Source organism: Peromyscus californicus, unplaced genomic scaffold (genome assembly GCF_007827085.1).
Source record: "Peromyscus californicus insignis strain IS unplaced genomic scaffold, ASM782708v3 Scaffold_6__1_contigs__length_162567912, whole genome shotgun sequence".
In the NCBI taxonomy this organism is placed as follows: Eukaryota; Metazoa; Chordata; class Mammalia; order Rodentia; family Cricetidae; genus Peromyscus; species Peromyscus californicus.
The window spans coordinates 81088440-81232618 of NW_026294584.1; the positions used below are offsets into that span (position 1 = coordinate 81088440).

General features: G+C 40.3%; 2 protein-coding genes across 4 annotated transcripts; one reads left to right on the plus strand and one right to left on the minus strand.

The window, feature by feature from the left end:
* The first annotated feature begins 7081 nt into the window (after window positions 1-7081).
* Window positions 7082-78077, plus strand: Smarcad1 (SWI/SNF-related, matrix-associated actin-dependent regulator of chromatin, subfamily a, containing DEAD/H box 1). Of its 2 annotated transcripts, none has more exons than XM_052719174.1 (24): window positions 7082-7215; window positions 7682-7921; window positions 26940-27114; window positions 32023-32188; window positions 33312-33378; window positions 37402-37496; window positions 41646-41747; window positions 43167-43248; window positions 44887-45275; window positions 53794-53993; window positions 59960-60050; window positions 62432-62531; window positions 63468-63527; window positions 63623-63698; window positions 65388-65523; window positions 66077-66214; window positions 69032-69127; window positions 69220-69337; window positions 69653-69774; window positions 71081-71269; window positions 71898-72016; window positions 73034-73216; window positions 74275-74384; window positions 76814-78077. In XM_052719174.1, the coding sequence occupies exons 2-24, from the start codon at window positions 7732-7734 to the stop codon at window positions 76873-76875; spliced, it is 3066 nt and encodes a 1021-aa protein (XP_052575134.1). In that variant the 5' UTR covers window positions 7082-7215; window positions 7682-7731; the 3' UTR covers window positions 76876-78077. The 2 variants fall into 2 exon arrangements, with proteins under 2 accessions (XP_052575134.1, XP_052575135.1); XM_052719175.1 differs by lacking the exon at window positions 7082-7215 and adding an exon at window positions 7345-7453.
* Window positions 78078-82973: 4896 nt separating this feature from the next.
* Hpgds (hematopoietic prostaglandin D synthase) lies at window positions 82974-117993 on the minus strand. 2 transcript variants are annotated; one of them, XM_052719176.1, is made up of 6 exons: window positions 117760-117975; window positions 105926-106067; window positions 100566-100658; window positions 96505-96614; window positions 87909-88007; window positions 82974-83348 (listed from the first exon to the last, which is right to left on the minus strand). In XM_052719176.1, exons 2-6 carry the CDS (start codon window positions 106056-106058, stop codon window positions 83184-83186), a joined length of 600 nt encoding a protein of 199 aa, XP_052575136.1. In that variant the 5' UTR covers window positions 106059-106067; window positions 117760-117975; the 3' UTR covers window positions 82974-83183. The 2 variants fall into 2 exon arrangements, with proteins under 2 accessions (XP_052575136.1, XP_052575137.1); XM_052719177.1 differs by lacking the exon at window positions 87909-88007 and having other exon boundaries at window positions 117760-117993.
* Window positions 117994-144179: the final 26186 nt, after the last annotated feature.

Sequence of the window (144179 nt, forward strand, 5' to 3'; positions counted from 1 at the left end):
CAGCACTATCTTTTTCCCCAAATTTTTCTTATTTTTTGAGATTATAATTCCATCATTCCCCCATTACCTTTCCTCCCTCCAAACCTTCCCAAGTGCCCCACACTTGGTTTCTTTAAAATTCACAGCCTCTTTTCCTTTAGTTGTTACATATATACGTGTGTGTGTGTGTGTGTGTGTGTGTGTGTGTGTGTGTGTGTGTGTTCCTAAATACAACCTGCACTGGCTGACCATTTGGTATTGGCTAGCCAATTGGTATATTCTTCTCTAAGGAAGTCTGTCTTTCCCACTCTCAGAGTTCCTTGATTGCCTGTAGTTTTTAGTGTAGGGTTGAGGCCTCATGAGCTTCCACCTGAGCATGTCTATTAATGTCTTCCTTGTTCAGGTCGCATTTAGGCAGCCATGTTGTTGGTAAGAGTAGATTCTGACATTTCTAGAAGACACATTTTCACCCTGATAATGTGGATCTTACAATCTTTCTGCTTCCTCTTCCACAATGATCCCTGTGTCTTAGGTGCTGGAGCTGTATTGTAGATGCGTCAGTTGGGATTGGGCTCCACAACTCTGTTGTGGTTTTCTGTAATGGTCTCTGGCTGTTGCAAAGAGAAGTTTCCTTGATGAGGGGCATGATGGGTATAATGGTAAATATTTAGGTAGCATTATCTTTTTTTTTTTTTTTTTTTTTTTGGTTTTTCGAGACAGGGTTTCTCTGTATACATTTGTGCCTTTCCTGGAACTCACTTGGTAGCCCAGGCTGGTCTCGAACTCACAGAGGTCCACCTGGCTCTGCCTCCCAAGTGCTGGGATTAAAGGCGTGCGCCACCACTGCCTGGCTATCTTTACTTTTTATTTACTATTATCACGAGTATGTACATGGTGGGTATGGGGTGTATGAACAAGCCACAGTGCATGTGTGGATATCAGAGAACAACGTTGTGGAGTTGGAGAAGTCCTTTACGCACTGAGCTATCCCTCTGGCCACAATCTAGCTTTATTCACAGAAGCTGTGGGCTGGCTTTCTGGTCTTAGCTCTGTCCTCTGTAGCTGAAACATGGATGAAGTCATTGGCACTTACTGCTTCCAAGAGTCAGTTTCTTCATTCAGAATATGTATAAATGCTGTCTCCATGAGTTTTACCTGAATTAGCTGAAATGATGCATGTCGTTTTTAATTTCAGCATCCTTTAATATTAAAGATTTTCTTAACTCTCTAAAAATTTAATGGCTATCCACTCCAACTCCCCTTCCTACTTCTCTTGGATCTCCCTCCCTAACAAGTCTTCTTCACATGTCCCATCCTCTTAAAAAAAAAATGTGATGCCCAAACACATATGGGTGTGAGGCCATCCACCAGAGCATGAACAACCTGCCAGCAGCCACACCCCAAAGAAAATGACTTCACCTCCCCAACAGGCATCAGTTGCCAATAGATCCTCAGCTAGAGGTGAGGGTCTCATGAGCCCTTTCTCCAACCTTGCTGGAGTCTTACGGAGGTGACCACAGCTGCAGTAAGCTCATGTCCAGAAGAGAGCATTGCATTGCACTTCTCCTCATCCTTCCTCTTTTGCATTCTCTCTGCCCCCTCTTCCATGCTGTTCCCTGTTCCTTGAAGCGGGTGATAGGGGTGTCCCATTTAGGGTTGAGCACTCAGGAGTCTCACTTTCTCTCAGCACTTTAACCAGTTGTGAGTGGCTAGATTAACTGCTACCCATCACAAAAAGAAGCTCCACAGGTCAAGTTTGAGCATAGCATTGCTACATTAGTATAGACATAAATATTTCGGAGGCACGTTGACAATGTGTCCACTTAGCAAAATAATAACAGGTTCCCACCTAGGGTTTATGACCTCCCCAGCCACACACTTATGACCAGGTTTACAGTATCAGGCATGAATACTTTTCTGTGGAGCAGGCCTCAAATCAAACCGGAAAGCAGTTGACTGCTCCATAACCTTCATTCCACTGTTGTGCCAGTGGCCACATCTTGTCTGGCAGGTTGATATCATATGCAGGGTTCACTGCTGGGTAAGACCACAGATGATGTTTCTCCCTGAGTGTGCTACACAGTACCATTTGTGGAATATACAAGGGTAACATTTATACATTTTTTTTAGTCTTTTCTTTCTTTCTTTTTTTCTTTATATTCTTCTTCCTTTGGTTTAATTGAGACTGAGTGCCACATTATAGTTCAGACTGTCCTAAAATTTACTATATAGCCAGGACTAGCTTTGAACTCATGGTGATGCCCAGCCTCATTTTTCCCAAGTGCTGGAATTACAGGTGTAAACTGCTGTAGTATAGTGATTTCCTCTAGCTGACATATTAAGCAAGAAGGCACTTGAAACTCAGGAAGTAAACAGCTTACAAGTTTCAAGAAGTTCCTGGAACTAACAGGATCCACAGGGTCCCTCCTCAAGGTTATGGAAGCAGTAAATTGCTGGGGTGATGGAGCAGCTCTGTTAGCCAAGCTGCCTGGAGGAGACTCTGACCTCTGGGGCTGCTGGCTAGTCTCGCAGAGAGCTCCAGGGATGCAGCTTTCATAAGACATTGCTCATGCTGGGATGGGCTTTTCGGGGATGTAGCTGCTTTTGAGTCACCCCTGCAAATGCAGAACCACTCACCCACACTCCTGTAAGCAATGTGGACTTTGCTGTAATCAGCGCTTTGGTTCATCGCCAGTCCCCTATCTTCGGTGAACAGATGTTTATTATTTCTCCCAAGGAGAAAGTCTCACACAACAGCAGCCTCCACACCAAGTTCATCTGCGTATTTGCTGGTGCTTAGCTTTGATCTTTCTGCCTAGTCCATGCCAGCAAGCACTCTAACCCTGCCCTATTTACTCCCCCCTACACACACACTGGAGCTGAGGACCTAACCCAGGGCCTTGTGCTTGCTAGGCAAGCGCTCTACCACTGAGCTAAATCCCCAACCCCAGTCCTATTTACTTATTTAATTTATTTATGGTTTTTGTAGGGGCTTTGTTGAGAAACTTGAGAAGTATTAAATATTCTTGTTTGCTATTTTATATAAACCACACTAAAACGTGTTTCGATAAATAAAAGTCAGGCGCATCAGTCACTGGGGATTGTGACTAAATTGGCATGGTCAAGAGCAGTACAGGTTGTTGCTTCTTTATGTTTTTTTTTTTTTTTTTTTTTTTTGGTTTCTCCGGACAGGGTTTCTCTGTAGTTTTGCGCCTTTCCTGGAACTCACTTTGTAGACCAGGCTGGCCTCGAACTCACAGAGATCCACCTGCCTCTGCCTCCCGAGTGCTGGGATTAAAGGCATGCGCCACCACCGCCCGGCTATGTTTTTTTAATAACATATTTTTATTGATTATTTGGAAATTTCACATAATGTACCCTGATCACATTTTCTTCCCAGTTTTCCCAGGTCCATTCCCACACTTGTGACCTCCCCCAAAACAAAAGAGGAAAAAGAAAAAAAAAATACCAAATCCAATTTGTGTTGCCCATATACTCACTGGAGCATGGTCAAACTCCCAGTGGGCAGCTCCTTAAAGAAAACTGAGTCTTTCCCCACCCCACCCCCACCAGAATCCATCAACTGTGAAAAGCTTCAGCATCCCTATCACAAATTTTAAGAATTCTCTTCAATGGCTTCCTGGCTAGACTCTTTCTTTTTGGGGGTGGGGGTGGAGGTGGGGGAGAGAAGTTGTCACCCAGGCCTTCTGTGTCTTCCTACTCAACTGTGAGTCTGCAGTCATGGATAAGAAGCAAAAGAAGCTTCCTTGCCCTTCAGAGTCAGTGGCAGCACAGACCACGGACTTCCACATGCTTCCCTATTTTTTTTTTAAATAACTTATTTGTTTTATGTACATTGGTGTTTCAGCACCCTAGAACTGGTGTTACAGACAATTGTGAGCTGTCGTGTGAGTGCTGAGAATTGAACCTGGGTCCTCTGGAAGAACAGTCAGTGCTCTTAATCGCTGAGCCATCTCTCCAGCCCCATGCTTCCTTATTTTTAACTACTGCCTGTAACAGGATAGTGAACACAAATTGAAACACAAGCTTGACTTGCTTAGTTCTGAGACAAGAGACCTAAGCATAGTCTTTAAATATATTCATGTTACTGTAATGTAAATATAAGTATAAACGCAATGTTCAACAGGTCTGGAGGCAGCATTCCCCACTGCTGTACAAAGCTGTAAAGTCATTTCTTTAGAAAGAAACAGTAATCGTGTGAAGGCAATACAGACTCCATCTTAGGTAGGGCCGCCATCTTAGACCACCTGCTGTACTCAGTTCCAGGAAGGACCTCAGGAATGTGCCATGACAACTTGAACAGATACAGGGCAGTATGCCTGTGGACATTCTGTCTGCAGTTTATGGCCCTTGAAGCTATCTAGGTAATCCTGCTGAGCAGTCCAGAAAATCCTGTTCAGTGAGTTGTGGTTTCCCGCCAAAAGTACAATCCAATAGTTTCAAATGTGGCTTCACATTTAAAGTGTAACTAAACAAAAGTCTAGACTATTGTTTCAAAAAACAATAGTTTCAAAAAATAGTTTCTGTGTGTAGCTTTGGAGCCTGTCCTGGAACTCACTCTGTAGACCAGGCTGGTCTCGAACTCACAGAGATCTGCCTGCCACTGCCTCCCGAGTACTGGGATTAAAGGCTTGTGACACCACCATCTGGCTGGAGTTGCAGTTTTTAAAAAGGATCATACTACCTATGGGAGGCCTGTCCCTTTCTGAACAGAAACAGAGGAGGAGTGTATGGGGGAGGGGAAATGGAGGGAGGAAGGAAGAGAGGAGGGAGGGAAACTGCGGTCAGGATGTAAAATAAACAATAAATTTTTAAAAAGATCATATTTACTTCACTATGAGCCAGTTTTACTTAAACCAAGGCTGCTAAACCAAAAGCATTCTGTTGGCCATTCACGATCTGAACTCTGGTGTGTGGACTAAACTTTAGTGAGCATTGAAAGCTGTCTGACATTTCTGAGTTATACTAAACAGTAACTGTCCTGTTTACTCATTAAGATATCTGCTGTTTCCTCTTCCTCCCTTCCTCCCAATGCTCTTGAAGATGACTTTTCTCACAAGGATGCCCTTTTGAGGATTCTCCAGATCCTCCATCAGAGAGCCCCCTCCCCAGTGGTAAGGTATTCCTGTTAGCACGGCTATGAGGGGACCCCGCAGCAGCCTGACCTGTCTTCACTCAGACCACAGGGATGTCATCAAGGTTCTTCTTGGACCTCCTGTAATCCCAGTACTGGGAAGGCTAGACAGGAGAATCAGGAAGATTTTGTTTGGCTTTCTCTTGTTTGATACGGTGTCTTTGTAGCCTAGCTACTGTCCACTGTATCAAACAACATTCACTATGTAGCCCAGGCTGACCTAACAATTTGCATTTACAGGAGGATAATGTTAAGTAAGATAATTTTTCACGCAAATATGTTTACAGTGAGTCTGACTCTTTAGGTAAGGTAAATAAAATTTCACTCCAAAATATGTAATTATTTACTTTTTCAATTTTTATTACCTTTTAAAAAATTTTATTTGATTTTATTTTTTAAATTGCACTCATGATATTCATTAATTACACTCATGATATTAATTACATTTGTGGTATTCATTAATTACATTCACTGTATTTATTCAAAAATTGTGTTTATGATATTCATTTAAAAAAAAAGCTTCTGTTTGTTCTACAACCAAGATACTGACAGAGTGTGCATGTGAAAACACGAGTGGGGGCGGGGTGGAGGGGGAGTGGCATGGGCTTTTGAAACCTCAAAGTCCACTCCCAGTGACACACCTTCTCCAACAATGCCACACCTCCTAATTCTTCTGCAAACTGTTCCACCAATGGAGGACCAAGTATTTAAATATATGGGCCTATGGGGATCATTCTCGTTTAAACAACCACACTATGCCACTCATTTTAGTTCTCTACTTTGACGACTTGACTAATAAATCTAGCCATCATTACAATCAGTCTACTTTTGCAGCATAGAGTGTGTTAAGTAGAAGCTCAAAGACTGAACTTTGAGTGATGAGTTTCAGGGTCACAGGAAGAAGAATTAGAGAAGTAACTATTAGCCTCAAATTCTCTATCATTCCAGAAGGTTTTATGGAGAGAACTTCACAGAATTCTTTCTTCCTGCCCGTTATTAGTTGCTCTCATAATATCTGTATGTTGAGTCCAGAGTCCCAGTTAATTCAGAATGTGACCACATTTAGAGATAGGGTCTTTAGAGAGGTAATTAAGTTAAAACGAAGTAACTAGCCTGGGCCCTTGTCCAGTACAAGTCATATTCTCATTAGAAGAAGAAATATGGACCAGGGCAGAGGTAAGGTGTAGCCACATGGAGATGGGATCTGCAAGCCCAGAAAAGAGGCTTGGAATAGATCTGCTCCATGAATATTTTCACAGTGTACTAAAGATCTGTAAGAAAATGTTTCCTCTTGTTTAGGCCATCTGGAATGTGCTATTATTTTACTGCAACTGCCTTTGTTTGGGTATGGTTTGTGTGTGTCACCCAAAGGGTGACATACACAGTAGACGCAAGTTCCTAGTATAGTAGGAGAGTAGGGTAGAGGTGAGGAAACCTTACAGGGTGGGTTCCAGTGATGGGGCTACGATCACGTGGAAGCCAGAGGACACCTTTTGCAACTGGTTCTCTTCTTTCACAATATGGGTGTCTAGGTGATCGAACTCAGGTTCATCAAGCTTAGTGGCAAGTGCATTTCCGGGTTTAGCCATCTCGCTAGCCCGGCCTCGGCTTTTATTTTGTAAAACTATCTTGTAATGATGGAGGGTACACAGCTAAAACACTGTCAGGTCCAAAACGACAAACACAATTCTAGTGAAAAATTACATTGCATATCTGACATCGTGGAACGTAGCATACGAACTACATGTTAATTATACATCACGACGCCATTTGTTATCATTGTGTTGCCATTGTTCTGCTGGCGCTGTAGCGAGCGTGGAGAAATGGAACCAAGGAACAACCACACGCTTAGAACCTAGCGGAGGTAGATTACGAGTTACCATGACAACAGCGCGCTCAGACATTTTCTGACCACGCCGCGCTTGGAAGCCCAAGGCCTGGGCTGCGTGTTGCGTCATCACTGCGCGCTCGGTGGCTTGCTCCGCGCTGTCTTGGAAGGTCCCGGCCGGGCTACCGTCGCCTCCCGCCAGGAATTATTTTGTTCTTTTCCACCTTTGTTACAACGCGGAGCTTGTGAGGCTGTAAGTGCGGGCCGGCAGGCGGGCGGGCGGGCTCCCCTCGGCGGGCGGCGGCGCGCCGGCCTGTGGGCTTCCTCCTAGCCGGGGCCTCGCCGCGTCTACTTCCGGGCGCAGCGCCGCTCCCCGCTCGGCCCTTTGTGTCCCCGCGGCGGAGGCGCGGGCCTGGCGGGCTGTGAGGAGGCGGCGAGCGCTGGGTTCGGGCGACGCGGCGGGAAGGCGGGCGCGCGCCTCTGCGGCCCGGGTGAGGACCGCGAGGGTCGGGGCGACGACGCGGGGGCGCGACGGGCATTCGGCAGGGACGCCGGCCCGCCGCCTCCGTATGGCCTAACAAAGCGCAGCCGGAACCGGGCCCCGGCATCTGTGCGGTCCCCCTTTCTCTCCGAGCCAAGTGTGGTGGCTTTGTGTGGTTCCTTGTTTTCACGGCCTCATTCCTTCCCCCCCCCCCTTTTTTTTTGTTCCCTCCCTGCAGCTAGTTCATTGAAAGCTGCCAGCCCCCTCAGGGAGGTGGTTTCTATCAATATGAATCTTTTCAACTTGGACCGTTTTCGCTTTGAGAAAAGGAATAAGATTGAGGAAGCTCCCGAAGCATCCCCTCAGCCCTCCCAGCCTGGTCCTTCATCACCAATTTCTCTTAGTGCTGAAGAGGAGAATGCTGAAGGGGAAGTTAGCAGGGCAAACACGCCAGACTCAGATGTAACTGAAAAAACAGGTGAGTTATAATGTTGCAAACTGATACAGCATCCAAAGGTGACAGGCAAGAGGAATTCGTAATATTACACAGGTTGATACGTTGTCTCTGATTTTTTGCCCTTTCAAGTACAGCCAGTATTGGTACTGCCATAGGCACCAACACCTGCCAACCGAGCATACCTCCATTGTTGTATCATCACTTGTAGGAGTTCTTGGAATACAGCACAATGATGGACGCGGAAAGCCTAGGTTTAGGTCAGAATGGATACTCAGAGAGCAATGTAGTCAGTCCTGTCGTGTGGTAGACCTTGAGGCTGTTAATTTGATTACAGGTTTTCATTCATTCTAATATTCTTTTAGATTTTTTTTTTCCCCTGCCTTTTTTTGTTTGAGACAGGATCTGATTGTGTAGCTTTGAGCTGCTGTGAAACTCACGATGTAGGCTGGGTGGCTTTGAACTTGTGATCCTCCCGTCTCTGCCTCCCGAGTGCTGGGATCACAGCCACGTGTCACCCCATCTGGCATCTTTTCCTGGCTTTTTGAAACTGGGTTCTTGCTGTGTATTCCAGTGCGGCTTGCTGCTCATTCTGTAGACCAATATGGCGGTGAACTTAAAGCAGTACCCATGCCTCACCCCCTGCAGTGCTGGGATTGCAGCCATGGTTACAAGGTTGACCCATCTCTGATGACCTCTCTGAACTAGAGCATCAGATGCTTAAAGATAATGTCTATGTCCAACTAAAGATTAAGTACTGCTTCCAACTGACTTCTTGGAACTATCTAGAATTCACTTGAGTAGTATTTGTTACTACTCTTGGTGAATAACCATTTTAAGCCAATTGTCACAGATGGTTGTGGACAAGCAACTGAGGAGAGTAAGTCCAAAATGAGGATTTTTGGAACAAAGATGTAACTCACATAGCATGTTGTGGAGGTCAGAGGACAATTTGAGAAGTTGGTTTTCTTTGCATCGTGGTTCTCTGGGTGTAACTCAGGTTGCCAGGTTTATAGGGCAAGCACTTTTATTTGCCGACCCAGCTCACTTGGCATCACAATATTCTGAACACTAATTTTTTTTTTTTGGTTTTTCGAGACAGGGTTTCTCTGTGTAGCTTTGCGCCTTTCCTGGAACTCACTCTGTAGCCCAGGCTGGCCCCAACTCACAGAGATCTGCCTGCCTCTACCTCCCGAGTGTTGGGATTAAAGGCGTGCGCCACCACCGCCCAGGGGCATCTGAACACTAGTTTTTTAGGTATAGAGGTGAATGCTTCTCATTATGTCACTTAATCCTATAATGTAAATAGTCACATTTTTGGAAAGGAGACTCATGGAGGTTAAGATTTAAGAGACTTAGTAGAATCTATTACAAATTCAGACATTCTTGTTTCTGAGAATAAACCACTAATCATATAGACAGTTCCTTCCTTGCTTCCCAGGAAGGATCCTTTCTTTTTTGTGTTTTTTGAGATAGACCTTCTCTGTGTAGCCCTGGCTGTTCTTGGAACATGCTCTGTAGACCATGCTGTCCTGGAACTCAGAGATCTGCCTGCCTCTGCCTCCCAAGGCAAGTGCCACCATCACCTGGTTATATTAGTTTCTTATGAATGTGATGGTAACGTTAGAAGCTTTAGTTTCTGTTTCAAAAACTTATTTCTAATAGCAAACAGTATTTCAAAAGCTTTTAAATTAGTGTGGCCAGAAAGATTGAGAGCATTTATTTTCGCCCATTGTACTGGATAGTTTTATGTCAACTAGACACAAGCTAAAGTCATGTGAGAGGAAGGAACCTCAGTTAAGAAAATGCTGTAGACCAGGCTGTAGGCAAGATTTTTTTTTTTTTTCCATTTAGTGATTAATGGAGGAAAGCCCAGCCATTGTGTGAACTGATAAGGCTGATAGTCCTAAATTCTATAAGAAAGCAGGTTGACCTGGGCAGTGGTGATACACGCCCTTAATCCCAGCACTTGGGAGACAGAGGCAGGCGGATCTCTGAGTTCACAGACAGCTTGTCTACAGAGCTAGTTCCAGGATAGCTAGGGCTGTTACACAGAGAAACCCTGTCCTGAAAAACTAAAAAAAAAAGAAAGAAAGCAGCTGAGTAAGCCTTGAGGAGCAACCCAGTAAGCAGCACCTTTCCATGGCTCCTGCATCAACTCCTACCTCCAGTTCCCTGCCCTGTTTGAGTTCTTGTCCTGGCTTCCTTTATTAAGGAACAGCTATGTGGAGATATAAGCCAAATAAACCCTGTCCTCCCCAACTTGCTTTTTGGTCATGGTCTTTCATCACAGCAATCAAACCCTAAGTAAGACATCCCTGTATCTTTTTATCTTTTTGTTTGCCACTCTTACCAGAATGTAACATTGGCTGGTTATTTACAGTTATCCTTAAAATAACCTTTTATTTTATTTTATTTTATTTTATTTTTTTTTTAGACAGGGTCTTATGAAGCCCAGGTTGGCCTTGAATTGATAGGTAGTGGAACCTGCCTTTCACTGCTTCAGCCTCCCATGTGCTGGGATTACAAGTGTGCTGGGCAACACTCCTAGTAATCAGGATAATGTTTTTAAAAGACTTTGATGTAATTGAAACTTGATAGATTGAGTCAGATTTCCAAAGGCTTTGATTTAACTGGAAGGATTTTAAGCACAGAACTGACATTTTTATTTACTATTTTATATTTTGAATTGCATGAAAATGTTGTATGTACATATGTAGTTAATGTCTGGTATCCTGGTAGTTTTCCAGTAGTTATTACTCCCTGCCCCCCTCCCTTTTTTTTTTTTTTTTTTGGTTTTTCTAGACAGAATTTCTCTGTGTAGCCCTGACTGTCCTGGAACCCAGAGATCCCACTGACTCTGCCTCCCCAGTGCTGGGATTAAAGGCCTGCACAACCAACACCCCGCTAATATACTCAATTTTTTAAGATAGCCCAGGCTGGCTTTGCACTTGTTATTGAGACAGGTTTAAGACAGCCTTTGGGCTGGCCTGAAACTCACTGTGTAGACCAAGCTGGCCTCACAGGTCATACATAGATCTGCCTGCCTCTACTAGGATTAAAGGTGTGTGCTATCCCATCCTGCTGTTTATTATTTATTTTTGGGACAGCATCTTTTGTGTAGCTGAGGCTGAGCTTGTACATGTAGTGTTCCTGCCTCTGACATACATGCTTTCTGGTTGCTCGGAGCAGAGCTATGGGCTCCCACACCAGGCTTCAGGTTTCAGGCTTCATTGGGTTGAGAAAGAATTGGATGTATAGGTAGATCATTTTGTGTGCATAGAAGCCTCTGCTTCATTTTAATTCAGTAGGCATTGGGTGAGACTTTTTAAGTCTCATCTCTGAAAGTAAAAACACTTTGTAAACCAGATTTCAGTGCAATGTTTTAGTTATTTATCAGTGCTGCTAATATGTATGTATTTTGTTCTTTGTTTTTTTTTTTTGTTTTTTTTGTTTTTTTTGGTTTTTCGAGACAGGGTTTCTCTGTGTAGCTTTGCGCCTTTCCTGGAACTCGCTTTGGAGACCAGGCTGGCCTCGAACTTACAGAGATCCGCCTGGGTCTGCCTCCCGAGTGCTGGGATTAAAGGCGTGCGCCACCACCGCCCGGCGTTCTTTGTTTTTTTAAACTTAAAAAAAACTATTGTTGGGGGCTGTATGAGCATGTGTTTGGATGTCAGAGTACAGTTTGCTGGGGTTGGCTCTCTTCTTCCATGTGGGTCCTGAGATTTAAATTTGCTTCTTCATCTGCTAAGCTATCTCACCACCCTCTTTAAAAGGGTTTGTTTTTATTTTTTATGTTTTGCCTGCATATATGTATGTGCATCATGGGTATGTCTAATGTCTACAGAAGCCAGAAGAGGGCATTGGATCATCTGGAGCTGGAGTTTATGTGTATATTAGCCTTATGTGGGGGGTGGGAACTGAAAAAACAGTAAGTCCTTTTAACCTCTCAGCCATTTCCCCATTTCCCTCCTTTTTTAATACATGAAAAATTTAATTGCTTCTTCCAGGCCTGAGGATGAAGCTCACTGTTAGCATACTTGCCTAGCATGCATGAGCTTTGGTCCCCAGCACTGTCAAAAATGAAGCAAAACAAAAGGATCGGGTTGAATTGCCTTTTTTAATCAGAATGTGGTTTTGCTTAACTTTTTTTAAAGAATCATTATCATCATCATTTGTGTGTGTGTGTGTGTGTGTGTGTGTGTGAGAGAGAGAGAGAGAGAGAGAGAGAGAGAGAGAGAGAGAGAGAGAGAGAGAGGAGAGAGGTGTGTGTGAGAGAGAGTGAGTGAGCAGGTACGTGCAGAGGCCAGAGGTATCAGATCCCCCTGGAACTAGAATGGTAGGTGCTTGTGAGCTGCCTGATATACTTGCTGAGACTTGAACTTGGATCTTCTTGGAGAACAGTGTGTGCTTTTTACCATTGAGCTATCTCTGTAGCTCCAATCTTCTTGATTTTTTTTTTCTTATCCTTTGTTTTTGTTTGAGACAGGGTCTATATATAGCCCTGGCTGCCCTGGAATTGTAGACCAGGCTGGCCTTGAGTTCAAGTTAAGAATGACCTTGAATTTCTCAGTCATCCTGCCTACACCTCCCAAATGCTGGGATTATAGACCTTTTAACATTCCTTATCTTTTTCTAAACATTTATATATTTATTTACTTATTTGTGTGTATAGGCATGTTTTCTTCCTCTCTCCCTTCCCCCTCTCCACCTCTTTCTTCTGACCCTTCCTCCCCATGGCCTTATGTTTGATACACAAGCACTTAACACTGAGCTACATAGATGGCCTCATAAGCATTCTTTAGCATTCTTAGCTTTTGGATTTGAAGGTGTTCAGTTAATTAGTAGGTCTTGATTGATTTATTTAATTTATTATGCAGAATAAACCCAGAACTTTAGAAATGCTAGGCAAATGCTCTTCCACAGGCATGTGCCACTACACCCAAACGTCTTTACTGTTTTTTAAAAGTATAATTTAAGTAGCCAGGTGGTGGTGGTATGTGCCTTTGATTCCAGTACTCAGAAGGCAGGGGCAGGTGGATCTCTGTGAGTTTGAGGCCAGCCTGGTGTACAGATGAGTTCCAGGATAGCCAAGGCTACACAGAGAAACCTTGTCTCAAAAAACTACAGTAACAAAAAGTATAGTTTAGTGTTCACAACACATTTGGTCTAGTGCATTTGCATAATTTTGCAAACAATCTGTAGAAGTTTTCTCATCTTGAAACACTGGTAACTGCTCCCTGAAAACTACCCTCTACTCTCTTTTCTCTTTATTACACTGTGTACCTCATTAGAGTCATACATTGCTTGTCTTTTTGAATAGTTCTTTTGATTAGCGTAATGTCCTTATGGTTCATCCAAGTTATAGTATGTATCAGAATTTCATTAATTTTTTAAATGATTTATTTTATGTGTATGGGTGTTTTGCTGGGATGTATGTCTACACCATGTGCATGCTGTGACTGAGTAGGCCAGAAGAGGGCATCATGTAACATGGAACTGGAGTTAACAGACCGTTGTGAGCTGCAGGGTGGGTACTGAGACTCTAACTCTGATCCTTTGGAAGAGCAGCCAGTAGTCTCAATTGCTGAGCCATCTCTCCAACCCCAGAATTTCCTAGTTTTCATTGGCAAAATCATATTTCATTCTTTTTACATCTGTCAGTGGATAACTGGGTTGGTTTTCAAATTATGACTCATGATGCTATGAACATGGATATGTGCATATCTATTTCTTTGGTGTCTCTGCTTTCATTGCTTTTTGAAGAAATGCTCTACTATACCACAGTGGCTATACCACTTAACATTCCTACCTCCAGTACATGGATTCCAGTTTTTTCACTTTCATTTTTTTTAATTATAAAATTTTACTCTGTGTGTGTGTGTGTGTGTGTGTGTGTGTGTGTGTGTGTGTGTATCTATGTATGTGTGTGTGTATGTGTGTGTGTATCTATGTATGTGCATGCACGCTAGGAATTGAATCCAGAGTTTATGTGGGTTGACTGTATACAATACTACTGAGCTGCAACCTGAGTTATTTTCAGTTCTGTTGCAGTTTGTTTTGGGGGAAGAAAAATGGTTTTAAGTTTTGTTTTTGAGAGCTTTGTAGTTTAGGCCGGGCTCATTACAATCTTCTTACCTCTGTCTTCTGAGTGTTGGAATTACAGGTGTGAGTCACAATATCTAGCTGATTTTGTATTTTTGATAATAGCCAACCTTCAGAGTATGAATTGGTATACATTGATTTTTAACTTTAAATCTCATCTAGAAATAAAGGGTGATGACTTTTTCCTCAGCTCAGTATTTACCAGTTAGCAGCCACTTAATGTATTATCCTCATTTCTAAGGTCTTAGATGTTTGATTCTGAGGTCAATAGTCTGTTTTTCTAATCTATCAGTTCACTAGTTTATTTCAGTTCTTCTAATGTTTATACATACATATATGTTCTAGAATTGAATGTGTTTCTTTCTCTTTGACTTGAAAGTTGTTATAAAAGTGATTCTATGGATTTTTTCTAGTTAAAATTTCCAAGTGTCTGAAATTGTGTTTGCATTTTAAAAATACTTGCTGCAATTTAATTGTAGTTGATAGAACTGTATAAGTGGGGTTTGCTATAATATTTTCATATATGAATATGTCATGTATTAATTGTGTCAGTCCACCAATCTTATTGAGATTCTCTTTGAGCCTTAAGATGTAATTAATTTGTACCAAGGCTGTAGGAGCTTGAGGAGAAGAAAATATTTAATTTTATGTCAACTAATTTGTACTACTTATTTTTTTACTTTTAACTTTAGAAAACCAAAACCTGAATATAATTTACAGCTGGTAAAATATTCACCAGATATTTTCTTTCACAACACAGCAATTAACATTGCTGTGTGGTTTATGGACAGAGGATGAAGGTTAGACTTAGGTTACTCACTGCTTTGGAGTGAGGAGATCTAACACAGGGACGGACCTAGCAGTCCTCTTTTTTATGTTTTTGGTTTTTGGTTTTTTTCGAGACAGGGTTTCTCCGTGTTGTTTTGGTGCCCGTCCTGGATCTCGCTCTGTAGACCAGGCTAGCCTCGAACTCACAGAGATCTGCCTGCCTCTGCCTCCCGAGTGCTGGGATTAAAGGCGTGTGCCACCACTGCCTGGCCATTAAGAAATAATTTTGTTTTTATATTTTATGTGCTTTGGTGTTTTGCCATGGGTGTTGGGTCCCCTGGAACTGGAATTACAGACAGTTGAGAGCTGTCATGGTGGGTTCTGGGAATTGAACCTGGGTCCTCTGGAAGGACAGTCAGTGCTGTTAACTGCTGAGCCATCTCTCCAGCCCTATTTATTTATTTTGATTTTTCGAGACAGGATTTCTCTGTGTAGATTTGTACCTTTCCTGGAACTCACTCTGTAGCCCAGGCTGGCCTCGAACTCACAGAGATCCGAATGCCTCTGCCTCCCACGTGCTGGGATTAAAGGCGTGCACCACCACCATCCGGCCGACCTAGCATTCCTAACAGTGGAATTTTATGTACTCTGCTAAATAAAACAATGTACTCAAAACTGTTTGTCATTCTTTTTGTTTTCACTCACAGTGTGCACAACAGCACAGCAAGATGGCATATTTGATTTCAAGTCACAGTTTCATCCTCTTCTTTTTCCCCCCTATTTTATGTACTAGGGATAAAAAAGTTCAAGGGCTGAAGTGATGGCTCAGTGGTTAAGAGCATGTTGCTCTCGGAGAGAACCTGGGTTCCAAGTACCTGAATGATAACCAGTTCCAAGGGATATTGTATACCCTCTTCTGGCCTCTTCGAGCACCAGATATACACTATACATATGTACATACAGGCAAACACTCATACACATTAAAAATAAGAATGTCCAGGCCCATATGCATCCACTAAGCATTTTCTTTTCCATCCACAACACACACAAAAAAGAAAAAGAAAACCATTTTTTCTAATAATTAAAAATGATTGTATGTATATGGGTGTTTTGCCTGTATGTATGCCTTTGCACCACATGTGTTCCTGTGCTGTGGAGCCCAGAAGCAGAAATTGGATCCCCCTCCGTTGGAGTTGCAGTAGTGAGATGCTGGGAATTGAACCTTGGGCTGTAGTGGTATTTGCTCCTCCCATGACCTTGGGCTATACAGGCTGAAGGAGGAGGTACATGCCGTTTGTATGTGACCTCTTAAAAGGAAAGGGAGAGGGTGGGTCCTGAGGCCCCTTCTCTCTTTTTCCTGCGGACTGCCAGGTGAATTCGATCCCGGCCAGATCATAGGACAAATTCAGCTGTCTACTTAGTTCTGTATTCCTGAGTGTATTTCCTCAAATTATATCCTAATAAATTCCCAAATACTCCATAAGCAGACTCCTGTGGATTTCTCGAATTACTTGGCCCTCTGTCAAGAGTAGCCAGTGCTTGTAACTGCTGAGCTGTCTTTACTTCCCCATAAGCCTTTATTTGACTATGTTTTTATTTTTCTTTGTAGATAGGGTCTTGCTATGTAGTTCTGGCTGTCCTGGAACTCACTATGTAGACCATATAGGCCTCAAACTCAGAGATCCCCCCCTGTTGCTACCTTGAGTGCTGGTATGAAAGGCCTTCACCATTACACCCAGCTTCAGAAGCCATTTTTTAATGAGAAAAACAAGAGAAACTGGAACAGATTCAAATTTCTCCATTAAAAACTTTAAAAAGCTGGGGTTATGGCTCAGGTTAGAAGTAGGAGGATCAGAGTTCAGGTCATTCTCAGTCACCTTGGGTTACATGAGGCATATTGTACATCTTGTACATTTGTATGCCAAGGGGTCCAAGACAACAGAGCTCTCCAGGGACAGCGCTTCAAAGCATATAGCTCCTTTGTCCCCTGATGTAGATTTGCTACCTCAAAGGAGCTCCGTTCTCCATTTTATTAATTCATAAGGGGTTTTCAAACTGTGGATTGCAAATATTTTTGTCATAAAATTAATTTCTTGGTGTAACTTTTTGTTTGTTTGTTTGTTTGTTTGTTTGTTTCTCTGAATAACCTTGGCTGTCCTGGAACTCTCTAACTCAAAATATCCATCTGCCTCTGCTTCCCAAGTGCTGGGATTAAAGGCATGTGCCACCATGGCCAGTGTAACATTTCTGTTTTAAGATAGTGTTTGTAGGTCTTGAGCTTACAGTCAGTGTGTTAGCTTGACAATCTAAACTGCCTTACAGTGGGGTCCAGTCATAGACATTTTTAAGCCTGTTCTGTGTCTTAACTTATTTTGTGTTCTTTGCTTTCCTGAGACTTGAGGTGTTAACCTTTGTGCTTTTGACTGTCTTACATATACTGCAGTATTGGTGAATTTTGTTATTAGTATTGACTGAGATTTCCCAGTTACGTTTTTATTATTGATGACATTCTGTGATCAAGTTCCTCTCATAGGCTTAATGCTTTCCTTTTCCATAATGAGGATAGAACACAGGGCTTCACACATGCTAGACAAGCACTTTACCATTTAGCTGTTTACCAGCCTTTTACTCATTTTTTTTCCTCCTTTGGCTTAAACCTGAAGTGATTCTTTTTTCACATTTCATCTTGAATAATGGTATTAGAAATGGCTTTTTAATCCTGTATTTAGTGTATTCATCGATTTTTTTTTTCCTAGAGCTTTCCCCAGAGAGAGAGCATGTGAGTTATCTACTAGAAATTATTATAAGAAAATGATTTTCTTATTTTTTTAAATATTCTTTTTGTTTGTTTGTTTTTTGAGGCAGGGTTTCTCTGTGTAGCTTTGGTGCCTTTCCTGGATCTCTGTAGACCAGGCTGGCCTTGAACTCACAAAGATCTGCCTGGCTCTGCCTCCCGAGTGCTGGGATTAAAGGCGTGCGTCGCTGCCGCTGCCGCCACCACCACCTGGCATAAATATTCTTTTTTTAATGATTTATTTTTTATTTTTTTTTTTGTGTGCACTAGTGTTTTGCCTGCATATATGTCTGAGGGTTTAGGATTCCTTAAAACTGGAATTACAGACAGTTGTGAGCTGTCAATTGGGTGCTGGGAATTGAACCCAGGTCCTCTGGAAGAGCAGCCAGTGTTCTTAACCACTGAGGCATCTCTCCAGCCCTGATTTTCCTATTATATCATTCAAATTAAGATGGTCTAGTTTTACAGTGGATCGTTTTTGCATTCTAGTTGTCCTTTTGTCTATTTTGGTATTTTGACAAGGCTTTACTGTATATACCAGCCTGGCCTTAAACTTAAGATCTTCCTGCGTCAACCTCTAATTGTGAGTGCTGGGGTTATTACTGTTGCGTGTTGAACTTTGTTCATTTTAGAAAAGTTATTAGAAAATTGTGTGTGTGTGTGTGTGTGTGTGTGTACTGAAGTGTATGTACATGCACCATTTGCATGCAGGTGCCAGAAGAGGGCTTTAAACAGTCTAGAGCTGTAGTTGGTTGTAAGCTGCCTATGTGGGTGCTGTGAACTAAACCTAGGTCCTCTGCAGTAGCAACTACTTTTAACTGCTGAGCCATCTCTCTAGCTCTTTTGTTTGTTTGGTTTTTGACTTTTTGGTGCATGATTTTATGTTACTACGGTTAGTTTCAAACACAAGACTGTCCTTACATCTCTTCTATCTTTTCCCAAAGTTCTGATATTACAAGCTTGTGTCACCATACTGGTGCATGTCTAACTTCTGTTTGTCTCCCCCCCACATATGTATTATTTTATCTATCTATCTATCTATCTGTCTGTCTGTCTATCTATCTATCTATCTATCTATCATCTGTCTGTCTGTATGGTGAGGAAATGTTGCACATGTGCATATGTCAGTCAGAAGACAATTTTGTGGACTTGTTTCTCTTTTACACTTTGATGTGGGTTCCACCTCATGTTACCAGGCTGGGACAGCAAATACTGTCCATCTAATGGGCCATCTCACCAGTCCTGTTTGTTCGTTTAGAAGGACAAATACATGGTTTAACTGATATTCCAGGAATTGTCTTGTAAATAAATTGTCATGTTAGAGCAATATCTATGATTATACATTGAGAATTTGCCAGCTTTCAGAAATCTACCTCATGGGTATAAAGATTCATTTCCGTTCTATATTGAGAGAAGCTTTGTTTATGGATTACCAGGGTAATTTAAATTAGCTCTGAATGTTTAATATTCCAGTAGTGATTTATTTGTTTTTGCCTGAGCCTTGGTGTTAGGCCACTTAAAAATACAAAAATCAAACTCAGCCTTTGGGAGGCTGTGGCAAGAGAATGTTAAGTTCTCAGACAGTTTGTGCTATACAGCCACATAACAAGACCCTGTCTCAACCTCCCTACTCTTCAACAAAAGAAAAGACCAACCTAATGCAGACATGAACCTTTTTTGAGACAGGGTCTCTTGTTTCTCTGGCTTGAGACAAACCCATTACATAGCTGATGATGACCTTGAACTCTCTAACCTCTTGTTTCCACCCCCCAAATGTTTTGATCCCCGCCTTACCCTGTTTCACCTGAACTCTTAGAACTCTGGTTCATTATTCAGCTATGAGAATGGGCATAATAGAGTTATCTCTTGTAATTTGTGTATGTGATTCCTGTGTCATTATTTTTCTTTAAGGGCAAGTTGAACAATAACTTGCCTTCTGTCCGGAACCTTTTGTATCCTCTATCTAATGATATGGTGCCTTGAACACAGAAGGCACAAAAGGCATTCAGCTGTGAGTTAGTGCAAGGCTTTAAACTGTTTGAAAATACACAATTCACTTAAAATGTCTTTAAAGAAATAGCCGGGTGGTGGTGGTGGTGGCGGCGGCGGCGGCGGTTCACGCCTTTAATCCCAGCACTCGGGAGGCAGAGCCACGAGGATCTCTGTGAGTTCAAGGCCAGCCTGGTCTACAGAGCGAGATCCAGGAAAGGTGCAAAGCTATACAGAGAAACCCTGTCTCGAAAAACCAAAAGAGAGAGAGAGAGAGAGAGAGAGAGAGAGAGAGAGAGAGAGAGAGAGAGAGAGAGAGAGAGAGAGAGAGAGAGAGAGAGAAGAGCAGTGGGATATTTGTTTTCAGTTAGTTGGTCACTTATTTGGCTTTTGGAGGCATGGTCTCATTTTGTAACCTTGGCTGGCCTGCTACTCATTGGCAGTCTGACTGACTGCCTACCGAATGTTGGGGAAACACATCTACCACAATGTCCAGCCACATTTTATTTGAAAGAATGATGGCTGACTAACTTATATAAACTTAGGTATTTGGCAGAGTTTCTCAGCATCATCAAAGTGATAACCAGCAAAACTACACAAGGCTTGTCAATATAGAGTATCTTACTTTCCAAAGGAAAGCTACACCTTTGGATTGCTAATCTACTAGTATACACAGCTCTGAGTTTGATAGCATCCAAATACTTAGATTGAAATTACTGGAGATATTAATAATATTTTATATATATTTATTTATGTCTGTTATATCAGGTGTTGGGCTCATGTGGATCCCTGGAAAGAAGAAACAGAGGCATTCTAGGATGAATTTTAGCCTTCTGTGGCCTAAGGGGAGTCAAGCCTCTGGTGAATTGATTCCTATAGCTTAGCCAAGGGCTCCTTTATTCAATTTACACCTTTTAGCAAGTCAGTTTCTATAAACTAAGACCTCTTATCTGAAGCTCCTAAAGAGACAAATGCCAAAGCAATTCCCAGGCACAGAACATCTCAATTTACTGAGTCCTCCTGTAACCAAATTTTGCATAGACTTTGAACCTTTAGGAAACGCTTAGGTAAGATTTACATACTTCAAACAGATGGTACTGGACACAAAAGGTAGGAGTCACAAAAGGCAAATCAAAGCCAGGTCCTAACATTCTGGAGTCAAACCTGTGGTTGCATATTTTTCTCCTGCCCGCCAGTTCAAATAACCATTCAGAGGCTTAATATTACTTATAAATGCTCAGCCAATAGCTCAGGCATCTTTCTAGCTAACTCTTTCACTTCCATTAATCCATATTTCTGATCTGTGCTTCGCCATATGAATCGTGGCTTGTTATCTCAATTTCTATACATCTTCCTTCCTCGGCAGCTGACTAGCTTCTCCCTCTGACTCTGCCTTCTTCATCCCAGTATCCTCAGTTTGATTGTCCTGCCTTTCTATAGGTCAGTCAGCTTCTTTATTAAGCAAGGAGAGTAATACATATTCACAGTGTACAGAAGGATTATTCCATAACATTTCTCACTTTTTGTCTAATTAAAATGGAAGGTTTTCATCTTAACATAGTAAAACTGTATATAGCAAAATAGTTAAGTAAAAATTACACTTACAATTTCTAGTTTATTTGTATTTGGCAAAATTAAATACTCTTATCATCTAACTTTGTGAGTCCAAAGTTTTGTATCTAATTTACCTTTTATCATAACTAAGGAAAACTATTACTATTTAGTCTTCAACTCCATCAGAGACCCCAGAAGAGTGAAATGTTACCTAATGACAGGGACATCTTGTTGCCTGGACAGTCAACCAAAGTTCCTCTGTAACTTTGGGGTATCCAACTCTGGCCCACAGGCCTAGCTTACCTGACAGACTTTGTTGTGAAGCAGGAAATTCTGAAGAACTAACTGTCCTACCTTGTCTTGGCAAAGTTTGGCAGTTGCCTTCCTTGCATCCTGCTGGTGCAATTTGGACAGTATATTGTCAGCAATTGAGGCAAGGGCAGTTTCTTGCCCTAATGGCTCATTCCACAAAGAAAGCAAACTCCATTTGGAGTTTCTTCGATGCCCATCATCTCCTCTGGAGTAGATTGGTGCTGCCAGGAGCAGACATGTCTCACTGTCATGATAAGCCTTAGGTTATTAAGCATATTAAATGCCACTATAAGTCTTTGAAGTGTTTGAAGATCTATCTAAATATATTTGTGTATGACCTTGAAAACATACCTGACTATAAGTTTGACTATTATAGATGACTATTAATCTGTATTTCTTATACATACACACACACACACACACACACACACACACACACACACACACACACACTTTTGGTTTTTCAAGACAGGGTTTCTCTGTGTAGTTTTTGGTGCCTGTCCTGGATCTCGAGCTGTAGACCAGGCTGGCCTCGAACTCACAGAGATCCGCCTGGCTCTGCCTCCTGAGTGCTGGTATTAAAGGCGTGTGTCACTGCTGCCCAGCTTAATTGTACATTTTTAAATGAGCTACATAAACACAATACCCTGAACCGGACTACCAAGTGAGTTCCAAGAAAGGTGCAAAGCTACACAGAGAAACCCTGTCTCGAAAAACCAAAAGAACAAAAAAAAAGAGTCGAAATATATATACACACACACACACATATATACACACACAGTATAACAAAATTAACTTTAAATTTGTATTAATAAACCAAAATCCATGCCAATATAAAAAATTTTAAGTTTAATAATTGTTTTTTGGATTAGAGTAGATTTAGTAATCTACCCTTTTATCCTATCATTTCTGAATTTCCCTCTTTTCTTTTTAGAATGAGATCCCTGAATCTAACCTCTCTTGTTCAGCTTTTTTTCTGACCATATCCATTAACAACTTGTAAACAATCCCCTTAAATGATAATAAATATTCATAACCCATTTTTTAGAAATATGGACGTAGTTTTCAAGACTACTACCTGTTGATTGGGGCCTCTGGTAATTTTTGGAGGAACCTTGAGAAAATCAGGATAGGTGTTAGGTCTTGGATGTAGTATTCTGTGAGGCTGAATCATCTCAGTCAGCATCCTGGAAGCTGTTTTGGATGCTGGATCACTGGGCCATCCATTTTCATTGGTGTCTGGTCTCCTTACTCTGAAACTTTTAAAGGTAACTTACATATCTGCATTAGTAAAAGTATAGATTGGGCATTATACACAAGTCAAAGGTGATTTTTTTGGTTTTATGTGTTTGAGCAGGTTATCACATGTCTTGTAATTCTTTTAGGTTTATTTCTATTTTTGTAGACAGGATTTTCAGTGTGTCTTCCTTGATCAAACCTGATCATCTTTAACTGTGAATGAATCTACAGCCTTTCATTTCCTATGGAAATAAAAGTAAAACCTCTGCCCCCAAGTAGCACACATTTTGACCTATATTTTGAAGTCAAGATATTTTTAAAATATATAGGTTGGTTGAATCTAGCAGTTTTCATAATGCATTGTCTCTTAGCAACCAAAAAAAAAAAAATCAGAGACAACACAGTAACATACAGGATCCAGACTCTCTGTGTATTTCCCATCTTTTCATGACATTTTTCTTGGACTTTATTATTTTAAAACTATATTTTTTAATCCATGACTGTATATGTTCTTTCTCTTCTCTCTCCGAAGCCCATGTTTATTTTTAAACACACTGTGAATCATTCAGAGGTTTTTTTTTTTCCTCGTGTGAATCTGTCTTTACTGCATATCTTTATCTTTTTCTGACTATATGAGCTTTTAAACTGCTAAGTAGTCTGGCTAGAAGCAAAGCAGCTGCTTTGGCAGCTGGCTGTGCCTGGCTCGGCTTCTTGAGAGCCTAGCTTCATGGTCAAGTACCAGGGAGAGTCACGCTTACTGCCCCAATTCTGGGAAGCTGTTGGGTAAATGCTGCCACCAAGTAGCATGCTGTCCACTGCTGATAAACACCATGTAAGTGTTTGGTAGTAGGACCTCTTAAAAGAGCTCTCCATTTTTGCCACTAGCATCATGCCAGAAAGCCGTCTCTTAGAGGAGTCGTGCCTCCACTCACTGCCAGCAAAAAGAGCCCAACCGAGAAAATGCTGCTACCAAGAAGTTGTGCTTGACTCCATTCTTGTGTGTCTAGAATCCCTTTTTAAGCTTTGGTCAGGTTTTACATGGAAATTCTGGCCCCACTGGGTGGGAACACCCTATGTAGTCAGAAGTTTGCTACTGCCCTCCAATTCCCAAATAACTACTCAGAGGCTTAATATGACCTATAAATGCTTGGCCAATAATAGCTTAGGTTTGTTACTTGCTATCTCTTAACTTAAATTAACCCATATTTCTTATTTGTGTTTCGCCTCGTGACTCTTGGCTTGTTACCTCATTTTCTACACATTCTGTTTTCTCAGTGGCTGGCTGGTGTCTCTGTCTGACTCCACCCTTCTTCATCCTGGTATCCTAAGTTTGATTGTCCTGCCTAACTTTATCCTGCCTTGCTATACGTCAGTCGGTTTCTTTATTAACCAATGAGAGTAATACATATTCACAGTGTACTGAAGGATTATTCCACAGCAAAAACCAGCTGAAGAACTTTGGAGGAACTCCTGTAACATGTTCACATTTGGAAGATGTATATTAATCAGCTGGTATTTTCTAAATGACCAAGCCATATGTTACAGAATAATACATGGATTAAATGAGGCATTAAAATACAGAATGGGCCAGTGGTTTTAATGTAACATAATGCAATGTTTTTGTCACATAGTTTCAGATTCCATAAAGCATCTGACCTTTTAGATGAGACCACCTGTTAAGCCATTGACGATAGCTCATAAGGTTAAGGTCAAGACTGACCTGGGTTCACCAGGACCCGCATGATAGGAAGAGAAAAAGACTCCCATGTTTTCCACTGACCTCCAAATGTATGCTATAATAAATCTGAGAAACAGTTAAGTTTGGATTTAATATAAAGAACTACTCAAAGAAATCAAAGGTTGGCAAAATATTCTTATCTCTTCCTGTACAACCGAAGCATGACTTTTTCCACAGATGAATGATTTGGCTAACTTGATTTACATATATTATTCATGTGCCTTATGATTGCTGGGGCTAAGATAGGGCTCTGAGGCAGTTTTCCTGTGTGAGGCACTGTGTTCACTCCCTACCAGTGCATGGAGAATAAAGGAATGAGTATAATGATGGTTGCTATGGTTCTGGAGTTTCAGACTATGCTCATTTAGACTTCCAGATGGGGGTTAGAGCTGTTCCTTTCTTAGCACGTACCAGGAGATGCTCTTTTATTCTTCACTTTAGTTTCATTTACAAAATAGTGAATTGCTGTGTGTCCTACAGGGTTATTGTTTATTATGGTTGAGGGCTTGATAATGACTTAGGAAGTAGTAATTCCAATTGCTATTACTTCAATTTTTAAAAAATTCATTTTTTTTATTTGGTAGTTTTATACATGTATATAATATATTCTGATTATTCTCTCCCACCTTCTCATCTACCTCTCAGCCTTATCAACCACTACCCACTCATCCCTACCAACCTTTTCTCAGACTCTTGACTGTTGGTTGTGTTCTGTCACCCATTTAGTTCAGCCAGGACCATCTGTGTGACCATTTGATTAGAACTCTCCATTGGAGGCGAGTGGGGTCATATGGTGGTTATCTCTCTTCCTAAGTCAGTAGTGAGGGGTAGCAGTTATTACTTTTTATTTATTTATTTTTTGTTTTATTTGAGATTTAAACATTTTTTTTTTTTCCAGAGCTGAGGACTGAACCCAGGGCCTTGTGCTTGCTAAGCAAGCACTCTACCACTGAGCTAAATCCCCAACCCCTAAAAATTATTTTTAATCATGTGTATGTATATGTGTCTCTGGGAGTATGTGCATATGAGTGCAAAGGTCAACGGTACCTGATCCCACGGAACTGGAGTTACAGGAAGGAGGGTGTAAGCCACCTGATTTGGATGCTGGAAATCAAACTGTTTCTCTGCAGTAATAGTATATGCTCTTAACTGCTGAGCCTTCTTTCTACCTCTAAGATTTTCTTTTGAATGTTTAGATCAGCTTTATTAATAACATTCAAAGCCAGAATCACCACAATGTTTAACTGGAGAAACAATGAATATGAAATAAAACTGTTTTGGGAATTCTTTGGAGTTCTTGCTAACCTTTGAGGCACAGTCATTTCACACTAGCCCTAATTGACTAGTAATTCTTTTTTTTTCTTTGAATGGTGACAAGAGAGCCTCACTACTCTGAGAGCATATTATGCAGTTAATGGTTGCTGGGAGAGGGGTGACAGTTTCTTCTGTGGAGTAGCCTCTAATAAGGTACCTGTGCTTGGTGTAAACAGATCCTCCTGCCACTCTCCTATAGGTATTGAAAATCAGTCTTCAAAAACATACATGACAATAGAAATATGTCTGGCAAGAAAGAGGAAAGGGATCGATCAGTGGGAGTGGAATGGTAAGGGAGGGATAGTGCTGGTGGATATAGTTGAAAATGTGCATGCGTGAAAACATGATGAAGCTATATTATGTCTGATTAACACAAGATATTAATAAAGTTATAGGAAAAACAGGCATATTGGCTTATGCCTTGTAATCCCAGCACTTAGGTAGCTAAAGCATGTGGTTGCAGGGAGATTTTGAGTTTAGGAAGGCCTTTTCTCAAAGAAAAGTAGTGTCAGCAGTGGTGGAGGCAGAGGCACAGGTCCAGGCTGTCACTCCTAGCAGCCTGAGGAGTTCCTGTAATGTTTTGATACCTTGACTCAGGTAAAGCTGCATTCTTTTCTTCCTGCAGAGAATAATTCCAGGATGAACCTGGGTACAGCAGATTGAGGTTTATTAAAAGACACTTTTAAATATATATATATTAAATATATAAATAAAGAGAATTGTTTGGGTAGAAACTAAATACCCCAGAACATGATGGTGGGTTAGAAGTAAGATTTTGGAAGTTTTGGGAGTTCCCTTGGTCTCTGGGTTTCTGAGGTACCCTTCCCTCCTCTCTTTATTCCTCTTTGATAATTGAGATTATCAGATGGCTGTATCTGTGGGATTACAGTCAGATAAGATAAAACTGAGCCACTAAATTTGCACAAAGGAGTTGAAGCTTTTACTGTAAATCTCTTGTGAGATTTGTAGAAAACTTCAGGTTTACAATTGGGAAGAGAGAAAGACCTCAAGCAAATGTTGGTTGTATTGTAAAAAAACTTCGGGGTGAGGGGCTCTTTTCATATTGCCATAGTTTTTCTTGTCCTGTTCTTCATCAGTGGAAAACTTTTTTTTTTGGTTTTAAAACAGAAACAATGTATAGAATTGGTGATTTTTATAATAGCACATGAATATAATTAATAAAAATTTCTCTTGGAATTGCTCAGAATGTCTTCTTTTTTCTTTTGCAGAAGATTCTAGTGTTCCAGAACCTCCAGACAATGAAAGAAAAGGAAGTTTATCATGTTTCCAAAGTCAAAGAGGAATACAGTATATTGATTTGTCTTCTGATAGTGAAGATGCTTCCCCAAATTGTTCCAGTACAGTTCAAGAGAAAAAATTCAACAAAGACACAGTCATTATAGTGTAAGCCACTTAACAGTCAACTATGTTTGCACCTGTTAAGAGTTTTCAGAAATGATAAGTAATTTGAAATATTTGTGTGATTATTTTTGTCTTTATTTGTGTGCATCTTTATTTATTTTTTTCTATCTTCTGTTTTCTAGAAAATGATTTTTTTCCTTTTTTTTTCCGGTTTTTTGATACAAGGTTTCTCTGTGTAGCTTTGGAGCCTGTCCTGGAACTCACTCTGTAGCCCAGGCTGGCCTCGGAACTCACAGAGATCCACCTGCCTCTGCCTCCCGATTGCTGGGATTAAAGGCATGCGCCACCAACCAGCTAATATGGGTTTTTAAAGAACAGATGGAAAAGCTTCATTGAGAACATGGTGCTGAGCAAACACCCGAGGGAATGACATATTTAGTGGCCCTGAGGTGGTAATTGCATAGTGTTTGTAAGGAAAGCTGGAGGCAAGTTATGAGGTGAAGATTTCAATGTAAAGGATATGGTAGAGGTGGCTTTTTTTATATTAGGATCATAGTCTTTTGGCTTCTATTGCTTTTGTTTGTGTTTTGTTTTGACATGGTCTCATACTGTGTCTAGGTTGGTTTGTGTAGTAGAGGCTAGTTTCTAACTTGCAGAGCTCTTCCTGCTTCATTCTCCTGGAGTATAGCCATATACCACCAATCCTGGCTTGATTTTTCATTATAGATGAGATGAAAAATCTACAGAGAATATTGAGCAGAGGTACAGTGATCTTGGATGTTTAAAAGATTTTGGTAATTCTGGGGACATGGTTGAACCATAGATGTTATTGTTATTCATTGAAAAATACTAGAGATTCAAGTGCATTCAGTAATTGTGCAAGTGAAAAGTGGTTAAATTCTAGACATTCTTTGAAAGTAGAACAAAAAGAATTTCATCATTGATTTCTCATGGGTTGGAGAGAAAGGAGTCACCCCATCACTTTTGGCTGAGCAAGTGACAGGATGAAATTACCCTTTACCGAGAAAAAAGACTTTGTTATGATCGGGGAATGACTTTAGAGTGAAAGTCAGCAATTAAGTCTTACATGTATAGTGTCAAGAAAACTCTTGAACATCTGTAGAGATGTTAGTGAGGATATTGAAGAGCTGAGCAGTCTAGGTTGGTATCCAAATTCTAGGGTCTAGAGTATTATTACTCTGCCTACCTACTTACCTACCTATTGCATCTGTATCTCTCTTTATTTGGTGTTGGGGATCAAACTCAGGACCATGCTCATGTTAGGCAAGTGTTCTGTCAAATTCCAAGCTCTTTTTTGTCCATGTAGCTCCGGTTGTCTTCAACTCATGACCTCCTATCCCTGACTTCTGAGTGACTGGACTGTTAAAGCCACATTGCCATATGAGGTCATTAAAGGATACAAGTATAACTGAAGAAGACAGAGCCTCTAGATTAAAATACTTAAGCCAGAGGGGCTCTGGTTATTAGGGAGGTGAAATGATATCTAGAGAAGGCTCTTTAGGATCAATCAGAGTCGAGCAATAGTGGCTCACACCTTTAATCCCAGCACTCAGGAGGCAGAGGCAAGTGGATCTCTATGAGTTCAAGGCCAGCCTGGTCTACAGAGTGAATTCCAGGACAGCCAGGGCCATTATGCTGTTATATATAGAAACCCTGGCCTGAAAAACAAGAAAACCAAACAAACAAACAGTTGAGCTTACAGCCAACCAGTTATGTGATCTCAGGGTTGGAGAGATGCTTCAGTGGTTAAGAGCACTGACTGCTCTTGCAGAGAGGACCCAGGTTCTATTCTCAGCACCTGTATGGCGGTTCCAACTCAAATTCCAAGGGATCTGAGGTCCTCTTCTGCTCTCCATGGGCACTGGTCAAGCATGTAGTGCATGTTCATACGTGTGGGCAAAATAGTCAGTACCCATAAAAATAATCTTAGGGGAAAAAAAGGTTATGTGATCCTCTAGAATCCTAGCAAAGAAAGTGTTTCAAGAGGGAACAAAAGGTCAGATTGATTTCCTGCTGACAGTTAGATGAGGACTTACCTTAAACTGAGCAAAGCCATAGTAACATCTTATTCTGAAATAGAAAACCTCGAAGCAGCTTAATGTTTAGTCCTGACAAAAATGAATGCTTTGGTTTTCCTAGTCCCCACTTTTTATTTTAGAAAAGCTTTAAGTTTATGGAAAAGTTGCAAAAACAATATATCCAACTTCCCTGTAAGAAGAGTCACTGATGATTTCATATTTCCTTTATCCTTTAATAAGCAATTTAATAACTAGTAAACACAGTATGGTATAGCTATTCAAAATGCTGATTTGTAAATAAGAAAGATTTTCAGCAAGAAAATCTTTGGGAAAAAAAATCAGCCCAACTAAGCATTGTCCTTAATAACATAGTTTTGTTTTTTTTAATCAAACGTAACTTGCTTATGTTGTATTGACCTGTTAAGCAGTTGGGAGTGCTAGCAGTCAGTTCTTGGACCATGAATTGAGTAGGATTTTATAGTCATTTTTTCCCCCAGAATCATACAGTGGATTGATTTATTATTATTGTTAATATTTTGAGACAGGGTCTCACTCTGTTGTAGCTCATGCTAGCCTGGAACTTACTTTGTATCCCAGGCTGGCCCCCAACACCTAGCAATTCTGCCTTATCCTTACGTTTGTTTGTCCTGTCTCTTTAATTTCATTTGTTGTGAACTGTTTCTCAGCATGTTTTTTCATTATAACTACTTTTAAAGGTGACAGGTCAGCTTTTCTTAGAATATCTCTAAATTTGAATTTTCCTGCTCTTTATCATTAAATGTAAATCTAGTGGGAGGAATACTACAGAAATGATCTTGTGCCCTCATCATGTTGTAGGAAGTGAATGGTATCCATTTGTCCCAGTCTTTGCTCTTGTTTTTTTCTGACCTGAGCTGAATTTCCCTAAGGAGTTACCATTTTTTCCTTTTTTTTTTTTTTTTTTTTTTGAGACAGGGTTTCTCTGTATAACAATCCTAGTTGTCCTGGAACTCGCTTTGTAGACCAGGCTGGCCTCAAACTCACAGAGATCCGCCTGCTTCCAAGTGCTGGGATTAAAGGCGTGCGCCACCACCGCTCCGCTCCCGTTTTTTCCTTTGTAATGATTAAACAGTCTTTGGAGAGAGTCTTCAAGATAGGGTAACACCCATTTCCATTTTTTTTTTTTGTTCAATTTTTTTTTAAACTTTTTTATTTTATGTGCATTGGTGTTTTGCCATGGGTGTCAGGTCCCCTGAAACTGGAGTTACAGACAGTTGTGAGCTGTCATGTGGGTGTTGAGAATTGAACCCAGGTCCGCTGGAAGAGCAGGCGGTGCTCTTAACCACTGAGCCATCTCTCCAGCCCCCATTTCCATTTTTATCCTATAATTCTTGCCTCCATTGTCAATGCTAATTATAAAATGGGGTATTTTGACTTTTATTCTAGAACTTAAACTTTTCATTAGTTTTCTACTATGTAGAAATTTCACCTTTCTAATTTATTTATATAGAGTATACCAAATGTCAATATAGAATCTTAGATGTTTATTTATTCAATGGCTTATAATCATTACTCATCTTGATGAGCGTAATTGTTTAGTTAGATGATGACCCTTTCAAATTAGTGCTGTATCTGGTAAGAATATTATTTTGGGTGTCATTTCCTTCTGGCATAAGAGTTTCAACTTGGACTTTTCCCTACTTCAGGCCTGAAATTAGGATGAACCATGGCTATAGTTCATTTTAGTAGGGAGTGAGTGGTATTTTCAAATTTATTGACCCATGTTCTTTCTTTGCTGTTGTGTGAGTTAGAGGGTTATGACATTGTCCTTCAAACACAATGACTTTGGTTCTCAGACTGGGGAAGTAAGAAAAGGGGAAGCTGCAGCATGTGGTGGTACACATCTGTAATCTCAGGACTTGGGAGTTGCGAGGCACAAGACTCAGGAATTCGAGGCCATCTTTAGTTACACAGCAAATTTAAGGCCAGCTTAGGCTAGATGAGACCTTGTGTCTTCCTTTCTTTTCCTGTTGCTGTGATAAAATATTCTGAATAGCAATTTGTGCTTACTTGTGCTCATCTTGCTAACTTATTATACAGTCTAGGATCCCTTGCACAGGAAATGATCCTGTCTATAATTAACGTGGGTCTTCTCATATTAGTTAACATGACCAAGATAATCCTTCACAGATATCCCCAGAGGCCCATCTATCGGGTGATTCTAGATTTTGTCAAGTTGATAATTAATACCATCTTACTCTATCTGAAAAGAAAAGGGGAGAAAAATAAAAAGTAAAGGTGAAGGAGAGACACAGAGAGAGTGCATGTGTGTGTTCTAGTCTTAGAAAACCAATAGTTGACAATGAGATTCGCTTGGGGGTAAGTGAGATAAGTTTGCTCTAGATGTCGAGTATAATAGAGTGGAACAGGATTAAAACTGGTTGTTATAGAATAAACCCCTTTGTGTAATAAATCCTTTGTTTGCTAAGATGTTTTGTTCCTGATAGCCAGTGGTACCTCTTTGATTTTATCACTACAATCCTGCTAACCTAGCTACTTACAGAAATATTTTATCTTTGTGTGAATGTAGGTTTCATACTGCCCCAGGAGCAGGTACTTAGCATCATCCAGCATGCTGAACATTGACAGAAGTTTAGGAAGGAGAAGGTGGGAAATTGGTAAATGTATATAGATATATCAGTGAGAGACAGGGAGTTTTCTTTCTGAGAACTTTTTCAATGTGTTCTTGTGTTTATAATATAGATTGTATACCTGACAATGTTAAGATGATAAAAGTTATTTCCTTTGGCAAATATTGATTACATTTAATATTCTTATAAATGTTCTTTTATGTCATGTGTTTGCATATAGACAGCATGATAGCATTAGTGGGATACATTAAGAGTGTTTTCCTGTGTGATAATATTTGTAGTTCAGAGCCATCTGAAGACGAAGAGTCCCATGACCTTCCTTCTGTTACACAAAGAAATGACATTTCAGAACTGGAAGACCTTTCAGAATTGGAAGATCTTAAAGATGCTAAGCTTCAGACGTTGAAGGAACTTTTTCCACAAAGAAGTGACAATGATCTCCTAAAGGTTATTTATACCTTTTTAAAAAATCGTACATCATTTTAGTTATTTTTTAAAGACTTTTTTTTCAATTTATGTGTATGCATGCTTGCTTGCATGTGTGCATGTACACTGCTTACATGCCTGGTACTAGTGGAGACCAGAAGAGGGTGCCAGATCCCCCTGAACTGGATTCACAGACCATTGTGTGCTGTCATGTGAGTGCTGGGAATTGAACCTGAGTACTCTGCAAAAGTAGCAGCTGCTCTCAACCACTGCTCTTAACCGCTGTGTATGGTGCATGTGACATGCACACGCATACACACGCCACTGCATACCTGTACAGGTCAGAGCACAAGTTGTCTGAGTCATTTCTCCCCTTGGGATCTGTGGAGCCAACTCAGGTCATATAGTTTGTGTGGTAAATGGTGTGCCTGTGCCCACTGATCTATTTAGTTTACTCAGGTTTATACCTTTTATGGCAGTTATTGGCTGCTGTAATGATTTAAAAAAATAAATAAATAAAACCTCTCCTGAACTCGATACTGTATTTATAATACATAGACATTTATCTTGGCACCTGTTGAGGCCCGCTGGGAACAGGACCTCTAAAAGGCAACTAGTCTGGAAGGCGGTGCTGCAAGGCCATTTTGCTGGCTATCAGTGAGGTCCTCAGAACCAAAGAGAACAGACAGCTCTTCTCAAAATGGAAGGTGGTTGTGCTGGAGATGAAACTGAATCCTACTTAGGCAAGAGATGTGCTTAATGTGTGTAAAGCAAAGACAACATGGTGACTCCTGGAGGTAAACCAGTGGCACAGTTCATGCCGTATTCCTAAGCAGCCTTCCCCTAGAGGCTGGTGGGTACAGAGTCTGTGACGCTATACCCCTCATGGGTTACATGATAATGAAAAGTAAATAGATAGGAATGGATTTGTGCTTTTTTTTTTTTTGAAGATATCTTGTGTTTGAATTTTCAGTAATAAGTGTAAGCCCTCAAAATGAAAATTTACCATAGGGCTTAGACACTGATCAATGCCCCTACCTAGATGATGTTTCCTATATTTGTTCTATTTGTTTGATACTGAGATCTTTGTGAAATAGTTCTTTTAGGGGTTCATTTTTAAACATTTGTCTTTTCTCCTTGTTAGTTGATTGAATCAACAAGCACTATGGATGGAGCCATTGCTGCTGCCTTGCTGATGTTTGGTGATGCAGGTATGCTTTCTTTAGCCTTAAGTTATCACAGATACCATCTCTTAATGCTTGCTTAACATTTACCACCAACTTTGAGGTGTCGGTAGCTTCAGTTTCTGGTAGAAGAAACCAGCTTAGGAAGGTTAGGTAAAGTGATGGATATCACACAGCTGTTTGGTGATTTTGCTTGTTTTCTGCAGATTCAATTCTATTAATTCAAACTTTTGAAAATAATGTTTACTCAACTCTCTTTTCTGATTGCATGGTGATTTTGTTTATAGATCTATGAACTTGAGTCAGTAAGACCATTAATGTCTTGTGAAAAACTCTAACTGGTAATCAGCATTCTTTCATTGTGTAAATATTTTTGCTGTTTCAGGCTTCTGATAGAAAACCAAATGGATTTGAAGGAGCTTACCACAGAAAACATCTTCAGTTGTTTAGCAGTTTTGATTTTCCTTTAATTTATACATATCTATCATCTATCTATCTGTGTATATAGCTATGTATCTATCTACAGAGTACCTGTAAACTTACAAAAAAGCATATAAATTGATAAAAGTAAACTCGTATACTCTATTAACCACTGTTAAATTTTACTTTTGTGAGTGATTGTTTTTTGAGATAAGACTTTACTTTGTTCTCTAGGTTAGCTTTGAACTTTCAATCTTCTGCCTCAGCTTCCAAAGTGCTAAAATTACAGGTGTATCTTCCCCACCCCACACAAAACACATTAGATTACAAAACATAAAACTATTAGCTTACATTTATATAACATGATTTTCTTTATCACATATAGCATCTCGGTTCATCTGGGTTTTTCTAATTTTACAAAGGATTTTGTGGTACTACTTTGTGATTCCTTATGGGATTTCCTGTAGGCATTATATCCATTACTTATTATACTAATAAAGTAAATCTCTTACATAAATCTTAGGTTATTCCTCTAGGCTAAATTTCTCACTTTGTTGCTTAATCAAAATGTATGCACAGTTATATGCACTTCTATATTACTTTTACTAAAATTTATACAAGTTTATGATTTCAACAATGAATGCTCATTTTCCTGAGTGGATTTTCTATTAAAAAAATTAAAAATTTTTAAACTCAAAGTACATACCAAAAAAGGCCCCGAAAAGAACATAGTATGTTCCCATAGACCCTGTCATCACTTTCAGCAGGTTGTCTACCTCATTTTCTATCCCCTCACTGGATTGGCTGGAGAGGATTCCAAGTATGATGCCATTTCCTCCCCATTAAAAACTTATATACCTTTAATTTCCTCCAGTTTTGACAGGGGAACAATATTATGTGCGTGCCATGTGCATAGAATATTGAGGATATTTTTGTAACCCCTTCTTAGGTGGCCTGGGGCAGTCCTGCCCAACTCTTCTGAGTCTTGTACTCCTTTGCAGTGAAGGGTATAAGTACTAGTGTCAAACTCATTGGTTGTGAAGAAGTGATGAAGCAGATGCTATGTCACTGTGATGACTGGTCCATGTTACAGCTCTTAGTGCCATCTAGATAGAGAAACGCTGCAGGAGCAGGTTGACTGTCTTCATTATTATTTCAGAAGTTCCCAAAATGCATGGGCTCAGTTAACACATGAGTTGCATGATGACTTTGAAAATTTTAGACATTTTCTTTTTTACTTTTAGATTGTTCTTTAATCTTTCTACTGAACAGTAGAATAACCATTCAGTTGTAAACACATCTTTTTCTTTTTGTCTTAAATAACATCTCAATTGATGTATTAATTTAACAAGTATTATTATCATTACTATTCAACTAATAGGTAGCACCTGCTATTTTAGGTACTGCAGATTTATAAAAAAAAACAGATACCCACCCCTGCTTGGTGAAGTGAACCTTAACCATCTGAGTTTATTCCTTCTGTCTTTGCCTGCTTCTTCTTCTTCTTCTTCTTCTTCTTCTTCTTCTTCTTCTTCTTCTTCTTCTTCTTCTGATTTATTTATTTATTATGTAATACAGTGTTCTGCCTGCATGTATGCCTGCAGGCCAGAAGATGGCACTAGATCTCATTATAGGTGGTTGTGAGCCACCATGTGGGTGCTGGGAATTGAACTCAGGACCTTTGGAAGAGTAGCCAGTGCTCTTAACCTCTGAGCCATCTCTCCAGCCCTGCCTGCTTCTTATATGTCACTTAAGTGCTAAGTGGCAAATTATAAGGAAACAAGAAATTAGGACTTTCTTGTTCTTTAACTAACATTCTTTTCTAATTCTTGGGATTAACAAGGCAGTCATATTAGACATCTTTTTTTTTTTTTGGTTTTTTGAGACAGAGTTTCTCTGTGTAGCTTTGCACCTTTCCTGGAACTCACTTGGTAGCCCAGGCTGGCCTCGAACTCACAGAGATCCACCTGGCTCTGCCTCCCAAGTGCTGGGATTAAATTCATTTTTAGTAGAATGCACTTTGAGGTACTGTGTAGAATGACAGCTTTTCTAAGCTAAAGATGAGCTGATCTTCAGTATACCACCTGTCGTTAAGACACAACATTATTTTGGATATTTTGAGATACTTTTCTAACAAAAGGCTTTTCAAATACCTGTGAGTAATCTTAGATAGTTATACCAATCATGACTTTGAACAGCCTACAGATAGTATCACCCTTGGATAATAAACAAGGAGGTGGTTTTTAAGCTTAAAAATTTTCAGTTGTGCATACTGAGTGAGGTTTGTTTGTAATTTTTTTTAAAGTTTGATTTAGTTTTTATGTATGAGTGTTTTGCTTGCATGTATGTCTGTGTACCACTTGTGTACCTGGTGCCCAGGAGCCAGAAGAGGGCACTGGGTACCCTGGAACTGGAGTTACAGGTGCTGTGAGCCATCTTGTGGGTGATGGGAGTTGAAGCCAGGCCCTTTGAAAGAGTAGCAGTGATCTTAACCACTGAAAGATCTCTCTAGCCTCGACATACTGAATTTAAAAGAATGTTTATACCTCTACTTTCAACTTTATGAGACTAAAAAATAAAATTTTATTGATGTTATCAGAGAGAAGACTCGAGTTATGTCTCTATTTAGGTAAAAAGTAAGCATATGTATGTTACATAACAGAAACTGTCTATATTGAAGCTTTTTTTAAATTTTTTTGGTTTTTTTCGAGACAGGGTTTCTTTGTGTAGTTTTGGTACCTGTCCTGTAACTCACTCTGTAGACCAGGCTGGCCTCAAACCCACAGAGATCCACCTGGCTCTTCCTTTCAGTGCTTGGATTAAAGGCATGCACCACCACCTCCCAGCTTGAAGCTTTTTTATGAGTAAAATATTACTGGCAGTGCTTACATAAATCCACCAACTATATGTGATGATGAGGTGGATTTACTTTTTCCTTTTAAAAGGAGATGCTGAAAGTCAGTTGTGTGTGCAGAAGGGATATATTATGAAATGAACCAGGAGGACACATTAAGTATTCATACTAACCTGATTGTTAGTCTATAGAAAACCAGGATTCAGTTTTCTGTTGGAGCCATCATATTGGGAAGTTTTCAACTTAGAACTCCAAAGCTGCTGTGTATGTACTCCATTTGAGTAAGTGTATTTGACTGTAGGTTAAAAACATGTGTCTTCATTCCTTTTGGTTTGTGAAATAAAAATATGACCCTTTTGTAGGTTTGTTATGGAAAGTTAGTGAAAGATAGTTTATCCAAGGCCTTGCAATAGCCTAATATGCAGTAGGTGCGTATTTACTGGTATCGCTGATGCTGTTCTGATAGCTTAAGCTTGATGAGCAACCCTTTTCACTCCTAGAACCCATAGTCTCAGTATTATTTTGTAGAATTACTTGTTGGACAAAAGAAAGAAACTTTTTAACACCAGTAATGTAATATTTTATAAATGAAGTGTAGCAATGACTTCCCTTTGAAAAGATTGCAGAGAGTCTTTACTTTTCCTTTAATCTACTCATGTAACTGTAGAAGAATCATAATCTCTCTGTCAAGACAGCTATATTGATATAATACTTTTTGGTTTGAATTGGTTCTTGTTATTTCTGTTTAAAATCTGAGTGTGTTTCTCTTCTAAAAGGTGGTGGACCCAGAAAAAGAAAATTATCTTCTTCTTCTGAGGCATATGAGGAGGATGATGATGATCAGTCTTTAAAAAAGCCACGAGTGGATCGTGTAAGTTGCATTTGAATTGTTGTATGAGAATTAGAGTATGTTGAGTGTAGGGCTAGTGAGGTGGCTCAGTAGTTAGGAACACAGGCTGCTTTGCCAGAGGACCTGGATTCAGTTCTAAACATGGGGTTCACAGCCCTCTGTAACTCCAGTCTCAGGGAGCCCATCGCCCTCTTCTGGCCTTCGTAGGCACTGTAACTGCATGCACGTGATGCTTACATGCAGGTGAAAAAACTCACCATTCACATCAAATAAAAATAAATTTAAAAAAAAAAAAAAAAAAAAAAAGGACTATGCTGAGTGTGTGGGTATCAGACCTGAAAGTCTACCTAAGTAAATCAGTCTTTTTGGGTTTTTTTTTTTTTTTTTGGTGGTTTTTCAAGACAGGGTTTTTCTGTGTGTAGTCCTGGCTGTCCTGGAACTCGCTCTGTAACCCAGGCTAGCCTTAAACTCATAGAGATCCACCTGCTTCTGCCTCCTGTGTGCTGGGATTAAAGGCGTGCGCCACCACTGCTCGGCTGTCAGTCTTCTCTTGCAGAATCTGTGTCATAGTAGTTCTTTTTGCCATGCTACTAGTTGGTTCTAGTAATCAAGCCAATGTTCTTAAACCATGTTTAAAGTTTTTTGTTTCCTTTATGTGGTCATAAACTACTACACATAGTGCTGTAAATACTGGTTGAAGAACTGTTATGTGTGTTGTTAGGGTTAGAGCATAGATCTGGGCAACCCTAAGAATCTAAACTCAGTCCTATCCTCAGTAGGCCAACTGACTAAAGTAAGACAGTAGAAACCTAAAAACATGGCTTGTAAAGCATTTGCCTAATTATTAGAACCATCCAGTGGTAAACACCTGCTATACAATAGCCCCGAAGAAGACTGTTGCAGTTGGGGTTGTAGAGTTGTTAGAGTGCTTGCCCACCAGCATGAAACACTTGAGTTTGATCCCTACAACTACATAAAACTAGATGTGGAGACGTAGGCCTGTAATTCCAGTACTCAGAAGGTAGAGGCAGGATGACAGAAGTTCAAGGTCATCGTCATCTACATATTGAGTTCAGTACTAACTTGGACTGTGTGAGACTCCGTCTGCAAATAAAAGGCATTGCTACGTATTGAGTTCAATACTAACTTGGACTATGTGAGACTCCATCTAAAAATAAATAAAAGGCATTGCAGGAGAAAAATGTCAGTAAGGACAAGGCATAATAAACGAAACTGAGACCATAGCTCAGTTGTAGAATGTTTACTACCCTGCTCATGGCCCTTAGTTCAGGTCCTCATACCACCAAAATACATAGCTAGAGCACACACTTACCAGCAGCAGAAAGCATACATAAGTCCTGTGAGTCATGAAGTATAGGACCACTGTGTAGTTTTAAAAAAATGTGCTGTGTATAGAAAGTGTCTGTAACCCCAGTACTTGGGAGGCTAAGACAAGTTTCAGTTAAAACCTCAAATTTGGAATAGTACTTGCAATTGGAATCATCATCTGATTTATTTATGTTGCTCTGATCAAATTCTCCAAAACCCATCCAGTTTTGCGGTGAGCCAAGGAAGTGTATTACATTGGGCTGAGATGATCATTTTGTTTTCTGCAGTTCCCTCAGGAACATGATTGTGATTATTGTTTGAGTGAGAAGGGCAATTCTTGGCACTTTAATTTGGTATTTCCTCATAGTGGTCCATACTTTGGTCTACATGGCCTAATGTGTGATTTCTGCCATTGGTAAGTGTGTGTTCTAGCTATGTATTCTGGTGCTGGAACCCTAGGATTAAATCATAACCTCTAGTCCCACTGAGACAGATTTGGGTTCAGACTCCACGTACGGCTTCTGTGTACCAGTGTAACCACTGAACCTTGGGTACTTTTCAACAAACAGTGACTACTATACCTGAGAGAAGAATGGGATCCTAAAGGAATAAAAAATGATAGGCACAACAGCCCCTGAATGCTGAGTGTTTCATTTGTGCTATCATATATTTCATTCAAAAAACTATTTTCCAGATACCTGGTTTTGGAGGTACTTTCATGGCTCTTATTTGGTCTTGGAGTTATGATCAAAGCCTTGCACGTGTTAAGCTTGCATTCACTCCAGCTCCATATTTTGTTGAAGAGAAATTGACATAGCATAAAATTACCATTTTAGCATGAGCAGTTTAGTACATTTAGGACATTCCCAGTGGTAGGCATTGTGACCATGCTTGTCTAGTTCCAAATGTTTCATCATTCCATGATGGCAGGCTGCACACAAAATGAGGATCTCCTTGTTTTCTTCATTTTCCTGGTCCATGGCAATCATCAGTCTGCCTTTTTCCCCTCGGGATTTACATATTCTTTGTATGTCTTTTATAAATATAATAATACAACCATTATATCCTCTTTGAAGGTTTATTCAAGCTGTAGCATATATTTTTTGTTTGTTTATTTCTTGAAAGTCTTGAAAGACACTGTAGTCAGTCTAGGCTCACCTTGAACTCATGGTAATCCTTCTGCCTCAGCCTTCTTACTGCTGGAATTAAATTTTCTATTTGATGGGTATGTCACCCCACCTCCCATAGTTTGCTTTCCCATTCTTCGTTGATAGGCATTTGAAATATTTTTAAGACAAAGCAGGAATAAACAGAATTGTGGCAGCTAGAGCCTCTATTCCCATAGCATTTGGGAGGTAGAGACAGGATAATCAGGAGTTCAAGATCATCCTGGCTGTATAGCAAGTCCAAGGCCAACCTATGCTACACAAAACCACCTCAAGAGGTGGTTCAGTGGTTTATAGCACATGCTGCTATAAACTTCTGTAATCTTTTAGAGAACCCAAGTTTGGTTCTCAGCATCCATGTTGGGTGACTCTCAACTGCCTTTAATTCCAGTTCCTAAGGATCTGCCACCTTTTTCCTGACTTCTACAGGCAATCACACACATGTAGCAGACACACTACACACAAATAAATAAAAGTAATACAATTTATTTGTTTTTGGTTTTCATAGATAGGGTTTTTCTATGTAGCCCTGACTGTCCAGGACTCCCTCCAGGCTGGCCTTGAACTCACAGATCTGACTGTCTCTCCCTTCCAAGTGCTAGGATTAAAGGCATTGTGCCACCATGCCTGATCTAATGGCAAGTCTTTTTAAACAGATGTACAAAGAGGGTCTGAGAAAATGACTAAGTTGGTACAGCACTAATGCTTACCCCGAAAGCATGGAACCTGACGTTTGATCCCTAGCAGCCACATAAAAAGCTGTGTGCAGTGGTGTGTCTGTATAAGCCCAGTAGCAGGGATCAGAAAGGGGCTAATCTTTGGAGCTTGGTGTCCAGCCAGTCAAGCCAATCGGTGAGTTCCAGGTTCACTGGGAGTACCTGTGTGAGCAAAAGTGTAGGGTGCCTAAGAATACTGTTGTCAACCCATGGCCTCCACATGCACAAGAACATTGCACCTACACACACTTGTACCCACGTGAACACATACCCTCTGGGATGACTGAGGTTTTGGAATGTGTTGTGGAAAACACCTGTTTATTTTGCCCTGTCTGTTGGCTGTTTATGTCTCATCTGTAATTTTTAAAGTGCTTAGAGATTTCAGTGTCTTCACTGAATGCAGTGTTTCCGTTCTTTAATGTTTCATCAACTTTGTTTTGTTTCTCAGGTAATATGAGTATGTTCAGGGTCACTAATGCTAAGTGAAGCTGTTTAATTTCTGAGGATTTTGGAATATTTCCTCCAAATACTATTGTTCCCCTGCTCAGAATCCTGTTCTTCTGATGCTTCTGAGGAGAGACTTGTAGCCTGTGAAGCTCACTATATTCTGCCCCACTGCACCACTTCGTTATGAAATGCATGCAGTTTTATTCTTTCTATTGCCAGTTTGCTAAAAGTTTGTTTTTACATTATTGGCGACCCAACCCTGGCCTTGTGCGGGTGAGGTATGAACATTCCCACAGGTTTTATGCCCCCACATAGGACTTGACTTACACCTGTCTTTATAGAGTGTCATCTTGTCCCTCTGTGCCAGGGAGTAACAATCACAATTAGATATTTTTTCCTTTGGCTATTGAAAGAGAACTGTAGCAGCACAACTGCTAGATAATACAGATAAAGGGGAGAGGGGAAGACTTGATCTTGTCTGTTTTCCTTTCCCCCCACCACTTACCCCATAGGGAGAAGAATCAAATGAGTCTGCAGAAGCTAGCAGCAGCTGGGAGAAGCAGGAAAGTATTGTACTGAAATTGCAAAAGGAATTTCCAAACTTTGATAAACAGGTAAGAAGGGTAGAAATGTTCAAAAATTTAATGTGTGCTACATTTGTATTATAAAATAGTGTTTGAGTTAAACCATGTCTAAATTCTGATTAGTATTATATAAATATTTTAAACTACCTGCTAAGTACCTTAATTATTTATTGTGTTTACTAACTGTGGTGTCAACATTATAAATGAAATCATAATAAACATACCTGTAGTAAAATTGTGACTCCTTAAGTTTAAAGGGCTGTCCTAACTGCTCCCATGATGTTCTCACTCTTGAACTTTTTCATAAGATTTTTTTAAATTGTTGTACTGATTTCAGTGTCTTCATGTTCCATAAAGGTCCTTCTCCTCCCTAGTTAATATGAAAATGTTCAGTGTCACTCATGTCTCATGTCAAGCATGCCAGTGCTTTAAAGAGGCCTCTGCACTATCTCATTACTACATATTGAAGCACATACTCGTTTAACATTTGGAAAATCTTTATAGTGTTGTGGATGAGTTCCATTTTGTGCTCAGGCAATTCGTATGAATTCTGGTGAACTGAATATAGTCTTGATACGCTTGTTCTTTACGTGTGTTTTCCAACTGGGGATATAACACAGATGGTAGAGCACACTTGCCATACATACACAGAGACTAGGCTCCATCCCCAGAAACATACTGTGTATACTGTTGCATGCTTGTTATCCAAGCACTAGGGAGGTGAGGTAGAAGAATCTGAAGTTCAAGGACATCTTTGGCTACATAGCAAGTTGGAGGCCAGCCTAGACTACATGAGATCCTGTCTTACAGAAAAAAAACGAATTACATATTTTTTACCAGTGTAGTAGTGAAATAATTTATAATCTAGTAGGCAGGAAGATCAGGAGTTCAAGGCCATTTCTGGCTACATAATCCCCATCCCAAAGAAACAACAAAACCTAGCAAAAACAAAGGTTGAAGTTGGCAGTTTATAAATGCCTAGCTGTAGAATGAAATACCTGTTGTAGTTACTTAAATGGATTTTGGTTCTCTAGTGTTTAAAATACTTTAAAGAGAGCTAGAAATTAGAAAAAAATCATACTTCCGTCCCTGTTAAAGTCTGTTTTTCTGAAAGTGAAATTAGAAAGAATTTATAGAGTAGCACTTAAACAATGACAGTGCTGGGCGAGGTGTTGCACACCTTTAATCCCAGCACTTGGGAGGCAGAAGCTGATAATGGATCTCAGTAAGTTCAAGGCCAGCCTGGTCTACATAGAGAGTTCCAGGACAGCCATTGCTACATAGTGAGGCCCTGTCTCAAAAAGACAAAAAATAATAAACAAAAAAGATAGTGATAGTGATATGAATTCTTTATTTTTTTTTTAGTGATTGCATTTTAAAAGAGCATAAACATTTTTCTATATTGCTAATTTCACATTTTTAACAGAAAAATACATAACTTAATTTCAGGAACTAAGAGAAGTGCTCAAGGAGCATGAGTGGATGTACACAGAAGCCTTGGAGTCTCTCAAAGTGTTTGCAGAAGATCAAGGTAATCATAATGGGCAGTGTGCATACCTCCCTCAGCCCTGTGTCTCACTGTGGAAGAGCCTGTCAGCTACTGACTTGCAAGTGATGCGGGAGTAATGATGTTCACCATAATAAAAGTCAAAACAATACATGACTCCTTCTTATATAATCTTTCCTGATTCTTAAGGCAGCCTTTAAGTTGTGTTGAGTTGTTTACATTTTGACATCTGTCAGGATGGATTTTGCAGTTGATTGCATATTAGCCTGCACCTGCATGAATTTGAAAAGCACTGGCCTTAAGAACTCAAGAGTATAAGAGGAACAGTCTCTTAATCCACGTGGAGCTGTGAACTGCAGAACGTGGTGGAGGAGACAGGTGGTGACACAAAGTTAGGTTGTACGTATTTAGTGATGTTTCTACCCAAGAATCAAACCAAGTCAACATTTCATAATTGTAAAGATGACTTCTAAAGTCTAGCACAGGGACCTTGATTTTTGTTTTAATTCATTTAATTATTATTATTATTATTATTTTAAGATTTATTTATTATGTATACAGTGTTCAGCCTACATGTATGCTTGCAGGCCAGAAGAGGGCACCAGATCTCATTACAGATGGTTGTGAGCCACCATGTGGTTGCTGGGAATTGAACTCAGGACCTCAGGAAGAACAGCCAGTGATCTTAACCGCTGAGCCATCTCTCCAGCCCCGTTAATTATGTTTTTACATGAACAAAAGCATGAACATATAATAACAAACTCCGGAAGTTCTTTGAATAAATAGACAATAAAAATTCTAAATAACCACCTCTTATTATCTGTGGGGTTTGTTCAGGACCTATACTGATACCAGAAATCAACCTGCACTCAGACACTCAATTCTCTTATGTGAAGTAGCATGATGTTTACATCTGACCTATGCATTTTTCCATATGCTGCAAATCATCTTAAGATTATTTACAACACCCGATATGATATAAATGCTGTGCAAGTTATTTTTATCTTATGTACAGAATAATGATGAAAAATTTATGCGTGTTCAAAGTAGTTCCAATTTTTTTTTCTAATGTATTTTTATATGACTTGTTGGATCCATAAATTTGGAACCCAGAGATACAGAACGCCAGGGCGAATGGTGTGCGTTTACAGATTCATTAGTACCTATTTTCTTATGAAAATATTGTAAGAAAAACTGTACTTAAATCATTACCATCAAGCTTAGAATTCAGGGAAATACAGAGTTGTGGCACTTTGAAGTAATATATTTAAATAGTGTTTAAGTGATGGTAAACTTGAATTAGTAGGCATAGAGACACTGTTCTGCTTCCTCAGGGTGCAGTGAGGCCTGGCCTCCTGGGTGCTGTTGGGGCAGTTGTGCACATGCAGCAGCTGTCATCTGTATCCTAAGACCTTAGATAGAAAGCAGATTGATGTTTCAAAGGGAGTTATCACCTACTTTTGAAATAAGTCATTCTAGCTTATTGGTGACTCCACATTCTGTTTTATATTGCTTCCAATATATGCCAAGATTTGAGAGTAAGTTGTGGTTGAATTCTTCAGTGTTCACAAGGAAAATGTAATGTAACCTTATTTGAAGTCTTATGCTTTATATTTTATTTATATATTTATTAGTTAGTTACAGTTTTTATGTTTTGTACAGATATGCAGTCTGCTTCACAAAGTGAGGTTACAAATGGAAAAGAAGTTGCAAAAAATCAAAATTATTCTAAAAATACAGCTAAAACAAAAATGAAACAGAAAATTTCTATGAAACCACAAAATGGCTTTAACAAGAAACGTAAGAAAAATGCATTTAATCCTAAGAAAGCCGCAGAAGACTCTGAGTACGATTCAGGTTCTGATGTCGGGAGCTCACTGGATGAGGACTACAGCAGTGGTGAAGAAGTGATGGAGGATGGCTATAAAGGCAAAATTCTCCACTTCCTTCAAGATGCTTCAATTGCTGAACTGACTTTAATTCCTCAGTGTTCTCAGAAAAAGGCTCAGAGGATAACAGAACTCCGGCCCTTTAATAGTTGGGAAGCTCTGGTAAGGCGTGTGTGTGTGTGTGTGTGTGTGTGTGTGTGTGTGTGTGTGTGTTTAATTTACAGTACCGTTTATAGTCAGATTGTCTTCAGCTCAGGGAAGCATAGATGGGTGGCCTTATCCTGTGGAGAGTCAAACATTACTTTCATTGTAAGCCAATAGTATTTCAAATAGTGTCATATGACCTAATTTTGAATGAATTAAGGGGTGATTTTCCTGAAAAAACCCAAGCTGATTGGCTGGGAATGCTGTCACTCATCCTTTTGCATAGAAACTTGGTTCATTTCACTGCAGAAGAAGAAATTAGAGCTTACTTTCAGGAAGGAGTTGTTTGCTAGCCAGTTCTGATCTGTTACTGCTGAGACACCAACCATGCAGAAGGCAAGAATGTGGCAGACTTTGACTACAACGCGTGAAGAGCAGTAGCAGCGGCCAGAGGCGTTCCATGGCCCACATGCCGGCCTAAGTGCTTTGTGCTTCCCACAGAGAAGCAGTTGTTTATTTTCCTTTTCTTCTGAATGTGACAGCTCAGTTTCTAACGTGTTTCTTCTGGTTAAACAACGTGGCCTTTTGATGGAGAATAACAGGCTACAGCATTTTTAATTGGAAAAATAGCAAAGTTGTGGAAGCATAGGATTCAAATGTAGGTGAAAGAAGGGCATGAGTTCTGGTGAGTACACTTTGCATGATCATTTTGTGGTGTTTGACTTCCTGTGAACGAGTTTTATCTAAAATACCTGTTTTTTGAGTTTTATGAATCTCAACAGTTCTCAAATCTTATTCCTATACTCTTTTGTGTTTTAGATTTTACTTCAACTTTTATGAAAATGTGGGGCTTTATTCGTGAGTTTATATAGGCCCTCCAAGCAAAGCAATATGGACGATTGTTTATGACTGTGAGAGATGAGGCTGCTTTGTGGAGGTTTCAGAGTTGTAGTCCTTGTGCTGTGGAGTGGAGATGCATGTGTTTGTGACTAATGTGTACCTGTAACAAATCTAAATGAGCATGAGTGAACTCGGCCTTGAAATGCTGATCAGGGAGGTTTCTGCACAGCAGTTTTTAAAAAAGCCTTTTGTTTTTTAAATTATTTCAGCATATAGAAAAATATTAGTCCAGTACAACTTTAAACATACACACACACACACACACACACACACACACACACACCACAACCAGACAACCCTTTTGTTTTGCCCCAAGCGTTTGCTTTTACAGAGAACATCTGTCAAAGCAGATCCCTTTCAAAACTTGTTTGGCTTTGCCTGAGTGATTATTTGTTGAAGTATTTGCTGAAGGGCTTTCTCGTTCTTCTTTTCTCCCTTTTTATTTTTCTTTTAATCTTTAATGGTCTCCTGTGTTGTTATGGGGTTGAATTGCTCAGGCTTGTTAGGAGTCTAATTTATTTAATAAGGGATGCAGTTATCTGTAATAGTTTGTGTAGTCACTGTAACTACTTGCCCAGATAGCTTATAATAAAAGCAGATTATACAGTTTTACCAAAGTATATGTGCCAGATGCTTAAAAAAAAATTAGCAACTTAACATGGAAAAGACATATTTCCTTAATTAATTGGCAGAGTTTATATCAGTCTTGACATGAATTTGGAGATTATGCACTACTTACTTAAGTCTCTTGACTTCTTTTACCTTCAAGAAATGGAACATAAAGACTATATTGTTTGTTCGAGCCAACCCATCTTAATGTTGAACCTTTTATGAAATAGTGAAAAAGTAACTGAAAAGTAGACAGTCTCCTTCAGTTCACTGAGTACAGTGTTTTGTTATCCTGAACAAAGTATACACTTAAGCTTTTGCAAATTAGTGTTTAGATAAGTAAATGTCTAAGCCTAAATTCTTAATTTCCTTAGAGCTTTTAGCTTCTACTTTCCAGGACCAGCATTTTGAATGTGACTATAAAGTAATTTATTATATTAGTAAAATTATCAATGAAAAAGTTAATATTATGCACATTTCTATAGACGCTATGTAATTTACTCTATCCCTTTTTATTTGTAATATGTGATAATATATCCAGTGTTAAACAATAGCAAAAATGCTTATCCCCCCCATCCTTTTTTTTGATACCTGCTGTGCTCAGAAATTACTATGGCAGTTGAAGTTTTAATTGCGTTACACAGAACTTACTGAATTTACAAGATATTACAAATTTAGGATAGTCTTAAACCCTTCAATCCCTAAAATGATTGTTGAAGTTTAGTCTTAAAGATTATATGGCTGTTTAACAGTGTTTGGGTAAACTGTAAATTAATAAATCTTTCAATGATGCAAACTTGTCAAAAATGGAACTTGAATGTGAAAACTTTAAACCAAACTTTGAAAAGTCCTAGAGAATGGGTTTTCTTTAAAGCCTTATGTATTTAATGTAATGTAAATCTAATTCACATAATACGCGTAATATATTTTCTTAATACTAGCATTTAATACTATATCAGAATAATTCCAAGTCCTGTAGTTTTCTGTATTACTCTAATTTTCTTTCCAGAGGATTTTTATCCCTGCTTTCTTTCCCTCCTTAAGTTAAAATGTTTTTGATTTTTCTAATCACCTTCATTTTATTTGAGAAAAAAAAGGTTACTTAAAAGATGTGAATTGAGAGTATTTATATTTGTAACTTTGTTCATTCCTTTCTTTTTCCTTGTATTGTGATTTCAATAGTGTTAGATTTCCTTTATGGTTTCCCTCTTTTACTCAAAGTCTTGTTTTAGAATAGCAATACTTTACATGCTCATATAAGGAAACTAAAGCATTAAGTCTAGCAGCCTTTGAAATGTAGCAAGTAAAAAATGGCATTAGTTTAAAAGTCAGTATTGTTAAAGTGATAAAAATGGAGTTTTTTATTGGCAAAGTTCACATTTGATGCTATCACTTCACCAATTACTTGCTGAATTTTGGTTTTTCTAGCCTAGTATAAAATAGATTAAGGGTAGTATTATGTCCATATTGTATTTTTAATTGCACTCTTTTTTTTTTTTTTTTTTTTTTTTTTCTTTTCCTTTTCGGAGCTGAGGACCAAACCCAGGGCCTTAGGCAAGGGCTCTACTAACACTGAGCTAAATCCCCAACTCCTTTATTTGCACTCTTATATGCAAATTAGAATATGTATTTATGGGGGCTGGAGATATAACTCAATTGTCATAGGCTTGCCTGGCATACATAAAGCCCAGGGTTCGATCCACAGCACCAAATAAATCAGATATGGTTGCATACACCTATAAACATAGCACCTGGGGTCTAGAAACAGGAGAATCAGAAGATCAAGGTTCTCCTTGGCCATGGAACAAATTTTAGGCCATATTGGGATCTAGGAGACCCTGTCTCTCAAAATGAATATACTTTGTTCAGAATGCATGTGTGTTTATGAATAGCTTGCTTCATGAATGTTGACCTGTATCTCCGTTATGAATACTGTGTTTAGTGTAGATGTGATTGAACATTGCCTGAGCAGGCTCAGCTCCTGGCCAGTGCTATGTTCTGCCAGTGCTGCTTTGTCTCCTAGTGAGTCACAGACCCCGTGCCTGGCTTTCTTTCCCTGATGTGACTCTATAAAATGCCTGTCTGCATGTCACTTCAAGCCCTGACATGGTTATTTCTTCTTTGAGAGAGAGTGGCTTCATTATTCTAAGATTACTCTCCTGGGGCTTTGTTTTAATATGTACAGGTTTGATAAACTTCTACTTAAATTACAAATGCATTCTGAGTAGTCTGTAGGCTGCTGCCAGATATATGTAATAATGAGTAAGACTGTGCTCAAGCTGCTTCTTAAGTAGGAATTAAGTAACTTTAGAAATTTGCCTTTAAACAATTTTCCTACTCTTAGAAAAATTCAAAAGTATTTGTTTTGCAAGAGTGACACAGTGTGGCAGGAGAGAGGTACTTCAGGTCCAGGGTCTACCATTCCCTTCTTCTCAGTCCTAGGCCTCAAACTCAGTGCAGAGGTCCGCACCCGCAGACTCTGCCTTTCAAAGACAGAAGTTCTTGGGATGTTCTTTGAGGTTTTAATGAGATGCTGATCAGTGTCATGCTGATAGGTTTTTTTTGCATGTAACTATCCAGTAAGTAGGAATTATTTTCTTTATTCTCCCTGAATGAATGCTGCTTTTGAAGATGATTTTATTTGTGTAAAGTTATAACATTGTAGGAATGAAAAGTGTAGTTTATTCAAAATTCTACCAAAGAGACCCACCACTTAAGATAGTTTCAGTGTCATTTTTTCATTGATATATTTCATGCCATGTAAACAAGATTCTATTTTCTATGCTTAACTGTGACCTAGGTTTACTAAAAATTTTGTTTATAGGGTGACTTTGTCCTGCTTAAGTTTGTATTTAAAATCTCCAGTAGTGGTTTTAACTGTTGGCTTTTGCTCTTTTGTTCAACTTTTCTGCATTATAAATACCATGTTATTATGTTTTTTATTTCTTTATACTCAGGACTAGAGTTAAACACTTTACACCAAGAATTACAATCACCTTTCTAGTACATAGAATTTGTAATAACATAGTAATATTCCTTTTAAAAAAAATAACGGATATTTATTTGAATTAAACTTTTTTTTTTTTTTTTTTTTGCTTAAGTCTATTATGTGTCTGGGTGTTTTGCCTGCATGTATGTTTGTGCACCATATGTGTGCCTGGTGCACATGGAGGCCAGAAGAGAGGGTGTTGGATTCCAATTGTGACCTGCCAACTCTCTCCTGCGGGTGCTGGGAATTAAACCTAGGTCCTTTGGAAGAATAGCCAGGGAATGCTCGTAACTGGTGAGCCATCTCATGAGTCCCTTTTATTTTAATTTTTTTAAACAAGGCTGTGTGGCCTAGCTTGACATCAAATTCTTGATCCTTTTGCTTTGGCCTTCTGACTGCTGGATTGAAAGTATGTATAGGGTCTCATGTAGTCCATGCTGACTTCAGCTCAATGTGTAGTTGAAACTGGCCTTACACACTTGATCTTTCTGTCTCTATCTCCCAAGTGCTGGATTTACAAGCATGTGCCACAAGACTTCGAATTCAGTAACTTTTGTTAAAACTAAGAAACTTACCAGGCTTAATGCTTCTTGTGGTCAAGCTTTCACAGTGTTCTTTTAAAATAAGAAATCTTAACCTTTTGACTTAAAAATTTTCAATTGCTTTACAGTGTTCATCAGAGTGGTCCTTCTGTCCTTTCCCACTTACTTGTTGAAAATAATCTTGTGCTCTTCTAGGTTCTGACATGTTGATCTTGTTAAAACAGTTCTTTATTGCATCTGGGCTTACTGTACTGAAAGGACTTTCTAGATTTTAGTAGTCTGCTTTGTGATACAGGCCTGTGAAATTTATCCTTTATTGTTAACATTTAGATTGTCTTTCCTAATAAACCATATGAGGGAGGAACTGTTTCTGTATAGCAGGTACTTTTAACAGTTAGTCATATTCACTAAAGAACAAAACAAACAAACCTCCATATATTTATATAATAAATAGTAGTTGGCTACAGAAAAGAATATCAATTTACAGAAGTAATATCACTTTACCAAAAAGAATATTACTTATTTTGAGCTTTAAAAAGATTTACCTTTTCTCTGTGTGCATGCATTTATGTCTGTGTTTGTATGTACATGTGTATGGTTGTCTGCAGAGGTCAGAAGAGGGTGTTGGATACTCTGGAGCTGGAGTTATAAACCTGATATGGGTGCTGAGAACGAAACTTGGGTCCTCTACAAAGTAACAAGTACTCTTAACTCTGAGCTGTCTCTCCAGCTCTTGGCTTCAGGTCTTAAAGTTATTTGAGGGAAGATTTGTTTATGTTGAAAAAAAGCACAGAGTTTGGATTTTTATGCAGCTTTATGACATAAATTTTATGGATCAGAATCGTTGGTTGAATGAGTTATTGAATAAAATGCACCTTCTAGTTTTTGCACACAGTCGATGTTCCTTCTTGAGTTCTAGTTCGTTTTGGAGGTTTTCTCTCCTAAGCAAACTTACAACAAGCTGCACAGTAGACACGAGGAGTTTTGCTAATCTTTTTAATCATTTTACACACCAACCACAGATCCCCTCTCATCCCTCTATTTTTTTAGTGATTTTATTATTATTTTTTCTTTTTACATCCCGACTGCAATTTCCCCTCCCTCCTGTCCTCCCAGTCTTCCTCTCCTACCTCCCATCACCATTCCACTCCTCCTCTGTTTCTATTCAGAAAAGCCCAGGCCCCTGTGGATATCAGCTAACTATGGCACATCAAGTTGCTATAAGACTAGGCACCTCCCCTTGTATTAAGGCTGGGCAAGGCAACCCAGTATGAGGAACAGGGTCTCAAAAGCTAGCAAAAGAGTCAGAGACAGCCCCTGCTCCCACTGTTAGGAGTCCCACAAGAAGACCAAGCCACACAACTATAACATATATGCAGAGGGCCTAGGTCAGTCCCATGCAGTGTTTTTCTCTATAACTTTTTATTCCATTTAAAATTTCACATTTTAATGAAGAATTCTTATAGAAACTCTTCTCCTACTGATTATGGATAATTTCCCATTGAATAAGCCAAGAGGGCAAGGGGTCACCTAGTGATTATGAATATTGTCCCTGTAGAAATGTGATATACAAACATCAGTATTTGGAGCATTGGAGAGACATCTCAGTGTTTAAGAACACTCACTGCTCTTCTAGAAGATCCATTTTGATTCCCAGCATTCATATGGAAGCTCACAACTGTCTGTAACTCCAGTCCCAAGTTATATGATGCCATCTTGTGCTCTCTGTGGGCACTGTATACATGCAGGGCTCATACATGTATACATACACTGTATACATACATACACTCATACACATAAAATACCATTTTGAAAAATAAAGGACATGGGAGCCAGAGGTAGACTGATCTCTATTAAAGGTCACAAGGTCTATATAGTGAGTTCTAGGCCGGCCAGCTATACATCGTGAGACTTGTCTTAACAACAAAAATCCTGTAGAATAGATTAGAGAATTTGTCGCCTACCAACTTACTCTAATATAGAAATGAAAATGTATTTTGTAGCCGGGTAGTGGTGGCGCACGCCTTTAATCCCAGCACTCAGGAGGCAGAGGCAGGCGGATCTCTGTGAGTTCAAGGCCAGCCTGGTCTACAAAGTGAGTTCTAGGAAAGGTGCAAAGCTATACAGAGAAACCCTGTCTCGAAAAACAAACAAACAAACATAAAAAAAAAAAAAGAAAAGAAAATGTATTTTGTTACAAATTGCATTTTTCTTTAATAAAAATAGTAGCATATTTCAGAACTGAATATCTGTTGTGTGGGTTTCTCATTACATTTATAAACACTAACCACAAGGATGACTTATTGTAACTTGGAAGTATATGGTAAGGTGATAGGAATCAAAATGATCTGTTTTTAATCTAGCAGATGGTGTATGTGAGCTTTCTCTTTTCAGCTCTGGACTGGGGTTTTTTCTTGCTTCTCAGCAGGCTGTCAAGTGGCTTCTGAGCTTTTTCATCCTCTCGCAAGATAATTCAGCTTTGTTCTTCTGGGTGTAGATTTTTAGCTATCTGTATGAAAAATTCAACTCAGGGTTTCCTTGTGAAGACATTCTTTCAAATTTCACACAAAATCATTTACACAGGTGCTATATTATAATTGGTTTTAAAGAGTTTTATGTAATTACTAAGTTGGTCATAATTAGCTTGTGTATGTGCTGCTTGTGATCAAGCCCAGGGTCTTTAACATGTTGACAAATGCTCTACCACTGAGGAGGCATACACTTAGATCCTAAAATTATCTTTTGCTTTGTGATACTTTTCTAATTAGTAATCTCAATTTAAATGTAAGATAATAGCCTGTGTCATGATACATGCCTTTAATGCTATTCACTAAGGAGGCAGAGGCAGGCAGATCTCTGAGTTCCAAGCCAAGGCAATATGAGAGCCTGCCTCAAAAATTAATTAATGAATTAAATAAATAGTTTGATATGTTGAATGATAAATAACTGTTTTTGAAACTTGTGGGTTGTACTTTGCTAGAAATGTCTTAAGGCTAATCTTAATATTCACAGAAAGTGGTGGAAATGGAAGTGAGTTTAGACCCACAGTACATTTTGCTGTTATCTTTACCCATAGGGATGAAGCTGTGCTTTGGGGGGGAAAATTAGCTGATAGGAAACAGTTGCTGTCAGTATCAGAGTGATAAATTGGAGACTGTGATTTTGTGTGGAAAGAGACCTACTGTGTTAGAAGTGGCAGGATATCAGAGCGAAGCACGTAGGAATTGTGATGTGGATATGAAAAGCCGGTTCACTCAGCACTTCAGTAATAAGGCTTTACAAGCTTTTCTCCCCTCCAAGAAAGAACTTGGCTGCCCTGCGTGGTTGTGCACTTCTGTCACCCAGTGTTTGGGAGGCAGAGCGAGCAGGTTGCAGTCTTGAGGCTAGTCTGAGTCATAGCGTGAAACCTTCAATAAATTAATTAGGTAAGTAGAAAAGAAACGGAATTCCGCTACTGGATTTGAACTGTTAAACTCTTTTTCTTTTTATGTCATAGTTTACAAAGATGTCCAAAATCAATGGCCTATCTGAAGATTTGATATGGAATTGTAAAACGCTAATTCAAGAAAGGGATGTAGTTATAAGACTTATGAACAAATGTGAAGACATTTCAAATAAATTGACCAAACAAGTTACCATGCTCACCGGAAATGGAGGCGGATGGAACATAGAGCAGCCCTCCATTCTAAACCAAAGGTATCATTAATTGAACACAGTTATTTTGATCTTGTATAAAGTATCTGAACATTTATTTGCCTTGTGGCTAGGGAAGTTAAATGTGATTCAGCAACTAAGGTTAGAAGAAAACTCCCTAAGTTTTCTCAGTGGCATATAGTGGTATACAAGTGTATTTTCATTGGTTGTCCCTTCCCCAGCAGGGTATTTTATTCTGTTGCATCATAATGTAGTCTTATATATCCTTTGTCTTCCTTATCTGCTAATAGATAGTTTTATGTGTATTCACAGAAGTTATAAGGATGATATTAGCCATGCTTCTATAAACTGAGTGTTTTCCTCTTTGTGTTTCTTTTCTTTTTTCTTTTTCTTTTTTTTTTTTTTTTTTTTTTTTCCGTTTTTCGAGACAGGGATTCTCTGTGTAACAGCCCTAACTGTCCTGGAACTAGCTCTGTAGACCAGGCTGGCCTCAGACTCACAGACATCCACCTACCTCTTCCTCCCAAGTGTTTGGATTAAAGGCATATACTACCACTGCCTGTTTTCTCTTTGTGTTTCTTAACTAGTTTGAAAAGCTCTGATTTTTCAGTCTCCTTGGGGATAGAAACACCTTAGAGAGGACATGGCAGATAGTAACTGTCTTCCAGATGCTACTCAATAAAATTATAATACCTTGCCAAAGCCCTGGCAAAAGCTAAACCTGCAGAACCATCCAACCATCAGTAAATACTCAAGTGGCATTTTGTCATTGTGAACTGCTTATGTGGTGGTATTGGAGGATTGTGGTAGGAAAAAGTAAATTTTTTATTTCTTCTAATAATTTGCTTAATTTTAAGTAGTTTGGAAATGTAGAACTGTTCAGAATACTTCCTTTTAGGAAATATCTGCAGTTGCTTATTTTGATGTTTTCTTTTTTTTTTTTTTTTTTCGTTTTTGAGACAGGCTTACTATACATAGCCTTAGCTGGCTTAGTGCTCACTCTGAAGTCTAGTCTGGTCTCACATTCATGACAATCCTCTTCACTCACCTACTCAGTGCCGAGTTTATAGTTGTACTCCACCCACACCACTGTACTTGGCTTATTATACTTTTTGTGGTGGCAAAACTATGAAAATAGCCCAAGTTCCTAAAACCAGGGAATAGTTAAAATAGATTATGGTAGATCTGCACTATGCAGTGTTGCACAGCTTTAAAAGCATCCCTGGAATACCAGCAGGGAGACCGAGATAGGATCATCATGAGTTTGAGGACAGTGTTTGTTGGCTCCATTGTGAGTTCTAGGCCAGCTTGGGCCATGGGGGGAAACAATCAGAGAGAGAGAGAGAGAGAGGTTGTTTACGGTGTTTGTACTTTTATGGTTGTGGAAAATGTTTCTTAACATTTGTTTCTGTTTTTAGCACTAGGGTTTTGGCCAAATGATGACCTTAGTTGTTTTTAGTTACACCTGTATTTTTCTAATTCAGTGATCAAAGCATGTTTGCTGATGATCATTGGTTAATAGTTCAAAATCATAGTATGAAGCAAACAGAAAGAGATGTGGTTATTGGCCTTTAATAGTAAGCTCGAATCTTTTCTGTGCCCTTCTAGGGTGCTATGTGGTGGTGTAGGGAAACGTGATGCAGCTCCCACAAAAGAAGCCCTTTGTGTGTTTCGTAGACAGAACTATGTCAGCAAAGTCATCTCCTAAGTGTAGTTGGAGCTGCTGCTGCTGCTTGTTCTTCAGCGTGGACGTGGGGAGTTCTTCACTCTGCCAGACTTTCCCAGTTGAGTCCACTTTATCATAACTTGGAGTTGAACATTGAGTACTTTACTGCATCACGTAAAAACTCTCAACCCACATTCACCAATTCCTCTTCTAAATAGTGTGGTCAGGTAATACTCTCCTTGCCCTTAGACTAAGGTTTTTAAACCATAGTTTAATTATAAATAGTGATGGGTTTCTTTATGACATTTTTGTTTTTAATGAAATGCTTCATAGATGTGAAATTAATTTTTAAGTTCTCCTTGGATCAAAGTCTGAGTTGTACCCCCAGTTTTTACTTGGACTGGCCAGCCTTTGCAGCTGCAGTGGAGAAACATTTGCAGTTGGTCCTTGCCTTACAAGGGTAAACAGTGTCCAGTCACCAACTACCACACCTGCATCTTTATTTAGCTTTGATGGTGCCAAAGATAGAACCCAGGCGTTCCCTCATTTTTTACGGTGCTGCATTACATCCCCAGCCCGAGGATCTTTCTCTTAACAAAACAGACGCTTTATGGCAAAGTATACACGGAAGCAATGCTAGTGCTAAGTATTGAGTTTTCCATTGGAAATTGGTGTGAATTGTAAGAGGAGAAAATTTGCCTTTGGAGGTACAGACATTTCAGAATTCATGTTCTAAGTGGTATCAGGGCTGTAGAAATGACTGAACTGTTAAGAGTGCTTGCTGCTCCTTCTGAGGACTTGAGTTCAGTTCCCAGCACCCACATCAGGCAGCTCACAAATGCCTGTAAATCCATCTCACTCCAGAGGTTTGATGCCTTTTTCTGGCCTCTGTGGGCACTCACATACCTCTCTCCTCCCATACACATAAATAATAAAAACAAATCATTAAAAAATAAAATCCTGTAGAGAAAAATAAAATTTGTCATGTGTACTTTAAAACCATTATTCATACTCATTATTTCACAATGTTAAATTTGTTTAAAGTTAAAAGGTAATGATGTAAGGAACCAGTGGCATCAATTTTCAGCTTAATTAGTTCACATGTTTAGAATAAGCATGTTGGATATTGTTTGATGGTTTTTTTTCTTACTAAAGCTTCAGTAGTTGATACAGAATTGATCAGTTTTAAATTCTCACTGAAAAGATTTCTAACTTTTCCAGCATATAGTATTTTGCCTGTCTTTTCCAAGGTAAATCTATCAAAGCCCTTATCTTATGTGAAAGGATAGGCTTTCTGTCCTATTTTTAAACAGGAGCTGGGACCTTTGACAATGTTTTTTTTAAAAAGGCCATATGGTGTCAATGCAAATAGTTTAACTTGAATAGTTCTATTGAAATAACTAATATAGTAATGTTTTTAAGAGCCATGACATGCTTAGAAGACACGAGCTTTGGTTGGATGGCAGATCTCATCTTTGTGTGGAGCATTGTTCAGACAAGCTTCTCCAGCTCCACATTTTTGAATTTCACACTAATTATATGCAGTCCTGGCATCTCTGCTCTGTCCTTTCACTCCTTTGAAAGTCATGTTGAAACTAGCTTTTCTCACAGCATATGTAGACCTTATTTCATTTCACACTGAAGAAATCAGAATGATCGGGAGGATTCTTTTTTCCCTATAGCAGAAAAGCCACTTCCAAATAATCCATTTCTTCATTTTCTTTTGTAATCACAGGAGACCTTAAAGTAGTAGCATTTCCCTCCATGGCAGGCAAGAGAACCTCCAGCCTAGAGATGTTTGTCAAATTATACATGCAGAGTTTTGAATACTTCCTACATTCTTACCAGTAAATAAGTGGTTGGTGTTCACATGCAGTCATTCAATTCTTAGGAAATTGTCAAAATAAGTCAGAGGGAGGTTTGATTACATAACATCTAGATAATAGGGCCTGCTGGAGAAAGAATATAGCCTACCTATTTCAATAATTTGCCATGTTAATTAGAGTGCCCCCCCCCCCCCTTTTTAAAGTGGTACTGGGGATCTGACCCAGAGCCTCATCCATGCTAGGTAAGCACTCTTTAACAATTGAGCCGTATCTCCATCCAGTAAATGTAGTTTAAATTTTCTTTTTTAAACCTACCTATGTCTTCATTGATCCTTTCATGTTGGTCCATTGGTGTTCTGGAGAAAGGATCTGTATCAGGCAGCAATTATGTCATACTAAGCAACACAGTCATGTGATTTAGACAAAAGTAGCCAAAGAGCATATGCATGTACACTTATGTGTGAGTATGTATTTTTGAAACAAATACTCCAATTTGATAAAGCTATTTAGTCAAATGCTAATCCAGGTACCTTAGGCTTCCTTGTGATTGTAAATAAGTCAATATTCCTTGAATGGGCATTTCTGTGTAGTTGATGCTTTTCACTTACCACATTTAAAAATTGGTATATAAGCATTTTGACGGACCTTTTAAACCTATATTAGTGATGAAAACTTGTAATTTGGGTTGAAGACTATTCCTTGTTTTTTTTCTGATAGGTTGTGTGTTGGAGTGTTATGGTAGCCCTCAGTTATATTTTTAAATGTTATAATTCTCCTCCCTTACGAAAATTTTTTTCCATGAAATGTCAACTTTGTATGTATATGATGACTAAAGAATGCATCAGTAAGGACTCAAACATAATAGAGAATTAGGTATTAACTTGACCATAGGATTGGTCAGCAAAAGCTTTTGGGTTTTGTTATTTCATAGTTAAAGGGTGGGCTTTGGGGCTAGAGAAGTGCCTCAGCACTTAAGAGCACATGCTGCTTTTGCAGAAGACCTGTGTTCAGTTTCCAGCACATTGAACAACTTACAAACCACCTACAACTTGAGTTCTGTTCTCCAGGCACCAGAAGTTCATGTGGTGCAAAGACATACACAGACAAACACCTGTACACATAAAAAAAAAAAGTTATTAAGAAAGGTGGGCTTTAGATTAGGTCTGATTGAATCCTGGGGCCTCGGGAAAGTCTTGTCACACTTCTCAAGGCAATGGTGCTGCATGGGTAGGCTCATTGCCTCTGTAGGAGCACAGAGTAACATTGGTATGTTTTTTTTATAAGGCGGGCAAATAACTATGATGGCTTTAGAAATGCTGATAATGTTTTTATGTATTGCAACCCCCAAGGCTGAGACATAGATTCACGTTTAAGGTGGAGGACTTTGAACCTCACTTCACTGGAATAAAAGATGTTTGGTTTCAGACTTTAACCCCATAGCCACTTACATGCCACAGCTTATGTCTAGACCTCTTTTCTGTATGTAGACAGAATGTATGTAGGAGAAACTAAGGAGGCAGAGTAAAAGCTGGGGATTTTTTTTATAGGCTTTCACATTGATGTGTGGTGAGTGCTGTCCTCCTGTGTATGAGAGTAGGCTTTAGATTGAGTATGACTTCCCAAATTAAAATCTGAGACTTTACATTTGTAGTTGTCCAGCCCCAGATTCCTGAGTCTCATCTTTTTTCCATCTGAAAAACCATGACAATAGCTACTTTATAACATTCTTAAAAAGTTAATAAAGTGACATCTGAAAAATGACATGTGTTCATTACATAGTAGATTTTCAGTAAAATGACTATTAACAATTTTAGTTTAATATTTTAAACGTTTAGGAAAGTGTTTTCATCCATTATTGCTGTCTAAACAAAATTATTCTTAGGGATTAATTTGTTGATGCATTTCCAAGTTAAAAACACTTGCATATTACTTCAGTATTCATCAATGCTTAACAAATTTATATATGTAAATATATGTATATGTGCATATATGTTACTCTGGAACTACATAAAGCCATTATTAAGCAACCTGGCAAAAGAACAAATTTTGTTTCTGCCTTTAGTTCCAAAACTTTTAAGTTCTTTAGTTTTCTAAAAGTCCAGTCATTATAATCCAATCTACTTTTCTAGAACATGTATGAATTTTATAATGTATTATCATAGTTAATATTCTGATCATTTATGAAATTCAGTAACTTGGTGGTATTATGATTTGACCAAATATAAAAATGTTTTATGTAATTTGTACTGCCAAAAGAAATAAATGTCAAACTTTAGTACATTTTTATGAGATTTTAAAATTATTGTAGATTATGTTTTAGATTTGCTTTCTTAAAATGTACATAGCTTGTAAGAATCAGGCTAAAAGGTAAGACTCATTTAGATAGTTCTGGGTATTTTTTGTGTGTATATTCATTATAACTCAAATGTCAGAAAATTTTATAATATAGAAATTTCTACATTAGTGTAGAAAATTAATAAAAGTATAAATCTGTAATATTTGTTTTTTCTTATCAGTTTGTCCCTCAAGCCCTATCAGAAGGTTGGTTTGAATTGGCTGGCACTGGTGCATAAACAAGGTCTCAATGGCATTTTGGCAGATGAAATGGTAAGTATATACCATTAGTAGAATTTGTGATTCAACATGTCATTAAAAATATGTTGGCATTTAAAACATGGCATCTTCTCTTGCTGCTGTTTTGCTTTCTTATGGTTTTTATTGTTCTTTGGTTGCCCGGTTGTTTTTGTGGAGCTTTGAGACCCAGGGCATTGTTAGGCAAGCATCCTACCACTGAGCCAATCCTAGCCCTCCATTGGCATTATAGTTTTCACTGCTCTTATTTCAGGACCTTACACTCTCTTACCTTTCTTTGTTTTTATTGCTGTAGTTTTAGCCTCACTCCTCCACAATCGAGAGAAGCTTGTCTTTCTGGTTATGATTATATATCAAAGTAAACATTACATGACAATATCAGCAAAATCATTTCAGTGTCCTTGTAATTTTATTAAATGTCTTTCCAAGTTATTTTTCCCCAAATTACAATTGCTTTGAGCTAAACTCATAAAATTTGTTACAACCACTAGTTCAATTATTGTCATATATGACCTTAACTGTTATTTTGATATGACCGCCACCTTCCTTCAGCTGTACTTGTAAAAAGTATTTATTGTACGTGAGTTATATGCTGGCTGTGTTGCCTGCAGCACTTGGGAGACAAAGGCTGGAGGATTTCAAGTTTGAGGCCAGCATGGGCTACGCGCAAACCCTATCACAAAAAAGGCAAGCAAACAAAGAAAAGGTTGTGTCCGGTGAATAAACACTGAGTACATTAAATCATGTCGTGCATTGGAGTCTCAAAAATGAATAAATGTAGTAATGCATATTCTCACTATCACCTTTTTTGAGGGGGGGTTGGGGGTGAGACAGGGTTTCTCTGTGTAACTTTGGAGCCTGTCCTGGAACTTGCTCTGTAGACCAGACTGGCCTCGAACTCACAGAGATTCACCTGCCCTTGCCTCTCGAGTGTTGGGATTAAAGACATGTACCACCACCGCCCAGCCTCACACTGTCACTTTATACTTACTAAAGATGCTATTTATTCAGTATAAAAGTAAGTAATGTCTGAGACATTTCAAAATGCTTACAAACATCAATTGTAAAGAGCCTGACAGTTGTATAAATGAACTTTGGAATCAGGCCTGGACATTGAATGTTAGCCTTGCCTTCCATGGGCTATCGAGTTCTTACCAGATGACATAATCTTTCAGAACTAATAGTAATAAAAATATTTCATTTCTATATTCAGATTATATTTGGTATCAAAAAACATATGATGTGGAGTTTTATCCATAAGGCACAAATTTGTAAGTTGTCTGATATTTAAGTTTGTCAAAACAAAAATACCATGATCATACCATACAAGTTTGTTTTCCACAGCTCTGGAGTCTAGAAACTAACATGAAGGTGCTAGCAGGCTTGGCTTCTTTTAAGGCCTCTCTTCTTATCTTGCAAGCATTGACATTGTTTCTGTGTCCTCAGATGTCCTTGCCTCTTTGTGCCAATCCTTGGTCTCTTTCTTCTTAAAAGAACATCATTTTGAGTGGATTAGGACACCACCTTCAAGACTGCATTTACCTTAAACCTCTTCCTACGGCCAGTCCTCTGAATATTGTATCCTTGAGTGTTAGGACTCCAACAGTTGGTTGGTGCTACTTAGTTCTCTTGAAGTGCTAGTTCAGTGACCTTTTATGTTGTGCCTTATTTTTGTTTTGAAGTAGGGTTTAACACTATTTCCCAAGCCAGCCTGGAACTCTGTATTATAGCCCAAGCTGTTTGTTCTTAAATTGACGTAGATCATCTTGCCTCAGCCTCCCAGTTGGCTGGGATTACAGATGTGATCCACCAAGCCCAGCTCTATGCCTCAGTTCTGAAACCTGTCACTAGAGGCTGACCTCAGGCTACACTGTACAGTCATTCTGTCTGGCTCATTCAGTACAACATGATGCTGCTGGGGTTCATCTGCTACCATTATGTCAGAGTTTGTTTTCTTTTTAACTGCCATGTAACATGGTCTTCTTATCTATCCTTAAGAGTGCAGTTGCAGAGCAATAGAGTTAAGTATATGTTTTGCTCTATTTATGAAATGTAGCTCAGTCTATCTAGGTCACAGTCCTGGGCCCATAATAATCAGAAATTAATCTCCTTCTAATACAATGCAAAATTCTTTCCTATTAAATGTGTGTCATGTATAAACCAACTGTTAAGATCCATCATCCATGCTGCTCATTAAAATAAGTTATAGAATCATTTGTAGGTTCTACTCAACTCATTTGAGGGCTAAGAACTTTGTAGAAATTCTCAGATGTGGATTATGGGAAAAGGAAAAATTAATCCTGCCCAGAAATACTACTTTTGCTTTTATTCTTTCAATTATTTATTTTCATTCACTCTAAATTTTCATATATTGTCTTTTAAACTTTTAATTTTAGGGCCTAGGAAAAACCATTCAAGCCATTGCATTCCTGGCATACCTTTTTCAGGAGGGTAATAAAGGGCCTCATTTGATTGTTGTTCCAGCCTCCACCATAGGTTTGTAAATACGGGGACAGCTCTTTGTTTCATGATGGTTTATATTAGTGTGTATATGTGGTGATTATGGTGATGAATATACTTTCTCCTTTTTATACGTGTGTGTGTGTGTGTGTGTGTGTGTGTGTGTGTGTGTGTGCGTGTGAGAGAGAGAGAGAGAGAGAGAGAGAGAGAGAGAGAGAGAGAGAGAGAGAGGTGGGGGAGAAGGAGGGAGGAGAGATTGGGTTCATTAACAATATTTTCAAAGAACTTGACATGGTCATTTATTTTGGTTTCATAATACTTATAAATTACTTTTTAGTGTTAGAGGAGTGGGGTATGGTGGCACACACCTGTAATCTTAAGTACTTGGAAATAGAGTTAGAAATATTGGGGTTCAAGGTCATCTTCATATGTGTAGTGAGTTTGAGGTCAGCCTTGGCTACACAAGGTCTGTGTGGGGGGAACAAAAAATAGCCAAATGCAAAAAATAAAAGCATGATACAATTTTAGAGGATGGGGGTTGAAAGGAACTCTTATTATGTTGTCTATCCATGTTTCCATGAACTCTTGGACTAGGGTGATCCTTCTGGCTTAGCTCCTGAATAACTGGCATTACTACCCTGCCCAACTTTAAAAAAATATTTGAATCTATTAGTATGTAATTTAATTCCTACTTAAGTAATTAATCTATTCTTTCTGAATTAATTGAATGTACAAGTTGGGGTGAGAGTGTTTTGTGCATATAAGTATAAAGTAAGGACCATCTCTCCCTGAGTTGGAATTATCACTTCACTGAAGTTGTTTTCTGCTCCTTCCCCTGACCTTGGTGCCGCTTCAGAATCTCTCATTTTAATCCTGAGGGGTAATATTCATAGTGCTGTTGTCAAAGCAAAATTGACTTCATAAATAGAAATCCTATAAGAGCAGATTCAAATCATCTCTTGTGTTTTATAGATAACTGGCTAAGAGAAGTTAACTTGTGGTGTCCTACTTTAAATGTGCTCTGTTACTATGGTAAGTCACTTGGTTTTCATCTTAAAATTCTTCAAAATTAAAATATATAATTAAACACAAATACAATCAAAGTATGCTTCCTTTTAAAATTCTAGGTTCTCAAGAAGAACGTAAACAAATTAGATTCAACATCCATAATAAATATGAAGATTACAATGTAATTGTTACAACGTGAGTAATTGTTACGAAGAAAATTTGGGGAGGTGGAGAGAATTTGTATAGTCCTTTTTTTTTTTTTTAAAGGCAGGGTCTCCTTATGCAGTCCTGGCTAGCCTGGAATTTTATGTAGATTAAGCTGAATTCCAACTTGCCTGCCTCTGCCTCCCAAGTACTGGGATTAAAGGCATGTACCACCATGCTCAGCTAGAAAAATACCTTGTAATAGTAATGTGTAAGTTAGTTTATGCTGGGACTGTGCAGCAGAAGTGATAGAGTGATTTATGCTAACAATGAAGGCACTTCCTTTTAAATTTATTGTGTAAGGCTTTTTGTTTGAGTTTGTTTGGTTTTGCTAGCTCACTAAAAAAATTGGGGGTAAAATTTTTGTTCATTTAATTGAGAGCATAACAAAACTCAGTTAAGCTTAAGATAAAATTTGAGATCCCATACCAGTAATTTATATTTGTAACTTGTAAATAAGTGTAGATAATAAATATAATGAAATCTACTCCAAATGAAAAATCTGAATTTGGGCAGAATAAGGAATACAAAGAAACTAATTCCTTTTGTTTGTTTCTTTCACCTTTTTGAGTTGGGTAGTCTCATTTAGGTGGGCTGGTCTTCATTTCATGTAGCTGAGTACATCCTTGAACTCTGGATCCTTTTGCCTCCTGCCTTTCCCCCAGGTCCTGAGATGTCAGGCTGGCACCACAGCCAGTTTCAACATATCTAAATAGTCACTATGTGCTTAGAACTATGAGTGTAAATATGTGGTGGAAAGCTTAATATTTTTATAGGGCATTTAAATTTTTATTACTGCCATCTTCTACAGGAGTCCATTGTTGAGTTTGTCCAAAATGTCCTTTTTTTCCTTTTTAAGGATTTAAGGTATTTCATGTATGAGCATATGTGCCTAAGTGTGTGTATATGCACCACTTGCCTACAGTTGTCAGCAGAGACCGAAAGAGGGTTTCAGATCCCCTGGATCTGTATTTACATGCAGCTATGAGCTGCCAGTATAGGTGTTAGGAACTGAACCCAGGTCCTCTGTTCAAGAGCAAGAAGTGCTCTTAACTGCTGAGCTGTCTCTGCAACCCACCCCCTTTGAAGAGATTTATCATTTTTTTCTTAAGTCAAAAGACCCTGTATCTAGTCTTGGGTGTTGACTGGTAGTTCTTTGACCCTCTTCTATTACTCTGCTTCTTGGAAAAAATTTGGGGGCAAAGTATACAGCAGTGCTAGATTATTTCTAAATTATTCGCAAATTTGCTGCTTCCCAAGTGTGTCAGAGTTGTCTAATATTGTGACATTTCAATTTCCTTTTTGGTTAATACTGCATAATTTGGGTTACACATATATAAATATTCAGTAAAAATACATTGGTACTTGAGAGCTGACTGTTTTATTACTGTCTTGTTAGAACTATTCAGAATGTCAAAAGAAAATAATTTAGAGGCCAGTGAGATGGTTTAGTAGGTAAGACAATTGTCCGTGGACCTGACAATGTGAGGAAGGAAAGAACATGATGTCTACACCTATGCCTTTGGTGGCAAAAATGTAATTACATAACCAACAATAAATAAATGTAATTAAATACATTTTTAAGAAAAATGTTTTTAAAACTCACTTTACATTGTATCCTAATAAACTCTAAGCCTCTAAATGGTATAATCTGAAACAACTCATTTTCTTTGGCCCCAGGTATAATTGTGCAATCAGCAGTTCTGATGATCGCAGTCTCTTTCGACGTCTGAAACTGAATTACGCAATTTTTGATGAAGGCCATATGCTGAAGAATATGGGCTCTATCCGATACCAGCACCTAATGACAATTAATGTGAGAATGTGCTTTATAAGTGGTTGTGATAAAATTTACCTTTCCTAACGTCGTGTGCACGCACATGCGAGCGCATACACACACACACACACACAGTTTTATATCAAGGAACCAGCATGCTTTGTCTTTAAGGGTCTTCTTGCTTGGTGGGCCCTGTGGCCACTGTCATGTACTTGTTTTCTGTTTCTTTTTCTTCAGTAATTCTTTAAAAATGTAAAGAAAACCAAAACTAAAAACCAAAACCCGACACAACCTCTTAGTTCTGTGTTGCACATGAGCTTCAGTTTGTACAACAGGCTCTACATATCAAGTATGGTTTTTCTTTCACCACCTCATAGACATTGCTCTGTTCCAAACATGACCAGCAGTTTCACATTCTGCCTGAAGTACAGCCGATGTTAGTAACTGACATCAGTATCTCACCTCTCGTCTACACGGAACGTAAAACTGCTAGTGATTATAATTTTCTTGTGTTCTCTGCTGGACAAGGTAGACAAGAAGGGAGGGAGAGATGCTTCAAGAACACTAATCGGAGTTTTGTCTTCATTCTCAGGCCAGTAACCGTTTACTGCTCACGGGTACACCTGTGCAGAACAATCTGCTAGAGCTCATGTCATTGCTGAATTTTGTTATGCCACACATGTTTAGTAGCAGCACCAGTGAAATCCGAAGGATGTTTTCTTCGAAAACGGTGAGCATGCATGTTTGTTTTCCCCAACTGTGAAGGTGGTGTTCTAGACTCTTGACTCTTGTCTTTTATTCTTGTTTCCATGGCACACGTGCTATCACATGAGCTGAAGTACTTGGTATACCTCTGTATAAATATATCCACCACAGTGTGGAGGAAAATAATGATCAATTCTATGACCAGTATTCAGGAGTTTTGAGTTTTCAGTATCCTAACAAGCTGAGTAAATATGTCTTTTTTTTTTTTACTTGTATATCCTTTATTCGGCTTCTACTAATCATCCCCCCACCCCCACCCCCACAGGGTTTTTCTGTGTAGCTTTGTGCCTTTCCCGCAACTCACTCTGTAGCCCAGGCTGGCCTTCAACTCACAGAGATCCTCCTGGCTCTGCCTCCCAAGTGCTGGGATTAAAGGCGTGTGACACCACTGCCCGGCTCGGCTTCTATGAATTTTAATATCTTACACAGTTATCATTATCAAAATACCAATTTTTTTTCAAAATACCATTATTAAGACAAAAAAAACTTGTATAATACTATCAACTAAAAGACAAAGATTGAAATCTAGTACTTAATACCTAAACCAGAAAAGTCCTCCATCTTGGAGAGGGTGACTGGTCTTTCCAAAGCTAGAGCTTTGAGTTTAGGATTTTCAGATACCCAGATATCTTGTCTGCCTAGGCACTGTCTTGGGAAGCCAGAGGCTTCTGGGAGTAGAGCCTAGAGGTCTTACCCAGAAGCCTGATACTAACCAAGTGACTTCATAACATCCCTTTAGATCTATAAGTCTACCATGTATAGTCTGATGAGAGGGAAAATAGTGTGTTCTCAGACTTAGATGCATTTCATAAGAATCTCTTGTGGTCCATGACTACAGAAACTATCATTATTAAATTGTTAAATCTTAATAGAGAATACGAGCATGTGAAGATGCCCAGTGCTTTGTGCAGCAAGCTCCATTTTACTGCTTCATTCCATGACTCTTCTTTTCCACCTGCTGCAGAGCAAAGAGAGTTAACTGGAGTCAGGGGCTTCCAGTTCTTTGCTTTGAGCTGAGTGGTGACCTTATCTAAGCAGCTTCATTCTTGAGCATCTTGCTTGAAGCTTGAGAGAACACCCCACCCCTGAGATCCTTAAGATGGCCATCTTTGACTTTTCTGTTTGTGCATGTGCATGTTCAAGCCATAGGTTGACATGAGTTATCTTCCTCTGTTGTTCTCCACCTTATTGTTTTACTATTATTAATTTACTCTTTGATAATTTCATACATGTTTATAGTGCATTCTCGTCATATTCATCCCCCAGCCCTCTCTTAACCCCTTACCTCCATCTGCTACCCTCTTCTCACCAAGTGCCAATCCCACTTTCATATCTACTGTTTACTTGGCAACCCACTGGGCTTAACCAAATCTATATCTACTGGAGCATGGATAACTCACCAGTGTCTATAGCATGAATGCAGTGACTTTGATTTCCCCAGCAGCTCTGACTACTATTAGCTCCTCTGGACCAGGCCTAATGACCCCTGCTCCCATCTGTGACTAAATATTTAGGGGCTCTGTCTCTTGCAGGTCCCTAGGCAGTCTGTCTCCATTGCTGTGAGTTCATGAGTGTCATGGCCATGCTCTGCCCATAGGACAGCATTTCATGGCCCTCATTCCCATCATCTGACTCTTACACTCTTTTTATTCCGTCTTCCAGGATGGCCTGTCAGCTTTGCAGGGGGTGATGTGAGTGTCTTGTTCAAAGCTGTGCACTTGTTAGGCTGAGGGCCACACTAATCTTTCCACTGCGATGTGCACTAACCATTGCTACGTGTCCAGGACTCTATGAGCTAGTCTGTTCCTATAAACCTGGCTTATCTCTGGACCACTGGTCCTAGTGCCCACCAGCACTTGGTACCTCTCCACGGAGCTGGAGCACCATTTCTGCTAGACTCAAGATCTGTATTGTTTTTTTTATAAGATTGTTTCTATGGATTGTTCTGCATATCATCTATCTGTTTGATGTTTACTGATTAATTGCTCCCATTTGATGTGCAACTGTAGAAATAGACTGGAAGATTTCATGAACTACTCTTCCAGCTCTAAGTTATTAGTCTAGAGGACCCTTCACATAAAGCTTTACTGTGTAATTTTTTTCCCCCCGAGACAGGGTTTCTCTGTGTAGTTTTGGTTCCTGTCCTGGATCTCACTCTGTAGACTAGGCTAACCTCGAACTCACAGAGATCTGCCTGGCTCTGCCTCCTGAGTGCTGGGATTAAAGGTGTGCGCCAACACCGCCTGGCTACTGTGTAATTCTTTAAAAGCACCAGCTTTGACTGGGTACTGTCCCTGTTTTTAATTCCTGTGATTTGCATCACATTATATTGACTTTGGGAAAGACTTTTTTTTTCTTTTTTACAAAGACATGGGTTTGTTGTCGTCCCCCCCGTTCTCCCTCTAAACGTGTACACTCATCTGATTTATTCAGTCAGTGACTGAATTGAATGATTGGGTCTAAATATCAACTAGTCTGGTTCAGATTTATTACTTCAGTAAAATACATGATAATATACCATGAAACCTCCAAATATATATGGAGCTTTAAATAGATTACAACTCAGAATTTAAAAGTGACTTTCTGGGCCCAGACAATAGCTCAGTGTAAAGCACCCTGCCTGTCTTATCCAAGGCCATGAATTTGACCCATACTACTACGTGGGGGAGAAGCCCAGACAGTCAAATGTGCATTCCCATCTGTGATTCGAGGGTCTGCAGATTATGCATATTGTAATATGGGATTGTTGTGATGATTTAAAGGATGTTTTTGTTTTGCTTAGAAACCAGTAGATGAGCAGAGCATCTACGAGAAGGAGAGAATAGCACACGCAAAGCAAATCATAAAGCCCTTTATTCTCAGAAGAGTGAAGGAGGAGGTAATTCTTTATCTCCGTGTTTTGGGGATGTAATTATTTTCTTATGAATTCTGTTTTCTTAGAAAAATCATGAAGTGATTTTCCTTTCCCAGGTTCTCAAGCAGCTGCCTCCTAAGAAGGATCAGATTGAGCTGTGTGCAATGTCAGAGAAGCAGGAGCAGCTCTACTGGGGCCTTTTCAATAGACTGAAGAAGTCTATCAATAACCTAGGTACATCTGACTTCCACAACGTATGGGAAAGTGACCTTAGACTAGGGCCTGTGGTAATTAGGGTTATCTTTTTAAAAAGTCAACTGGGATTTGAAGAAGTTGTCTTTTCTTTTTCAAGACAGGGTAGCCCTGGCTATCCTAGAACTAGCTCTGTAGACCAGGCTGGCCTCAAACACAGAGATCTGCCTGCCTCTGCCTCCTGAGTGCTGGGTGTCTACAACCATTGCCTACTTAAAGAAATATTGAGGTAGACTTTAGTAATAGTTCTCTATCACTTTGATTTCTTTTTTTAAATGTATATTCTTTGGATCACAGAAAAAAACACAGAAATGTGCAACGTCATGATGCAATTGAGGAAAATGGCCAATCACCCTTTATTACATCGTCAGTATTATACACCTGAGAAGCTGAAGGAGATGTCTCAGCTAATGCTGAAGGTAAGGAAGGGCTTATGCTATACTCTCACTGAGCTTTGCTGATAACACTGGGAAATGTTTAGGATGGTCTTATGCTGAGAGTCAGGCTACTGAAACATTGGGCATATTCACCTTTGAACCATTGCAGGACTCGCACATGCTTCCCAAGCTCTTCATCATCCATACTATAGCCCTATCCTTTAATACATTTTATAAGCAAAGATAATTTGAGGGACAAAAGAGAAAGGGCATACAATTAGGCCTAGAGTCAGCAAACTGGGCCAATAACTCTTCTTGTTAAAACACAAGCATGCCCATTTATCTGTGTTGTTCTCTTAGGGTTTCTCACTGTAGGGGCAGAATAGTATACCTACCAAGCCCAAAATACTTAGTATTTACCAATTGACCCCTGGCCCTTTATGAGAAAAGTTTGCTAATTTCTCAGCTAGGCTTTCATAAAACACATTTTTAAGTTTTATAAAAGAGAACTAAACCAAGCTAAAAGATCCCTCAGATATGTGTCCTGGTTAATGGGACAGTTTCCCCATTTATTTTCTCCACTTTGTTATTCCTTTGTTGTGTTTTTCTTCTTGTCAGTTTAGTCTTTATTTTAGACTCATTCTTTCTTATCTCCTTATTTTTTTTGTAGACAAATCTGTGTTGAATGCAACGAGTTGTCTTTTAATTATTTTGATATTTTAAACTTATGGAACATTTTAAACACAAAAAATACGAAGAATTCCTATAATGGACTCTCTGCCTGTGTTACTTTGACTCATTTTTAGTTAGCATTCATCATGATACTACTCTTGTTTCCTGTAAACCTCTAGATAACTTTACCAGGGTTATTTTGAATTTTTTTATTCAATTTTAAATTCCAAATTGTGGAATAATTATTTATATAGTAAGAGCAAAGGGTGTTTTTTATATGTTAGTAATGTTTTGGTTTTTTGAGACAGGATTTCTCCATGTAGTTTCCTGGATCTCACTCTGTAGACCAGGCTGGCCTCGAACTCGCAGAGATCTGCCTGGCTCTGTCTCCCAAGTGCTGAGATTAAAGGCATGCACCACTACCGCCCGGCAGTAATGGTTATCTTAATAAGAATTGTTCAGACAAATACAAGGAAAAATTTTTTTCCTCTGTGTTTGAACATACTATCTCTAGATAAGTTACGAATGATACCCCAAATTAATACTCATTTCTTATTCTTAATCTGTTGTACTAAAATGTTGTCTGGTTTGGGTATTTTTTCAAATGTGGAATGTTCCTATTAAATTATTCTCATCATATTATAAATTATGTTTTGTTGTGTTTCATTTTAAAAAGGAACCTACACATTGTGAGGCTAACCCTGACCTGATCTTTGAAGACATGGAAGTTATGACAGACTTTGAACTACATGTACTTTGTAAACAGTATCGACACATTAATAATTACCAGTTAGACATGGATTTGATCTTAGATTCTGGGAAATTCCGAGCCTTAGGATGCATCTTGTCTGAGTTGAAACAGAAGGTATTTAAAAGGATGGCTGTCTCTGTATCTGCCCAGCTGAAGTTTGGAAGCAGAGAGCATTAGAAAGAATGACTCTCCTTTGTTGTTGTCCCAGGCAGTTTCGTGTTTAGAATATTTGCTTTACATATCTTTCTTTCTGTAGAACTTCAGAGAGAATATAAAAGTCAGATTAAATCACATATGTGTTAATTTTTTAAATATTAATTATTTCAAAGGTAACTGGTTTCTTCAAATGATACTGCAATTTGTATGAAATAGCTTAAATTTTCAGTGTTAATGTCCAAATAGTGATTATGTAGCTGGGCTCGTTGAATGATGCTGTTTCATTATAAAAAGGAGATAATAATCAAGCCTTCAACTTAAAACCTGACAGTTAAAACTTCAGTTACGGAAGTTCAGAAGTAATGTGAATTTATCCATATACAAGGAAAAAAATACATTTATCCTTGGTATCATTTGATTTTTACTTTAAAAAAATTAATGAACACTAAATAATTTTATCATGAAGAATTTTCTGCAAAGTTGCCAAAAGGCTCTTTAAAGAACTCCTTATTTTGTAGACCTCAAGGCTTTGGGTAGTGTAATGGTTTTACTTTCCTGTTTCTAATCCGTAAATGTATTTCCACAGGGTGATAGAGTTGTATTATTCAGCCAGTTCACCATGATGCTGGATATATTAGAGGTTCTCTTAAAGCATCATCAACATCGGTACCTCCGATTAGATGGAAAGACTCAGATTTCAGAAAGGTTGGTATTACTGTCTGAAACCACATTTGTGCACCTGCTAGCATTTTTAATGGAGAGAGCATCATAGAAATTTCTCGTTATAAGTTAGTTTCAGGCTGTGTTATTTCAAATTGTTATGGGGTATGTGTGTGTGTGTGTCTTGTTTTCCTTTAATTTTTTTTTTCCAGAATTATATACAAGTATATTCTGGAAAACTGTGAGAATTGTGTGCTTTTCATAATTTCCCCTTATATGTATTTTTATTTTTACAGTGTTAGGGATTAAACCCCGGGCATTTCACGTGCTAGGCAAACACTCTGTAACCAAGCCATGGCCTCAGCCCTGATTTTTTCCCCTGTAAAAACTATTCATGTTTAAGGCATCTTACTGTTTAATCAACATTATTTTAAGCTCAGATTTTTCATATTTTGAAGGTTTATTAAACTTTTAAAAATAAAAGTTCTTGTTTGGCAGGAGGATCTAACATTTGAGGCCAGCCTAGCCCCTGTGCCCACCCTCAACCCCTCCTAACCCCCCAAAAAACAAACAAACCCCCAAACCAATTTTTACAGGTTTTTTAAAAAATGAAGAAAGTAGAATAATTTTTCTAGTCTGTTTAAGTGGCATTTGTATCTTGGTTTATTTTTATCAGCTAGAGTGAATTTTTCCCCCGTGTTAGTGTTAACAGTCAAAGTCATGGCAAACAAATCCTGGGATGCCATTAGATCATGCAGTTCTTGGTTCATCTGGTGTATTGCTGTCTACTGGTAGCTGTCAGACTGCTGAGAAAGTTAGACTGGTTGAGTATTCTTTAGCCAAATCCAAAGTACCCAAAAAATAAAATAGTATTTCAATCAATCAAATGGAATGGTTGAACTGAAATGAGAGGGTCCTTCAGACATAGGACAGAAGAAAGTAGATGTAATGGGAAGAAAATGTATGTATGGCCCCTAGGTTTGCTTTCCATGTGAAGTGATTGTTTTCAGTTCTACATATTTACCATTTAGTGAAATTGAACCTAATCCATTTGTCTTATAGGATTCATCTAATTGATGAGTTTAATACAGATATGGATATCTTTGTATTTCTCTTGTCAACCAAAGCTGGTGGATTAGGAATAAATCTGACTTCAGCAAATGTTGTCATACTTCATGACATTGATTGCAATCCATACAATGACAAACAAGCAGAAGACAGGTGCCATAGAGTTGGGCAGACTAAGTAAGTATTGTCAGTTAAAATTTGGTCTTCATCAAATGCTGGCTTGATTAGTACAGAATAATTAGTACAGAATGTGTGCTGGATACTCTGTCTTTAGGTTTTGTTTTTTAATCAACATACATTGATGCTATCCATTATGTAAAGTACTGTGTACTCACTCATTTTCTAGTAATTAAATTAGCCTCCTACCTCCATCCCAATTAGTTCTACAGTTTACGAGACATATATTATCAGTAGTGGTAGCCTATAAGTGCATCACTTGAGAGGCTAAATCAGATTGCTACAAGGTTCAGGCCAGACACCCTGACCCTACAGAGCAAGTTCTTGGTGAGCTTGGGCTCCATAGAGACCTGAGCTAAAAATAAACCAGAAAAATATAATAAGGCAATCATGCTTGTCTAGCAAACGCTCCATCACCAAACTATCTCCAGTTCCATTGTAATGAGGTTTTATCAGTAATTCTCAAAGCACACATATTTTTCTGTTCTCTTGGATCAGTAGGAAAGGATGGATGTCTGGATGTTTTAATACTTCTAAATGCCAGTCTCAAGTAGTTTGAATAAAAGAAGTTAATTATGGGTTTGTCTTATTCACTGTCCTATTGCTGTGAAGAGGCACCATGACCAAGGGAACTCTTATAAAAGAAAGCATTTAATTAGGGTCTTGCTTACAGTTTTAGAGGCTTGATCCATTGTTGTGATGATGGGGAGCATGGCGGGTGGGATGGTAGACATGGGTGCTGGAGTGGTACTGGAAAGTTCTACATCCTGGTCCATAGGCAGAGAGACACTGGGCCTGGTATGGGCTTTTGAAACTTCAAACCTACCCCTGTGACACACTTCCTCCAAAGCCACACCTCTTAGGTCTTCTAGTCCTTTTAAATAGTACCGCTCCGTGGTTGTGACTCAGCATGCAAATATATGAACGTATGGGGGCCATTCTTATTCTAACTGTCAGAGTCATTTACTTACTGTTCTTATTATTTCTTGTTGAACTGTTAGAAATATTTATCTAAATAACTTTAGTGACCTATGGACATGTCATGTGTTTATTTTTAGAGAAGTATTAGTTATTAAATTAATAAGCCAAGGAACCATTGAAGAGTCCATGCTAAAAATTAACCAACAGAAGTTGAAACTAGAACAAGATATGACCACAATAGATGAAGGTAAGCTGTTTGTAAGCAGAAATGCTGATATTTATTAAGGTATAGATTACCAGAGATCTTAACTAGTTTGTATGATTTGGAGGACAAAATAGGAAAAGATGTGCATACTTATGTCAAGTATAACAGTAACTAAGATTTCTTTTGCCAGAATTGATAAAAACACCTTGATTTTGAAAACGTCTGTCTCTTCCATCCGTATAATGGACACCATAATATCCCCAAAATAAAATCAAGTTTGATCTATAGCTTCATTCACAATTTTATGATTTGTCTACTAAATGAGTAACATTATCAACTCAAAAGGTTAAAAACATATTTTATAGTGTAAGTAACTTTAAGAGCCCTAATACTTAGATCATTTTATTTTTACTAGTAAATATTTATCAAAATAGAGTACAATAAAATACACTTAAAATTTTTAATGTCATTTTTCAGATTGAATTACTTGGGCCTTAGAAACCTCAAGTAAATGACTCCTTTCTATGCCACTGTTAAAAAAGATAATTTTAAGTTTTTTAAGTTTAAATGTTTCTTGTGTATAATTTTTAGTGAGTAGTATAGTCACATAACTTAAAACTGAAGAGATAGAAATGTGCAAATGGGGCTGGAAAGGTGGCTCAGTTGTTGAGAGTCCTTCTTAAGCTCATGAGTTCATCCAAGTGCATTGGGGAGCTCACAGCCCTCCTCCCCTGTGTGTTTCCTTTGTTCTGTGAAAGGTGTTTACCTGTTTGTTGTTGTTTGCAGGAGATGCTTTATTTCTTGCCCATAAAGCTAAGGATACAATGTTATCCTTTTTACTTTCAACTGTAATAATTGTATCTTTAGCTGTGGCCTGCTTTCATTTTTATAAAGATGTGCTGACACTGGGCCTAGAGTATGTGTATTCCTTCCTTCCTCTCACGGGGAGTTCTTTTGCCCTGTGAATGAAGGCATAATTGTAGATGAGTGTGTGTATTGACAGCATGGTTAAAGCATGATTCCTCTTTGTCTGTTTCTCTAGAGCTGGTCTTGGGCTCAGATTCTGCAGTTACATGTATTACCTGAGCACCTGCCAGTTTGAAATGCAGATTTCCAAATTCTCTATTGCACTTACCTGCTTAGGAACTGTGGTGATGGTACTCTGTAGTCTAATTCAACAAGCCTTCTAGTTGTATTAAGTGGAGAACCGTTGCTTTATGATAAAAATTGTGGGATTCTTTTTTAAAGCAACTGGTTAATTACACTTTTGAACTTTTAATACAGATATAAAAATGCTGGAAAGATGGTATGAAGGAAAGCTCACTGACTGACAGCTTTGATGGGTACAGTCTGTGCTTACTCTCTCTCCTCCAGCACTCAGGATTTTAGACAAACACTTTCTGAGTTGTTGCAAACAAGTGATTTTCAGATATAATCACATTTCCTACTGAGATTTCTCCCAGTTGCCCTTGTAATATATTTTTTAATGAGATTTATTTACTTTGTTATGAGTGTGTGAGTGTGTGTGTGTGTGTGTGTGTGTGTGTGTGTGTGTGTGTGTGTGTTGCCTGCATGTATGTTGTACACTGCTTTTGTGCAGTTTACACTGAGGCCAGAAGAGGGCGTCAGATCCTCTGGAACTGGAGTTTTAAGCCATTATGTGGGTGCTTGGAATTGAACCCAGGTCCTTTGGAAGAGCAGCCAGTGCTCTTAAATGCTGAGCCATCTCTTGCCAGCACCCTTATAATATTTTTATAGTTACTTTCTTTTGAAACCAGGGTCCTACTAAAGTTTACCCTTTAGATGTTACTTTGATTCTGTCTGTAGTATCTTTACCCTGAAAAGACACGCTTTGCTCTCCTTGCATTTCTTTAGGGTGGTACCAGTTAGTTTAGGACAAGTATTAAAACTTGGTGCCATGGACTGTCTTCAGGTCTGTTGAATAAGCTTGGAGGGAAGGGGATCCAGGAACTCCTGAAGGGTGTGTCTGGTGTTCTGTGCCCTGCACATTTGTGTCTTTTACCAGAGAATACTGCAGGTGAAAGTGCTCTTGTAATTTTGTGAGAGAAGTGAGTCATTGTGCTTCATTTCAGTTGTGTAACTCATAAAGTCATTTGTAGTTTATGGCTGCTGCACACATCAGAAATATTTGTGACTTCACAGCTATGCTGTTGCCAGTAATTAGGAAATGAATAACTCAGTTGCATGGTTAGGGCAAGTTGGTGTGTTTTTTTTTTTTTTTTTTTTTTTTTTTTTTTTGAGCTGAGGACCGAACCCAGGGCCTTGTGCTTGCTAGGCAAGCGCTCTACCACTGAGCTAAATCCCCAACCCCTAAGGGCAGGTTTTTAATGAGATGGCACTGAAACAAACTGGGAATGAGTTATAGGTAGGAACTCACAAAAAAAAAGAAAGTGTGTCTTAGAAGCCTGGATATTTCTGTGTAATGTTTCACATCATTTTCTGACCTGCAGCTGATGAAGGGAATATGCCAGCAGATATAGCCACATTACTAAAAACGTCAATGGGCCTGTGAAGGGAGAACTCAGAAGTCCCGATTGATGAGGAAATATCAACTTGGTGCACTCAAGGACATTCACATCACAGTGACCATGGGGTTTATGAGCATTTGTAACTTTTTATAATTTCATGTTGCATTTCTCATAGTATGGACAGCTTTTTGCCACTAACTGGATTCTCCAGATATTCACATCCTGAAGATGTTGAATCATCATTTTACAAAGCAGTTTTCTGAATGGGGATTAGTTGGTGATTGTTTGTAACAAATATGCTAATGCTTTAGAAATGTCAGTATTTTTGTAATTATTTCTACCTCCAAATATATATATATATTGTCTTTCACTGGATAATGTGTGTAGATTTACATGTGCCTTATTTGACAATGCTTATGTCTTGTTTTTGCCTGTCTCATTTGAAGTTTTTATTATGTTAAAGAATGAAGCAGTATAGGTTGTTTAGCCTTCATTTTATTGCTATTTGAAGCAGATGTTCACCAATGTCAGTAAGAACTTAGCCTGAATCGAAAGGTGGCATTCCATCTACTAACATCCCCAGGTCCTCTTCCTACTTGTGTTAAGACACATTTGTTTGGCTAGGCACTGAGTTGTTTTCCAGTGGGTAGTAACTGAAGCCTTTCTCCTTCCTGTGCTGTGGCTCATTCCTCCTCGTTTGCTTTCTGCACGTGTGTGCTCACTAACTGCCTGCTCTGGTGTGTGCTGCCATCTCTTTCCTCTCCCGCTTTTGCTTCTCTTGCTGTTGCCCAGTCACTTCTGCTGCAGTTCTCCACATACTTCCTGCTTCCACGCACAGACCGGCAAGTGCTGGGGACGCTCTTCTAGGCCAGCAGAACAGGTTAACTTCAAGTTCCTCACTTCAAAGGAGACTGCACGTGACTTCACACGAAGGCAGCACTGGGTACTGTGTAGAAATAGGTCATTATAAATTCTTACCAAAATATAATTTCCCAGTTTTTCCAATACAAGACCACTGAAGAGAAGCCATTGTTCAATTCCGGATCAGTGTGGGTGACAAGATGAAATTTAGGAGTAAAACTGTCTGTATGATATTTCAGGCTTTATTAACTGTTCCTTTACATTTTGCCTGTCAGTCTATATTGCTGTTTTTATTATACACCAGATTCTTTGTACAACTTGTGAGTTTTATGTGTTTTGTTTTTATTATGTAAATATCATTATAAATAAACTTATTTATAAATGAGAGATTTCTTAATTATTGGAGCTCATACTTTTCAAGACGTCCTGACTGCTAAGGTGCTAGGTAAGCTGTTAGAAGGCTGATAGGATCTTACAGTGCTTTTTTTTTTAGGTACCCAAGACTCGGAACTCCTGACTTAGTAGATATAGTTTTGATGCTGTATGAATATATCAGATATATCAGCACTACAGGGCTACCAGGAATCCGCAGGTGTCCGTGCTACCTCCTGATCACAGTACCCAGGTCACTTAGCAAGTTGTTGGGAAACATACCTCTTAAAGCCACGGTAAATTTCTTAACTTTTCTGTATGAATGTATCTCCCACAGTAGACTCTTTTGTTGTGTTATAGTCATATTTCTTCTAATGAAATGTAGTTGGAGTCTCCCTGTAATATTCTGTTATTATGTCTCGGGCTTAATAAAAATATTTGTGATCATTGTTGTATTTCACAACCTTTGTAAAGTTTCTAACCTTCTTTCAATCCTTCCCCATAGAAGTATATATATTGAGCAGAAATGGGATCGTCCTGTGTTGAAGATATTGCTTGGCAATAAATTGGGATTTGTTACTTAGAATGAATCCTTAGATGTTGCTTCATTGGACTGGTGCCATTAAATATCACAGCCCATTATGTACAGAGAGCATACAAAAGCCACAAGGTCTTAATATCATCACCAACTGAGGTAGGCATTTTATTGGCTTGGTTTTGGTTTTTCTAGACAGGATTTCTCTGTGTAGCCCTGGCTGTCCTGAAACTCACTCTGTAGACCAGGCTGGCTTTGACCTCAGGGATCCATCTGCCTCTGCCTCTAGAGTGCTGGGATTAAAGACATGTGCCACCAATGCCCAGCATGAAGTAGATTTTATTTTATTTTATTAGTACAAGTCACACATGGATAGTAAGTGTGTCTTACGTGTCTTGGACAGGTAACTTTGGCCAACAGGAGTTATAGAGTGAAGGTGTGGATGGATCAGAAGATTGAATTTCCATTTGCACAACACTTAAGCAGCTCATAAAGGAGAAATCTACCCTCAGTGGCTTCCTGACATTTAAAATTATGTTAAATATTGCCCTATAGAACATGCTGTGGTTACATTTTTACACTTGAACTATGAATCATAGAAATATGTAAGACTATCTTATTTTGAGTTTCTATTTTTGCTAAATATTGTATTCATTACTTTCCCTAAATTATATTTCCATTAAAGACTATCTTTAATGGAATGGTATGTGGAGGGAAATGCCTATATATAATAGGCATTATCATCTTCCTTCAAAGCATTGTTTGAATATTTCTTTAAAGATTTTTTTTCTGTAGATAGTTTAAATCACATGCTGTCTACCTGCGCAATGAGATTCTTTTTTATTAGCAGCACCAATAACAAAATTTTATCCAAAAGATCAAGGTCCTTAGGAAATGCATTTTGTGTTTGTGTATAGCGTATAGTAACATGCAAGGGTTTTGCCTCCCTACTCCCTTACCCCCTGCAAATCAGAGAACACTGTTTCAAGAAAAGAACACACCTAGCAAAATAAGAGCACACCTAACTGGACGTGTATTTTCTTTCTTTCTCCCTATAATCTCCTTTTTTCTTCTCTCTCTCTCTCTCTCTCTCTCTCTCTCTCTCTATATATATATATATATATATATATATATATATATATATATATATATATATATATATATATATATATTCCAACAATATATAGTTTAAAATAGGAATTGAGGCCCGACAGCAAAGAGAAACAGGAGGGAGAGTTGAACTGAGTTTAAAGGCAGCTTGGCCAGGTAGTGCATTCTAGCCCCCCTTGCTGTGGGATGGTCTGTATGGCAAATGTGTTGCTGATTGGTCAATAAATAAAACACTGATTGGCCATTGGCTAGGCAGGAAGTATAGGTGGGAAAAGGAGGTGGGAAGTGGAAGGCTGAGTCAGAGAGACACTGCCAGTCGCCAAGATGAGAAATAGCATGTGAAGATGCCGGTAAGCCACAAACCATGTGGCAAGGTATAGATTAATGAAAATGGATTAATTTAAGCTGTAGAAACAGTTAGCAGGAAGCCTGCCACAGCCATACAGTTTGTAACCAATATAAGTCTCTGTGTTTACTTGGTCGGGTCTGAGTGGCTGTGGGACTGGCGGGTGAGAGAGATTTGTCCTGACTGTGGGCCAGGCAGGAAAACTCCAGCTACACACCCTTGAGATACCGAATGAGACCCTGTCTGAAAACAATACAAAACAGTCCTCTAGGATTATTTAAATAGTGCTAATTAGAAGACTTTTAAGAAAAAAATTATTGGACAGAATCTGCCAGCTCTGATTGGACCAAGAGAACCTTGATCCGGTAACTGATGGAAGCAGATGCAGAGGTCCACAGGCAAGCACCAGTCTAAACTCCAGGACTCCAATCGAAGAGGGAAGAGGGATTCTACAAGGGACATCAAGATCATGATGGGGAAACCTACAGAGACAACCAAACCAAGCTAGTGGGATCAAGCTGCTTTCGATCAACAGTTTGGAGCCTCTGTGAGACTGGACTAGGCTGTCTACATAAGTGAGACAGTTGTGCAGCTTTGGTCTCTTTAAGGGGCCTCTGGCAGTGGGATCAGGATCTATCCCTGGTGCAAGAGCTGACTCTTTGGAGTCCATTACCTATGGTCAGACACTTTGCCCAACCTTGATGCTGAAGGGAGGGGCTTGGACCTGTCTCAGCTGAATGTACCAGGCTTTCTCATGGGGAGACCTTACTTTTTCGGAGGAAGGGATGGGGGGGTAAGGTGGGGTGGAAGGCTAGAAGGGCAGTGGGAGGAGGGATGAGAGGAGGATCTGTGGTTGGTATGTAAAAATGAATAAAAATTTCTTAATAAAAATTACTGGATTTTACTTAATAATAAATGTATTTTGTGTGTGAGCACACATGCCACAGTGCTTAAGGGGAGGTCAGAGGACACATAGGCAGACAGTCTTTTGCTTCCATTACGTAGGTGCCATGGATTGTTCTCAGGTCTTCAGGCTGGCCTCAAGTACCTTTATCCGTGGAGCCATCTCACTGGCCCACAGAGGATTGTGTGTGTCTCTTTGATTCCCAGCCACCATAAGGTAAGTAAACAGTCATTTTGCCACACACTGCCCACCGTGACATTTTGCTTCTCCACAGATCCAACCCAATGGAGCCAGCTAATCATTGGGCTGAAGTCTGAGATGGAGCCACATAGATCTTTTCCTGTAAGCCATTTGTGTCACAGTTTGTCGGTGATTAAAAAGCTAACTAACACAGATTTTGGATTTTTTTTTTTCTCAAAGAAGTCTCGTGTTCATGGTAACACTAAGGAGCAGTCTGATATTTTGATATACTCCTGTGCCCGCATCTACAGCCTTCCAGTTAGCAACATTTGGTCTCCCGTAAGCCACAGTTTGCTTTACAGCGGACTTTGGTGTTCTGCATTCTGAGTCAGTTTACAAATGTGAGGACATGTGCCTGTCACTACAGACAGCATCCCACAGAATAGTTTGACTACCCCAGATCTGCCACCAATCCTGCCCATGTCACCGCTGACCTGGGCAACTTCTCATTCTCTTCATTGTCCTTTTTCCATCGTTATATGTAGTTGGATCCTTTTTGTACAGGCTCCTTTCATTTGGCCCTGAGTAACATACCTGATTTGTATGTACCAAAGTTTATTTCTCTTATTTCCTGCTGAAAAGTTTTGAGGTTTTGACAGCTGTATGTAAAGCAGTACCCAACACGCACATTCAAGCTTAATGTGGACATGCTTTCAGCTCATTTGGGTGAATCCCATGGTGTGAGACTACTGGTCCTGATGGTCAAAGGACATTTTGTTTTATGAAACTAGGTCTTATGGTGCTACCTTTTATATTCGGCCATCAGTCCTAGTTCCCATTACATCACTGCCTCTCCAGTGTTTGTTCTGATGTCTGAGATTTTTACCATTCCAAATGCACAGCTATTGTAATTCCCTGAAGCCATTGTGTTGACACCCCTTCATGCTCGTGGCCACCTGTATATCTTCTTAAATGTCAGCTACTCTGCTGACGTTTTAATCAGGATGTTTATTTCCTTACTATTAACTTTTCTCAGTTCTTTATATATTTTCCATAACAGTTCTTACCAGGTGAATGTTGTGCACACACTTTCATCCAGTTTATGGATTGCCTTCTCATTCCACTGATTTCTGGATTTTGCTGCGAAGGTTTTTTTTGTTTTTTTGTTTTTGGTTTTTTTTTTTTTGGTTTTTCGAGACAGAGTTTCTCTGTGTAGTTTTGCGCCTTTCCTGGAACTCGCTTTGTAGACCAGGCTGGCCTCAAGCTCACAGAGATCCGCCTGGCTCTGCCTCCCAAGTGCTGGGATTAAAGGCGTGCGCCACCACCGCCCGGCTGCGAAGGTCTATTGTAACCCACTGTCCCTTGTCTCTGGGCACCTAACTTTCTTTGTCACACCCCCTTTCTTTGTCAGTGAGCTGATGAAGCCCCTTTGTCTACAGCCTTCTAAATTGTGGCAGTGCTGAATTCACAGTCAGCTTTTTCTGTAACTCCGCTTCTGTTGGGTTTGAATTAAGCTCCAACATCACTTTCCTTGGCTGTACTTTTTGATCTTTATGAGTTCCCCCTTTTTAGTACTCAGTTTATGATATGCCAGACAAATGAGTATTTTTGGGAAACAAACACTTTGGTGTATACCTGAATAACATGTACAATGGTGGTCAGTGACATGGTTAGCCACTGAGCATCATAGGCATTGTTTTTTAGTGTAGCAATTTGTTGATTGAAGATCTACTTGCAAAATCTGTATTTCACATGATTTCTTAGCTAAAATGCTGTGGTAATTGACACATTAGCCAGGAAACTACTAGTATTTTAACTAAAGCATCCATGCATGTTGATAGTCAACGCAAAGCAATATGTATTATGAACTGTTTCAATTATAAAAACTGTAAAGTCCCGAAAAAAGAAAATGCTGTAAACTAAATGCCTACAGAAACGACAAAAAGAATCATAGCAAGCAGAATACAACAGAGTTTAGTGGTAGTAAGAAGTGTGCGGATCATCTGGCAGGCTGATGTCGCTCTCATCTGGTGCTGTGCCCGCATCAGAGTTTGGTCTGTGGCCTCTTCTGTACCCAGGCAGCAATGGCAGGAAGAGCTTGGACTTTCTTCCGCAATGACACCAGCCTGGGGTGGATGTCCAACAAGTCAGGCTTTAAAACCAAAAGTGTGGTGCTGCAGATATCCCAGTAGAAGTCTGCCCAGGTGACCTGCTTAAAAGAAAGCAAAGACTTGCTATTGAATATAAAAAAAGCTATCAGCATTCCAAAAGTGAACTTCATAGTATCAAGAAACATTTCCTTTCAGTTTCAAAACAACTCTTTGTTAGTACGAAAGCTGACTGTGTGTGATAAAATTAGAAAGTGACAAGCAATGCAGTTCCCCGGGGGACACTGAGGGGTACTGTCTGTGACGTGTATAGGTGCCTGAGGCAGGCAGCTCACGGCATGCAGTCCAGTGCTACACTGTTGGGAAGCCATGTCCCATCTCCACCTATCTGACACTACATTTTCACTTGATCTAACTCATAGATTCCCACCTGTTCCCAAAGTCCTGTGTAGGACAAAGCAGGCTCAGTCCAGGTGTGCACGTGCCCAGTGTACATATTTAACTCTTGTAATAGAGAAGAGTGTGTGCTTTTTTTTGTATGTCACCACTGACAATTCCACACCTGCAAATAATCCTGTTTGGGGATCTGTGGTTATTCCACTCTGTTGTCTACCTTGTTTCTTTGTGTTTTAAGGTATAAGGGAATAAATAGTGTACAGGTTATCCCTTCAGGGTCTATAATTCCAAGGAAAAGATGTGGGTAAAATCCATTATCTTTGCATCACATCAAGACAAGTAACTGCATGGCTATCTGGCCCTTAATGGAATACTGAAGCTGGCAAAGGTGAAGGGTACAGCCTGCCTTAGGCCTCGGTCAGCTGAGTGTTCTCCATTGTTGAGCTTTGTCTGTGGAGTGGTCCATGGGTTCCAGAATCACATTAGCAGAGTGAAATTTGCTTTGTTCACTTTTTAGCTTTTGTTGTTGGGAGACAGTCTGACACTGTAGCGTGTTTTACAGGAACTCCCTCTGGAGACCAGGCTGCCTGGTATTGTAGCATGTTTCCCCAAGCCCAGATTCAACGTGGAATTTAAATGTGGACTAAACTTGCTTGTGTGTCCATAATTTACTAGAGCTGGTTGCTGGTATTTCACAAGTTTGCAGTCATCTAAGAGAAATTGCTGCTCAGAAGATTTACAGTTCAGCTAAGAATATTTAATTACCTACTGTGTGTCATACCCACATCTAGGTGTTGGGGATGGCAGAGAACAAGCTGGGATGCATTGTTCTCCTCTAATGCAGACTTGTTTGTTTGTTTGTAGTGCTGTGGGTCAAATTCAGAGCCTTCAAACACTGCTAAACCTCATCCCTAGTCTGGGATTTTGTTTTAGAAGAAAGCACTCAGACACACAGTGAAACAGGTGATGAAGGAAAAGTGGAGTGACTCACACAGGCAGGGGACCCTCTAAGAGGTGATGTATATTTAAGCCAAGCGTCCAGACAAGCCAAGCTTAGCAGCCATTATTTACCTGGGAGTGTGATGTGTCTCGTTCAGAAGAACAGAGAATGGGGATGGAGGTGGTTGACAAGGGGATTTTAATAGGAATAAAAAAAAAAAATCAGTTCCTAGAAATACCCAGGAAATAGGGAAGGGAGAGTCTAGAAAAGGCAAGTGGGAGGAAGGGAAGGGCTGTGCAGTGTGATGGAGGCTGAGGAGATGTAGGGACCAGGTAGACTGCTCAGAGCCACCGAGGCCACAGACCCAAGCCCTTTTTCTTATCTTTCATACACACTAGCCCCAAAGGCTGGGAAACCCCACCCACCACTGCACTGAGGTCAGTTAGATTTGCTTTGGGTGGAGTATGTTCCTGCTCTGAAAGCCCGCCTGTAGCATCTGGCCATCATCTCTCTGTGATATGGGTGGCTTCTGGTGGCCACTGGCTAGGTCCATTGCTTCTTCAGGGTTGGAAAGTGATGATGTCGAGTCTAATCCTCTCTTTATTTATGACTAGGGTACTTTTCTGATGAGAAACGTGTACTGCCTTCATAGGAAAGGTGGGAAACAAGCCTCTTACATTGGTGTCTGTTCTTGGGAGTTTTCATGATGGGTTCTGTCTCTATAGCAAGCAAGGAGCTTGGTTGGGGGTGGGGTTGTGTCATATGTTTGGATATGGCAGAGGTGATCATAAGTTCCTCTGTTTGTTTTGACTTGTTTGAATTTGCTGCTGTTAATGAATATTTAAACCTGCATTGCTCCATCTCTAGTCATTCTCAGGCTGCCTTCCGAATCCTTTTGATACAAACAATTACAAATGGTAATTCATTTGCTTCTAGTAGGAAAAAGTACTCATTAAATATTTCTTTTCTCAAATCAAGAATAAGTCATTTGTCCACAAATCCCCAGTTCCTTTCAGTATTTAGGAGACCAGAATCTGGGTATGAGGAGTACTCATGATGACTGGATTATCTTTGTCTCCTCTCCTACACCAAAGATCCTGATTCTTAGTAACATCAGTGTGATTTCTGATTACTGCACTCCAGTGTACAAATCATAATATCATTAAGACAATACCAACGGTGCCCAGAACTGCTAATAGTTCTGTCACTGTTGGAGCCAGGCCAGGAGCTCAGCAGGAGTGCAGCCACATAGTTCTACTGAAAATAGTGTGTGGGCTTGCTTTTCTGAGATTCCTAGCATGAGTCAGATTACAGTGCCTTGCGTTAAAGGTAGTTCTCAGTCAGGGGCTGAGGAGATAGTTCAGTTGGTAAAGCATTTGCTGTGCCAGCGCTGTGAGGAACTGAGTTTGAGCCCTCGAATCCATGTACAAAAGCTGGGTGTGGTGTCGAAGGCTTGTGATCCCAGCACTGGGGAGACCCAAGCAAGAACAGCCCTGAGGCTCACAGGCCAGCTAGCCTCTCCTGACTGGTGAGCTCCAGGAGAGTAAGGGATCCTGTCTCAGACAGACAACAAGGTGGACAGTGTCTGAGCAACAATGTCTGAAGTCAACCTCTGGCCCCCACATCATACACACACAGATCCCCACACAAATGTGCACATGTGCACACATGTGCATAAAATAATGAAATAAGTAGCATTTATGTACTCTGATGCATGTGATATAGATTTATTCCCTTTTGATTCTTAAGATAACTTTTAAAAATTATTGAATATAACTATATAAAGTACTTCATGACTCTAGATCAGATCTGTGTACAAAATTAGTTTAGAGAAGTTTAATATTTTTTTCTCTCTCTCTACTATAGTTATCTGCCACCCCATTCTTTCTTCTTTCCTTTTTAAGACAAGGGCTTATGTAGCCCAGGCTGGCCTTAAACTTGCTAGGTAGCTTCCCATGTGCTGGGATGCCAGGTATGCACTATCATCCCTTGTCGGGAGCTGTGCAGCTTGGTCTCGGAGCAGCATATGACTACCTGAATAGTGGGTTTCCCCTGGGCAAGGCATCCGTGGAAACGGACTCTCACTTGGCAAGTTCCAGTAGTCCACAGGACAGCGGGACAGCATAGGAATTTGTGATATTCGTGCAGCTTGCAGGTTTTTTTTTTCTCTCTCTCTCTCTCGTTATATTGGTGATTCTTTGGGCTGTTTTAGTTTTACTTTATCAGTCACACATGCAATAGTGGTAATTTTCCCTGGAAATTCTGCTCTTTCTCAAATATTTTCCCTAAGAATTTAACAGGGGGCTAATGCTTCTCAAATTTCTTATCTGGAGTTACTAACTACAACTTCCAATCCTGGGAATTTTTCTGACTCAACAGAGACAGTTAGGTACATGTGAGAAAACAACACTTGGAACATTAACCATGTCTCACAGTTCTGGAAAGGAGAGCAGGGCATGCATACACAGAATATGGGAAAAAGCCTCAGGAATACATATATAGTGCCAACTGTTGAGAGTAAGTTCCCTAGACACCAAGCAAAGAATCTTTGGTAGGATCTGGTATGCTCCAAGAGGAAAAAAATAAAATGCAAAATGTGAGATAGATAGATCCATCTTTTTCATCCAAAGGAGCTAATATTGGAAGAAGTATGGTGTAGTGAGATGGGAAAAGAGTGCTTTATCAAGGTCTGCCTTTCACAGAGAGAATGAGACATGGGACCCTCACGTAGAAAAGGTAGCTGTATAAAAGCATATCTTGCAGACATGAAAGAATTGTTTGGGATTGAATATTATTGTCCTTCAAGCACCGTGCCATGTCCATTACTTTTTAACTTTGTAACCTCAGTAGCTGTGCTGCGAAAGCAGGATGTGTCTGCCTCGATATTTAGTTAAGCCTGCAAAAATGCTGAACTCTGTGTCTAGAATAAGGCTATGCAGGGGATGGGAAAGTGTGTTTGGGGAAGCATAAAGGGGAACAATGGGGACTTTCATAATGATCACAACGTACTCCTTAGGTTGTGATGTATTTCTTAATGTAAAAAATAGAAGCCAATAATAAAGCTGTTCAGGTAACGATGGTAAGAAAAACTCTGTTTAAATATAACTAAAAATGGCCTCAGCTATTCTGGGCCACATGAGTGCAATCCACTTGGTCAGAAGTTTTCCTTGCACCGACAACCCTTCCCCATCTCAGGACCTGAACCCGAGCTGAGACTGGGCCCCCGGCAATGCCTGGCTAGAATAACGTTTCGCTCAGTAAGTTTTTAGTTTATCATCTTATCTAAATATAATTGCTGATATTTTTAACAATAAAATGTACTCACATAATTACCAATAAACCACTCCTTGTCCCCTAAGTATGTGTCCAAATCTTTCAGAAGAAGAGGTGCATGACATGTGAGCAACTCCTTGAACGTCTGCTCCTAGAAGAGAGCAGACATCCTTGTGAATGGTGAGAAAAACAAGTATAATTTGAGCAGCAAGGTAGAAGGAATGAAAATAGTTATCTATGCATTTGTTTCTTCATAGTTATGATCTGATAGAGACCCATGCCTGACTCAGTCATTTATTACTCAAGTTTTAAAATTACACTTGTGTGTGTGTGTGTGTGTGTGTGTGTGTGTGTGTGTGTGTGTGTGTGTGTGTGTGTTGTGTGCATACATGTGCCACAGAGCCTGTATGGAAACCAGAAAACAACTTTCAGGAGTCAGTTCCCTCTTTCTACCATGGGAGTCACAAGGATCAAACCCAGGTCCTCTGGCATAGCAGCATTCTGAGCCATCTCACCAATCCTATTACTCATTTTAAAATATTTTTGTCACCAGTTTCATTATGTACTTTCATTGCCTGTGGTATTATGTTTCACAGGAAATTTTCATACAAACATTTTATATACATGTATTTATCTGTACACACACACACACACACACCACATTTTCTGCATTCATTCCAGTATTTTAGACAGGTAGTTTCTATCATTTGTCTAATGCGAACAGTGCCACCATAAACAATGATGAGCAAGTGTCTCTGTGGGGTGTTGATGTGGCGGCCTTTAGTAAATACTCCAAGAGGTACGTAGGCAAGTCATGGTAAATGGGATTTTGGTTTTATGAGAAAGCCCCATGAGCTTTCATCTTAGTTTATTGTAATGAAAGATAATTGTATTTTGAGATTCCTGAAGTCCACTTTTAACACAGGACCCTTAAAGCTATGTATCTTAACTGAAGGGAAGTAGATGTGCTGCATTCTGTGAGGCTGGACACTCAATTTGTGTTTCTCCCTTCATTATCACACCTAATGGGTATAATCGGCCATGATGAGTCACAACACCCATGGCGCCTTAGCATGAGCATTGTGTGCCATGCACGTCATACATAGGACACACCAACCCTGTCCTTTTGATAAGTGAAGTGCTATAAGCAAATACTATCCTGAGAAAGGAAGAGAAATGCGTGGCACCTGTAAAACAGATGCCTCCTTTATTACATATTTGTTTTATTGAGTCTGAAGACCAAGTAATTTATTCATAGCCTCTTTCTTGCTGAGAAGTGTGTGTGCTTTCTGGACCTGGTGGTGCCACCTGTGAACTCATCTCCCTGGGAGGCTGAGGACTGTAAGTTCTGGGCAACATACCAAGGCTCGGTCTCACAAAATAAAACGAACACTAGCAACAACAAAGAGCTGCTCTGGAATAACACTTTCGGGGTTAGTTTATGTCTGATATGAACATTAATTAGTCAAGGCTAGCCTGGATCTTCTAGACAAGTACACACAGTAGGGAGCTTCTAGGCAGGATCTGGCTGCCAGAAAGCTTTGTGAAGGCCATGTGTACTTTCCAATGGTCACATCCACACTGTTGGGTTCAAATAAAAATTTATAATACCCAAATCAGTGATCACTTCTTTAGCTCAGATTTTCTTTATAATTTGTTGGATTATTTCCAACTAATAAAATTTAAATTACTACACGTAGTGTAATCACTTCTTAAGGTTCATTTTCAAATAACAGAAAGAAGAAATTTAACAATTGCATCCTTTCTTTTTAGGGGTGTGTGTGTGTGTGTGTGTGTGTGTGTGTGTGTGTGTAGCCCCGTAAGTTTCCTGTTCATTCTAGGTGGCCACTCTTGGACTTGAAGGAACAAGAAATTTCTGGTTGTCCTTCAGGAAGGTTGTGAGCTAGGTTTTGTGCTTGAGAAGGATGTTAAAGGTTGTCTGTTTCTCACTATCCATGCCATTTGGTGTTGAAGTCAGAACATAAGGATTACCTCTGTTCTGTGTATCTCCCACCTCCACACTGCTTTTCAGGCAAGGAAACAACTGTAGACACATTGGGTCGCCAAATGATAAATACTCATAATAAATTCAAGGGCAGTCCTAGTGACGAATGTTCAGAGACACAGTGTTTCATTTAATCCTTTCAAATTGAAAGTGGGCTTTTAGCACAAATACAGAAATATTAGCGGTTGTTGTACCTCTTGCATTTCTTCGAGCACATATAATGACAATATTTTCAGTGATACTTGTGTGGCAGCCCACACCTGTAATCCCAGCACTGTGGAGGCAGGGGCTGGCTGGAGAACTGCAAGGCCAGTCTGGGCTGCATGACAAGACCCGGTCTCACCAAAAAGAATGTTGGTACTACCTACCATCTCACCGCAGTTATTTTGAGTTTGAAATTACCACCTCACCACAAGGTGGCAGCAACGGACCCTGCAGCCCAAACCACGCAAAACGGAAACTTTTTGTTGATTGCGTCGTCCGTAGCTATTATCAGTGCCTCGGGAACATTTTCTTTTGCATAATTTGTTCCTGAACCTGAGTTTCTATGTCTTCTGAACCCGGTTTGAGATATGTAAGAGCATTGACCACTGTGTTACTCACAAAGCTGGAGTATTTTATCACCAATGGCCAGAGATACTCTCCTCTGGGATGTGTCCTGAGTCATGGATCCTTAGCCACAAAAAGACAGAAAATAGAACAAGGCAAGCCAAGATGGTGGCAGACTGCCTAGCAGTGAGGTCTTTGGCACACTGGACAAAAATCTTTATACACTTTCTTTTTATATTGGGGAGCATGATGTATTTGTCTGTGTGTTTATAACAATACATAAAATAGATGTCACGCCTGACAAATATAAGAGCAAATTAGCACTCTATAGCATCTTAATAATAGCTGATGTTTAGTAAACACTTTCCACCTTGTCATATCTATATACACTGTCACCGAATGCTCTCAACATGCTTCGAAGGAGAGTCCCATTTATCTGTACTTCACTCTCAAAGAGTTCGAACCGCGAAAAGGGAATTGTTGGTGGTAAGAAGGCAATCTGATTCAAACCATCACCAAACTCCAGAGCCTAAATATATTATGTGAAAAAGTCTTTTTACCTTTATGTCATCAAAGCTGAGATTTTCAATATTTTGTGCTCTTCTCTCTCTCTCCCTCCCTCTCTCCCTCTTTCCTTCCCTCCCTCCCTCTTTCCCTCTCTCCCTCCCTCCCTCTCTCTCCTTTCTGCTAATATCCCTAATTTATATAAAATATGTCCAAATATCTCCAATCAAGATCCTAACTATGTAAAAAGTATTTAGAATGCAGGTGTTTGAGTAAAAGGATGAGAGTCACATTGGTTGTTCTGGGCTGTGGCTTTTAAAACTTGGGGCTGTCCCTTTAATTTAGAATTCTTATTTATACCCAGTGTTGAGGGCAGCTGCTGGTACTGTGACATCACACCCCGGAGTTAAGACCGTGCAGTCTGAGAGTGACCATGGCTTGCATTCCTTTCGCAGTACTTTCCATCTAAACACCTGAACCCAAGGTGTTTACACACTTGAGGCTTTCTGTTCTCACCTGGGAAATCAGCCCTGTGGCAGTTCCACAGACTTACTCCTGCTGTAGCAGTCACGCTCTGTGTGATCAGGCCATGGGTTCCGGAGTCTTCCCAGGTGGTCTCAGGTCACATTCTTACACTTGTCTGACTCTGAGCACCTCTCAAACTACTCTGGCTGCTTCTTCATCTCAAAAGATAGCGATAGCATGACAAGGAAATAAATGCCTTTCTCTCCACTGGAGATAACGTCAAGGGGACGAGAGCGGCCCCTGGCGGTAGGATCTGATAATGCAGGGTCCTGGCAATAATTCAGTGAACAGTTTTTGCCATTAGAGGGCACTGCGTCAGTTGGTTAAAGTCCGTTATTGTCATGGTGACACTTCCTGTTGAAGGAGTCATGTGACAAGTGCATTTTAAGATGAGATTGTGGCAAGTATCCCAAAGGAAGCAACTAGAGGGCTGGGATAAAGAAATTGGATAAAGGTGATGGGTGTGACATTTATACACAAGCTTATTTCCATCCCAATTCAATCATAGTGTACATGCTTTACAAGATGAAACCTATATGGAGGTAGAAAAGAGGAGAGAGGATGAGAGCAAAGGAGTTTGAAGCTGTAAAGGCGAGTGGGTGAACTGGCACGGGAAAGCCAGAAACTGACCCTATGTTTAGTCAGGCCACGGCGTGGAACTGAGAGGGCAGGAAGCTGAGACTGGTGGAAACGAGAACTGGTGGGGAACAGTTTCAAGAGCTTTTGTCTTCATTTCGGGCTAACGGACATGATCCTATCCTTCTCTACAGGGGGCTCGAGGGGCTAAAATAGCTTCCTGGACAGAGGGTACCGTGAAAAATGTATTAAGACTAAAAGAATGGGATGAGTATGTTCACACTGAGCAATAAAATCTGAAGCCACCATGTGTCTCTTCCCACTGTGTCTAGATCACAGTTTTCTCTGGGCACCCTTCCTATTGCAGCAGCAGACACTGAGCTGGAGACATTGGAAGAACCCAAAAGAGTAAAGTAACATTCAAAGTCAATAAACTATCTGCACATGTACAGCTTCGCAGGAACCACAGTCCTGCAGCCTCCCATGGATTTCAGAGGATGACCTAACCCCTGAGAGGGACTTTAGCAACCTGGAGGTGAAGCAGCTTTGCACAGACGAGCACTGGGTGGGCAGATGACATTATATCCATAAAATAAAAATGAAATCCCCGCATGAGTAAAACAAAGCACTACACTAAAGGAATCTAGAGTTGTGTCAGGCAGTGTCCAGTGGAGTGGGAGGCAGCAGACATGGTCAAGATACGTTGCATACGTGTATGAAATTGTCAAGATGTAAAAGATATTCTATTTAAAAGGTGAAAATGTAGAACTCTGGTTGAGGATGTCCTTCTGAAAGCAAAAAAGCAGAAAATGGGAGGTAGAAAAGATCACAGCCTCTTGACCACAAGGGTTCCGTGTGACAAAAAGAATAAACAAATACACAAATAAAATGGGGAGAGGATAGTGAAGGAATTTTAAAAGAATTTAAGGATATTTCTTAACTTTTTCAAACAGAGTCTCAGGCTGAATGGGTCCAAACAAAACAGTGCTAGGCTGGGAGGATTGATAAGATGCTTGCTGCTGAAGCATGGGAACTTGAGCTTGGGTTCTGTCTTCGTTAGGGTTTCTATTGCTGTGAAAAGGCACTATGACCATGGCATCTCTTTTTTGTTGTTGTTTTTTGTTTTTCGAGACAGGGTTTCTCTGTGTAGTTTTGGTGCCTGTCATGGATCTTACTCTGTAGATCAGGCTGGCTTTGAACTTACAGAGATCCACCTGGCTCTGCCTCCCGAGTGATGGGATTAAAGGTGTGCACCATCACTGCCCAGCGACGGCATCTCTTATAAAGGAAAACATTTAACAGAGGCTGGCTTACAGTTATTATTTTGTCATGGCAAGAAGCATGGCAATATGCAGGCACACGTGATGCTGGAGAGTGAGCTGAGAGTCCTACATATTGATCCACAGGCAGCAAAGGAGACTGTGTGTCACACTGGACATAGCTTGAGCATATGAGACCTCAGAGCCCACCCCACAGTGATACACTTCCTCCAACAAGGCTACATTTCTAATAGCACCACTCCCTATTGACCAAGTATGCAAACACAGGAGTCTGTGAGGGCCATTCCTATTCAAACCACTACAGGTGCCTAATGCCCATGGAGAAACCAGGCTCTCTAACACATAGCTGTAGCCCCAGCACTGTAGAGCAGAAATGGGAGGGTGTGTGGGCTTGTTGACCTATCAGTCAGGCTGGATTAGTGAGTTCCAGATTCAATGAGCATCTCTGTCTCAATAAGTAAGCTGGGGAAGGATTGTGGAAGCAACTGGACATGGATTGACCTCTGGCTCACATCAGCATGTGAGCACATATGTGCACTCAGATACACACAAGAAAGAGACAAGTTGGTGCCCAGACTCACCATTCTATTTCTTTCTTTTCTATTTCTATATTTATCTCTCTGTGTACTTATTTTGTGAGCTAGGCTCTCAATATGTAGTCTTGGCAGGTCCAGAGCTTCCTGTGTAGACCAGGCTGACCTGGAACTCATTGAGATCAACCTGCTTCTGCCTCCAGAGTGCTGGGATTAAAGGTGTGTGCCACGATATACAGCAAAACTCATCATTCTAAGGATTTAGAACTCTAGAAAAAATAATTAGATTGGCTTAAACTTGTCACCAGCTAAGGGGCTGTAGTGTCTTCAAATGCTAGTGAAATATTGCTTGCAACATAGAATTCCTTACCCAACTCTCTTAGGGGTTCTGTTGCTGTGGTAAACACTCTGACCAAAAACAACATAGGAGGACAGGGCTTACCTCAGTTTACAACTCTCAGGTTACACTCTGCCACTGAGGGAAGTCAGGACAGGAAGTCAAGGCAGGAATTTGATAGCAGGAACTAAAGCAGAAACTGAAATAGTGGAGGACTTCTGCTTACTAGCTTACTCCTATGGTTTCCTCAGCCTGATTTCATATAGAACCCAGGACCACCTACTCAGGGATAGCCCCACCCACAACCAGTCCTGCCCTCCCCATCAGTCACTAGTTAAGAAAATGCCCACGGCATTGCCTACAATCCAATCTTATGAGGCCTTTTCTTAATTGTGGTTCCTTCCTCTCAGATGATTCTAACTTGTGTCAGGTTGACAAACCCCAGACGAAAAACTAACCAAAACTTCAACCCAACTATGGAACCAGGTGAAAATTAAATGGAAAAAAGTTGCAAACCAATAAAGCATCAAGCTTTTGACTTCCTGTGATCAGTAAAGCTATTGGTGGACTGTTTCACAAACACAAGAGCATGAAACAAGAGGCTGAACCAGGAAAGGGTCAAAGAAACAGTCAGGATGTTAATCAAAGCCTCAGGATGGTAAGTGTATGCCGTGTGTGGGGAAACCAAGCCTTACGGAAGCAGTGACACACGGTGAAGTCCTGTTACCACTGCACCTTCTCTTAGTGATAGTAATCTTTGAAGTCCCAGAGGACATGCTATATATAAAAAAAAAATACAGTGACGTATATAAGAAAGTGGGCATCACCCTGGAAACAAGAGCCAACCCCAGAAGAAAGGGCCTGGCTGGGACAGTGGTAGCAGGAAGGCCTGAGACAATAGCTCTGTAGAAATCCCCAGAGCTGCAGGGCAGGGGAGGCCTCCAGGCCAGAGAGCTCAGCAAAGTGCCAGAGAGGCAACCGCACCCAGAATCACTGAAAGAGAAGGCAGGCTGATGTCATTGACTTTGAGGGAAATTCTACCAGTGTGGAAAGTTTCTAGAAAAAAAAAAAGTAAAAGGAATTAGGCAAAAGTAAAAACACAGTTACTGATTTTGAGGAGAAAAAATAAGAAAGGAAGCATTACTGAAATACACTACCATGTACAGTTTGTATTTGCATATGCAAAGCTACATAATCATGGAATATTAGTCTAGCTCGAAGATCTTGATATCACCGTGTTGAGAGCTTAGGGGAAAAGAGGCAGAGAAGATGACACAGGAAGAGAGAAATTCTGAGCTAGATGTGGTGGTGCTCTCCTGTAATTCCAGCACTGGGGAGGACCAGGAGTTGGAGGTCATCCTCAGCTACATAGAAGATGAGTTAGAGGCTAGCCTCGCCTACAAAAAAACTGTCTAATAAAAAGAGGGAGAAAGAGAAAAATTCTTACAGATTCCGTAAGAGGTCTATAAGAATTGTCTAAAACTGCTAAATCAAACTATATTTGTCTATGCTACAGAGATATGATAGTACATATTCTGTAGTCTACACAATGAGACACTGTTTCTAAGGGAGGGAGAGAGAGAGAGAGAGAGAGAGAGAGAGAGAGAGAGAGAGAGAGAGAAAGCGCTCCTTGGTGAGATGGTTTAGTAGGTAAAAATGCTTGCCACCAAACATGCTGATGTGAGTTCAATCCCGGGGACCTACATGGTAGAAGGAGACAGCTGACTCCTGCGGGCTGTGCTCTGACCCCCATAGCCATGCCACGCCTTGCGTGGCTATATACACAGTACACATGCGCACGCAAAATAAACTTTTAAAAAGAAAGAAGAAAAGGAAGAATGGAAGACAGGAAGGTGAAGGTGTGTTTGTCCCCAGAAAAGAGCAGAAAGCATTATAAACTGGATCTGTTGGGCCTGAGGGATGGTTCTGTGGGTAAAAGCACTTACTGCTCCTGCAGAGGACCTGGGTTTGGTTCCTAGTACCCACATGACAGCTCTCAACCATCTGGAACTCTGATTCCAGGGAATCCAAACCCTCTTCTGGCCTCTGCAGGATCCCACATGTATATGGCACACATACATTCTCAAAGGTTCACATGCACAGACACTTTTAAAAAGTATTTGAGGTGGGGTTAGCACAAAGTATGGCAGGAAATCATTGACCTGGCCTTATAGTTCAGTACAACTTCATTTTCTAAAGTACATATTATATATATGTAATATTACATATTACATAGATTAAAAATAACTTTTTAAAGCCCTGTAATGCAATGTCTGGGGGTGATCCAGGGTTAACCATATAACTATGATAACCATATGATAGTAAGATTATTGCATTACTTTTGCATCTTGATTTTTCTCTGCCCATGGAAAAAGAGACATGAAGTCGTCCAGTGTGTCCACAACCGCATCAGCTTGACATTGCTCCAACTCTGTCTTGCCAGCCAAATCTATGGGATAGAAAGAGGCCATTTTGTATCTACCAACATGCTCAATTTAATTCACTATTAATGTGTCAACTAGGCAACATAGTAATACTTTAGAAAATCCAAACAGCGTAAAACAGTCTTGAGGCAGAAGACAGGTTGGTGGTAGAGCTAGGAGAAAACTCTAGAAGTTTTTGCCTTATTCTTCTTTACACAGCTTTAAAAAGTCTGGGGAAAATCTGGCCCCAGTTTTCACCATAAAGTTTCAACTTTAAAAATGATAGAATGGCCGGGCGGTGGTGGCGCACGCCTTTAATCCCAGCACTCGGGAGGCAGAGCCAGGCGGATCTCTGTGAGTTCGAGGCCAGCCTGGTCTCCAAAGCGAGTTCCAGGAAAGGCGCAAAGCTACACAGAGAAACCCTGTCTCGAAAAACCAAAAAAAAAAAAATGATAGAATGTCTTAACCCTGGGACAACAAAATGCCACGACTGAGAGCCAGGCAAGGCTGAGTCAAGGTACTGACTTACAAGCATCTCACCACAAAGCTAGCTAGGAGGTACTGCTGGCAACTGTAGCTGAATCCTGGGAGCTCCGGCTCTTGATGGTTGGATGCCCACGGTGCTTAAACGGTCTGAGGCTGAGATACATTGTCTCTGTTTGTTGCAAGGCATGTTCTTCCTAGAAGCAACATTCCCTTCGAATTGAAACATTTCTTTTCAGAGGCAAGACAAGGCTCAAGAACCTCCGGAGTTTAACAAAAGAGAAATTAGGAATAAAAATAAAAAAAACCTTACAAAACCTTTCAAGATTCTTAAGATAATTTTTCAATTTTAATTTTTATGTGCACGGGTGTTTTGTCAGCTTGTATGCACCATACGCCAGCAGTTCGGAAGAGGGCATTGGCTTTCCTGGAACTAGAGGTACAGACAGTTGTGAGCTGCCTTTATGGGTGCTGGGAAGGCAGCCTGGGTTTTCTGGAAGAGCAGCCAGTGCTCTTAATTGCTGAGCCATCTCTCCAGCCCCAGTTTACAAGATATTCAAAGCTTTCAGTAGAAAAAAAGAGTAAACAGTGGCTGGTGATTTTTGTCCTTATATTTTTTCACTCATTTGTTAATCTTTTTTTTCTAGTAATTTCTAAATATTTTTCTTCTAAGTCATTGATCTTTCTCAACTTTCCTTCACTAGTGTCAATTTGAAATGATTCAGTATGAAAGTCTTGTAAAACTGACTGCTTTTGTGTAACTGTATTAAATTACTAAGCCTAAGGAACTTCAGGCTGATGATGCATGGCTAATATAAACAAAGCCTTAGTGAAGCTGTTCAGGGTGAAGGAACTTGCTTGCTTCATGTACTTGTAACTTCACGTGTGATTTCCACAGATTGACTTTCCTCACTAACCTGAAAAAGCTTGTCACAGGTCCCTCCCTCTCCCCCAGCCCTGGTTTGACTTCTATGTTCCAGGCTTTAGCTGTTACTTTGGGGCAGTTAATGCCTCTGTGGACATCCCTCCTTCCAAACAACAGACATCTCTCAGGCCCCTTTGCAAATATTTGGAGCTGTTTTTCCTCCTGAACTTCCGGCATCAAATTACTAGACACCACACCTCAAACCGACTATTCTTTTTTCATTCCAGGAGGGCCTGGCTCCTACTGTGAGTCGTCCAGTGCGCATTGAAAGAGACTCCTTGCATTGCTGCCTCCCAGGCTGGTAAACCTGATAGGGTAAGGGGTATTGCAAACTGAGGAAGGTCTTTGCGTAGAACAGAGAGGGAGAAGACTGGAGTGGTAGTGGGTGTCTCAGTGCTCTGAGAATAACAAAGTCTGCCCATTGGGCTCTCTTGCCCTTCCCTGTGGCACAGCCCTACAAAGGTTCTGGATGCATTCTCAGGTTCTCCACACTCCTCCTTTTGGTGCCATCTGGACTATTTCAAAATCCTTTAATGTGTGTCCTGCAGTCAGGCCAATCAAGAACAAACGATCCCCCGAAGAACTGTCCTACAGTCATGCCTCTGTGTGCTGCCCTTTTGGGTAACGACCTACAACTGTTAGGGAAGTCCATACCCTGGATTTTCTAATCATGACCAGTGTATTTTGCTAAGTAACCCTCCTTCTCTAATCTGCAAATATGAAGGTTTTGGTTTTGTTTGTTTTTCTTGGGCCTTTTCCTCTCTACTTGTAACGCTGTACATCTGGTGAGTCTAAGTGAGGTCCCTCTGTCAACAACACCATCGGGGAATTTTTAATTTTAATTTTAATTTTAAACTTTGCAGGGTCCTCCTCCAGCCTCCTGAATCAAGTCTGGAAACAAGGAAGAGTGTATGTGCTCTGAATGCTCCGAAGCCCTGAGGAAACCTTGATACACTTATGAGTGGAGGACCGGGGACCCAAGGTATCCTCTGAGGCTTGATTCAAATACCCCTTTCTCTTCTAAGCCCAACTTCCATAGACATATTCCATCTTCTTTGCCCTCATGTAAGTATGTTTCCATGTGTGAGCCTGGTGCCCACAGAGGTCAGAAGTCATTATCCCCTGGAAGTGGAGTTACAGATAGATGTGAGCCACCTTGTGAATGTGGGAACCAAAATCAGGTCCTCTGCAAGAGCAACAAGTACTCTTTTAATGCTGAGCTAAGTCTCCAGTCCTGTTTATGTGTTTAAAATAAACATCTTTGTTCCTAAAATGGGAACTTAATAATTAAGAGTCACTTGGGTGCTCAGCATGCTTGGATCATAAGGTGGTAGCAGTGTGGTGGGGGAGGGGGGGAGATGAAAAGGGTGGAAGTGGAAAATAGTGATTCTAGCATGTTAATTAAAAACAAAAAGGCTTTAAGAAACCCAAAGTTGCTTTTTTACTAATAAATAAATTAATTAATTAAAGTGGGAAGAGGAGAGGGGAATGTGGGAAACCCACTCCCACATTTTCCCCTAGGGTACTCTTGAGGAGTGAGGGATAAGAGATTTAGATAGAAGGATAGAGGGGACAGAAACATAGAAACACAGGATAGCCTTGGGAGGGCCTGGATCCTAATCCACCAGCCCCTTCGGTCTCTTCTAAAAGGCTATTTATAGGAATGCCAAGGGGTGGAGCAAAAGACCTCCCCTCAGCACAGCCAAGTGCAGACCCATTCCAATCACCTGGAAACCATGCCATCCTCTAATGCAGCTCTTCTGGATAAAGCAAGCTCAGACCTCACTAGGACCTTTGCGAGACTCCACAGGGGAAGTAGGAAGTGGAGCATGATGAGAAGAAGGCAGGGGCCATCTCTGTTACCTCCACGCACTCACGGTGCACCAGCTAAGGAGGCCTCAGATGACAGCCAGCGGAGGCGAGGATGCCACCTTCCTATTCTTCTGAGCATGATCAGAATGAAAGGCACTGAATCATAACTCCAACAGTCCAACAAGTTCCAGTCTTCACGTGCTGTATGTATTTCTGGCTATTTTTTTTGTCTAAATCATAATACTCAACACTAGCATGACATGCCAATCCAATTTTCCAGCTAGATTCTAGAAACAGCATGATGACAATATGGTGTGATACAGGAGGGGGAGGACACTATATAAAGTGAGACTATGTGGCCTGCTGTGACAGCACATGCCTTTCATCTAAGCATGGGGTAGGCTGTCATAGAAGGATCAAGGGTTTAAGCCACTGTGGGTTATATAGCAAATAGTAGGCAAACCAAGAATATGTAGTAAGACCCTGTATATAAAAACATAAAATGGCAAAATAAAACAGCTGTCTAAAGCATTTGGAGAAAGTTCTACTGATGTAGATGGTACATTTATAATGTTCTAATCTCCAGACCCATTCCTAATTGCACTACTGATGTAGATGGTACATTTATAATGTTTTAATCTCTGGAGCCATTGCTAATTGCACTATAGTTAAATAATACAGTTATTAAGCAATTATCAAAGAAACATCATGATTTTTTTCAGTTATCCAAAGCCTTAACTACAAATATGTATATTACCTGTGTTTTTAGTCAAATATCTTGCTATTGCGAGACTCTGGTGAAGGGTAAGTCCTCCCACTTCCAAAACAGGGATTTTGCCAAATGGAAGAGCTAAAACAGACCAAATGTAGAGTTAACTTCAGAGCTGAACCAAGAATGGTGAGAGAAGCCAGAACAGTTGAAACAAGGTACCCTATAAAGTCATGAAAGTCTTAAATATAGAGTATATATACATATATATTTGTAAACTTAAAAATATGCTTACTTTAAGAAGCACTATACTGTTACCCTAAATCATGGAGATTGTGTGGTTATCGTTTCACAGGACCAGTCCCTCCATGCACTCCAGCCGGTCATAGATGGGGTAGATGTTAGGGTGGGCGTACTGGGTGGTTTTGTTTGTCAACTTGACACAAGTTATAGAGTCATCAGTGGAAGGAGCCTCAGCTGAGGAAATTCCTCCTTGAGATCAGCTGTAAGGCATTTTCTCATGTAGTGATCAATGGGGGATGGCCCAGCCCATGGTGGGTGGTACCATTCCTGGGCTGGTGGTCCTGATTTCTTTTTTTTTTTTTTGGTTTTTCGAGACAGGGTTTCTCTGTGTAGCTTTGCGCCTTTCCTGGAACTCACTTGGTAGCCCAGGCTGGCCTCGAACTCACAGAGATCCGCCTAGCTCTGCCTCCCGAGTGCTGGGATTAAAGGCATGCGCCACCACCGCCCGGCCAGTCCTGATTTCTATAAGAAGGTGGCTGAGCAAGTCAGGGGAAGCTAACCAGTATGCAGATCCCCTCCATGGCCTTTACATCAGCTTCTGCCTCCAGGATTCTGCTCTGTTTAAGTTCCTGTCCTGACTTTCTTCAGTGATGAACAGAAGTGATGAAGTGTAAGCTGAATAAACTCCTCCCCAACTTGCTTTTTGGTCATGATGTTTTTGTCACAACCATAGAAACCCTAGGGCTGAAGAGATGGCTCAGAGGTTAAGAGCACTAGCTGCTCTTCCAGAGGGCCTGAGTTCAATTTCCAGAAACCGCATGGTGGCTTATAACCATCTATAATGAAATCTGGTGCCCTCTTTTGGCGGGCAGGCATACATACCAGCAGAACACTGTATGCACAATAAATAATAAAAAAAAGGGCCGGGCGGTGGTGGCGCACGCCTTTAATCCCAGCACTCGGGAGGCAGAGCCAGGCGGATCTCTGTGAGTTCGAGGCCAGCCTGGGCTACCAAGTGAGTTCCAGGAGAGGCGCAAAGCTACACAGAGAAACCCTGTCTCGAAAAAACCAAAAAAAAAAAAAAAAAAAAAAAAAAAAAAAAAAAAAAAAAAAAAAAAAAAAGAATATCCTTTTAAAAAAAGAAAGAAAAAGAAACCCTAACTAAGACAGTGGGCCAACCCAAGGCCCAGGATGTGGGTCTGGATGGTAGCTGAACTGGTCAGTCCAGGCCACTGGGACTGCCTCCCTCAGGTGAGGGACAGAACCAGCTCTCCCAAGCCAATGGTGAGGAGTTGGGCCATCTTTCCCCAGTGCAAGAGCCGGCTCTCCTGTGTGTGTGTGTGTGTGTGTGTGTGTGTTGGGGGGCGGGGGCGGGGATCAGCTCTCCTGCTGCAGTGTCCATCGAGGGGCAGGGCTATCTATCCCAGGGCCAGTGAAGGGCAGGGCCGGCTCAGCAGGGTCCTCGGATTTCAACCACAGGATCTCCGTGACTGGGGCAACAGCAGGGTATGGGGAGTTTTGGTGAGGATCTGGTGATGACAGTGTGCCAGACACCTTGAACCAGACCAAAGACTCTTTGCAATGAACATTTGTGGGTGTGGCTGATTGTACAAAAGGGTATTCTGTGTGACAGACCGCAGCTCCCGATGCCACTCGGATGGATGAAGAGGTGTTAGAAAGACGGAGGAGCGAGGTGGCTTTTTGTTTGTTTTGTTTTGTTTTGAATTAATTTCTTGGAGGTGGTTCTTTTGGGAAGTATGCTGCAGGGATGAGGGGCAGATATGCAGGGATTGGGGTGCATGATGTGAAATTCCCAAAGAATCAATAAAGAATTATTTAAAAACAAAAAGCACTATACTGTTTGAGCGCTATCTAAACCCCTCAAAACATTTCTTCTTAAAAGAGACAACTCCACATTCTCTACTGCAGTCTTCACAGTTTGGTAGATTTGAAAACTGAATATAAAATCAGTTAAAGAACTGGTTGTAAAAATCATGTGTATGCAGGGAGCATGGAGCTCAGTTGGTAGAGTGCCTGCTAATATGTACCAGGCTCCACACAAGCCTCTGGGTTTGATCCCCAACACTGCATAAACTGAGTGTGCTGGATTATGCCTGCAACCTTAGCACTTGTGAGGTAGGTGGATCATGAGTTCCAGATCATTTTAGATACCGAGTTTGGACAACGTCTCAATTGAAAAACAAACAATAACAAAATGTTTACAGGGATACTACACATTACACTCCCTCATTGTCTCATATTAGATTGATTTATAAATTTACTGCTCTTTAAAAGGCTTACTTAATTTTAGTTTTTGTGTTATGAGTGTCTTGCCTGCATGTATGTAAGTGAGCTGTAGTGGGTAGCTATTCCAGCTTTGTTCTGGAAGTTCCAACCCCCATTGAGGCTTCGGTAACTGTCACGCCTACAAGGCAGAGCCAAGGGAGGACCCTGAAGACCCGAGATCCTGATGCGTGGGCTCTCTAGGTTCCTGGACCCTGGACGCTGGAGGTAGACCAAGCAGAGTTCTCCAGAGAACACCGCCGGACTGCGCCACACCTTTCCCAGACCCTGTAAACTATCCCTTCACTTGTAAGTTACCCCACAAAATAAACCTCCCTTTTAACTGCGTGGAGTGGCCTTAATAATTTCATCAATAGTGTGCCATGTGTGTGCAGTGCCTTTGGAGGCCAGAAGAGGGAATCAGATCCATTGGAACTGAAGTTACAAATGGTAACTACATGGCGGCTGGAAACTGAACCTCAGTCCTGCAAGTGCAGCAACTCCTCTTGACTCACATGGTGAACCATCTCTTCACCCACATACTTGACTTTTATAAAAATCCGTGTTTTCAAGCTTCATTAATTTTATAGTCTCAGAATAGATCACATGAGTTACTTTAGAACATATTCCAACAATTATAGAGTTTGACTTATACATGAGCTAAGGAAGTAAGGAAGTGTTTTTGTTGTTGTCGTTTGTTTGTTTTGTTTTTTCGAGACAGGGTTTCTCTGTGTAGCTTTGCGCCTTTCCTGGAACTCACTTGGTAGTCCAGGCTGGCCTCGAACTCACAGAGATCCACTTGGCTCTGCCTCCTGAGTGCTGGAATTAAAGGCGTGCGCCACCACCGCCCGGCGAGCTAAGGAAGTTTTATCCTAGTCTTATTTTGATGAAGAGCATTGTGGATTATATAACAAAAGATGGAAGCATATTGTACAAACATAAAACAGTCACAACAGATAATATTAATGCTATATGAGTAACTTCCACTTCTTTGTTGAACATTTTACTTCTGTGAGAAAGCAATATACTTTTTATTATAGAATATTCATAAAACTTAAACAAGAATGTTTCTACCAGGTAGTTACAGTGATTGTAGTATTCTAATAAATTTTCCATATTGTGTTAGTTAACCTTGTCAACTTGATTAGATTGAGAGATGCTTGCATTGACACTCACACCTTGATTAGCTTGAGAGATGTCTACATTAGCACTCACACCTTGATTAGCTTGAGAGATACCTACATTAGCACTCACACCTTGATTAGCTTGAGAGATACCCACATTAGCACTCATGCCTTGATTAGCTTGAGAGATGCCTACATTAGCACTCAGCACCTATCTATGAGGGTCTTTTCTCAGACACCAGATCATGAGTCGCTGATCCAGTGAACAGTTTATTCTACGGACTAATTTGAGTTTTGGATGCATGCCATAAGGTGGACGTGTGGGAGGTAGGGCCTTGCTGGGGGAAGTGGGCTGCTGGGGACTTGGACCTGTGGGAGGTAGGGCCTTGCTGGGGGAAGTGGGCTGCTGAGGACTTGGACCTGTGGGAGGTAAGGCCTTGCTGGGGGAAGTGGGCTGCTGGGGACTTGGACCTGTGGGAGGTAGGGTCTTGCTGGGGGAAGTGAGCTGCTGGGGACTTGGACCTGTGGGAGGTAGGGCCTTGCTGGGGGAGGTGGGCTGCTGGGGACTTGCCTTCCATCTCAGTTGTAACCTCCCCCTTGCTTTCTCCCTGCTCCCAACTCTCACATGATGAGCAGCTCTTGTTCCATCACACCCTTCCAACCGTGATGTTTCTTTCCTGAGGCCTCAAGCAGTGAGCAGACTGCACTGAAACCTCTGAATACATCCTTCCTTCTCCACGTCCCTCCCCCATTTCTGTCACAGCCATGAGAAACTAACATAAATAATATTAAAAAAATAACATATGATATTATTATACAAAGTCCCCTTTCTCACTTGATGCTATCTTTGAAACCTTTCTTTTTTTTTAAAGTTTTTTTTAAATATATATATTTTAAGATTTATTTATTTATTATGTATACAGCATGTATGACCGTAGGCCAGAAGAAGGCACCAGATCTTGATACAGGTGGCTGTGAGCCACCATGTGGTTGCTGGGAATTGAACTCAGGACCTCTGGAAGAGCAGTCAGTGCTCTTAACCTCTGAGCCATCTCTCCAGCCCCTTGAAACCTTTCTTAATCAATGGACCACCATTGTTTCAATGATCTTGAGGTGCTACAACTTCCCAAACAACATTTTAGATTTGGGCACACAATTATTTTGGAAAGAAGACAAAAAATGAAGTGTAGATGGCAAGTCATGTACCTCACACAGGGACTGGGGCCAGACCTCTGTACATCCATGGGTGAGCACAAAGTCAGCTTCTTTCACCCGGGGAAAAAGCACAGCTTTGATTCCTGACCCAGTGAGTAAACCAAGTGCTGTTCAAGGCCCCGAAGTGCTGTGAGCAAGACAGAGTTCCGAATAAAATGGGTATGAACTGATGGCTTCATCTGAAGCCCAGGTGTAAACAAGCGGGAGGTGGCATGCAGAGCCTGAAAGGGAGCACAGGACTGGAACTGTGACATGCTCACCTGGCTGCAAGCACTTAACCCTGAGCCATAGGTGTTAACTACGGTCTCATTTTATAAACAAGGGGTCAGTTGCCCAGCTGGTTCTACAGTTCTGAGTCATATATTGAGAAAGAAGATAAAAAGCAGAGCAAGCCCAGGGCACAGCATGCATCTGTTTGGTTTACCTGCACTGCCGCTTCTCCTTGTGAAGCTCTGTAAGATCAGGCTTGCATTTCCCAGAGGAAGGATGAAAACCCCTGAAATACATTCCTCCTGCATAATCTGCATGATTTATGTTACTTACTCGGTTTGATTTTGGGCCAGTCAGCTTGTTCTATTCTGTGATCTTCATACTTTATGTCCAAATAAGCAAATATATAACGAATAATTTCTGCTCTCCCCCTCATATTAAAATAAATCAGTTTGTAGCTTGGCATGGTGCAATTCTGGAAAGAGAAAAAAGGGAGGTAGCATTTTTTTTTTGTCAAGTTTTAATCCTCTGATAGTTTCACACATGTGTGTATACATGATGAATTTTAGTCGTTTTTTGCCAGTTACTCTCTTTCATCCCTTCCCCCTCTCCCTCTTCCCCTGAAACTGTTCTTCCAAACAAAACTTGAAATCATTGACTGCTGGTGCCCGGGGGCCAGCCCCAGCAGTGAACTGGTTCCAGAAAGGATGTAGGGATCAGGTGAGGGGAAGGCTGAGTCAGACACATAGACGGGAAGACTTTGAAAATCTGACTGACTAGCAATCAGAAAATTTCTTTATTTATACAGATTTTAAAGACACTCATGATTTCTCAAGAGACACAGATCACATCATTTTGTCCTGGGCATACTTCTCTACTATGTCGAGGGTTATAGGTTAAGTCCAGATAGAATATATTTTATTATCAGCCCCATATCTCTATTCCTAGAATTCTACAGATCACTTCAGCTTAAGCAAGCATAATATAGCAGCCTGTTTTCAGGCTGGCAGCAGTTTGTGGTTTCAAAATGTTTTAGATGATATCTGAGTCAGTCCAGGTGAATCACCAGACTTTGGGCAGTATATCATTAACTTTTGATGATCAGTCATATTACTTGCAAATTAGACTAAACCTGAGAACTTTCTCAGGCTTAGGAACTGTTGTAGCTACTATTCAATTCTTTTTTTTTTTTTTTTTTTTTTTTTTTTTTGGTTTTTCGAGACAGGGTTTCTCTGTGTAGCTTTGGTGCCTTTCCTGGAACTCACTCTGTAGCCCAGGCTGGCCTTGAACGCACAGAGATCCACCTGGCTCTGCCTCCCAAGTGTTGAGATTAAAGGTGTGCACCACCACTGCCCGGCGTATTTATAATCTTATAAGAATTTATTAAATAAAAGAGTTCTTTTGTTTCTAAGTTAGGTAATATCACAGCAACCTGATATAAATCAATCATTTTAGGAATGACAAATCCTAATACCTTACTTGTCTTATATTCTTCTATGCTGTGGGATGGTCTGTATGTCAAGTGTGTTGCTGATTGGTCAATAAATAAATCACTGATTGGCCCGTGGCCAGGCAGGAAGTATAGGTGGGACAAGGAGGAGAATAGAGCTGGGAAGTGGAAGGCTGAGTCAGAGAGACACTGCCAGCTGCCATGATGAGAAACAGCACGTAAAGATGCCGGTAAGCCATGAGCCATGTGGCAAGGTATAGATTAGTGGAAATGGATTAATTTAAGCTGTAAGAACAGTTAGCAAGAAGCCTGCCACGGACATACAGTTTGCAACCAATATAAGTCTCTGTGTTTACTTGGTCGGGTTTGAGTGGCTGTGGGACTGGCAGGTGAGAGAGATTTGCCCTGACTGTGGGCCAGGCAGGAAAACTCTAGTTACAAATGGCGCCCAACGTGGGGCAAGAGTTTCCACCTAAAACCTGAGAAAAAAGATTCTAAAACGGAGCTAAAAACAGTTCCTAATTGTCTCTCTCAAATGAGTGGCAGCTGCCAGTTTGAGCTACTGGCGGGTTCCTAGCGTGCATGCATGCTTGACCTGCAGTATGGTGGGAATGAGGCCTCTGCAAGTGGCACATTAAGCTGTGTGGTGGATTTAGCCTTTGTTAGTACAAAACAAAACAAAAAAAAGAGGTTTCTGGGCTACACGCTGCTTTGATAGAAGCATAGACCCACTATTTCTGAGAGTTGATGGCTCCCAGAGCTGGCGGAAAACGTATCACCGCCATGTTGGGAAGCTGAAGTGGGCAGAGCCAGCAGCCACAGTGCCAGTGCCGTTTCAGGCTTAGAAGGCTGCAGTTTAAAGCAATAGGCTCAAGCTAATATAAAAAAATAAGCCACGTAAAGATGGCTACCACACAGAGAATCTGGATTATGTTTTCTTTGATATTCGTAACTAAAGAAAAACATTTGATTACAAAAGCTGTTGAGTTATGCCAAAATGTATATTTTAAAGGTACCTTGACTTCAAAATTTGGATATAAGGATATGTTGCTTTGGAAAGGAGGCTCTGCTTTTGTTTCCACAGAAAGCCAGACGCTATGGATTTGTTCCAGATTAAGATACATCAGGTTTGACCAGCCAAGACCCCCTGAAAGGTCTCCGATGACACCATGGCCCAGATGATCCAACATCCAGAACCATTTCAAGGCAACTGGCTCAGACGATACACCCTCATGGACTACTCCATAATCCTAAAATATTCTTTGTGTCCCCATAAGATACAGCACCCCCCTCCAGCAGGAAGTAGTAAGAGAAGCTACGTCCAAATTCCCAAATATACCAAGCTGATTTTCATGATGTGTAAAGGTTAAAACCTTCCTTTTTAAGAAAAGAAAAGGGGAAGTGCTGTGGGATGGTCAGGAAAACTCAAGCTACACTTCTATGTCTTCTTACACCACCTGTACATGCTGTTATGTTATCCTAGTCATTCTCTTATTGCTGAATTCTTTTTAGAGGCTAATGTCTATGTAGGCTTCTATCTTGTAGGGTATGTTTCTATGAAATTGTAAGTATACTGTAAAGGAGTTCCATGCTCTGATCTGCTGCCAGTTCTTCTGTCCTGCTGAACCTTTTCAGCCTCTTCTGAATTCATAGGGTTCTAACTATTTTGTTCTTGAGTTTACATAGGGGCAGATAACAACCTCCAAGCACAGAGAAGACCCCTAAGTAGAATCAACTAAGGTTAAGTCCCTGAAAGCAGAGGGTAGTATGTTCAGGACTTCTTCAGGGGTATACAGAAACAATTTTCTCAGAAAAGACATGGATAAATCATCACGCTAATAGTCCCCCCCACTCAAGAGTGTAACACACAGAGATTCAAACTGAGAGTGAAGAGCATCAGGTCAACAATCGTAGCATGTGACTCAGCTTTGCTGGAACTTTCTCAAGCAGCTATGCTGGCTCTATGACTTTTCACTGTTCCCTTAGGGGATGGCTGTGCCATTTTGTAAACACTCAAAGTGAGACTACAAGAAACTCATAAAATTTTAGTGACTTACATTCAACAAATATAGCTGTGGAATGCATTTGATGATATAATGACTGAGCAACTGACAGACGTTTTCACTTGAAATTGAATTCTACTCAGGTACTCTGTGTCTTTGGGCTAGTTTATAGAGGTTCCCTGAATTTCAAAGTCTACTTAAAAATATAGGTATTGATATAGATTTGGACAGTAAGAATTATATAGATAAAATTCTTAGTATAATGCTAAACTGTTACTAGTATTAATAATTACCTTAATCTCTCATATTGTAGACTAGAACAATCATTGGCTACCACATTCTGATGCAATAATTGTAGCAGGTACATGAAAATTGTTCAGTTAAAGTGGCAAATTACAGTGAGGGTCCAGTGATGATGGTGTGCCAGAGGCTTTGAACCAGACCAATCAGAATTTTGTGGGTGGGGCTGATTGGACAAAAGAGTATACTGCATCACACAGTGCAGCTTCCAATGCCACAAGGATGAATGAAGAGCTTTTGGAAAGATGGAGAAGTGAGGTAGTCTGTTTTTTGTTTTGTTTTGAATTAACCTTTTTGCGAGGGGGGGTGTCTTTTGAGGGGGAGGCTTCAGGGGTGAGGGGCGGATATGGAGGGACTGGAAAGTGATCAGAATTGGGGTGCATGATAAAGAATCAATGAAGAACTATGTTATAAAATAATTAAAGTGGTGAATTAGAATGGTTTATTTTCTGGGCTGGAGAAATGGCTCAGTGGGTAAATGCATGTGCTGTGTAGACCTGATGACCTGAGTTTAATACAGAACAGTCATAAATGTGAAAGGAGGGAACTGACTCCATAATGACCAGTTCTAACTTCCACACATGCACCATGGCACACACGCATTATGTGTATACACACACACACACACACACACACACACACACACACACACACAGGTGCACACGCACACACGTGCACACTAATTAAAAATGTAAAGTAATAAAGATCTTTTAGAAATATACATTATGAAATTACAATTTTTACTAGAAAATGAAAACAAATTTGTTATAATTCCTTGATGTATTTATTTTAAATATGAAAAAAGCAAAATAACCCTCACTGTGAAACTGTTATTCCTAGTTGTAGTTTTGCATTGAAGAGCTTTTTATCATATATAACAAATTTGGTTATCATGTATCAGTCTCTACATCACAAAAAGCAATTATTTATCCTTCTATACATTGTATATATGTGAGACACATGTCCATTGCATTAAAAATTAAATATGTAACTTTTTTCAGTCAAATGTCCACAAATGTCAGTGACCACCTTGTTCATTCTGCACAAAGGGATTGTTTTATTATTGGTATGTGGTTATGCTACTTTATATTGTAGCTCACTCAAAGGACACTGTTAAATTCTCTAGCTGTCTGTATTTCTCTGAAGACATATTATTCAGTATGAGATTTGGAGATACAAGCATGTCTGACAAAAGCTTATCTTTTCCTCTGGAACATTCTTTCAACAGTTGTGACATTGAAGAAGCTGTGCTTACACATCACATTCCTCAGTTCTTGTGTAATTTCATTCCGTTCCAAGGAAAAGCTTCTTGTTCTACAGGTGCAAAATTCCCAACTTGTAGGCTTGCACTTTTAGGTTAGATATGTGTATTTTTGCAACATTAAAAAACAGGTCAAGATAAATGCAGTTGGAAACAATTACTGACTCTAAAATATTTAATATATTTAATAAGGCTTTGCACAAAAATAAGGAATTCCAAGCAAATATGTCTACGACCAACAAAATATTGAAAGAAATTTCACAATAAACACTAAGAGAAGTTTTAGTGCCCAATCTAGACCTTTTTTTTTTTTTTTTTTTTTTTTTTTTTTTTTTTTTTTTTTTTTTTTTTTGCGTCTCTTCACTAAGCAGTTCATCTCTGTGGCCATAATCCCATTCCAAGGTCAAAGGTAGGATGTGTCTGACCAGATGCACCAAGGTGCAAGGCCAGTCGTTAGAGAGCCGGAGACAGTGGGGGAGTCACCCCTGCCACGTACGATTTCAGTGACCTTGGGCTCTTCTCTCTTTATGGCTTCAGTTTCTTTACCTATAGAATTATGTAGAAAACATTACCTAAAAACCCCCATCCAATGGAACTCAAGGATCCCAGTCCCTCCTAGAGTTCACGGTTGCTGTAGGGACAGTCATTGTCTTCCGTGGTGTAGTATCGGGTTCCAGTAGCTAGCTCCACATCCTTGTCCATGGGACACCCAGATGGAGGTCAGTGAGTCACAGAACAAGGACAAAGTGACACAAAGACACAGGAGAGTGGAGGCTTGTTCCCAGGAAGGGGCTTGGTGGGAAAGAGGTGGGGTGAGTGTGACTTGAAGCTATTACAGGCACGGATGAAATTGTCAAAGAGTAAATTAATTGAACCAGAAGTCCCCATACAGTGTGAGCTCTGAAGACATGAACGGGAGGGAGGGGACCACAGAGTTCTTTCCCATAGTGAAGGGCATGACCCAAATTTAGATGATTTCATTGGGCTCAGGTCTCAAGATCATGTCATTTGAGAAATCATCCTGCTGCCAGCACAAAGAAATGAAAAGTTGAAATATAAAAAGAAAAGTTAAAAAAATATGATTAAGCTCAAAAATAAAATGACAAACCATAGCAAAAAAATATTGCCAACAGAAGGGTCATACTAGCAATAACATAGTTCAAAAGCCTCAAGCTAACACTACAGTCCAACACTTCAAGGGAAAACTTCAGAACTGGGTAAGGTAACCAACCAAATTAAAAAAAAAAAGTAGAAATGAATACTGACTTGGCAATTAGTTACTGTCGTGGTTTCACAGGTAAAGTTTCCTAAGTCACAAAGGCAAAGGCAGTCCTTATCTCCCAGGAATTTTAGAGAAGAGAAAATTGGGGAAAAGGCAGCAATTTAGAAGAAAATTCCAGATAATTTCATTAGAACACATTCCAACATCATACATATTAGTTACTGAAAGTTAGTAGACTATGAATAGACAGAAATGCTGTGACAAATGGACTGACAGCCACATCACAATGTTCTAGTTAGATGTCCTTCTGTGGGACAGACTGCTCGGGCAGGCCAAAGCAAGCCACACTATAACCTCAGCCAAGGCTAAACGTGACAGATGGCTCTGGGCCTAACATATTGCTCGTGCAGAGGACCCAGGTTCAATTACCCTCATCTACACCATGTGACTCACAATTTCAGCTCCAGAGGATCTGATGCCTTTTGACCTTTGAGGGCACCTGCAATCATGTGCACATACCCACACACATACACATAACTACAAATAATAAAAATAAATCTTTTAAAAAGACATTAAACATTACCATTCCGTCGTGATCAAAACTCTGAAGAAGAAAAAAATTAAAAACTCCTTAACATACCAGGAATTGGGAAAAAGTTCCAGGACCCCATGAAGAGTCTTGTCTGAAAATTTAGAGCAAATTCCACATGAATGTGAACCAATAGACTCAGTTTCTTTTCTTTTCTTTCTTTTACTTTTTTATTCTAGAATTTTCTCCAACCTAATATTTTTATTGATTATTTGGGAATTTCATAAAATGTACCCCAATCATATCCACTTCCCAGTCCTCCCAGGTCTGCCCCCTACCTTTGTGACCTGTCCCACACCAAAAGAAGAAGGAGGAGGAGGAGGAGGAGGAGGAGGAGGAGGAGGAGGAGGAGGAGAAGAAGAAGAAGAAGAAGAAGAAGAAGAAGAAGAAGAAGAAGAAGAAGAAGAGAAACATAAAACAAAAGCAACAATAACCAAACCCAAAGAAACTCAGTTTCTCTATTGTCAACAACAGCCATACTTATTACATTCCCAACCCTGAGCAGACCAGTTAACTTAGTAAAATAAAATGGCAATAAATAATGTGAGGAAGATCAAGGAAAAGATGACTGCTACCTTCATTCAAAAGTTGCTTCTGGCTACAAAAAAAATATATGAAGTAAAAAAAAAAATAAAGTAAGAATTCAGCTGATTATGACAAAGTTATACCCAGAAGAGTTAAGAACTCTTCCAGAGGATAAAGCCAAGCCTCAAGGAGTCTTGGTGATACTAGCTTTTGAATATTAGCCGTTTCCTGCTATGAATTTCACATGTGCTATTGTAGCTTTTCCATCATTCATTGGGCACAATTTCCCCTATACAATTAAAGTATTTGTGTAACTTTCTCCAACTGTGCTCCAACAGACACAGTCAAAATCCCTAATTTCAGTTCTTTCTGTAATTATCGCCATTAGCAACATCCAGCCAGGTCCATCCCTGGATGGAGGAAAATATCTTATCTGAGATATCTCACAGACTCTCTAAGAACAGACTTAAGCATCCAGACTTTCTGCTTGAGGGGGCCTCGTAGAAGTGCTAATTAAGCTTAACCTTCCCCTTTCCAAAGTTTTATCTCTAGTTTTAGATCTACCTTTAACAATGAACTCAGAACTAAAGGGTTTCTACTTACAGGTACATCAAGCTGTGACTCAGGCTGCCTAGCCACCAAGTGCACTCCCCCGCCCTGCCAGAAAACAGCAGTAGCCAAGATAGCTTGGACAGATAAGGGGCCAAAGGCAAATAAGGCAGTTTTATTTTCACTCATCACTGATAGACTCCTAACACTTTAACCACTTCCAAGAATATGGTTTGAGCACATAAATTTCCTTTTCTTAGATATTAACTGAATTTAACCCTTTGTTGATTCATTTCCCCATTAGTTACTTCCCTTTGGGGTTGCAGATGATGGCTGACAGCTACTGCTCTTTTGTGAGGATCTTATTGCCCTTCCTTTGACCCTGAGGAATTTCAAGTCTGGTGACCTTGCCTTAGCCAGAGTATTGCTATTGCATGGGTATATAACTGTAAACCTCAGAGACGTGAGGAGAACTAGATTGGAGGACTAGAAGAGAGTACTAGAGGAAGGAGATAGAAGATGAGGAAGAGCCAGATGGGGAAGAACAAGATGAGGAAGAATAAGATGAGAAAGGAGATGGGAGAGGAGCTAGATGACAAAGAACTAGATGGATGAGAACTTACATGGGGCAGAACTAGATGAAGGAATTAAGATAGCACTTAGAGGGAACAGCATATAATTGCAGAGAGAAATTAGGCAAGAAAGGAACTAAGTAAGAGAGCAAAACAGAAGCCATGTAGAGAGAGAACTGACTCAAAAAATTAAAGTGAATGAACTAAAGAGTTTTGTGTATGAAGATTTATTAGAGACTCCTTCAGATTAATCCGCTGCTGGTAGCGTCTCTTCTGGAACTTTGGGAGAAGGCTATCTAGGGGCTGGACCCCATCAAGACAGATCTGTAGGTAAACTTGGTTGTAAACTTCAAATGTCAAGGTCCTCTGTTAATGACCAAAGTAGCAAAAGTAAAAGAGCTGGGGAGAACCTCACCTTGCAGGCAGTGGGGCTTGTGGAAAATGCCTTGTAAATAAGGTGATGTGGTGTTTGTCCAAGTCTAGAGATAGAATGCCTCAAAAGGAAACTGATCATTTACGAACATCACATTTCAATGGAGACATAAAGGGGCAAGACCAAAGAAACACATATAATTAAACTCTAATTTGCCTCACACAAGAAATGCCACCTAACTGGGTGTGGTGGCACATGCCTTTAATCTCAACAGTCAGTAGGCAAAGGCAAACAGATATTTATTTATTTATTTTATGTCATTTTTTTTGTCATGGCCAAGCTTATAATCTTTTATTTTATTTTTTATTAAGAAATGTTTTATTCATTTTACGTACCAATCACAGATCCCCTTTTCTCTTCTCCTCCTACCTCCCCCCAGCCTTCTCCCCCACAACGCCCCCCATTCCCTCCTCTGAAAAGGTAAGGCCTCCCATGGGGAGTCAGCAAAGCCTGGTATATTCAGTTGAAGCAGATCCAAGCCCCTCCCCCTGCATCAAGGCTGTGCAAGGTGTCCCACCATAGGTAGTGGGTTCCAAAAAGCCAGCTCATGCACCAGGGATGGATCTTGATCTTACTGCCAGGGGGCCCCTTAAGCAGATCAAACTAAGCAACTGGGCAGATAGATTTTTAATCTCAACCCTCAGTAAGCAGAGGCAGACAGATTTCTGTGAGTTCTAGGCCAACATGATCTACATAAGTTCTAGAAGAGCCAGGACTACATAGAGAGACTTTACCCCAACAAACTAAACAAACAAACAAAAACACCGCTCAGGTTATTTGGCTGTGATTTGGTTAAACCTGATTTGGACAGAGCCTGAGACCTCTGGCATTGTGCTGGGCTTGTTTTTCCTGGTGGGTTCATTTCTGAACTTTCTGATCCCATGCTACTGTAAGCATTTCACATAGGGAAAATTGCATTAACTCTCTGAAGAGAAGAGAAAGTAAGAAAAAGTTTATCTACTTTCTTAACACTCCAAGGGAAGCCATATAAAGTTCCTGATTGAGTAGATAGATATTTGGAAAACAACATGCACATTTCCTCAGCACGTGACTGAGAAGTAGAGGCCCTGGGTAAAGCTTCCAGTTACAAACTTACATGGATTTCTAGTCAATGTAAAGGTTAAATTCTTAGTATTTGCTAAACTTGTTAGGAAACAATATTTCATATGGTTAATAGAATTTTTAGAAGCACTCCATCTTGTGTACTTCCATTCTATTAGGTTCATAGCTATTTTTACTTTACGATCCTGATATTTTCAGCTGATTGTAAGAAAAATACAGAAGCAGTCAAGACAGTGGTGGTTTTAATGTGATTATTCATAGAATGTGAATTATGGTAAAATCATTTCAACTTGAATAGGTGGGTGTCTTACTTTGACTAAAAGAATACAGTTAAAATATAGTCTAATATATTTAATCTGTATGCCAGAAAGATAATAGAAATCCAAAGTCCACTATCAGGCAGAAAGAGGTTAATATTAAACTGCTACTTTAAACATCTTAATAAAGGTTTCATCCTATAAAAAGGGGAGGACACTTTTGGAATCATTTTAAAGGGTAGAAAACTTACAAATCAGAGCATTAATAATTTTTGTATTTTTTTTCCAGTCTCTCTTTTTCTGCCCAGCCTCCTGGCTTGCTGAAGCAGGCAATGAGACAGCACTTGCCACAGGAATGTCTGTCAAAGTGGTGGCCATGGCAACTCCAGCCCAGCATTCAGCTCTTGACATAGGTGATGATCTCGCCATTTTTATCACATTCTAGTACTTCATGACAATCAGCTTAACCTGCTTTCTCTTACGCTTGCTCTTCTTGGGAGTGATGTGAGACTTCCTCCATGTCTTAACACAGCCAGAAGTCCCAACACAAGATGAAGGGTGGACTGTTTTTGAGTGTTGTAGTCAGACAAAGTCCCACCATCTTTCATCTGGTTACAAGAGCTTTTGCTGATTGGGAGGAATGCCTTCCTTATCCTGGATCTTGGCCTTTACACCTTCTATGGTTCTGTCTTCAGCATGATAGTCTTCTCCATTGGGATCTTTACAAAATTCTGCATCTTGGCCATGATTCCACCACAGATGGTCAATTGCAAAGGCAATTTTAGAATTTGTTTAACAACAAGGGCCTAACTGAGCTCTCACATTTCAATAAAAGACATTTGGAACTCAAAGACACTTGGGGCTTCCTGCCAAGTTCTTTACACATGTTCAGCAATTCTACAATAACGTGAGTCTGAAGTGCACAACTGAAAGCATCCATGGTCTTTCCAATAGTCCCTTTGTAGTGTATCTTAACCCCACCACCAACCCATCCAGTGCAGTGGACATGGCCCAGTGTTTGCACCTCGTAAACTCTGGTATTTTACAATGCAGAAGCTGGGTGCAGAGAGCCACTGAGGGACTACTGTCCACAGGAGACAAACTTCTTGTAATGTTGGCATCCAGCCATTTCCCCCTAACAACAGGGGATGGAGAGTACACTGACTTCCCTCATTTCATAGAGCCCGGGCGGGGGCGGGGGGGGGGGGTGCTTTTTAGTTCAGATCTGGGAAATTTATCAGATTAGACCGAAAAGTTTAGATCAAGAGAGAAATAGAAGAAGCCTTATGAACTAAGTTGCCAATTTCAAACACTGGATGTTTAATTTTGAGCCAGTAAGTTGGTATCTCTATTTTTTTAAAATAAAAAAAAAAAAAAAAAACTAAATACTATTTTAGAGGCTTGTCTTCCATTAACATCTGTGCATGAGGGTTAACTAAACTGCTCTTTAGGAGCTTTTAGCTCAAATTTCTGAACTGAGGCAAATCCCTTAAGCTATCTTTTTTTTTTTCTCCTTAAAGTATTTTTAAAGCCAAATGGTGAGAGAAGATAATTCTTAGATGAGCATGGACACATTTCAACAAACTATGCCGCAAAGAAATAGAATGTGATACAAATCAAACCCCTGAATTTAAAAAAAAAAAAAAGGGACTATAAATGAAATTTTATATTGCTTTACACACTAAGGAAAATCACCCGGGAGAGTTCTGAAGAAGTTAGAACTCTGATCAAGATAGGGTATTTTTTCCTCCAACTGTGATGATATTTTAGGAATTTTAAAAACCTCCTTACAGATGGTCATTTGGTTTCCATATGATCATGAACGTAAACAAGCTCAGGGTGAGCTGATGCTGTAAGATGGAGCAGACAGGGCACACAACAGTCCCAAGTGGGGAAGACAGGGGAAGATTCAAACCAAAAGAATAAAGAATTCTCACCACTTACCTATGAAGACAATGGTGTCACTTTCTTGTACCCTGTCTCTGTCTCGGCTCGTGTCTGCACCGTGGTTTCTATGATGCGTAAGTGATAGTCACAAGACAGCAAGAGGCTACTTCCTCCACCCCGCCCAAGCCTCCCTTCATTTCTCACATGAAATGCACGTGTCCAACAGATTGGCCTGTAAAGGCTGCTGTGTGGCTTTTACCTTAATTTCATGAGCTCCCTGTGAATAAATCCAACATATTTGTATAGAGAGTAATGTCACAGGTGCTTGTGTATACAGATTGCTACACGCTCTTTATTCTTAGTCTTACAGCACAGGCTTCTGGGGAATTCGGGAACAAGTCCAGTCACATTCGCTTACGTGTCTTCCTTCTTCAGTTCCCAGTCTCCCTGGAGAGTCCTTTGTTCTGTGCCTTCTCACCAGTGCCCACTTCCAGCACGCTCGCCTTTGCTCAATCATACTCTCTTCCTCGTGGTTTCTGACGGAGAGGTGCATTTTGTTTGTTTGCTCACTCCCTCCATAAAAGTAGTGTCTGTAGCATTCAGTGCCTTGCTCTTCCCTCTTCTGCTGTCTCCCGTTTCTCCAGGACTGTTGGGCATGTCATAGACACTCATTTCTATCGGATGACTGAGTGCTCTTAATGTGTTTCTGCACATGTCAGTCACACTGTCACAGGGACTGCATTTGCATAGCTGCTTGAGTTCTGTTTACACTGGTTTCTGGGAAGAGGTCCATTGTTTGAAAGAATCCCAGTGTGCAAGATGCAAACACTCTGTGAAGAGTGCCTGTGTCTGCTAGTTAACACATACCTATCGGCTTTAAAATTTAACACAAATTTAATTTCACTGATGATGTTAGCACAGCTCAGTGAGAATGTTCAATAAAAGATCTGCCTGTGCATTATGGAGTCTACAAATTATCCATGAAACATGGTAATGACAACCCAGTTTTCACTTTCCAGAAAAATCATAGTCAGAGGCAACTTATCAGCCAGGTAGTAAAGTCCATTTCCAAAGAGCGCCTTTTACTTTGAGGAAAAACAAAAACAACGACAAAACTGCAGTGGTAAATAAATGAGAATAATATAAATATTAACTTGTAAAAAGGTTAAAAAGACACAAGTACAGCTCCTTTCCCACCCGTGAAAAGAAGCTAAAGGACACTGTCTGGGGCAAGGCTAATGGACACTGGGATAAAGGCTCCCACTGAAAAAGATGTAAAATGAATGACGGTGGGGTTGTGGCCAGATAAGATCAACAATGTTTTGTGGGGGTTGTCTTTTACTGAGTCGGATTTAAAATCAGCCCACACATCAGTTCCCCTTTATTTTGATAAAGAGGAAGTGTTTAAATCCACCTGTTCCTCCATTTGTGGTTAATGAGTTGCTAGGAAGGGAACTTCATGACGCTTCCTTAACCAGCTTGGGTATCTTTTATTTAGATTCTTATCGTAATCAGTTACTTAGGAAACTGAAGATCTGCCTAACGAAGTATTTAAACTGGGGTTGGAGTGGGCAGCAAAGCCAACTGTGTTTGTCTATGTTTCTAAACTATTTGAGTGGCCAAACGCATGGAAAAAGACTTGGTGTTCATTTTTCCAGATTTCACGGAGTGGTAACACAATTTTCTTGCCTGTCTTTTCAGACACTGCAAAGAATGATATAATTAAAACTGTGTAACTGCTTTGTTCCCCAACCTTTCGGCTAAAAGAGGATTTTCAAATGTCTGCAAATAAAAGTTCTACAAATTTGCTGAAATATTATTGAGTGCACCCTGTGGGCCAGAGACTGAACACAGTCCTGGCCTGTGTTAGCCCATCATCTCCCTAGAGCCTCGTGCACATCCTTTGAGTAAGGTACACAGCTGACCAGAGCTTGTTAAAGCATCATTTATGGGATGCAGAATTACCCAGATGCCTCATTTTAACTTACACGATTTATTTCATGTTGATTCTTTTTTTAAGAATAGGAAACTATAAATACTGAGGTAGAATGAGCTAACTTCTTTTTCAAGATTGTACCAGGATCAGCTCATGTCACTTCTATATCACTTCTTCATGCTCTGTGGAAGGAAAGACTAGACAATGAGTATAATCTCTGGCTTAACCCTGTCCTGGGCCCCTCGAAGAGATGAGTCTGAAAATCCAAGGCTTGGCCTATGGACATGGGTGTCACTGGCTGCTGTCTTACTCAGACAGTTTCCAGAAAACACCAACCCCTCTCCTCCAAGACAGTGAATGAAAACCAAGGTAAAGAGACACCGGTTCTGGAGACTGAGAGGACAGGCCCTCAGGCTGTCTTTAGCCTAAAGTTAAGTGACCAAGACAAAATACTTAAATCAATAGATGAATATTCATTCACCTTGATAATCCCCAGCATAGTATCCATTTATCATTTACAGGTACAGTGGTTCTTTAGATAGAAATTTAAAGTGGATTTTGGAAAGCTTCAAGTATCTTCCCAGAATTTATTTTAAAGTATATTTTTATTAGTTCTTTGACAATTTCATATACTATATTTTGAACCTATTCACCTGTCCCTCAGCTCCTCCCAGATCCACTTTGCATTACATACCCACTGAGCTTTGTGTCCTGGTTTGTTTTGAAACCCATCCAGGCTGGAGAGCGGTGACGCACGACGTTAATCCCAGCACTCGGGAGGCAGAGCCAGGCAGATCTCTGTGAGTTCGAGGCCAGCCTGGTCTACAGAGTGAGATCCAGGACAGGCACCAAAACTACATGGAGAAACCCTATCTCGAAAAACAAAAAACAAAAAACAAAAACAAGACAAAACAACAACAACAAAAAACCCATCCAGTTCAGTTAGTGCTACCCATATATCCTTGGCTGTGTAACCATTCACTGTAGCACATTTATTCACCAGGAGCCTCCCCCTTGAAGAAACTGACTCTTCCTAGCAGCTGTCAGTTACCAATAGCTCCCCAGCCAGGAGCAGAACTTTGTGACTACCTCTCTCTTCGATTCTAGGATGTTAATCTGGTCTGAGCTTAGGCAGATCTTTTTTTTTTTTTTAAAGCAACTTTATTGAAGTATAATTTACATGCCAAATTATACAACCACAATTGTATGTTACCTTGCCAGTCCCAACTCATAATTTTCTTATTTATAGGTTTGACTTTTTTGGCCATTTCTTTCTTTTTTTTTTTCAAGTTTTTCTTCTTCTTTTTTAATATTTTTTTATTTTTATTTATTTATTTATTTTTCTATTATCAGCTTGATACAGTACAAATTCTTATCCTAATAGTGAAATGTTTCACCGAGGCTTGCCCAGTGATTGAGTAAACCCAAAACTTATTATAAGCCACAGTCATCCTAGGGTCCCCCCTCCTATGTAGCCTCCCTGGTTCTGTGGGTTGCAGTCTGATTGTTCTTTGCTTTATATCTAGTATCCACTTATGATTGAGTGCATACCATGCTTGTCCTTCTGGGCTTTGTTACCTCACTCAGGTATGCTCTCACAACCACTGTGAGTACATATGTGCAAGTGTCCTTTTATGTCCAGAAAACACTGCTAAAGTCAATCACCACCTCTGGCTCTCAGATCTTTCTGCCCCTTCTCCCTTGAACCTTGGGAGAGGCAGTGTGATACACATATCCTGTTCAGGGTTGAGTACTCCACAGTTTCTTATGCTCTGCACCTTGACTAGTTGTGGGTCTCTGTGTTAGTTATTATTACTGCAAAAAGAAGCTTTTCTGATGGGGTTGAAGAGATGCACTAATCTGTGGCTATAACAATAAGTCCTTAGGAGTTGGTTTAATGCTATGTCCCTTTAGCAGAGTGATAGAAACAGGTTCCCCACTAGGGCCAATGACCCATCTAGCTACAGATTCCTTAATAATGGTGCCAGTTATGGGTTCCATATTGTGTGGTAGGCCAGTCAGAAAAATGGTTGGTTACTCTCATGACACTTGCACTGCTATTGTACCAGTGGGTAGATATTCCAAGTTATCATACCTCACAAGGTCTGTAGCTGGACAAAATTTATAATTGTTTTCTCTTCTGATAGTATACATAGCACCTTCCGGTACCATGAAGCTAGCCAGTAAGGATGAAGCCTCAAGGTCAGTTCCAGCTTGATTTCTCCATGTCCTGTGACTCAAGTATGTGATGTCTTCGGCAGCAGAGTCTTCCCTTCAAATTCTGGAGGTAACCAGGAGAAAAGGCAATAGTCTATAATATTTGGGGGTCTGTGGAACCTCACTGGGCATTCATTAAAATAGAAGCCACCCATTCCTGGCACTGGGCTTTCTATTTGTTATCTGAAGGTGTCTAGTAGGGGCATTGCTGTCCAGGCACAGAGTAACCCTATGGAAATGTCGTTTGTATGTTTATGTTCTAGGATACCTGCAACAGTAGTATATCATATGACTTTCATCAGAAGGGCTTTATAGTTAGCTATCCTTCCCCATACTCTCACCTACATTTTTTCCTTCTATCTCTCCATCCCATCTAATGCTTTATGTTCCATCGTTTCTCTGTTCCTCTTTATAACACTATGTTGTATTTCCCTTCCTTGGAAAAGCCCCCTACCTGGACCCTTAATAATTTCCTGACCTCTATGGATATTCCAAATGAAAAATCTAAAGATTCAAAGCTAACATCCTTATATAAGAGAAAACATGTGATTTTTATCTTTTTGGATCTGGATTACTTCACTCAGAATAACTATTTCTAACTCTATTTACCTGTGAATTTTAGTAGTTTGGTTTATTTTTTTTTTCGAGACAGGGTTTCTCTGTGTAGCTTTGCGCCTTTCTTGGAACTCACTTGGTAGTCCAGACTGGCCTTGAACTCACAGAGATCCGCCTGGCTCTGCCTCCCGAGTGCTGGGATTAAAGGTGTGCACCACCACCACCTGACTCCACTGTGTAAATGTACCAAACATTTATTATTCATCCATCCATTGGTGAATATCTAGGCTGTTTCCATTTCCTGGCTATTGTGAATACAGCAGCATTGACCATGGATGAGAAAGTATCTCATGTAGTAGAATACACTCTGGGTCTACGCCCGAGAATAACATAACTGGTTCCTGTTGTAGAACTATTGCTAGCTGTTTGAAGCAATGGCACACTGATTTTCATAATGCCCACACCAGTTTGCAACCTCCAGCCGTGAAGAAATGCTTCCCCTTCCCCACATTACTACAGCACTTGTCATCCTCTTTTTTTCTTAGCCATTCTGACAGAACTAAGATGAACTCTCAAAGTAGTTTTGATTTGCATTCCCCTGATGGCTAAAGATACTGAACACTTTAAAAATATTTTTCAGCCATCTGTATTTCATCTTTTGAGCATTCTCTGCTCATTTTCATTTCCCATTTTTTAACTTTCTTTTATTTTTTTCTTTGTGTCTTCTCACCATGCATCTCAATCCCATTCATTTCCTCATCCCTTCACATTCACCATATCTGCCTTTGCAAGGCCCCCTCACAAAATAAAATTTAAAAGAAAAAAAGAATAATAAAGCAAACAATCTTTTTATGGAAGCTGTAGCGTGACACAGTGAGTCACGCAGTAAACCCTTTTATCTATATATCTTTACATTCAAGAGTTCACTGCAAAGAGGCATTGGTCTGTTTCGAGGTTTCTGCTACGCTATCAATACTGGGCCCTCACTGGGACTCCTCTTGGATATTCTAATGCTGCCTTGTGTCTTGGAGATTCTGAAGCTTTGGATCTTCAGGACTGGTCCCTTCATGTGCTCCAGCAGATCACAGATGGGGTGGAAGTTGTGGTGGGCCAACTCATAACCCTGGTTTTGGGCCTAGGTAAACTGCTGACCAGCCCACCAGCTCTCCCTCGTCCTCAGCACCAGGGTAAATTCTCCATCATCACCCTGACTAGTTCACCCCTTGCAGTGATGAGCAAGGGGCGGAGCCTGTTCTCCTGCTTTCACGCCCCCAGGGTCAGCTCTCCCACGTCTACACCATCTGGGCCAGCTCTACTGCTGTTGCCCAGGAGAGGTGCAGGGACCCCTCTCTGGAGTGCTGCAGCTGGTAAGGGGCAGCTCGCCAACTCTTGTGACCTCAGGGACAGATCTCCTGCTCTTATAGCCTCCAGGGACAGCTCTTCCACCTGCAGCTGGCAAGGGGGAGGGTCAGCGCCCTTGCCTACCATAGGTGGCAGGGGCGAGGGAGGAGGGCATCTTAATATCGTCCTCACTACCACATGGCAGACAAAGGGTATGTGGCCAACTATCCCACTGTCACACCCTCAGGGCCAGCTCACCCACGCCTCCACCAACATGGTCAGTACTACGGTGCTGCCCAGCCAAGGAGAAGGCCCCACTTTCCTGAGCGCTGCAGCTAGTAAGGGGGTGGGTCAGCTCCGCTGTCTGTTGAAGGCAGTGAGGGATGAGGGGTAAGGGGGAGGGGGAGACATATCCTTCCCCTCCCACTTATGCCACTGAATGACGGAAGTGTAGTGGGGACAGCTGTCCCACACTCACAACTTCAGGGCTGGCTCACTCAACACCCCTGCTAACAGGGTAGGCTCTACTGTGCTGCCCAGGTGAGGTGCAGGGCCTGCTCTCCTGAACGCTTCAGCTGGTGAGGGGCAGGGACAGCTCTGTCACTCTTATGAACTCAGGGCCAGCTCTCCTAACTGTCACAGACAGCGAGGGGTGGGGGCAGGGGGCATCTCTACTCCTTCACACATGCCACTATGTGGCAAATGAAGGCATACCCCATTTTTTTTTTTTTTTTGCATCTCTTCTCTTTTTTTTTTTTTTATTTTTATTTTGCAATACAATTCAGTTCTACATATCAGCCACGGATTCCCTTGTTCTCCCCCCTCCCGTCCCCCTCACCTTCCCCCCAACCCCCCCCCCCCCCATTCCCATCTCCTCCAGGGCAAAGCCTTCCCCACAGACTGAGGTCAACCTGGTAGACTCAGTCCAGGTAGGTCTAGTCCCCTCCTCCCAGGCTGAGCCAAACAATCCTGCATAGGCCCCAGGTTTCAAACAGCCAACTCATACAATGAGCACAAGATCTGGTCCCACTGCCTGGATGCCTCCCAAACAGATCAAGCCAATCAACTGTCTCACCCATTCGGAGGGCCTGATCCAGTGGGGACCCCTCAGCCATTGGTTCATAGTTCATGTGTTTCCATTCATTTGGCTATTTGTCCCTGTGCTTTATCCAACCTTGGTCTCAACAATTCTCGCTCATATAAACCCTCCTCATTCTCACTAATTGGACTCCCAGAGATCCACCCGGGGCCTAGTCATGGATCTCTGCATCCAGATCCCTCAGTAGTTGGATGAGGTTTCTAGCACAACAATTAGGGTGTTTGGCCATCCCATCACCAGAGTAGGTCAGTTCGGGCTGTCTCTCGACCACTGCCAGCAGTCTGTTGTGTGGGTATCTTTGTGGATTTCTGTGGGCCTCTCTAGCACTTTGCTTCTTCCTATTCTCATGTGGTCTTTACATACCCCATTTTTAATTGATTTTTTTCTTGATGTTTAGTTTTTGAGTTTATTGTATATTCTAGAAATTAACTCTCTTTCAGATGTGTAGCTGGTAAAGATTTTTCCCATTCTGTAGGTGGCTTCCTCACTTGAATGATGGTGTCCTTTGCTGTACAGAAGATTTTTAATTTCATGAGATCCCATTTGTAAGATGTAAATCAGAGGACAAGAAAAGAATAGATTTAGTTTGATCTCAAAATGGTAAGAGGAGATTTTTATTTGTCTGAGAGATTGGCTTCCCCAAACCCCATGGCTCAACATCTGAAAAATACAACTGTATATATGTGCACACTCACATGCACACACATTCTGTCTGGTTACTTCCTGCTTGCAGAGGGGCTGTTGTTTGGAAATTTTTGTGTCTGGAGTGACTTCATCCTTTGTGGTAGACCAAGTGATGGTAGTGACTTGATCCAGGAGGGACTTCTGTAAACAGTTATAAAGACAGAGTAAAAACTTAAGAGTGAGGATAAGAAGTAAGAAAGGGGTGTGTGAGGGGAGGAGCCAGGATGGGAGGGAAACAAAAGTCCACCCTGAGAAAGAGGCTTATTGCTGAATTTTCTGGTCTCTAAATCTTTGGGCCCTGTCTTGAACCAGTTTGGATTTTCTGATGTAGAAACAGCACTGTTCCTGGAAAGGGCACAACGCTTCCCACTGGCAGCAGCCAGGGGGCCTAGTCTTCTTTGATTTCAGAGAACCACAGCAGTCAAAGAATTGAGTGGTCCTGAAGGATGCCAAGATGACTTGAAATTTCTTTAATGTTTCAGAGAGCTGGCAAGACAGGGCCATTACTTGATGCTAATAAACCCCCAGCTGCTGTGTCTGTTCTGAAAGCTGAAAGAATGCCCTGAGTGTCAAGAAGAGGGATGAGTTGGGTGGTCTATTAGCTAGACAAAATGTAGTCAAGAAACACTGGTGAGTTGAGGGGAATTTTAGGAGCAGACAGGCAGCAGCAGAGTTAGACTTGATTAAGGAGAGGCAGAAAAGTAATTTGCTTAGAACAGGGGAGTTCTGGCCCCAGCAACACTGAGAAGCAGAAGCGGACTCAAAAATTGAAACTGTGAATGCCAGTGAGGTGGATAATTCTGGAAGAGGGCAAAGGTGGTGATGCTGAGGTTTTATTAGTAAGGTTGGAAGGAAGTGATGGGAACAGACACAGGGAAGTAGGGTCTAAGAACACGTAAGACTGGCTTGTGAAGTAGGCTTTTTCAGGACTGGTAAGGTTCCCTGAGAAGACATTGGGAAGAACATGCTTTATGAGTTTTATGAAAGATGAGAGGTATAGCCTGTTTATCAAAGTCCTTCCCACCATTTCTAATATCCCTCAGTATCATACTGGTGACGTAAAAGTGGGGGGATAGGGGCTGGGGAATGAGGTAAGCCAGACTAGGAGCTGAGCAGGGAATGCTTGCTTAGCAATTTGAGACAAGTGAAGACACACCCATCAGGAGGACAGAGAAAAAGACCCCATATAAAGTAGAGGGGGACTTTGGGAGCGTGGAAAAAAATCCAGGCTCTCCTAGAGGACTGATGGTTTTGCTTGTTTGTTTCTAGAAGGCCCTTTTCCCCCAACCCCCATTTTAGAGTTGGTCAGTTTTGTAGCAGGAGAGCCTGCAGAGCATTGCATCTAGCTTGAATTCTGCAGTGTTAGCACCTTTCCTGATGCTACCTTTTGTTACTGGTACCTTTTGTTTGAAGTGTTTGATGATTATCTGAGTTCTTCCTGAAGGATTCAAAGTTTTGCAAAACTTGATTGTTGTTTGGTTTTTCTATTCTTTTCGGGGGCCGCCACCCAGCTCCCACATAAATACACAAAGGCTTTTTCTTACTTATGAATGCTTAACCCTAGTGTGGCTTGCTGGTAGCCAACTTTGCTTAACTTTAAATTAACTCATCTACCTTTTGCCTCTCGACTTTTCCTATTCTCTTACTACTGCAAATCTTACTCTTACTCTGTGGCTGGCTGTGTAGCTGGGTGGCTGGCCCCTGAAGTCCTCCTTCTTCTCTGGCTCTTTTTCTTTTTTAGCTACTTCTTCCTCTTCTCCCAGATTTCTCCTATATATTCTCTCTGTCTGCCAACCCCGCCTATCCTTTCTTCTGCCTTGCTATTGGCCGTTCAGTTCTTTATTAAACCATCAGGTGTTTTAGACAGGCATCGTAACACAGCTTCACAGAGTTAAACAAATGCAACATAAACAGAAGTAACACACCTTATAATTATATTCTACAATACTTGGTTATGTAGGTACTTGGAAAACCAAGAAGTCTTGTGATTGAGAATTGTTCAGGCATTTGGTTCCTTCAAAGGACTTCAGATAAGAGTTTTCGTATGCTGAAATTGACTTGCTAGCGTGTAAATTGCATAACAGTAATAATAATAATAATAATAATAATAATAATAATAATAATAGCCTTTTGGGAAGCAATGGGCAGTTAGTTCACCAGAAACTGGTTTGTTTACTGCTCTGCTAAGCCAAAATTCATCCTGGAGTGATCCTAATTTTTCCTGGGACTGGCTGGACACAGTTTGAACATGGACAGATGTCTGCTTGGCCCACAGCCTTTGCTTTCTGATAAAACCCCACACGACCTTCTTTTTTAGGATGTTAGGCTTTTGTCTCAGGTAAGGAAGAAGCTAGCTGTCTTGGAAGTTTGCCATCTTTATTACCTAGTCATGGCTCCTCCCTGTATGTGTCTGCCTGTCAGGGATCTGACTAACTCTTAGCTTCCCTTTCTAAGAAGGTCATCCTTACTGCTCTTGGGAGTTTGAGGGTACAGACCACTCTAATTGCTTCTGAAGTGGCCAAAAGAGTGATATAGAAGGGTAATAGTTGAATGCCGTAGAGGAATGTTTGTGTGAGGGGCTGCAATACAACTTAGCAGATGGCAAAGAACTAGAACATCAGAGATCTGTGTAATGAGCATGCACATCCTTAGAGAGCATTACATGAATGAGGGAGCATGAGTAACAAAGAGTGAGACTGTTAGTGCTCCTGTAATTCCTGCCGAGGCATAGGAAAAGAGCTGGGACAGTTTGGCCCTTGTTAGAGAGAGAAGACAGGCTTTGCCATTGTCATTAGAAAGATGGATGGTTTTCTGGTACCAGAGCCCCACAGAAGCTAACTGTGTAATTGGCAGATCAGCTCTTGGTTACATGGGACTCCTGCAGAAGGAGTGAGTGCCTGGAAGCTTTGTAAGGGAAGCCAGTTAAAGTAAACATCTATATGACAATTTTAAAGAGACAGAGTCCCATGTGGTCTGCTTGCCTCTCCTTGTCTTGCCTTTCCTCTCCTTCTTTCTTTTTTCCTTTCTCTCTTCTTCTGCTCCTCTAAATATGATTGTCTAGCAACACCGCAAGAACATCACTCAGGTCTCCTGAATAATTTCCCCACACCTGTGAATTTGATGACAGGGTAATCTGATAGCTTCCTTTACTTAGGCAACATGGTTGACTTGGCTTGTTATTTTCAGTTGCAGGTAGGCTTTGCAGTGTTGATCTGAGAGGAGGTCATGTCCTATATATGGGTAGATTTTTTTTTTAAATCAAGATGAGAATTATTAGTGAGAAATGGTTGTCCAAATAATATCCCCTATGGTTAAGTATAATGTCTAGGGACTGTTAAAGAAACACACTGATTTTTTTTTCTGCCAGAAAGCTGGCTGCTTTCTGGAGTTTCATGGGTGGCAGGTTTTATTGCTCTGGTTTTGGGATGGGAGGTTTCTTTATCGTTTGTAAATTATTGGTCATAACGTTTGCAATGCTAGGGTCCTGTTCAGAAAGTCCTTTCGTGTGCCAGTCAATTCCAGGATAGCAAAAAAAAACAAAAAAAAACAAAAAAAAAACAAAAAACAAAAAAAAACCAAAACCAAAAACCAAAACAATATAAAACAAAACAAACCAACCAACTAACCAAACAAACAAAAACCCCAAACCAACCAAACAAAGAACCTGCTGGAGGTATCACCAACCCAGATTTCAAGTTCACTACAGAACTATAGTAATAAAAGCTGTACGATATTTGAATAAAAACAGCACATTGACTAGGGGAATAGAGGACCCACATGTAGGTCCCCACTCCTACAGTCAAGAGTTCAACAATCCACAGTGGAGGAAAAACAGCATCATCAACTAATGGCGCTGACTCAACTGCATGGCTAGGTGTAGAAGAACAAAACCCAGGCCCTTTTCTCTCACTCTGTGAAAAACCTAACTTCAGCGAAACCGAGGACCTCAACAGAAGACCTGAAACACTGAACCTGGTAGAGGAGGAAGAAGGAAATATGTTTCCCCAAATTCTTTAAGCAGCAGGCAAGTGGACTGGCTATGTAGCTTGGTAATAGAGTGTCTGTGAGATCTGGGATTTGAGGACCTTAAAGAGTGGGGTGGACTCTAATGCTGTAGACAACTTTACTTCATTTTTAGTGGACTTTTATACATGAGTGTAACAAAGAAAGCAATGATCCGAGGAAGGTTGTTTGTGTTCAGAAAACTTTGATTAGGAAAACATGTAAATAAATGCCAGTAAGCACATACTAAATATTAATAGAGCAGCCCTTTCACAGAACTTACTCAGAACAGACCAATTTAAATACAATTGCTTGGCATGTACTATAGATTATATCTGAGAAAGCATGAAAGCAAGGCAGAAGGCCATATCCAGATTCAGTGCACACTGATCAGATTGGGTTCTATGGCTATGTTCAGATACCCAACAGGAGTAAACATGTCTCATAGATTGAATGTAAATGTTTGTCACAGGAGGCACAAAATCATGTCCAGGAAGAACAATCCAGAGAACAAAATGCACTCGAGGTAAAAGGCCCTCTGCCTTTTTCCCCTGGAGCCTCTCTCACAGTTCCCCAAGGCATTATTCACCATGGGTCATTCTTTTGATCATGTTCTGACATTAGAGGACTTGCATAGCATGCATGAGGCTGAGGCCCTGGGTTTGACTGTCTCCCTGGTACCACAAAGAAAAAGGAAGAAAGGAAGAACAAAAGAGAAACAAAAAGGAAAATGTGTTAAAATGACTTGGATGTTTATGTATTTCCACATATTTTGAAAACAAAGTCACCTGAAGAGGTGTGTTTTCCTCATGAAATATAGAAAATGGGGCAATTATGGAGCGTAAGAATTTGTGTGAGGTTTTCAGGTCTTCTCAGGGAACAAAGGACAGGAAGTACTGATGCTGTGTTTTATTGTACGCCTGGCACCCACTTTCTATTTCAGTTTGCCAAGGTCTGATGGGCAGCCAGCAGCAGATGAAGTACTGGGCCAGCTGGGCAGCCTTCAGGGTCCTCGCTATTATTATTGCATCCATGTATCTGGAAAATGTACATCAGGCAAGTACAGGGATAGCACCAGGCTAATTTCATTTGCTGAAGTGTTTCTTAGGATTACCCAGTATATTGGGCATATCTCAAATCTAAATTCTTTCTCTTAAGCAGATTTTTTTCTGCCCACCCTTTTACCCCAGAAACTGATTTTTTTTTTTACACTACCACATCAAATACACAAGACTTCGAAGAACTACTTTCAGAATGGCGGGGTGAACAGAGAGGAAGCTTGTTGGGAAAAGAGACACAAGGATATCCTGATTTCTGCCCACACAGCAGCATCTGCTGCACTGGGTCTAGTGAGAACAGACTTTTCCAGCAGAAGTCTAAAGCAGAAAATGAAATTTCAACCCCTGGTAAACAAACTTAGACAAGAGTATGGACCTGTATAGCTTATGTAAGAAGAGGCAGTACTGCAGCCAAAGGCTCAGGGCTTGACCCCAAACACAGAGAGAGAGAGAATGTGTGTGTGTGTGTGTGTGTGTGTGTGTGTGTGTGTGTGTGTGTGTGTGTGTGTGTGTGAGAGAGAGAGAGAGAGAGAGAGAGAGAGAGAGAGAGAGAGAGAGAGAGAATGAAAAAGGAGGACATTAAAAGTGAAAGAATTTTTATTTTTGCGAAGTAACAAAAGAGACAGAAAGCAATGGACAAAGCCATCCTAGAAATACTTCCCTGGCCTCAAGACACAGTTTTGCTTTGAGTTCTTTGGTTCTTCCCAGTCCTGAGCCACACAGAGAGAAAAGTTAGGCTGTTTGTAAAACATGGAGACTCAGTCCATGGAGTCAACAAAAGGCCTGATTTCTGGCAGTCTTCCTGTTTAGCCAGTGGACACGTTTTCAATGCTCACTGGAAGCTGTTGGCGTCGTTTCTAGTTCCCACCAAAATTTAGAGATCCCACTCAGAGCTGCTAGGAGGCCAGGGAGTGGAGGACTTTATATAAATGGCTGAAGTTTGTCCTTTGCAGACAGCACCTGCTGGACAAGGTCGTGTGAGATTCTGATGCCAAATGTTTCCTAGTAGAGCACGGGGCTCACGATCCCAGTGACAAGGTCCACTTCATAGTGCTGAGACCTCAGCACCTCTTGATTATCTATTGCCAGGGTGAGTTTGCCCACCCCTTTCCCTCAGCCCAATCTGTTCACTACCTACCACAGTTCTGTGCCATCTGCCTCACTGAAGAGCTGCTGTTCAATAAAGAAAGCCAGTGTTCAATTAATAGTCACACAAGCAACATGCCCTGGACTCTGGAGCTAAAGCTGTAAATTGTTCCATGTAAATATTTTTGTTTCTTAATTTAAATTAAAAAAATGTGTGCATTTTGACGGGCTACATTGTGGTAACTTAAATCAATGCTGACAACGTATAATGATCAGACGTGGTAATAAGCATTCACTATCTTCAGCCATTAATCATTTTTCTGCACTAGGGATTCTATCCTCTTCTAGGAATTTTGAAATATATCAAGGGTTGTTTTAACCAATGGTTACCGTACCATGCCAAAGAACCAGAAGTGAACCCCAACTCCCTGCGTCTGGAGTGCTACTGAATTTTTTGAACAATCTTTTTGTTCATGAATGGGAAGAATCAACATTGTTAAAGTTACCGTGCTACTTAAAGAAACTGTGTACTCTCTCGCTCTCTCTTTCACTCTGTGTGTGTGTTTGTGTGTATGTGTGTATTTTGTATGTGTTGTATATAATGTGTGTTGTATGTGAATGAGGTGGTGTTCTATATGTGTAATGTATGTGGGTGTGTGTGGAGTGTGTGAGGTATATATATGGTGTGTGTGTATGTGTATGTGTGTGTGTGTGTGTGTGTGTGTGCGCGCGCGCGTGATGTGTGTGGTATGTGTGATGAGTTCTGCATGTGTGGTTTATGGTGTGTGTTGTGTATATATGTAGTATGTGTGCTGTGTATATATATACATATATATACTATATATATATGGAATGTGTGTGGTATATGTGGTGTATATTGTATATATATATATGTGGTATATATGTGTGTGTGGTGTTTGTACGTTTGTGTGTTTGCAGGTTTTTGATTCTCTTCTATAATCTGTTCAATATGCTTTCAGTTCAATATATAAGCCCTCAGCTCCTATCGCCATGCCTGCCACCTGCTGCCTCCACTCCCCACCCCATTTCTTCCTCAGAACGCTTGTTATTGGTACATAGGAAACTGCTGATTTTGTTGTTGATTTTGAATGTCTTTATTTCAGTGAAATTGTCCATCAAATCTAGAAATGTCCTGCTGTGGTCTTCAGGGTTTTTTACATGTAGAGAACAGGGACAATTAGAATTGTCCCCATTCCTTTCTCTTACCTAAATATTCTAGATAATATTTCAATACTATATTGAATAAGAGTGGCAGGAGTGGACACACGTATTCTGTTCTGATTTTTCCTGTTCAGTATAATCTTGGCTATGTGTTTGTTACATGTCACGGCATGTGGGTTCACGGGGGTCCATTGAATGAAGACTCAGAGGCACTTAAGAATAAATCTAGCCTTTCACAACTGCAAGGGGATTCAGCCTCTAAGGACTGAAGCTTTTCCCTTCGCCCAGGGCATTTTTATTTTTCTCCATATTTACACTTAGCCAGTTGATTTTTCATATGCTCAAAACAACCTAAAATAAATTACAAAAATACAATGCCAAGGGCTAATTTCTTGATGCATCAGGTACCACAGTTTCCTGGGTTTCCCAAAACAATTTTTTTGCATAGGCCTTTGTATCCTTGAGAGACTCTGAGACAAGATTCACATAGGGGGACAAGAGAAACCAAGAGTATCTGCTAAACAAAAGATGGATTAGGGCTAGGTGCTAACTCTCTGGAGCCACAGGTACACATTGTCTTTTTATGTTGTGGTGTGACACCTCTGTTCCTAATTTGTTCAGGCTTTTTTTTTTATCATAAAAAGATCTGACATTTTTTTTTTTCGAGACAAGGTTTCTCTGTGTAGTTTTGGTGCCTGTCCTGGATCTCACTTTGTAGACCAGGCTGACCTCAAACTCACAGAAATCCACCTGACTCTGCCTCCTGAGTGCTGGGATTAAAGGCATGTGCCACCACCACCCAGCCAAGATCTGAATTTTGTTAAAGACTTTTTCTGCATTTACTGAAGTGATCATAGGATTTTTATCCTTTATTCTAATTTATATACTGTGTTACACTTATTGATTTATGTATACTGAACCATCTTTGTATTCCTTAGATAAAATAGATGATGGTTCATGATCTGTTAGTGTGTTACCAGATTTAGTTTGCAAGTTGCATATACACATGGAACATTCCATCAGACGCTACTCAAAGCTCTTTATTTGTTGCATTTAGCTGCAGGTCCAGATGAGACAGAATATAAGGAAGCATGGAAGATCTGCAGAGTCTTTAAAGTTCTGATCCTTTTTTTTTCTTATGTTTTTCTTCAATTTTTTTTTTGTGGGCTTGTTACATCGGATCTTACATAGAGAAGGCTGGCCTCAAACCCGCTACCTAGCTGAGGATGGTTTTTCTTGAATTGTTGGTCTTTCTGCCCCCACATGTTGAAATTATAACTGGTCAATTCATTATTTTCTCAGTAAAATATTTTACCAAAACCACTTCCAACAAAAAGACTTGCATATGCCTCATGATCAAAACAGTAGAGATGGGAAGTATGATATTAAAGGAAAGATTGTTATAACAACTGAATAATTGATTTGAGAATATTGCATTAAATGCAGACATTTGGTACACTTATTTATTAACAGTGGTATCTGTGAGGCAGTTTAAGGCACGTTACAAATCCATACTGAAGATGAATGTCCGAGACCAACTTTAGAGACGAGGGAAGACTTAGAGTGATTAAGTAGTATTCCAGGACCACAACTAGTGGTCCTGCCGATCACATCCCAGGCCTGTTCATTAAGCCTATCTCATCCCACATCATGAAGTTTGGTCAACAGCTCTGACCTGGAGGAGATTCCACAACGAAGAACCAGGAATCATGAAACATTCCCAAGGTTAGAACTTCTAACGGTTTCATCTTTAAATTAACTTGAAATTTACAGTCTGGGATGCCTTCAAGTAGTGCTTTTTTCCCCCCTTAAAACTATATATCAAATCCTTTGGAAGTACAAATGAGAAGGAACAGTGAGGGCCAGTTTTACCAAATATTTATCTTTCTTACCCAGTCATCATTTCTTCTGACGCTGTCTTTCTCAGTGCCTAAAGGATTCTGGATATATATATATATATATATATATAGTTTTCTGGTTTTTCAAGACAGGGTTTCTCTGTAACATCCCTGGCTGGCCTCAAACTCACTCTGTACACCAGGCTACCATTGAACTCAGAGAGATCTGCCTACTTCTGCCTCCTGAGTGCTGGGATCAAAGGCGTGCGCCACCACCGCTCAGCTGTGCCACCACCGCTCCGTGCTGTTTTCTTTCTTTTTTAAACGTTACTTTATCATTTTATGTGTACAGTGTTTGTCTATTATTTATATGTGCAGTAAATGCATGTCTATGTGCCGTCTGTGCACCTGGTACCTATGGAGGTCAGAAGAGGCTGTCAGAGTCCTTGCAATAGGAGTTAAAGACAGTTTTGAGCTGCATATGGGTGCTGGAAATGAAAGCCTCTTAGCCTCTGAGCCCCCTCTCTAGCTGATGAAAGTTTTGACCCAGCTGGTAGTTAGGCCAAGACAACTTAATAAGATTTCTAGCCATTACATTTTAGCTGGACATTTTTCTTATTCTTACCAAATGGTGGTTTGGATATTTATAACACTGAATATAAGTTCCCATTTTCTCTACATGCAACAGCGGGCCCTTCAGGATAACAGTGCTGAGATGGGAGGATTGGATAGGAAGTGAGAGGGATAAATATGTGGGACATCCTGGAAAGAGAAGCCTTATATCATGCGCTTCGGCTACATGCCATGCCTGCATTCTCAAGCAGGTTAAATGAAATGAAAAGCATGTAAAGGTACATGGAAGAGGCTGGAGTGCCAGAGTACTTGCTTAGCGTGTGTACAGGTCTGTGTTCCATCTCCTGCACTGCCACACACCAAAACCACCTTCAAAACAACAACAAAACGGAACACTAAACTGCTCTGTGAGAAGATGTTAAGCAAGAGAGAGGCGAGGCCCTTGGTTGGAGAGGGTCTGAAGTCCTCATGCACACAGATAGCGTTGGGAAACCAAAAATGTTAAACACACAGGCTTTTCTATCAACAGAAGGGATTTATAAATGTTTCTGCCCAGAAAGCTGGGAATGAATGTAGTTAATAACTTGGTGATCTTTGCTTTCTGTAGGGCCAGGCTTCATCCTAATCCACCAGACTATTATGTTTATCCCAGACTCCTGAGTATTGTTTCTCAATCCAAAGAGCCCGTTCTTATGAAGGAGGCCCCATGTACTTTGCAAAGGAGTCTACTATTATGCTTATCCCAGACCCTTCCTTCCTAGACCCTTATCCTGAGCATTGCTTCTCAGTCAATAGAATCCATTTTTATGGAAGGGTCACAGGTACTTCACAAAAAATAACATGTATTTTGCCAAGGAGTTTTGGTGTAGTCATGCCTTAAGTTTTATTGTGATAATTGTCACGAGGAAACTTTTTTTTCCCCCAAAGATGTACTATGCTTAAACATGTCAAAAATAGGCTGCTTGGGGTCAGACTCCAGAAGTTTGAATGAACACCAGCTAACTAAGTAGTGTTGAACCAGGTTTCCTTCTGACCTCACACAGATCGTTACTCTGTCAACTGTGGAGCTTGCAGAGACCTCCGCCCTTGGTCATCTCACCATGCCTTACAGAGGGGAGTGAGACCCTGAAGGTGCTTCAGCAGGAATAGCCTGCTACTACCAGTTCCTGTCACCCTACTGAGTGCCTGCTGAACAGGGAAGACCCTCGGAGTTATGGGCCGGGCCTGAGCATCCCCCATTCACTAGTCCCTAAAATCCCCAGATCAGTGAAGATGTACATTTCGGCATTCTATCCCACCCAGTTTTTATAAAATCTACTAAATGAGCTCTTGATGTAGATGAGGTACTGAGATCTACAATCTGTCTGAAACAAGGTAGCCCTTGAGTGTCCACAGTGAAATGCGGAAAGCATGTTAAAGACCATTGCCTGATAACATCTCTCTTCATTTTTTTTTAACTGCTTCAGGCTTCCCTATCTCATTTTTTTCTTTCCTGCAGAGAATTTTTTTTTTATTGTTTCACAATAAAAGCACATTTTTCATGCTGAAAACAAATTCCTTATGTTGGTGGTAAATGTATTACTTTATTGGTAAATGTAGTTTGCTGTATTATTATGTAAAACTTATGATTACATGCTACAGGTGAAATGATGGCTGAACTCTGCCTGGTGTACAGTGATGGTGCTCAGGCAAAGGCAAGATGACAGAATTATCCTCTGTTTGGCCATTTTTCCCTACAGAATTCATCACTGCATCTTAATCAGCACATCTAAATCATAGTGGGGGAAATCACTGAGTAACTCGTTATGTGAATTTTAAACGACATTACCCATCAAGAGTTTGATAGATCACTGTGGTATTCAGGCTTCTCTGGAGTAACAGAACTGATAGAATGAATATAGACATACACAAGTTATTAAATTAGCTTACTTTGAAACAGTAACAACAGCTGGATCACTGTTGAGAGGTCTACCCTGTTGTTGGGGCTGGGTGCTCAGCAGATGGAGTAGGGCCACGGTGTCTGTCTCACACCAGAGGGGCTGACAATGCTGTAGTTGCTCAGTCCATGAGGCTGGGTGCCTCAGCTGTGCCAATCAATGCTGAAAACTCTTCCTGGAGAGTGGCTGATTCTCAGTCAGTGACCAAAGCCTGAAAATGCTGGTTCAGACAGCAGTGAAGTAGTCAGTGGCTTTAACAATGGGATAAATTAACTTGGTGTCAAAAGGATGCTCAAGGGAGCAACAAGCAAATAATCTTCCCTCTGCCATGGCCCCACATTTGGAGTGTGTCTTCCCACAACAATTAAGACAGTTATTTCTGCCTTGCCTTCTACTTTTGGGGTGTGTTGTGCACAGAAGTGTTGATGGACATCCAGTCTGATTCCATTTCCTTGATATTGTAAATAGAACAATAAACATGGATATGCCATTGCCTCTGTGGTAGGATTTAGAAGCATTTTTTAAAAAGTATTTATTATGTTGTTTACATGAATGCTTTTTGTATGAGTGCATAGGTATGCTGGTGTCATGGTGCACATCTGGGGTTCAGAGGATAACTTATGAACTTTGGTTCTGTCATTTCCACCATATGCGTCTGGGAATGGTTAGACCACGAGTCTTAACCAACTGAGTGATCTTTCTCTCTTTGTGATAGGATTTAGAGTCCCTTGGCAATGTACCCCAGCATGATATAGTTAAATCAAATGGGAGTTCTATTTTGAGTTTTTTTCAGAAGCCTCCACACTGATTTTTATAAGGCTCTATCAGTCTAAACTTCAACCAGCAGTGAGTAAGGGCTCCTTTCTTCTGACAACACTTGTTATTTATTTTCTTGATGACTCTGTTCTCACCAGGGTCAGATGGCATTTCAAAATAGTTTTGATTTGCATTCCCATGATGGTTAGGGATGAGAAACACTAAAAATAAATAAACAAACAAATACATAAACGTATTGACTTATTTGCATTTCTTCTTTTGAAAACTATCTGACCAGTTCATTAACCCATTTATTTTTATTTCTAAATTTTTATTTATTTTTGTACGTATGGGTATTTTGCCTTCATGTATATCTGTACTGTGTGTGTGCCTGGTGTTCACAGAGGCCAGAAATGGGTGTGAGATCCCTTGGAACTGGAGTTACAGACAGTTGTGGACCACCATGAAGGTTCTGGGAATTGAACCTGAGTCCTCTGGAAGAGACTCAGTGTTCTTAGCCACTGAGCCATCTCTCCACACACTCATTAGTCCACTAAACTGATTGGGGAAGGTTTTATTTTGAGTGCTTATGTTTTGCAGGTCTTTATATAGTCTACATATTGATCTCCTGTCTCAGTAAAACTGGGAAGATTTTTCTCCCATCCTGTAGGCTATCTGTTTAGTTTGCTGTTGGCTTTCTTTGTTTTGCAAAAGCTTAATATGATATAACCCCATTTTTCAATTCTTGATGTTATTTCTTGTGCTAGTAGAATCATAATTTGAACATTCTTTTTACGTATGTCTTGAGGTGTTTTCCTATATTTTTTCTTTAGCTAAATTTCAGTGTTTTGGATTTTGAATTAGGTGTGTGATCCATTTTGAACTTCTTTGCAGGGTGAGAGATTATGGAGAAGCTGTCATTGTTTCACAGAGGACTATTTAGTTTTTCCAGCACTATTTACTAAACAGGCTGGTTTTCCCCACAGCATGTTTTGACACAGTTGTGAAAAATTAGGTGGTAATAGCTGTGCTGGTCTATTTCTAGGTCCTTCAGAAACTGGTCTATGTGTTTGTTTTGCTCCAATACTCTACTGTCTTTGTCACTATGGCTCTGTATTATAACTAAAGGTCAGGAATTGGGAACCTCCAGTAGTGTTATTTTTCTTTAGAATTGCTTTGGCTATCGGTGGTCTTTGGTGTTGACAAATGAATTTTAATGCCATTTGCTCCAATTTTGTGGAGAATATTATTGGAATATCGATGAAGATTGCATTAAATTGGTCATATTATGGTCTGCAAATGAAACCTTAGCAAATGAAAAAGTTGTCTTTGCACCTCATCAGACCACAGTGCAGTTAACTGGAAAATAACAGCAAGGGAAAGCACAGAAACTCCACTAACACTTGAAGACTGAACAGTAACTGTTTTAATGAAAAGCGGGTCATTGAATAAATCAAAGCAGAATTTAAAAAATTATTCTGGTCCAATGAGGCCACGTAGCATAAGGACAGTGAATGCTGGAAATCCTCACAATTATTAAAGTAATTTGTTTATTGCAAAGTACATAATACATCCACAGAGCTGCACACAGTGACACATTTACAAAATACACAGAGGCAAGTTTTTTTTTTATTTTTTTAAAAAAAATCACATAACATAAAACTTATTTTATCATTTTAAATGTGAAGTTCAGGTAGGGTTAAACACATTCACTTTTATTCATCTCATCTTCACATTTATATTATAAAACTGAAGCTATGTTTATTAAATGACCCTTTTCACTAGCATCTTCTCAGTGCCTTGTCAACTACAGCTCTACTTTGTACTTATTTGACCACGCTAGATACATCTAACAAGTGAAATCAAGCACTGTTTATCATCTATGACAGCTTTATTTCAGCAAAATGTTCATAAAATTCATTCATGCTCAAGTGTATAATTGAATTTTCTTCCTCTTTTATTAATATTATTAAAATTATCATAATTATTATTTTGTCTTTGATTTTTGAGACAGGATTTCTCTGTGTAACAGTCTTGACTGTTCTGAAACTTGCTTTCTGAATCAGGCTGGCCTTTAACTCACAGAAATCCACCTGCCTCTGCCTCGTGAGTGCTGCGATTAAAGATGTGTGCCACCATGCCCAGCTAAATTTTCTTCCTCTTAATGTTGTTAAAAGAAGTAGAATGGCTACATCTTGCAGAAATCATGTTTGATTTTTTTCTTTATTTGTTAGAAAAAGAATTATCTGCAGTTGCTTTACTGGTCATGTTCCCATCAAGAATGTAGAAAAGTCAAATTACTCTCCATTGTTAACAAACATTGCCTTTTTTACTTATGTATTTATGTATTATTTACTATAGTAGTCATAATGATTGGTTGGATTTGATATATCATTGTGATTTTTATTCATATTTACTTAATTATTAATTAAAATTAGTAACTTGCTCTTGCACTTATCATCCATTTATGGGAAATCTTTGAAGAGAGTTCTAGTAGGGAATTTCCTTCTCATCCTCAAGAACTACATGGAGCTTTTTTTATCATTGAGTGCTGTGGAACAATCCTTTTCTACACTATGAATATATATTACTCTCATTTGCTAATAAAGCCTGATCTGGGTAGGAAAAGATGGAGCACAAGAGCCAGACTAGGAGAAACCTGGGAAGAGGAAGGGCGGAGTCAGAGAGTCACCAGCAAATGCAGAGAAGCACAATGAGAATGCTGTACTGAGAAAAGGTACCAAGCCACATGGATGAGCATAGATAAGAATCATAGGTTAATTTAAGTGTAAGAGTTAGCTAGTAACAGGCCTGACCTATTGGCTGAGCATTTATAAGTAATATTCAGCCTCTGATTCAGTCAGGACAGGAAATGTCTATTTACAATTGAGCTGTAATATATAGATGTTATGGACCTATCACTGAATGACTTAAGGATCCCAACATAAATCATAGGTTTTTACCAAACATGTGTTACCAAAAAGTTTAGGCACAAGAATTAGCAATCTTTTATCAAATAGAAATGGAAAATAAGAAATTGAGCTTGAAGGAAGGGCTATGGAGATATGTCATTGGGCAAAGTGCTGACTGTGAAATCATGAGAACCGAAGTTTGCTTTCTTAGCACTCACATAAAAAGCCAGGTGTGGCAGCACATGCTGGTAATTCCAGTGTTGGGAGGTAGAGTCAGGAGGACCCAGCAGCTCACTGACCTGACAGTCTAGCCAATGCTGACTCCAGATTTAGTGAGAGACTCTGTTTTAAACATTTTAAAGGTGGAAAGTGATCCAGGACAACATCCAACATCAATCTCTTGCCTTCACACACGTAACTGGAAGCTTTTTTGTGTCCCGCTTTGCACTGCAGCAGCTTATAAGATAATTGCTCAGAGGCTTACTATTAATTAAAAACTGTTTGGTCTATGGCTCAGGCTTATTGCTAGCTAGACATTTCATCTTAAACTAACCCATTTCTATTAATCTATGTATTGCCAAGTGTCTCGTGGCTTTACCTGTGTTTTATTACATCTTCCTCCCCCGTGGCTCACAGCGTCTCCCCGACTCCACCTTTCTTCTCCCTGTATCTCTTTTGGATTTTTCACCTAGCTATATCCTGTGTTGCCATAGGTCAAAACAGTGTCTTTATTAACCAATAGTAGCAACACATATTCACATCGTACAGAAAGACCATAGCACACACATATCCCCCACACATACTTGAACATGCAACATGCCTGCCCATGTATGTACACACACAGATATACAACATATACAAGCACAAAAGAAATTGAGCCTGATCTCTTGCAAGAAGTACAAGTTCCAGGAGCTGGTACTATAGACACTCTCAAAACTAACTCATGCTATATTGTCTTTTTACTTATTTATTTTTTATACCTGTGATTTCTTGGGAAATTCCCAATGAATTTATAACAAAATAAGTAATCCCAAGGCCTCCTTTAAAGATGGCCTCATTCAGGAATGGTCTAGGAGATGCCTTCTACTGCCTCCTCTGGCAAAAAGAATTTTGATGGAGGCCATTGGTTTAAGTTCTTTTTATTCAACCATTCATTTTTTTCTAAGTGGCATTATAAAAAATGACCTGAGTTAGATTAGAGCATATGATGACTTAGGTCAGGCATAAAACATTAAATCTCATGTATGCAAGACTGAGCTCATTTTTCTATTTTTGAAACTAGTACAATAAAACTCAATTGCTCCTGAGAATTCAGTCTGGCAGAACACAACATTTGAAACTCAGTAATAGACTTTCTGATACCTGATTGGCTAATTTTCAGAAACTAAGAAGACCAAAATATACTTGATAAAACATACATGAGGACTCACATGGCAGAGGCAGACAACCTATGACTTAGACTTATTCCAGTTCCCTCTCTGCCATCAATTATGGCAATAAGACTATTCCAGACTGAAAATTCTTGAGGGACTGACAATATATAGATTTTGTTGTTGTTTGTTTTGTTTTTGAGACAGGGTCTCACTTTGTTATTCAGGCTGATCTTACTGGAACCATCCCCTGAATGAGAGGGTTGATCAGTTTTTGACCCATGGGGCTTTTTCTCAAATTTTCCTCTGAAAACCTTGGAAGTAAAGGATTCTTCACTAAGGAGTGGGGCAATGGGCTTTCCTGTGGTGATGCTGGAGCTGAGCTACCCTAGGAGCTTTTGGGTACACACGTATGTGATAAGCTGGCTTGATGCCACTGGCCAATGACTGGGTATCTTAGTTAGGGTTTCTATTGCTGTGATGAAACACCATGACCAAAAAGCAAGTTGTGGAGGAAAGGGTTTATTTTGCTTACACTTTCATATCACTGTTCATTATTGAAGGAAGTTAGGACATGGACTCAGAGCAGGAACCTGGAGGCAGGAGTTGATGTAGAGGCCATGGAGGGGTGCTACTTCTTGCTTTGTTCTTCATGGCTTGCTCAGCCTGCTTTCTTATAGAACCTAGGACCACCAACCCAGGTGTGGCACCACCCATAATGGGCTGGGCCCTCCCCCATCAATAATTAATTAAAAAAGCCCTTATAGGCCTGCCTACAATCTAATCTTATGGAGGCCTTTTCTTTTCTTTCCTTTTCTTTTCTTTTCTCTTGTTGGTTCTTTGTGAACCATCCCCTCAACTCCAATTTCTGCCTTTGCAACCACTCCCACAATACAAAATTTAAAAGGAAAACCAAACCAGACCAACCAACCAAGCAACCAACCAACCAAACCAAACCAAACGAAACAAAACAAAATAAAAATCTCAGCCTGGAAGCTGCAGTATGACCCAATGAGTCACACAGTCTACCTTTAGTCCATACATCTTTATTTGTAAAGTGTTCACTTCAGTGAGTCATTGGTCTGGTTAGAGGCCTCTGGCTTCTGCTATACTATTGATGCTGGGCCCTCACTGGGATTCCTCTTGGAATCAATCCTATTGTGTAGTGGAGAACCTGTAGCATTGGATCTGCAGATCTGGCTCCTTCACATGCTCCAGCAGTTCATAGATGAGGTGGGTGTTGGGTTGGGCTACCTCATAGTCCTGATTCTGGGTCTGAGTTGGTCAAGCCCACCAGGTTTCCTTCATCGTCGCCACTCAGCTGAGGTCTCCAGCACTGCCCCATCTAACTCTCCCAATGATGCAGACAGCAAGGAGCAGGGCCAGTTGTCCTGCTCTCACACCCTCAGATCCTGCTCATCTACACTCATACTAGGGCCAACTCTATTGTTTTGCCCAGGCAAGGTACAGGGCTCACTCTCTGGATTACTGCATTTGGTGAAGGGTATGGTCAGCTCTTCTGTTCTCATGCCCCCCCCCCCCCCCACCAAGGCTGGCTGTCCCACCTGTCCAGGTGACAAGGGGTGGGGGGAAGGGCACGTTTCCCTTACTCTCGCCACCCCATGGCATATGAGGGAGGGGGCAGGGGCAGCTCTCTTGCTCTCATGCCCACAGGCCCAGCTCATCTGCACCCCCACAAATAGGGTCAGCTATAGTGTGGTGCTCAGGTGAGGTGCTGTGCCCTCTCTCCCATGTGCTGCAGCCAGTGAGGGAAAGGACCAGCTCTCCCACTTTTGTGGCCTGGGGCCAGCTCCCTCACCTCCAGCAGGTGGCAAGGGGTGAGGGGAGGGAGTGCATTTTTTCTCATTCATTCCATCACATAGTAGACAGTGGGGTCAGTTCTCCTGCTTTCATATCCCCTCCCCCGACCA

Bases quoted from the DNA above. Each gene is read 5' to 3' on its own strand.
- Hpgds (XM_052719176.1), bottom strand. From the start codon at position 106,058: ATGCCAAGCTACAAACTGATTTATTTTAATATGAGGGGGAGAGCAGAA. The intron at 96,615-100,565 runs GTAATATACATA...TCTATCCCATAG, and splicing joins ATATTTGACTAAAAACACAG to ATTTGGCTGGCAAGACAGAG. The intron at 88,008-96,504 runs GTAATGCAATAA...GCTCTCTTCTAG, and splicing joins AGAAAAATCAAGATGCAAAA to GAGCAGACGTTCAAGGAGTT.
- Smarcad1 (XM_052719174.1), top strand. From the start codon at position 7,732: ATGAATCTTTTCAACTTGGACCGTTTTCGCTTTGAGAAAAGGAATAAG. The intron at 43,249-44,886 runs GTAATCATAATG...TGTTTTGTACAG, and splicing joins AGTGTTTGCAGAAGATCAAG to ATATGCAGTCTGCTTCACAA. The intron at 66,215-69,031 runs GTGAGCATGCAT...TGTTTTGCTTAG, and splicing joins GGATGTTTTCTTCGAAAACG to AAACCAGTAGATGAGCAGAG.